At 35.3% G+C, this 131,420-nt stretch overlaps 6 protein-coding genes across 7 annotated transcripts; 4 read left to right on the plus strand and 2 right to left on the minus strand.

Moving 5' to 3' along the window:
* Positions 1–4,552: 4,552 nt before the first annotated feature.
* Parp16 (Poly(ADP-ribose) polymerase 16) lies at positions 4,553–28,656 on the minus strand. 2 transcript variants are annotated; one of them, XM_089247736.1, is made up of 7 exons: positions 28,570–28,656; positions 26,280–26,447; positions 20,370–20,504; positions 20,035–20,238; positions 17,258–17,426; positions 13,955–14,093; positions 4,553–8,262 (listed from the first exon to the last, which is right to left on the minus strand). In XM_089247736.1, exons 2-7 carry the CDS (start codon positions 26,439–26,441, stop codon positions 8,133–8,135), a joined length of 939 nt encoding a protein of 312 aa, XP_089103862.1. In that variant the 5' UTR covers positions 26,442–26,447; positions 28,570–28,656; the 3' UTR covers positions 4,553–8,132. The 2 variants fall into 2 exon arrangements, with proteins under 2 accessions (XP_089103862.1, XP_089103861.1); XM_089247735.1 differs by having other exon boundaries at positions 8,006–8,262; positions 28,523–28,577.
* A 221-nt stretch (positions 28,657–28,877) lies between these two features.
* Positions 28,878–30,482, plus strand: LOC149071685 (cyclin-dependent kinase 10-like). The gene has a single exon (XM_089247897.1). The coding sequence runs from the start codon at positions 29,202–29,204 to the stop codon at positions 30,156–30,158; it is 957 nt and encodes a 318-aa protein (XP_089104023.1). The 5' UTR covers positions 28,878–29,201; the 3' UTR covers positions 30,159–30,482.
* A 4,695-nt stretch (positions 30,483–35,177) lies between these two features.
* On the plus strand, positions 35,178–64,751 carry LOC149071686 (furin-like protease 1, isoforms 1/1-X/2). Its single transcript, XM_089247942.1, has 15 exons — positions 35,178–35,786; positions 37,193–37,291; positions 38,293–38,394; positions 39,077–39,205; positions 39,754–39,830; positions 42,470–42,558; positions 42,700–42,872; positions 43,909–44,121; positions 44,561–44,661; positions 45,616–45,719; positions 47,562–47,679; positions 50,232–50,381; positions 55,433–55,569; positions 63,272–63,481; positions 63,586–64,751. The coding sequence occupies exons 1-15, from the start codon at positions 35,625–35,627 to the stop codon at positions 63,744–63,746; spliced, it is 2,025 nt and encodes a 674-aa protein (XP_089104068.1). The 5' UTR covers positions 35,178–35,624; the 3' UTR covers positions 63,747–64,751.
* LOC149071687 (polyamine-modulated factor 1-like) lies at positions 64,742–72,846 on the minus strand. The gene is made up of 4 exons (XM_089247943.1): positions 72,501–72,846; positions 70,552–70,764; positions 69,836–70,034; positions 64,742–66,364 (listed from the first exon to the last, which is right to left on the minus strand). Exons 1-4 carry the CDS (start codon positions 72,635–72,637, stop codon positions 66,278–66,280), a joined length of 636 nt encoding a protein of 211 aa, XP_089104069.1. The 5' UTR covers positions 72,638–72,846; the 3' UTR covers positions 64,742–66,277.
* Positions 72,847–73,428: 582 nt separating this feature from the next.
* wwk (anoctamin 8 white walker) lies at positions 73,429–114,805 on the plus strand. Its single transcript, XM_089248033.1, has 15 exons — positions 73,429–73,872; positions 74,673–74,919; positions 76,609–76,844; positions 78,176–78,292; positions 80,109–80,239; positions 81,904–82,065; positions 84,459–84,611; positions 85,115–85,250; positions 89,522–89,577; positions 93,083–93,157; positions 93,771–94,040; positions 94,962–95,159; positions 97,477–97,608; positions 101,179–101,289; positions 101,559–114,805. The coding sequence occupies exons 1-15, from the start codon at positions 73,806–73,808 to the stop codon at positions 102,258–102,260; spliced, it is 2,793 nt and encodes a 930-aa protein (XP_089104159.1). The 5' UTR covers positions 73,429–73,805; the 3' UTR covers positions 102,261–114,805.
* A 6,004-nt stretch (positions 114,806–120,809) lies between these two features.
* Positions 120,810–128,129, plus strand: LOC149071689 (ribitol 5-phosphate transferase FKRP). The gene is made up of 2 exons (XM_089247770.1): positions 120,810–121,799; positions 124,291–128,129. Exons 1-2 carry the CDS (start codon positions 121,029–121,031, stop codon positions 125,086–125,088), a joined length of 1,569 nt encoding a protein of 522 aa, XP_089103896.1. The 5' UTR covers positions 120,810–121,028; the 3' UTR covers positions 125,089–128,129.
* Positions 128,130–131,420: the final 3,291 nt, after the last annotated feature.

Below are 131,420 nucleotides of genomic sequence, written 5' to 3' on the forward strand. Positions count from 1 at the left end.
CAACAATACTAAGCAGTTTGTTCTCCACTTGTAAACAATTAGTACTAAAGATGATAAATTGTTCTGCCTTCTCCCCATTTCCAAATCATAATTTGATCGACAAATAGAATAAATGATGAAATTCAACAATCAAATATTTTTTCAAAGGAAAGAATAAAAAAGATATTTTTACAATTATAATATATAAAGCTAACCTATTTTCTGGCATGTAATCCACTGATTACGAGTTGAAAAATGATTAAATTTCTTAGCATGGATTATACAGGGTGGCGTGTAAGTGATGATTAAGCCTTTATCCCACCAACCTTTCATTGTAGAGGTATGGTTCTAATTTAAAAAATGCACAAAATGTGTTCAAGAATCACTCACTCTGTACCAGTTTCAAGAGCGAAAATACAGTGCCACAAAATTTAAAAAAAACCGTATTTCCAAGTGTAATATTCTCTGAGATATTTTAATTCGGGAATTGAAGTTGGTAAAGAACAGCATGAATGAGGGGAAAAGGAGTGTTGGTCGTTATTTTATGCTGCTCTTTCCCACCTTTCCGGAATTTTGAATTCAAATATTTCACTAAATATTGCACTTAGAAACGGATTTTTTTTTTCTTTTTTTGTTCGCCTCAAGAAATACAAATACAAATACAAATACAACGCCACAACAGGCAAAATGCCCAACGAGGTGGCTGATAAAAAGATGCCCATAAAAATATGGATGTCATATGTTTCAAAAACACAGCAACCCCATTAAAAATGCAATTAACACAAATTATAAACAATATATACACATGATAAAATATTATACAATGCCCATAAAGAATACTTATGGTTGTCTTATTCTAAGAATGGATAGCTTCTCGATTTACCCCAACATGTTTATCGTATTTCTTTTTAAACGTGTCAATTGTGTTACAATTTACTACCTCCGGGGGTAAGCTATTCCATTTATTAACAACCCTATTAGAGAAAAATTCCCTGCGACACCATAACCTTGCATTGTCCCTCACCAATCGATACTGGTGTCCCCTTGTAAAAGCAGTTGATTGGCGGTGTACTAAAAGTTCATGGTCCATCCTATCCATCCCATTGAAAATTTTGAACACTTCGATCATATCTCCTCGACACCTGCGTTCCTCCAATGTAAACATATTCAAAAAATGAAGTCTCTCTTCATAACTCAAGCCCTGTGTGCCAATAAGGACACGCGTAGCTCTTCTCTGCACCCCTTCAATCAAGTCTATGTCCCTCTGTAGGTATGGTCTCCAAAACCTTACAGCATACTCCAGTCCAGGACGAACTAAGCCTCGAAAAAGCGGAAGAATGACTTTAGGAGAACGCGAAGAGACCTTTTTGAAAATGAGACCAAGCATTCTATTCGATTTTTTGACAACCGCTGAACAATGTTCAGAAAACTTAAGTCGCTCGTCAATGAGAATTCCCAAATCGGTGACTCTAGTTGCATCCGGGATAGTGACACCATTCAACTCGTAAGAGAACCGTGGGTTGTTCGAACCAAAATGAGCGACCATGCACTTATCTACGCTAAACGTCATGCTCCATTCATTTGCCCATGCTGCAATCTTGTCTAAGTTGGTCTGGAGCAACTCCCTATCGCTTTCATTCCCGATTACCCCCATTAGCTTCACATCATCTGCGAATTTGCTAGTAATTCCATCGATACCCTGATCGAGTTTGTCGATAAAAAGTGAAAAAAGTATGGGGCCAAGGACACTTCCCTGAGGAACTCCACTTGTGACGTCTGTCCAACCAGAGAATTCCCCGTTCACCATAACTCGTTGCGACCTATCTCTTAACCACGATTCTATCCAATTCAGCAAGTTGCCCCCTATTCCAATCTCGTGTAAACGCTTCAAGAGTTTGCCATGTTGGACCCGATCGAATGCCTTCTGGAAATCAAGGTAAACAATGTCGACATTTTTGCTCTTACCCAAAGCCTTAGTCACGTAATCATAGAAGCAAAGGAGGTTAGTTACACATGACTTCCCCTTCCTGAACCCATGCTGATTATCCGACAATACATTATTCTCGTCTATCCACTTCACAAACTGCCTTTTGATGATAATTTCCAAAATTTTCGAGAGGGAGCTGGTCAAACTCACTGGACGATAATTAGACACCACCTCTCTACTACCCTTCTTAAATATCGGAACAACGTTAGCCAGTTTCCAATCTCTCGGGACGATACCCTCAGCAACACTACTCCTGAATATCTGTGCGACTGGCCCCAACAATTCATTAGCACCTTCCCTGAGAACCCTGGGATAGATATCATCTGGTCCTGGTGCTTTGCTTGCACATACATTTCTTAGAAGATTTAGGACCGCCACATCTTCTACTTGAATATCGTTGAGGGTTTTATTACCCCATGCAACACCCGTATATCGAATATCATTATCTCCATTAAAAACCGACGCGAAAAAGTCATTGAAAGCACTACACATGCTTACATTGCTCTCTACCTTAGAGCCTCCTATCGAGAGGGGGCCAACTGTCCCCTTACATCCATTATTGACGTATCGAAAAAATGATTTTGGGTCAGAGCCAATGTTATCTGCCAACCTAGATTCAACTTCCTTTTTACTATCCCTTATCGCTTTCTTCAACAGTCTTCTTTTATCAGTAAACAATGATAGATCACCACGTCCACTTTTATACTCTCTGAATGCTCTTTTCTTTTCAAGATAAAGGTTCCGCACGCTATCCGTGAACCATAGAGGGTGTGATGTACAAACACGCTTTTTTCGAACAAAGGGTATGACGTCGTGCAAAACAGAGGACAGCTTCGTACTAAATTCTTCCCATTGACTTACCACCCCTACTGATTCCAACCGGTCTTTGAAAACTTCCGCTAACCTTCTTCTCAAAACATCAAAGTTAGTTCTCCGAAAACAAGGAACCAGTCTTTTGTTATCAACCTTACCCGAGCAAAAGTTACAGTGAAATCTGACGATACGATGATCACTGGAAGAAAACTCTTCCCCCACCGAAACATGTTCAACTAGATCCTCAGAACTAGTAAGAACTAAATCCAAAATAGCAGTACCCCTTGTGGCTGAACAACAAATACAGAACAACTTTTTGATTGAGCTTTTGAGAAGGGGGGGGGGGCGTTAAAAAATTTAGATTTCATTGGGGAAACTCAAGATTAAAAAATTTAGATTTCATTGGGGATTCACTCTCAAAACTGGCACAGAGCGATTCTTGAACACGTTTTGAGCATTTTTAAACTAGAACCATACCTCTACAATGAACAGTTGATGAGATAAAAGCTGAATTAGGACTTACAGGAAACCCGTATATATAGCACTCTGCATTATCTTTTTCTTTCAGAAAAAATGGAAAAGAAATATTTGCAAAAATTAATTAATAAAAAGGTATACATATAATTTTTATAGGTTTTAAAGATGCCGTTTTCGATGCAAGTAGAAAAATCAATGTTTTTTTGCCCGTTCCTCAGGATTATTTGTGGCTGAAATTTGCTAATTGAGGTTTACATTTTTACTTCAAGCAGTGAAATTCCCATCTGCGGATTATAAGCAGGAAATTACAGGAAGGACACATTCTTTAGACACCAGCAAACACCAACAGAAGTGATTGAAAAACACACATCAACAGTCTATCAATGGAAATGAAAACATTATTTCTTTGCATGATCTGTATCATGGTTTCTTAACCTTTTCCACAGCAAAATGGTAGAAATCACTAAACGTACTTTAAAATGCCATACCATTTTTTTTAATGAAGTAGGCTGTCCTACAATTTTCAGTAGGTGCAAACAAGGGCGGGTGGGGGGGGGGAGATTATAAAGAAAGGTATTCCATTGACAAAAATCTACTTGCTAAAATCACTTATTGCTAAAATAAGAGGTTTTAAAGATGAAATATCTCATCAATGACACCAAAAGGGTTACAGCACATAACCTGCAATGCTATGAAACAGAGGTCTTCAACCTTTCAGACATTGCGGGCTAAATTAAACCTTTCTGTGAAGCAAGCGGGTTGCCAATTAATACCGTAGTATTCCCTGTTTTTGAATAGGGTTCCCCAAATTATTGAACACCTTTATTCACTCTGAATATTATTTCTTCATTAAATTTGAATTTTTATTCACAGAATGGTCTAAGCAGTAACTTTGCCGATATACAAGCCCCTAGCAGTAGCAAAAAATCAACAAATTTGGATAAAATTCGAGAAATAGGTGATTCAGAATATGCGCTCAAGGATGTGAAAAAAACCCCAAGCACTTGCGGTTACGACCATAATGAAAATTTTTCGAGAAATTCAAGTACCAACACCCCATTTTATGCATTGCAAAATGATTGAAAAAAAACCCCATAAATGTCGTTAGAATGGTATATGTAGCACCACAAGTGCAAGCACGAGATGAAAGAAGATCTCACCAAGCATTTGGTGTGCTAGACCAGTGGTGCACAAACCGTGTGTTGTGTCAATGAAGTGGGGGGGGGGGGGGTCACGAGAGATTCTCCAAAATAATAACGTCCAAATGAGAAATTCATTTTTATTTAAAAATATGTTAGAACTAAAGAATGCCTTTATTCAGCTGAGCTAATCACCATGTAACATTGCATCATACAATGTGATTTTATCAAATTCTACTTAAACAATAATCGATATATTGGCTCCGTCACGCCAGACTTACAAATGTGCAATGTCCTTGTAAAAAAAAGTATGTGGGAGAATCACCGGATTTCAAAATTGTATATTTCTTTAATGGTCGATTTCGAGCTAAGAATCATTTTGAAATCGGATGCTTCTTTCTTAATCACATTATATAAGAAAATCAAGGGCCATAGGAGCAGGAACGACCAGGGGATTTCCCTGTACACACAGACAGACCACGTCTCGAAATCGTTTATACCATCGCCTAATGCTCTGGAGCAGTAGGAAGTTCGATATCAGGGTATTTGTCGACGAAAAGTATGATGAACAGCTGTGTTAAGGGCTCACACTTCGCGAAGCTTAGAGCACAAAACGATTTCTGTTGTGCAGTCGCCATCTTGACACTGAAGTGGCAGCCAAAGGAAGAGTGTTAGCGCTACCTGTCGGCAACTGCGTGAAACTCGAGATTTCCTTCTTTCTACCTATACATTACTGGATCAAAATGAATTAAAAGCTGAATAATTATGATTTTTTAAATCGGATGATTCTTTTTGAAACACCCTGTGTATGTAATCTACCTCTCAAAAAGTGTTCTGGCTCTGGGTCCCCCGAATTTGTTACAATGGCCCATTCAATTCACCAAATGAGCAGTATTACTATTGAATCAGGAAAGTATTTCACCGTTCTAAATACAACTAAACCTACTGAACCAGACATACACCTCTAAATACAGCAGTACGTACAGATTCTAGTGGCCAATGCTCTTTAAAGAATATTTTCTAATTTAATCATTTTTTCACAGTTATTTTTATAAATTTTATAAGCGTTTTTAATAGCTATTTTCTCAAAATGGTCGACAGATCATGGCAAAAAGCTCTGAGGGCCACATATGGGCCATGGGTTGAAGACCACTGCAATAAAAGTTTAGGCCACAGAATTTTGTGTGTAGGAGAAACTAAATCAGTTTGCTAGAGGAAGGATTGGCAGGTTTCTGATATGAAAATTCAAAATCACAGTTGAAAACATCACCTCGGGAATCTTAAATACAGCATTTCGATATTTAATCAACATATAAATTGACATCAACTGTACTTTTTACGTTTTTAACAAATATGAGTTTAAAACATCAATTTTATTAACATTAAATTACCTAGAAAATTTCTGATACTAAAACAAGAACTCTTACTGAGCATAACAACAGAATATATCATGCAATGAAAGTACATACACAAAATTTAAGGACTGAACATGATGTACAAAATGATTTGGCTTACATGTGATCAACAGAAAAAATTATGAGACATTAGATAATGATGATCATGCATCCCCAAACTGATGAAACTCCTTTTCCTCTCACTTATTATTACTGCACCAGGAGAAATGTCTAATCTTATGACTTTTAGTCTAAGTACAATCATTTTTCAGAAAACTGTCTGAATCTAAATTTGCAAAATTATCAAAGCTTTTGCCATCAATTCCTGCCAGCTTAGCTTCAACAGGAAAAAGTACTGTCAAGCTATTGATTTGCACAAACTGTACTGAAGCTGACTATGCAGCACCATGCCAAATCAATCAAAAACTGGTTTGGAGGAGTAACTAAGCACATAGTGTCCTGGCACCTGGTGGATCTTGTTCCACTTAGAGCATGGGTCTTTAATGCATGGCCTGCAGGCCATGTGTAGCGCACATTTGAGCTCTTTAGTAACATATGTTTAGTAGCTTGGTATGCCGCTGTGGTGGTCAAGTGGTCATAATGATGGACTTGCACCATGAGGGGCTGAGTTCAAACCCCACAGGTGCGACAGTGGTGGTCAGCTGAAGTTGGTTTACCAGCTTCAAGCTCGTTACCAACCGTTTTACTGTGGTTACCAGCTTCGAGGCACAAATGCAAACCAATCTCCTTATTAAAAAGTCTCACCACAGAAAGAAACAGGCCTACAACAGTACAAATATTCAATCATTGCATTTCATTCATAGTTTTGAAAAATACATGGCAGCACTATAACAAGCGTTACACAGAAACAAATTTCACATTCAGTTCACAACACATACACACATATTCAAACATGTACCTATTCATTAGAAATTCCACAGAGGAAAATGAACAAGGTGCATGTTTGGTGTAGTAGCAGTATAGCTTAGTGACCCACTCGCGTCGTCAAAAATGTCAAATGTGCCACACTGTGTCAACAGTTTAAGGCGACAGACTTATAGTTATGCATAGCGTTGCACAGTTACCATCTAAATAGCATTGTACTTTGCTGAGGCTCTCCTCCAAACTGGTTTTCATTTGGTTTGGTGCCACAATAAGCGGTCAGTATGAACCTCAAGAAATCTTTAGTCGTGAATAGATACATAAATATAATAAATAAGTTTTACTATGGAATATAGATTACAGACCATAGAATTTAAGGATTTCAAAAAATTAACATTTTGTTCTTAATAATTGTAATATAAATTCATACTTCAAAATACAAAACAATTGGCATACAAAATGACTACTGGACACATGCTTGAAAAAAAACAAAAAACGTTTGATCATTATTGTATGTTTCTCATGATTTTTGGCAGTTTTTGAAAATCAACCTAGTGCAAGCAGGTATGGCTCGAGAAAAAAATCTCTATCTACGCAAGACCTACTTTTGGTGCCTCCGACTATATTTTTTAATAGGTAAACCTTTTTTTGCCCTTTCAACTCAGATTTAGCACCCCCCCCCCCCCATGGCAGTGCCCATGCTTCCATATAGTCAAAAAGCTGCCTATGAGTGTAGTGCTTCAAAAATCATACAAAAATCTAGCTGCCAGCACAAATTTTTTTAGGAGGCAAGCATATTTAATAAAAATAATAATTAAAACTTTCCTGATTATTTCTGGGTTTCTTTCCCTTTTCAATGTTTGCACAGACAAGCTGTCATAAATTCCCAAACATTTTGTACTCCAGTAAAAAATTACACATGGAAAATTTTAAGTGCTACTACCAATTTTATAGTCATCCATTGCGACCTGGCACCTGGGATTGGCCAACTCTAAGGCTAGTGGGTTGCATAAAATCTTCCAGATTAAAGACTGGTTGTTGGTGAAAGATAGAGAAACTTTGATCTAGATTAGAGGTTCCCAAACTTTGTTCCACTGCCCGCTTCAGAAATTTTTTTCATTGCCCCCAACTAAAGCCAACCCATAGGATCCTATTTTATAACAATAGCTTCTGCTGCCCCCCTGGATCATTTTATCCTTCCCCCCAGAAAGATAGAATGATCCAGGCCATTGCCCCTTTAGGAAGCACTGATCTTCATGATCAGGCTCACTGCTAATCTTTGATTAAAATAAACATTCCCTTGGTAAGTAATAGTGGTGTCTGCTTATGGTATTTTTGAACAATTGAAATGCACGCAAACAGAGGATATAAAAAACCAATAATTTCTCTCAAAACACAAAAAATTCTCTCTCTCTTTCTCAAAAAAAAGAAGGTTGAAATGTGTCTATATATATATTTGAGCTACCTACTAATAAAATTTAACAATGATTTTAAATTAGTAGATTTCGAAAGTCCGATGAAAACAAGGAAGAGTATGTAGCTTAGAGAAAATATGAGCATCCAGTGTTTTCTCCACCAACGGGTTGTGGATCTATAGATAATGATAAAGAATAAAATATTTAGTGAAATAAATAATGTTAACATATACATTTTCTTTTATCAGAGCAGGTCTTGAGCTATTTTTTGTGTATACAAAACTATGACAGTGGGGATCCAGAAATTTTCGCCCACAACACATTTTGTCCCTGATAGATTTTGCTGTAAGAAATTTTGCCTGCCCTAACCATGTGAGTAATTGAGTGAGTGACCAGGTGAGTTGGGTGAGTCACCTTATGGGTGATAAAGACACTGACTGTATGAGTGAGTGACTATGATTGAATGAGTGAGTGACTATGATTGAATGAATGAGTGACTATGATTGAATGAATGAGCACATGAATGATCACAAGTGAGTGACTGTGTGAGTGACCAGTGACTGAATAAACTGAATAAATCCAGCCAACATCTTCACAGTGGTGGTCGGCTGAAGTTGGTTTTCTGTGGTTCCCAACTTTGAGGCGCATATGCGAGCCAATCTTCCTTTCAAAAAGTCTTGCCACAGAGAGCAACAGGCATTACCTACAATGGTGCAATTATTCAATCATTACACTTCACTCATAGTTATAAAAATTGATGGCAGATGACAGCACACTACACATAACAAGCATTACACAGAAACAAACTTCACTGTAGGTTCACAACATATACACACACATTTTAGCATGTACCAATTCATTAGAAGTTCCGCAAAGGAATGTGGACGAGGTGCATGTGTAGTTTAGTAGTAGCCACTAACTTGATCATTCATACGGTCATTCACTTGGTATTGGTAACTCATATAGTGACTTCCCCAATCACTTGGTCACTCATATGGTCATTCCCCACTCACTTGGTCACTCATACGGTCAATCACCCACTCATTTTATCACTCATGTGGTCAGGGAATGGCAAAATTTTTTTGGAACAAAATGCGCTGGAATGAAATGCCACAAATGAAATGCTGGGGGTCACATTTCCATAAACCGACTTTGTGCCTCCCTTTTCTTCATAAAAATAGGCATACATTAACTTTATACAGCTCATGTCACTTTTTGTTCCGTTGAACTTTTTTGTTCTCTTTGGTATCAAATATACAGGCATCTCTTGCTTTATGCGATTAATTGGCTCCAAAAAAAATAATCCTGTAAGACAAAACCACGTAAAGTGGCATGTCTTCAAAAGGATGAGAAGAAAATAAACCCAAGTTCCAAATTAGTTTTTTTTCCCAACCCAAATTTTTTTGAATGAAACAATCATGCAAATTTAAAAATAAATTTCATCGATTCAGGCTATATGAATAATTTATAAATTCTAGCTAGTGTTTGGATTTCTTTACTAAAGAGCCTGATACGAGATGCTGATAACTTTTTTTAATGACAATCAGCTATCATGGCAATATCCATTCTTCATCTCTTTATAAAAACTTTAGAAGCAAAGCTATACAATTCTAGCTCTGCTTCTGAAGTTATTCTAATATTTTCTCTCAAATATGCTAATTTTAGATTCATTAGAATCGTTTTCTTTGCTTAAAATTTTGATGGCACTGTCGATGTGTCACCAAAAGTCACTACAGACAAAATTTTGCAGGGTCGCAATTTCTAAAATTAACATTTCAAAATCAAGTTATAGCAAAATCTCGTAAAGTTAAACTGTGTAAAGCAAGGGATACCTGTATCAGAATTATATTAACTTTCTCTAAATCAAACTGCATTTTAGAATGAAAAAAAAAAACAATGTAGCTTCATTACACAAATGGTGTTCTGAATGACTAGACAGTTCTTACTTGATTATCACATCGAAATTGTTTCTATCTATAAGCAAGTCTTCCCAGTGAAATTTACTCTAACTATTTTTAAATTCAAATGACTAGGCATCCCCTTCCCCTAAAATCTGTGTAGCTTTGAGATAGCATGCGTTGCTATGCAAGGGTGTAGACAGGACCCACCTTTGGGGTGGGGGGGGTGACTTTTTAATCCTTAAAAAGCATTTTGAATTAACAGATATTGATAGAAATGCCATATGGAGATATTTTATCTCAATATTTTTTAATGTTTTTACAATAATTTTTTCAATTTTGAACCATCTTGTGGGAAAAGAGGGATCCACCACATATTCTTAGATTACACTTGCAGATTTTTGGCAAATAAATTTAGATGATGTATAGTTCATGTATGCATTATATGTATATATTATACAAGTTGTATATGGGCCACACTTAGCAGAATGAAAAAAAAATATTTTTCACAGCCTCATTCTAAAAGAAAAATTTGCATGCAATGCTTCCAAATTGATTAGGAAAAGTCTCAACTAATGTTTTTAACCCTTTAAGTGGCATTGACTAGATATCTCACATCCTTTAAGGCCTCTTATTTTAGTATTGCGACAAGCCCAGATATTTTGTAAAGTTGATTTCTCAATGGAATATCTTTTCCTATACCCCTTAGAGTTTGTCCCCCTGGAAATTGTAAGAAAGTCTACTTCATCAAATAGTGCATTTTGAAAGGCATTTAATGATTTCTGCAGTGCCACTTAAAGGGTTAAGGCAGTAGTTCTCAAACTTATGTCACCCAAGGTTCAGGGGTGGGAAATGACAAAGTCCATTTCGGAGCAGCTTTGGAGCAGCAAAATTCAGGATTCGGAGCAGTTTTGGAGCAACAAAATATAGGATTCAGAGCAGACATTTATAAATTGAAGCAGCGAAATTAACAACAATATTTTTGTTAACCCTCACCCCTTTTCAAAATACATTCATGTCCATAAATTAAGGATAATTCAGAATCACACGGAAATCGAAATCTAAAGTAAAAATTTCACCTGTAGAATTATCACACACATCTGCAAGAATGATATGCAAATTTCAGGAAGCCACCAGATGATGCCGATAGTACGTCACAATGACGAGATAAGGAATGGTGGCAAAGAAGTGAAATTGTTCACAAGAGTTCTGTAAGGCACTCAGTGCCATAAGCGAATAGTTATGACACAGAGGACGCATGTGGATGATTTTTTACGTGGTAGAACTATCGGCCGCCTGGAATGTGGGCGTACTCAGATGGAAGTATCCGAGGAACTTGGAATTGCCCAAAGTGTCATCTCTAGGCTTTGGCAACGATTCCAAGATAACGGAAATGTCAGGAGACGTTACAGTACAGGTCACCCCCGAGTTACAACGCCGAATGAAGACCGGTATTTAGCAGTAACTGCCAACAGAAACAGACGGAGCACAGCATCCGACCTGTCTCATCAGCTATCTGCAGCCACGGGTACCACAGTTTCAAGGCAAACCGTGTCCAGACGTTTGGGAGATATTGGTCTATATGCTCGCAGGCCTGTCAGATGTGTTTCGCTCACGGCAACTCACTGTCGGCAGCGATTAGCCTGGAGTAGAGAACATGCAATGTGGACATCGTCACAGTGGGCTTGTGTGATGTTTTCCGACAAGTCCAGGTTTAGCTTGCAGTCTGATTCACGTCGGACTTTCATATCGAGAACGCCAGGTACCCGTTACCACCAAGACAACATCATTTAACGACACCGTTAAGTTGGTGCAGCATTGCTCGTTTGGGGTGGAATTATACTGGGTTCCAGAACAGATCTGCATGTTCAAACCGGAACCATGAAAGCCCAAATTTATCGGGACATCATTCTGGAACAACATGTATGTTTGTTTAGGGGTGCCATGGGTGCAGAATTTGTGTTTATGGATGACAACGTCCGTCCTCATCGAGCAAACATCGTAAACGAATGCCTTGAATCTGAGGATATAACCCGTATGGAATGGCCAACATTCTCACCTGACTTGAATCCGCTAGAGCATGTGTGGGACATGCTTGGCCGATGAGTTGCAGCCCGTCAACCACCTCCTACATGTGTACCGGAACTTCGGAGAGCATTGCTTTTCTGAGTGGAGTGATCTTCCCCAAGATCAGATCGATAATTTGATACTCAGCATGTCTAGGCGTTGTACGGACTGTATTTCATCACATGGGAGACATACAATGTATTAACCATCATACCAATCATGTAATAGTAAGTTTTTGTAAAGGAGATATTTTTTACAATTGCTCCAGGGAGCAAAAATCGTAGTTTTTATGAATGGTATCATACATACACCATCGTTTTTGTTCTTTATCTTTTGTTTAATAAATGGGCTTTATGAATAAGTAACGTTTGTTTTGTTTCTTAACCTTTATTTGCCGGAGCTGGCATTATCCTTAATTTATGGACATGAGTGTAAAACAACTGCACTGTCTTTTGTTATCAAACATCTTTTCATCAGCTTGTTTTTTGTTTTTGGTGTTTCAGGCTTTTGACACCTTGTTTGAAAGAGCAGCTGTCATAAAATTTTTCGCACCAGTCTATTTAAGATAATTTTTTTTACTGAGGGCACTATTTGCTATCTGGAACAGCAGCCCTTCAAACGGGCTAAACATTTTCTAGTCTTTATAGATATTATAAATTTTCTATATCAAGTTTTCAATTTGTTTATACTCAGAAAGAAATTGTTGCAAAATGGGAGAGAATTTCGAAAGAATCAACACGATGGTTGGCGATTCAGCACTCAATATTTGGCGGGATTGGCGATCTGACACTCGTTATTTGGCGATCTGACACTCGTTATTTGGCGATCTGACACTCGTTATTTGGCGATCTGACACTCGTTATTTGGCGATCTGACACTCGTTATTTGACGATCTTACCCGTTATTTGGCGATTTAATGCTCATTATTCGGCAAAGTTTCTAAATTAGCAATCATAATTTGACGGACATGCTCTTTTCACTCCCGGAATATTTTTTTCACGAAACATTGGGATTTGATGCAATGACGATCGACTAAAGTAATTTCTGCTGCTTCCAGTGGCAACTTTTTTTTTAAAACGAAAATTGACTCGCATTTGCGCTTTAAAGCTGAAAGAGCATTGCAAACCATCCTCAGTTGCACGATCACGGATATTATTGGGGTCTTGCGATGGAAAGCCAGATGATGGGCCGATAGTTTAAATACGGCGATAGTTACAGTGGAATAAAACAATCTCTTTTCGTAAAGAATCGTTTCGCGGCTAGCAGGAACAAAAATTTTTTGACGTCCTTTCCGAAATTCCGGGCATACTGAAGCAAAATTCGCTATTTGGCGCAGAAAAATATGAAAATACCCTATTGGAGCAGGATGGCGCAAGATGTTAATTTTGGCGCAGTGCGGCGCAATTGGCGCAGAGTTCCCACCCCTGCACGGTTCCTCTTACCATAACACCACTGTTTATCCCTGGTTCCCCAGAATAGTCTGAAAAAGAACCTCTTCAAAGCGTTAAATAAGCACATGTGAATTCAGCCAGTTCGCCATGGCGTCCTTGAGCTGTGACAAGGGTTTGTGATGCCCTGCAAACCGCAACACACACTTTGAGAAGCACTGAGTTAAGGGAAGAGAGTAAAAAAATTTTTAACACTAATAGTAATTTTTTGCGTCCTTTAAGGAATTTTACTTTGCACAGTTACACATGTATCATAAACTTTAATTCTTAGCCACGGGTGGCTTTCAAATTTTTCTATGAGGAATCATGAGGTATTTTTATCTGCTATGTAAAAAGTTTCATGTCCTGAAACTTTTATGAAAAAAAAAATCAATAAAAAAAAAAAGAATATTGAATTTTATATCTCCATTAACATATCCAGCAAAATTAATAATAATATCAAAAAAAACACTCACTGTTTATAATTCATGTCTCCATAAGAATACACCAGCAAATATCTGACTTGCACCAGATCATTATTTTGCACAATGTAGTACTTCTCTGGTAATTTTCCCTTGGGATCGTTCAGAGAGGCACTCAAATAAATGTCATTTCCTATAGCCAGAAAAGACGAATAGTTTTCATTTTAAAAAATGAATTTTATGTCAACCAATATGTAGCTTAAGGGATCGAAAAACATATAAGCCAATGTCAAGTTAGGAAGGTTTTATATTTCAGTAAAACCCCTCTTAATGGACATCCCTCTTTTACAGCCAAATAATAATTTCCCCTTGTATAATAAATGTATGCATTTCATACCCCTATTAACGGCCACCCCTCTTTTATAGACAATTTTTTTTTGTCCTGCTGGTGTCTACGAAAGAGAGGTTTACTGCATATCCCCATAACAATTTTTAAAGATTGTTTTTGCATGCACATGTACCTATCCATAGTTGAACAATTCCAGGGTGCAGTAGCCCAGGTCTACAAAACACCTGTATCTCTGACAACAGATTTATTTATTTATTTATTCACGTCTCAACAGGCAAGTATTGCCCAATTACAGAGATGGACAAGAGAAGAAAAATACAAAAACGCAAATACAACAATGACAAAAAAAACAAAACAAAAAACGAGTGGAACAATAGAAATACATACGGAAAAACATAATAACATGAATATTCCATACTCACACATAACTTTTAAGAAATTCTCTTATAGTTAAATTGAACATATCAGGTTTCACATCGCACTGATTATATATATTGCACATCTCAAAAATAGGGGACCGTCGTAAGATATTTGTTCGGGGTTTAGGGAGGCGGAAAGTTCGCCGAACAGGCCTATTTCCAATTGGCACAGAAAAATCAACAAATTGAAGAAGGTAGCAGTCATCAATTATATTATTGACAATTTTATACAAAAAGCGAAGGTAACTTCTTCTTCTTCTGCATTCCAATGATTGGAAATGGAAAAAACGTTGCAGTTCAGTTGTACTTACTTCATTGATGTAGACGTGAAATTGCCTGTAAAACATGTAACGTAGAAATCTGTTTTGGACTCTTTCTAGTATCAGTGAGTCTAGATATATCAAGAAAATTTCCTGTCATGAACCATTAGAAATTCCTCAGAGGAATGTTTACGACGCGCATGTACCTGTGATATAGTTTCTAAAACTGGGGAAATATCTTGATTATAGGTGACAAAGTTGTCTTCTAAGGTGCATAAAAAAAGATTGTTTTATTATTTCTCGCATTTGATAATATTACATTCAAAAGCATAATATTCAGTTTCAATAACCCTGCTTAACTGTATAAACCTTGAATAAGTATTAAAATGCTAGAAAATCGATAATCATATTTGAATGGAGAGCCATTTATGTTTTGCAGACAACATTGTTACAATCAGCAATAATTCAAATGAACTAGGAGAAACGATACAAGAACTAGCAAAGGCCAGTATTCAGGTGGGTTTGAAAATGAATCTGCAAATGACAAAAGTTATGTTCTAATCGTTTGCTTTGAAGATGATGATTTTGTTCAGCAACGCAAACATAGAAGTGCAAAGCTATGCATACCTGGGACAAGAAACTACAATAGACAGTATCATTAATGAAATAAACAGAAGAATCAAGATCTGATGGAAAACTTTTGACAAAAACTATGCGATTCAGAATAGCAACATGTCATTATGCCTGAAAAAAGTAAAGTATTCAAACCAGTGTATGCTACCAGAACTGACTTATGGAGCTGAAACATGGACACTCACAAGCAAAATGATACAAAGACTACAGACTGCACAAAGAAGAATGTCAGGCATCACAAGGAGAGACAGAAAATGAATCATCTATAAGGGACCAAACAAAAATTATGATATGATGGAAAAAATTAACCTTCTAAAATAGGAATGGGCTGGGCATATTGCAAGAAGACAGGATAACAGATGGACTACAAGTAGCAGTAGATTGAAAAGTAATCTAGATTAGTACCCCTGTTATGTTAAACATCCGAGAAGGCATCCCCAAACAAGATGGAGTGATGAGATCCGATAAGTGGCTGGAGTCAACTGGATGGCAAAAGCATCAGACAGAGTAAAATGGAAAAATTTAGAAACCTTCATCCAGCAGTAGATTGAAAATAGTTGATGGTGATGATACTAAAAACCTATCTATTATTTTTTGTACAGTATGACCTGATGTATAGTAGGCCCTCAAATTGACCAAGGTTTAGGTTATGATAGGTTTTTTTATAAACTGATATTGAAAAAAGTAGGTGCAATAAAATAATTTAAGGTGAAACCTTCAAACAAGGGCCACTAATGGGATCAAGAAAATGTGGCAGTTATTGGGAAGTTGCCGTTAAGAGGTTTAGTATTTCTGAGAGAAAAATATTGCAATTTTTGATTTCATGTGAAATTATAACAAAGCATACTATGTAGCACAACATTTGTTTTGCACTGAATATGTGTGAATTTCACGTATAAAATCTTGTACAACACGTTGGCAACTACTTGTGAAAACACTTCATTCAAGAAACTGCAGATGTAGCATGGGTGAAAAATAAGTGGTAAAAGAAAAAAAATTGCAGAAAAAATTTAAAAAATGCTTTGTGTGTAGAATTTAAATTATGAATATATTATATGGAATGATTTATACAGAAAACTTAGTTTTTTATGCATTTCATCTTGCTAGAAGTTCTAGTGGTAATTTTTTACTGACACAGGTAATGCCAAAGGGGTGGCGAAATGATATTTCGCATAAGTGAAAATTTTGTCTTAATCCACCGCTGTGACATATGAAAAAATCCATATATATATATTTTTTGCATGTTCATAAGGTTCAAGGAAAAAACTGAAACTCCTTTAAAGCAAATATTGGAGGCTATTTTTCTCATGATATACATCATTTTTCTTTTATGCCAATAGCTAAAAGTGACCATTATTCGGAATTCCTTGTTCTGAGGTTTAACCTGCAATGTTAACCTAATGTAATGCATTCTGATCCAAGAAAACGTTCAGAGGCTAATGTTGTTTGATGACCATTATGGGAGGCTTCATTGTGTTTTTTTTTTTTCATTGCATTGCATTGTAATATAAAATAGTTTTTATGCAAACAAACAATTTTCATTACTCACGTTTTTATTATATGTGACCATAAAAATCCAAAAAGGCCCATATTACCAAATTTTTTAGTATCCAAGGTAGATCCGGTTCACATTAGCTTGGATAATCTGGGCTCTATTTCTGATTAGCGATATGCAAAACAATCAAGTAATACTAACCATCAGTCTCGAATGATGGATAGGAATCCTCTTTGACAAATTCGCAAACAGCAACACAGCTGAGCCTTTGCCCAAGTAAACTCTTTGACCAGCCATTACTACCAAAGCTATAGTGCAGAGATACACTAAGTTCATTAGAAAGGTAAGTTCCTGAACCAAATAAGCCCTCCTGAAATATGAAGACAAAAAATACTATATCTTAATACTTAAATTTCCTTTGGAGGAAATTCAATAATTTATGTGTGAACACAAATTGAAAACATTGTCAAAATCGCAAATGGAAAACCAATTGCACGAAACATATTGCCAATAACAACTCTAGGGTGCTATTTAAGGCTAACCACATTTAATTTAAAATATCATAACTTTTCATTAATACCGTATTCCTCTGCATTAGCCGACATAGTTCTTTAAATGTTGGAGTCTGGTTCATTCCTGGCATGCTGGAAAAAGCGAGGTTCAATAAGGAGCACAGAATACATTCCAAAGACAGATAGATATAAATGTCTATTCAAATGCTGAATAAATAAGCGAAGTGGAACAAAAAAATTTTTTCACTGTTTCAAAGTGCTTCACCAGGAATTTGATAACGATAATGAAAATTGGGCATTTACTTGTTTTAATTTAATTATTGCCAACTCAATATTAAATACAGATAATGTTTCTGCACATTTTTCTACTAGTTCAGAAATTCAAGAAATGTATTCCTATCACTTTCGTTAATACATCATGTCATAGAATTCATAAATTTTTTGCTCCCCTTATTTCAATATTTTACACACATGATCAAGAAATACAAAAATACTTTGCAATCTACTCTTATATTGTTTCCAACTCATCTAATGTATGCAAATTTTTTTAATAAATCAAGATTTGCGGTAAGCAAAAGGAAGCATAAAGCTATAACTATCTGAACACAAATAGTTGATAAGGTTTTCGCGACCATCATTTGATGAAAATTGTTTTTTCGAGTACGAAGACTGTCGTTCATTTGAGTTAGTTCTCAACGTTTCCCTAACACTAGTGGTTGGCATCATCAGGAGAATTGATAAAACTGGATCAAAGTCAAGTTTTCTTGACTTTTCTGACTTTGATCCAGTTTTATCAATTCTCCGGATGATGCCAACCACTAGTGTTGGGGAAACGTTGAGAACTAACTCAAACGGACGACGGTTTTCGAATCCGAAAAAACAATTTTCATTATCTGAACACAGTTCATAAAACAGAAAATGTCATTAAATGCAGGAAACAGGGAAAAGTTTAGATTTGCCAATTTAATCGATTCTTAGAGTCTGGATATCTAGAAGCTCTACCAGAATTTGTGACTCCAATTTTCCGGCATGCCAGCTAATGTGGGGGAATGTGGTATAACCATGATAACAACAGTAATAGCAGTAAACCACATACCATACTCAAAGGCAAAAAAGAAGTAAACCAAAAGATCTCAAATTCATCTATTACAGAATTTTAGAGATAATGCTAGTTTTCCTTTATTGATTTGTGAATACAAATACAAATACAACGCCACAACAGGCAAAATGCCCAACGAGGTGGCTGATAAAAAGATGCCCATAAAAATATGGATGTCATATGTTTCAAAAATACAGCAACCCCATTAAAAATGCAATTAACACAAATTATAAACAATATATACACATGATAAAATATTATACAATGCCCATAAAGAATACTTATGGTTGTCTTATTCTAAGAATGGATAGCTTCTCGATTTACCCCAACATGTTTATCGTATTTCTTTTTAAACGTGTCAATTGTATTACAATTTACTACCTCCAGGGGTAAGATATTCCATTTATTAACAACCCTATTAGAGAAAAATTCCCTGCGACACCATAACCTTGCATTGTCCCTCACCAATCGATACTGGTGTCCCCTTGTAAAAGCGGTTGATTGGCGGTGTACTAAAAGTTCATGGTCCATCCTATCCATCCCATTGAAAATTTTGAACACTTCGATCATATCTCCTCGACACCTGCGTTCATCCAATGTAAACATATTCAAAAAATGAAGTCTCTCTTCATAACTCAAGCCCTGTGTGCCAATAAGGACACGCGTAGTGAAATGTCAACAGTTGCCGTTAACAGCAATCATAGAACATTCCTCCAACAATTTTCATTGGAGTGTTCATAAAACAAATTTTTGAATACTGTATATACTCATGAATAAGTTGACCCCCTCCCCCACTTTAGGGGGATCACCAAAAACTCAATAAATTGAAAACCTGTATATAAGCCGTTCCCCAAAAATCAACGTATTTCAGAGCATACAAAAATTCATATATTTCATGCAATAAAAGTTCCAATTAAAAATGATTAAAAATGTTTTTGATTCATTTCTCTTTCTGATTCTCCAAGCTCTATATTACAAGCAAAGTTATCATAGCATGTGGCATCTTTCTTTTTGTTGAGATCCGGTATGCGATTTGTTTTTGCTTAAAATCTCTCTACTGATTAGTGTCGCCATCTAAAGAGGTCTAAAGATGTCGCTGATCTTCAAGCTAGCCTTGCTGAGACTATGTAGCTATATGATTTGGTAAAGTGTAGGGGGGGGGGATCAATATTTTCTCCTCAAAAACTAACTGTATAAGCCAACCCCCCAAAAAAAATTAAGGAACAAATTTTTCAACACAAAAACTTGGTTTATACACGAGTACACACAGTATATAAAAAAATTAATGATATTTCTGAAAAAGAAATACACAATATATTAGAAAAAAACCCAAGCGCTAGTGAGAGATAAACATGAAGAATACAGACCTTACTCATGTGTGAAGCTAAACCATTATGGAGGATTGAATGAAAATTCTCAAGACTGGAGCCATGGTAAGCATACAGAGTCTTTTGACCCTTAACTGCTTTCTGGAATCTTTCCTCACGTTCTTGCGAATATACTACTTTAAAAATCTGATGAGGAAGACATGTTTTAAACTCCTGCTTTGTAAGTTTCAAGATCTCATCGAACTGAAACCAAGAAAATGCATGAAAAATCAATAGGGAGCATCGATGGGAACATCTCGTAAAAAATGTGACACTTCAAATACAAAGGCAAATGAATGAAGTGATTTCATTGTAAGTAGGTTCGCTTACATTACCTCATTTAAACTTTGATGTACCAATCTGAATGCTTGAGTTTCCGTGACCCACTGGAACAAAGTTATGGCTTCAGTAGATATTTTTTTATTGTTCATCACCTCTTTTACAGATGGAATAACTTCAGCGACTCTTCTCTGAATGAACAAAATTGAAATTGAAATTAATGGAATCTCATGAGAATCATATTGGTAGTTAGATATAAATTTTTATACAGTCCCTTAAAAATTGGCTGCAAGGATGTGTTTACCGATTAGAAGTATACCTGAAATCCCACAAAATTCGATGCTTTATAATACTGTCGGGTCATTCCATGTCAAATCACCCAGCCACGACACCCGTAATCTCAGATTTCAATGATTTTTTTTATTTGTTGCATTTACCATCCTTATTAACCGTGTGAAATATTATTTGCATATCTCTAAAACTTTTTGAGAAAAAAAATGTTGAAATGTATCAAAAAATGATGTACATGAAATTTTGCATGGTCAACAAAGATGGTAGAAGTAATAAACAAAAAAATAATAATTGGAATCCGGGATGATGGGTTGCATTTCAGTATCTAGTTGAATGATTTGAAATCGGAGCGATCCAGTCTTATTTCGATGAATTTTGTGTTGTGAGCCAGAATAAATATATTAACGTTCAAAAAACCGTTATTTTTCCCCCCACTATTTCACTTTATACATTTAGGAGAAATTTAAAATAAAAGTTGTTTTGCTAACTGCTGTGCCTCTGGTCTAAAAATACGTTAGAAAAATTGAATTTTTTCTAATAAAAAATTCCACAAAAACAAAGTTTACATAATTTTTTTGCATGTAAATTTCAAATGGAAGTGTATGAATTATTTTTATTCATATTCTGTATGGTTTTGTGAACACTTTAGTGAAAATTTCATTTAAATATATTCAAAATTGAAAAAGTTATGATTTATTTTCTCAAGCAATGGCGCTTAAAAATTGGGCCTCGGAAAAGTCATCTGCATCATTTTTTGATAAATTTCAATATTTTTTTCTCAAAAGGTTTTAGAGATATGCAAATAATATTTCACACCATTAATAAGGATGGTAAATGCAACAAATAAAAAAATCATTGAAATCTGAGACTATGGGTGTAATTTTGGCATTTTGTCGGGTGATTTGAAATGGAACGACCCTGTCAGCTTTTATTGTAGAAAAAGCGTTCCCCTCCCCCCATATCAGTGCATGAAAAATTTGTCACAAAAGTGTATGTTACTGTAAATGCAATAAATGCAGTGCTTAATAATCATTGATTATTATGAATATTCACCAACTATTTTGATAAATTTTGTTCGTATTTGGGAATTTATCACATTTACTGGTAATCATGACAGTATTGGTGAATACAATAAATCATTAATGAAATCACTCAAATTTACCAGTTTTGGGCTTAAGGGTTCGGTTTAGGATGATGAATTAGATCAATTATGTTATCCTTATTTGCACATGTTGAACATGTTACCCTTTACAGCGACAATGACGAGATATCTCGTCTAACTTGATCTGCTTCATTTTGGCATTCCTGAGACCAGCTACTGCGCTTGTTATTTTTGCAGTCAAACATGCTTTCCATCCCCCCCCCCCCCAACCTGTCCATCAACTACCAGTGGATGGAGTCAGCTTTTGTTTAAAGTCAGATATCAGAAGGAGAGAAAGGATGTTTTCTCCTTTGCATTCAAGGTAGTATACGATTGTGTCACAGCATAAATAATAGAAAACGGTGGAGCTTTTCTCTTCCTAGTTGTTTTATTATTATTAAACAGGTTATTTAGGTGTTAATTTATCAGCTCACACAATCAGAAAAGAAAAAACAAAATTTTGAAAACAGGCGGCAATTTCTAGAAAGTTTAGAATTTCCACTGTGGCAGATGCATAATGCGGATCAGGAAAATAAAGCCTAAGACATGTATTATTATTAAACTGATAATACAGTGAAACCTCGCTACAATGATACTCGATATAATGATATTTCCCTCGACAACAATAATATTTCTCCTGGTTTGGAAATGCCTGCCTATATTCTAATGTGCTGCCTCTCGATATAACTATAATCCCTCAACAATGGTAATTTTTCTCGGTCCCCAGAGTATTGTTATATTGAGATTTTACTATATATATATATATATATATATCTGTATTTTTAACACTTATTTTAATTTTTAATTTTTATAGTGAAATATGTGTGGCGCAGTATCACATCCTGGCAAAAAACTGATGCGATTAAATTAGTGATATTTAAATATGATTTCCTCTACATTAATCAAACTTACCAACTTCATTTGCGAAGTATGTATAATTGCTAGAAAAGTAATAAATATAAATGAAATTTAGTATAAATTTATAATTATCAATCATTTATTTATAATTATTAATTTATCACATTTAGCATAACATACAGGGTGTTCTGTTAATGGACTGACAAACACAGAGGGTTATTAGTAGCATCAAGAGGAACAAAAATTGCAATGGAACATGGTGTCGCAAACCACGTTGAGAGGGTGAAAATTGCGAAAAATGTATGCAGGTTTTGACATCACACTGGAATGACAAAATTACAATAATATACATAACTACAAAAAGATTTATTTGATTTATTTGATTAATTATTACACAAAATGTTGGAAGTGGCGGCTGCTGACATCATTAGACAATCTATAACAATGTGAAAACGATTCCTGGACGTGCTCAAAGATACCAGATATGCTTACTACCGCAATAGCACTAATTTACATCATCAGCAGCACATGATCCTACTCTAGTGCATGCGCTTTGCGACACTACTTACGTCCGATATGGCGAGCGAACCACGAACTCATTCACCGATCAACTGGCATCCACCTTTCGTCTCCTCTGGACTCAGAGCCTGCATGCGTTTGCGGCGCTGCGATCGTCACAAAAAAGCACACGGTTCCGTGGAGGAAGAAAATAATTCATTGGTCTTTCTACCCGCGCTCGACAAGGTTGTACCACCTCCGTATGAATAAATTTCTCTTTATCTATTTTGTTGTTATGTGAAGCAACATTTGGTGACCCCGGCAACTAACAATGTCCAATCCATTGGAGCAACCAATGATGTCCCATCCATCGGAGCAACCAACGGGGTCCCATCCATCGGAGCAACCAACGAGGTCCATTTCATCAGAGTAATCAACGATGTCCAATCCACCCGAGCAACCCCTGGAAATGTTTCGGGTCACTGTCAAAACCCCACCGTTTTGGGCCAAACAACCACATCTATGGTTTAAACAATTGCATTCTCAGTTCCTGACGAGTGGAATTACCTCTGATATCTGATGCCACTAAATACCACACAGCCGTTGCAGCCATGGATAAGAGTGTTTTGACACATGTGAATGACTTCATCATGAATCCACCGACAGCAAACATGTACGACGCACTAAAAAGACGCCTCCAAACTGCATTTGCTGAACCAGATGAGTGACGTTTACAACGTTCGATGTATGAAGTCGAGCTGGGCGATCGTTGACCTTCAGCATTACTCCGAGAAATGTGGGATCTATCCAGTGGCCATCTCAGTGATGAAATACTTCGAAGTCTATAGATACAACAGTTACCATATCAAGTTCAAGCAATCCTCTCCACAAGTTCAGAAACTTCGGAAAAGTTATCGGAGATGGCAGACAAGATCATCAGCGTCAGCGGGAAGGAAAAAGTACAAAATATTTCACCAAATCTCAACCACCCATAACAACTTGACGTGCAGCAGCTGACAAAAAAATAGAGACATTGACATTGCAAGTTGAAGCGCTACGCCGATCTCTGGAACAACATGGAAACCCTCAACGTCCTCTCAATTGAAACAGCCATGAAGGTGCAAACTCCACGAGGTATCAAAATGATCTCTGCTGGTATCACTGTGAATTCGGATCCAACGCCCGTAAGTGTGTGCAACTATGTAGTTTCTATTCAAAATGACCAAACCGACAACTGATGGCGACGAGGGAGTCAGTTCCATTCAGCAGTCGTATTTTCATTGCAGACCCGCTAAGCAAGCTTTCATTTCTCATCGACACTGGTGTGGATATTTCCATAATATCCCCTGCGGCTGCTGATAGAGAGAAACCACAGTCATTACTCATGCTTACCGCGGCAAACGGTTCTACAATAAAAACATACGGAAAGAAAATAAAAGTAAGTCTCGGATTAGCAAAAACGTTTTCATGGGTCTTTACCATTGCTGATGTATCTCGACCAATAATTGGTGCGGATTTTCTCAAAAGATTCCGACTCACGGTGGATATGGGAAACCGAGTTTTGGTCAACAACTGAGGTGAACGGTCTACAACCAGAACAACTGTTTCTCCAACTGTGTCCCCTGCAGTAACTGTGGCATGTGGACATGAAATTTTCCACAATCTATTACAAGAATATAAAGAGCTCACGGAAGAAACATCAAGTCCAGTGCAAGCAGCACATGAAACGGTGCATCACATCAAAACTACAGGAGTACCAGAAGCGATCGTTACCGATCAAGGTAGACAATTTCAGAGTGATCTATTCCGATCTCTCAGCAAACTACTGGGGATCAAACAAAATTGTACCACTCCATATCATCCGGAAGCGAATGGTGCCGTTGAAAGGTGGCATCGTGTCCTTAAAGTAGCGATCAAGTGCCATTCATCAACAGATTGGGTGGCAGTATTGCCAATCGTCCTTCTAGGACTAAGAGCAACGTACAAGCAAGAACTGGAATGCTCCACATCTGAACTGGTCTATGGTGAACCTATCAAACTCCCTGGCGAGTTCTTCTCAGCTTCAAACACAGATGTCAATGAGAAACAGTTGCTCACTGAGTTAAGACAACACTTTTCGAAAATTTGACCTGTCCCAGCGTCTCACCATAATAAATCCAAAACATTCATCAATAAAGAACTTGACCACTCATGTTTTCCTTCGCAATGATGCTGTCAAGAAGCCATTGCAGTGCCCATATGATGGCCCTTATGAAGTAGTCGCAAGGTGCAATAACGCTATCACCATCAGATGCAAAGGAAGAAATGTATGTGTGAACATTGCACGAGTGAAACCAGTGCACATTGCCACTAACAGTGACAGTACAAACAGTGAACCCATCGTGACCCGTCATGGCAGAGCAAGTCCCCCCCCCCCCCCGAATCATCTCATTTTATAAGTGCATTCATAATTCTGTCCTTGTGTATATATTTTTTTTTTTCTTTTGTTGTCAATAATTAGTTTGTGCGATCCGCACTGGAGGGGGTACTGTGGCGCTGCGATTGTCACGAAAAAGCGCGCACTTCCGTGGAGGAAGAAAAGAATTCATTGGAAGAATTCTTTCTACCTGCGCTCGACAAGGTTGTACCACCTCTGTATGAATAAATTTCTCTTTATCTATTTTGTTGTTATGTGAAGCAACACGTTTTTTGCGATTTTCACCCTCTCAAAGTGGTTTGTGACACCATGTTCCATTGCAATTTTTGTTCCTCTTGATGACTACTAACAATCCTCTGAGTTTGTCTGTCAATTAATGGAACACCCTGTATACATGATTAATAGCACACTCTTAGATCCTATGAAAAATTAATTTTTATAACTTTTATAGAAATAATTTTTCTTGACTTAAATGACTTATAGGATAATAAGTGAACACATTTAAAACATTTCTTTAAATGGAATTTCTTTTCCAGGTCCAACAGTTTGGGAATAGCGTACTGCGGCTATGTAACTGTCGCACATGTTATACTATTCTAAGGATTTTGTATTGAATTAATAGTTGCCAAACTACTGCTCTGGTATATGTGTGGTACTGATGTATTTAAGTTGTTTGAGTTATGCGTATTTTGTGTATTTTTGTTACTTTCATATTTTGAAATGAAAATGGCAGAGAATAATTTTCATAAATACCTAACTCACCAAATTATCAATGTCTTTTTCTTTGGTACCCACATCCAAATATGCTGGAGGAAATGGTCGCAAGACTGAGTCGAAACGATAACTTTTCAATGCTACCATGAACAAACTCCATAATAAATCCCATGAGTACACTTCAGGATCTTCTTTGGAATTACTGGCCATTGTAAGCTTTCATGAAAAAATTAATTACAAAAAATTAAATTCTCATCTTTAAAAGGAATTCATCGATGTAAATTTTTCTATTTTTTAGTAAAACATAAATTATTAAAGATCAAGATGGAATGTTATTTGCAGAATCAAATTATAGTGAAACCTTACAATAACAGTGCTCAATATAACAATAATCAAGGAAACAGGTATTTTCTGAATATTATGCCGAGGTGAACTTGGAAAGAAAAGGCATCTGGTCTTTGCCAGGACATCACAGGTCCTCTTGCAAACCGGGCAAATATGTTACCAAGGAAGGCAGGGTTGTGTTTTCTTAAATTCTCATTGTGTATTTTCCTAGTATTTTGTGAAATTAAAGGTAGATCGTACCTTTGTCCCTGATTTGAGCTCAAGGGGACACTAGATAGTGTTTGCCCCCCCCCCCCCCACAAAACGGAATTTGTGCGCCCATGAGTACGAAATTTAATTCATTAGTTCTAATAAAAAATAAAAGTGTATGCTCCTGAAAAGGTTGATCCTTTGTACAACTTTGATTAGGGCTCTGGGAATGCCAGATGGTGTTTGGTCCCATGAGTCAGAGTATATGCACCAAGTTCATTCATTGAATTCACTGGTTCCTATGTATGTGTGTCTCCCTTCCACAGATTGATCCTGTGTACACCCCTGATTAGGGGTCAAAGGGTGCTAGATAGTTTTTGGCCCCGTGAGACAGAACTTGTACAAACACTCAATCCATGAGCCCCCAAAATGTATTCCTATCGCTTTCATATTGTTGATGAGCCCCCAAAGCAAAATATGCCAAAATCTGTGACACACATTGCAGAATAATCAGTGCTACTCCAGAACAATCAGTCAGTGCTGTCTTAGGGCACAGCCCGGGGTCCTCAAGCAAAGAAGGGCCTCACAAAAATGAGATGTAGTTGAAATTTTTGAGAATTTATTTGACAGGGCCTCAGAAAAATCAATTGGCCCCGGGGCCCATGATTATCTTAAGACAGCCCTGCAGTCAGTGCTACTGCAGAACGATCTCAGGATAATTTTAATAAAAACATTTTTTCTTTACATGGAAAACAATATAAATGAATTTTCATCACGGAACATTTTCATTCAGCTGAGGACTCGGTGCAGAACAATGTAAAACGTTCTCCTTTGGGCCACGAGTTATCTACTGATTCCATGCAAAGTGACTCTCTCTTCTACAGATCCATCCTGTGTATGCCCCAGATTAGGGCTCAAGGGGACGCTAGATAATGTTTGGCTCCATGAGATAGAATTTATGCACCCAAGAGTTTGCCATTGAATCCAATGCTTTATACAGTTATATTTCTCGTGTTTGTCAAGAAAAAGTGATATTTTCGTTATTTATTATGCTTGCTTGTAGAAAGATATCACCCTCTAATTTTAATGTAGCGAATACGGAAAACTGCTTGAATGAAGAGATATAGGTGTTTCCATATCTACTCTATCAACAGGGGAGAGTGACGTCTTTCTATATATAAGTAGCCACCTGGTGGCCCTGATGTCATTTGCGAGCTATTAATTAGCAGAATGTTGCCACCGCACATTGCACTGAGACATTCAGCAAATACATACACTCCAGGGAGGGGGGGGGGAAAGAATTCCATCTGTCTTCATAGCTTAGTTGACAGAGCACTCGCCCGGCAAATGAGGGACCGGAGTTCAAGTCCCCATGAGGGCAGAAATAAATTTCCCTTCCTTGAAACACCAACATTCTCTTCATTCAGCCAGTCTTCAGTATCTGTTGCATTATGCCTGTTAGATTTCATTATTGTTATTATGTTTTCTATGCTGGCGATGTTTTTTTTCGGCGTCCACAGCGTCAGTGGACGGCCTTGGCGACTTTTCGTCGGGCGTGTTTGGCGGCGAAAAAAAAAGTCACAAGTAGCGGATTATACCAAAGCTGTTCCAATCATGCAAAAGCTTTTTGTATTACATTGAAGCATGACATCTCATGCAAAAATACTAACAAAAAACAAGGCATTTATTAGCAAACTAAATGCAAAGCACAACATAATATATATTGAATAAATTATCTTTAAAATAAATTAAAATACTCTATTCATTTATGCAGCTGTATAAAGCAACGAAAACCCACACACACCGAGGATGTTTTTTCAATATCTCACAGATATTACATAACAGTTTGTTTAATGTTTACCGGAAACGTCGAATATTTCAGTTGGATCGAAAGTAGTGTTTGGTCCTTTCATCTGAAAGAATAATTAAATGAACAAGTTGATCCGTAAATACGTATTTAAATAGCTTTTAATTACCTAAACTATTATTTGCGATTAAGAACAAAAATAAATAATAATCTATTTTCTTTTATAGTTTAGAATTATTGCTTGCACCGTTGAGGCAGGAGTTTTTGAATCATTGTTTACATGCATTTCGAGAGTGGTCATAGCCGACCATGTTTGGAAATGTCAAGAATCCTATAAAATAAGTGATAAATTAGATTCAAGTAATATATCACTGTTTTAATTTGATCAATTAATTGATTTGTGTATTAAAATGCTTCAGTAGTGAAGCATGATAACTTTTCAATTATGAGTGATTGAATCATGCCTTTATTTATATAGAAAAGGACTTTTAAGAATCTTGTGAAAGCTATAGTTATTTGGTGTGTAAATTTGAAATAGGGTAAAAAAACTGAATCAAGTCGGAATTTTAACTTCTCAGATTAAATAATTCTCAATTAATCTTATCGCGATTCATTAATTTTGAGTGAACATGCAGTTGGATTCATGTTCAACGAGGCGTAAAATTGATGATTTCGAAAAGCTTGACTTCATAGGTAGAGGTGGTTATGGAGAAGTGAGAAAAGTTCGGGATCGGAAGTCCGGAGACGTTTTCGCCCTGAAGAAAATAAAGTTCAGTAGAGGCAAAGAGATCCCGATCAGCGCCCGCTGTGAAATTGAATTCTTGAAAAATATGAACCATGAAAACATTGTAAAGTTTATAGATGTTGTTAGTGGCCACTCCGAAGGAAAAATTTACATCCTCGTTGAATACTGTGGAAGCGATCTGTCTCATGTGTTGGAAAATTTAGATAATCCATTATCGGAACCAGAAATTAAATGTATTTTGCTTCAACTTTTCAACGCTCTGGATTACATCCACAAGTCTGGTATAATCCATAGAGACATCAACCCAGCCAATATTCTACTGAAAGATAACTCGCATCTTAAAATTTGTGACTTTGGATCGGCTAAAAAACAGTCTTCAGAACCGTTAAGTCCAGAGGCCGGAACTCTCTGGTATCGTGCTCCCGAGCTATTGTTGGGCTCGAACACTTACAAAGTTGCTGTAGACATCTGGGCATCTGGATGTGTTTTTGCTGAATTGTTGACCCTTGAAGCATTGTTCCCAGGTCAGAGCGAGATTGAGCAGATCAACCTCATTATAAATTTATTAGGAACTCCTAATGAAGAAAGTATGCCTGGTTTCTCTGAACTTCCTGTTATTAAAAACTTTGATCTGAAAATTCAACCTATAAACCAACTCTCAGTGAAATTTAAAGATATCATTCACTCTACAGGAAGTGAACTTCTTCATCAAATGTTAAAATATGGCGAATCTTCGCGAATTACAGCTAGCGAGTGTCTTCGCAGCGAGTACATGAAGAAAGAACCATGTGCTTGTTCTCTAGAGGCTTTAAAATCCACCATTTTTAATGAGTTGAAGTGAAACTAAAAGCTACTCAGATGTATCTTTGATTCTTTTTTTTTTTAACTTAAAAACTATGATAATAGTTAGAAATATTGACGTCATGATGATTGTTGTATTGGCAACTAATACTGTATGCATAGCAGAGCTGCCACTAGAGGGAGCAGGTGGGTCTGGCGCCCCATTCGCTGAATCAGAGAGGGTGCCAAATTCACCATTTAATTGTTCTTTCTATATTACACGGGGCACCAAAATAATTGCTTGCCCCAGCTTACAAAGTATCTAGTTGCAGCCCTGATTCATGGAATATTTTGAATTGGAATAAAATTAAAATTGAAAAAAAAACCCTTCTGTATTCCTTTTTTTCCTTCCCTACATCACTAATCTTCTAAAAGCAATTCTACATTCAACTATGCTCATCATCTGCATTCATTCAACCAGAGCACAACTCTAGTATATCACCATAGGCAATTAATTACCGATTGAGTTGTATCGGAAGTGTGAGTGTATGTACTTAACAGTCGGAGCATGTATGTAGTATTGTGTGTGAATTTATAGTGCTACCATCTATATTTCAAATTGTGAGTGAAGTTATGAATATCTGCACCATTGTAGGTCTGATGTTCTCTGTGGCGAAACGTTTTAACGGGGAGATTGACAGAAAACTAACTTCAGCCAATTAATTGGCAATCAATAGATTTTTACTTTGTTATTTGATTAAAAACTGCAGTCATTTTCTGACATTTTGGAGGTCCCTCTTGCTACAGCTTTGTCGCAGGCTCAGTGTGCTGTCTTGCCACATGGGCCCACCCAGGTTGATCATGATAATTAGAACTTGTTACGATTTTCGAGATCCAACACTATGTAAATTGGTGCGCAGGCATTTTGAGTCAGGTAGGGGGCCCTCAGAAAAATTAATTTTTCACATTGGCCCCTTGATGCACTTCAGACAGCCCTATGTAGGCTCTCAGACGAAGCAATTTTTCTGAGGCTTACTTGTTTTGAAATATCTCAACCAGTATCATGAAGCCTCCGCCATGAGACGGCAGTGTTAATATGGTGGCAGCGGTAAAAGGCCATAACAACAAAGTAGCAGCAAAAAAAAAAAATGTTCTGATGAAAATCAGTACTTGCAAGGAACTTTCAATCTGAAAAGTAAACATGACTGATCCAGATCACTAGGTAGAAAATTGCCTATGGCGATAGACCTGAGTTGTGCTCGGTTAAAAAAAAAAAAAAAGACTGATCCAGAGCATTTTCCTTTTGCAATTCCAGCAATACAGATGAACCAGCCTGTCAATTTCACATTTTCAACACTTATAACCTGGGTGAAAATGTGAAATTACCTACAACCTGGTTAAGATGGATAACTCGCTTCCAGAGATTCCAGATAGCTTCTGGGCTTTTCACCAAGATGGGAGAAGAGCAGGTAAACTCACTGATTTATATTTTGGGTGAACACGCTGAGGACATTTAAACTTCTTTCAAGTTGAACAATGCTGAAAGGGAAAACTATGAACTCGTTGTGAAGAAGTTTAGTGATCGTTTCATTGTTAAAAAGAATACAATTTCCGAACGAGTACAGTTTAACAAATGTGTACAGCAAGAAGGAGAATCAGTAAACAACTTCATTACTGCTTTACACAGCCTCACTGAACATTGTGATCAAGGAGAATAGTATGATCAATTCATACTTGATTGTATTGTTGTTGGTATTCGAGATAAACCTCTGAGTGAAAGGTTGCACTTGAATGGCAAACTTACCCTAACAAAAGCGGTAGAACAAATTAGGCTTAGTGAATCAATCAAGCAGCAACAACATAAATTCAATGAAATTAAAACCACCGTCGTTACTATACATGCAATGTCTTCAAGAAAATCTGATCACTTTTAATCTCAAAAGTCTGGTGTGAAAAATAAACCAAAGAGCAAGAACTATTCAGATTCCCAACATTCTGAGACATGCAAATGGTGTGGCAAGCAGAAACATGAGAAGATTATGTCCAGCTAGAGATGCCAAATGTTTGAAACTGGGACATTTTGGAAACATTTGTTTAGCAAAGAAACCAAACCAGCATTCAAAAATTTTGTTCATGGGCGATATTCGAGACAACACAAACCAGAATTGGACAGTTTTTGCCAATATTATGAATAAGAAATTGAAATTTCGACTAGATAGTGGAACAGATCATACAGTAATACCTGCAACTTTGTATCATAAGTTGTTTCAGAAATTGAATTTTAAACCAACTAATAGAATTCTCTACGGTCCAGATAACACTCCGTTAAAAGTGCTGGGGCATGTTTGAAGCACCTCTGAGCTATGTAAACAAGCAATGCACAGAAGAAATCTATGTCATCGATGGCTTGAAAAACTGTCTTCTTGGGAAACCAGCTTTGATATCCTTTGACTTAGGACCCAATATCAGTGCTGTTCAATGGATTACTGCAATAGATCCAAAAAAAGTTTCCTGAACTGTTTGAAGGACTTGGACTCATGAATGAATGCTATTCCATACAACTCAAGCCTAATGCTGTTCCATCTGCAGTAGCATCGCCAAGACGAGTACCCATACCTTTTTTGAAAAAGACAGAAATCGAGATAAAAAGGATGGTGAAACAAAAAGTCATAACTCCAGTCACTGAGCGAACAGAGTGGTGCTCTCCTGCCATCATAGTGCCCAAAAGTGATGGAGAGGTGAGAACTTGTGCGGATCTGATCAAGCTGAACAAAAATGTTCTTTGAGAATTGCATCCCCTACCCAAAGTGGAATACACACTAAATCTCTTATCTGATGCTAAAGTGTTCTCAAAACTGGATGCTAATTCAGGATTCTGGGAAATCCCATTGGATGAAAAATCATCTTATATCACAACATTTATTACTCCGTTTGGAAGATTCAGATATCTTAAGCTGCTCTTTGGAATCTCTTCTGCTCCAGAACATTTCCAAAGAAGAATGATACAAATTCTGGAAAACACAAGTGGAACAGTTTTTCACATGGATGATATACTAGTTTAGGGGGCTACTCAAGAAGAGCACGATGTGAGATTGAGAGAAGTTTTTCAGAAACTGAAGGATGTCATTTGATTTTGAACATAGAAAAATGTATCTTCTCAACAAGAAAAATTAAATTTCTTGGTCACATCATTGATAGCCAAGAAATTCACCTAGATGATAAGAAAATCATTGCTATCAAGGAGTATATGTCACCAACAAATAAGAAGGAACTGAAACAGATGTTGGCCATGGCAAATTACTTGGCTTGTTTTGTTCTAAATTATGCGGAAGTGCTTTCTCCTCTAACCATGCTTCTCAGCAACAAAATAGATTTTGTCTGGGATATACCTCAGAGCAAAATGCTTTTCTCAAATGGAGGAGATACTGTCATCTCATCCTGTTGTGAAAATCTTCAATCCCAATCAAGAATCCATAGTTACTATCGATGCATCTTCGTATGGCTTGGAAGCCACCTTATGCCAAAAGCAAGATGATGGTCAGATTGGTGTTATTGCCTATGGTTCCAGAACTTTAACCACAGCTGGGACTCGATATGCCCAAATCGAAAAGGAAGCCTTAGCTATTGCATGGGGTTGTGAGAAATTTAAGGATTACCTAACAGGAACTCATTTCAAGATAGAGAATGATCATAAACCTCTGATTCCTATCTCTTCCAGAAAACATTTGGATGACTTGTCACCAAGGCTACAAAGGATCAAATTGAGGATGATGCGATACACTCTTATGACATAGTTCACATTCCAGGAAAGGAACTGTATGCAGCAGACTCTTTATCCAGGAGTCCTCAAGTGTGTCCATACAAGACAAATGAATTGGAAGACGAAATAGATGCACATGTCCAAATGGTTAAAGAGCCTCTACCAGCTTCATCGAAAAGACTGGAAGAACTGAAAGAAGCACAACTTGCTGGCGAAGTATGTCAGAAACTTTCATCATATACAATGACGGGATGGCCTGCAAAGAAAGATGTCGATTCCTTTTGCCTACCTTTCTGGCAGCATTGTTACAAAATCCCCATCCAGGATGGGATAGTGATGAGAAGCTGTAGAATCAACATTCCTCGATCACATCAAAGTGAAGTTCTAAATCAGATTCACGAAGGTCATCTTGGAATTACAAAATGCAGAGCTAGAGCCAGATGTTCTATCTATTGGCCTGTGGAATAAGTAAAGAAATAGAAGAAAAGGTAAAAAATTCCATGACTTGTATCCAAGAATCTAAGAACAGGCACCAACCTCTCATTCCAACACCATTTCCTGAAAGACCGTGGGAGATGATTGGTATGGAGTTGTTCAAGTACAAGAATTTGTGGTAAGACTCGTGAAAAGTCTGACCCGACCTAGAGGCCCTGCTGTGGAATGTGTGGTGGGAGGGGCATGATCAGTGCCATCTTGACGTGTGGGCCGGCCGGGGCCTTCAGAAAGATAAGTAAAATTTTTCGAGGATTTCTAAGGTGGGGCCTCAGAACAATCACTTGGCCCGGGGGCCTTACTAAAATTTACATGTACGCTCCTCGAAAATTTCAACTCTAGCTCATTTTGGTGAGGCCCCAGGGCAGTGCCCATGCGTTAAGACGGCACTGTATGGCAGGGCACCATCATGGGGGCCCGGGACGATCCTTATAATTTTTTTTAACCTATATTTAATTTGTAAAAGTTTGGCCTGGAAAGAACCCGCCAAAGTTCCAAGCCTACGGCCTTAACTGGAGATGTGAGGGAGGGCGGGGACGCTTGAAAATGCCTTTCATGGTATGTTAATTTATGGAGAAAAAAAACGGGACATAATATGGTCAGAATATATCGAATGTTATTTGTCCGACCTTCAAAAACGTAAAAAAGACAAGAAAATACCTCAGTGTTTTTTTCAGTAATTTCAGCTGTAATTGGCAAATCGCTGTCACTTGGCGACTTTTTTTTGGCATGAGAATTGGCTATGTCCAATATGTAAATTATTTTTCATAATATCGTGATAATAGTGAAAGAGCCGAAAGCTCTGTATAATTCAGTTGAAAGTGAGAAGTGATAACGTCACGCTTGACGTCACGGACGTCAATTATCCTGTGCATGTGGTTGTGTTTATTAAATTAACTTCCTATGAAACGAAACGTTATCGAAAGTTTTTCCGATGATTTAGACGCGATCTGCATAGAGTTACGGAAGCGCGGTGATGGGCGCATCATCCCCCGAACCCACACTCGTCAATTATTTCGTAACCAGACTTCCACGAACTCGTGGTTGAGTACCGTGTTTACATAGTTACGATCGGATCGTAGACTGTAATTGGACATTTATGTTGAATTTCGCGAACACGTGTAATACTAGAGACTATGTAAAACATGCTGCGAGAATCGCTCCGTTTCGAAATCGATATGTTTGATTAGATATTTCCAATATAGAGATCAAGCTTTAGTTATATAGCTTCCTTTCCACGATTTGTCAACGTGCCAAAAAAAAAAACCGAAGGGAATGTCCGATATGAGAGCACTTATTGTGCTTTTCATCTTGACTTGCACGATGCGGTGTAATTACTGTGGGTATTACACCGACCAGTTCGTTGTGGAGATGGATGGAGGTGAAGATGTGGTGAGAGAATTCGCTAGTCAACATGGGTTCAATTATCTTGGGCCCGTAAGTATCTCTCCAGTTAGATTGGAGTTCGCATTTACTTCTCAGTTTGTATACTAGAACCCAGCTAATCCGAACTAATTGGGACCAGGACCTGCGAAAAGTTCGGATTACTAGGGTTGGTTTTTTAAACATGCCTTTGTTTTTCAAAACCGTAGTAATATCGAGTATACCTACAAGTGGGATTAGAGTTACAGTCCAAATAATTCCATGTAACCATGATCTAAACAATTGCTTTCAAATTAAATTGATTTTTTTTTACGCTCCAATTTGTGTCAGCCAATTAATGGATCAATGGGGCGTAAGAAAGCATCGAACAAGTGTACGAAAAAATGTTGCTTTGACATCTCATTGAAGATTAGAGTGAGTCCCTTCCCTGCTCCAAAAAAATAAAGAAAAACAATCGGTGAAAAATACCATTTACTGGCCTGCACAAGCATGGGTAAACGTTGTGGAAACATTGTTAAGGCCGAGATTATAGAAGCTTGATTAAAGTTCTTTTATAAAACTTGAAAAATGTAACCAATAAGTGTATCTGTTACATTCAAGCAAATTTAACCAACAGGCTTATATTGGTTGTTTTTTTAAAGTTTTATAGATCTTTTATTAAACTTGTATAGTGCAATCCCGGCCTTAAGAAAACCTGGGAAAAATTATAACCAACACTTGAATTCAATGGCAATCAAAGAACAACATAAAGGAATCTGTTAATTTTCCATAAGCATGGCGATTTTCTTTTGCACCAAAATATCGCCACTTTTGAGACAGTCGATTCTAGATGGCAGGCAAAGAACACACAATTGCACAAAAAATTCAGTTTAATCTAATGTGCGATAATCAAAATATGTGGGAAATGCAATAAATTATAAAGAAATTATACATGAAAAATCGAATTGAAGAAATATATGCAGTTAATTAATACAGTTTGATGACACTGATTTGACTATCAAGGCTGTCAATTGTGGCTAAAAAAATCACTATGTTAGCACGATTATAGAAAATTAACCAAGAAATCTGACGAAATCCTCTATCTTTTAAAATGAATCCTTGGTTGCAAGGAAGCATGGGAAAAGATGTTGGTTAAATGTTATTTGTATGCCGGATTGCACTATAAAAGTTTTATAAAAACATTTTATAGTGTAATGCCCCGGCTTTAGACTCCAGCAGCCATAAACTTTTCGTAGATGCAGAAATCATCTCCAAAGTGTCAACTGGCAACAACTCATGATCAAGCAATGGGATAGATTGATGGTTCTCAAAGTGTGCATCATGTCTCCTAGAGATTACTGTACTTGAGGTCCCGCGCCCATATGCTAAGACCCTGCATGCATCGGCTTAACGTTGCTGTGATATTTTCATGTATTATGCAAGTTTGTTTCACACAATTTTGTTTTTTTTTGTGTTTCTAGATTTTACAAGATTATCATCATCTTCAGCATAAACGGATAGCTAAACGATCACTGAGTAAAAGTGAAGAACATCATGAACTTTTGAAAAGTCATCCAAAGGTAATTTGTACAAAACTTCCTAGGGTTCATGGCCTTGATGTACTGATGTTAATCTAAGGTTTTTACCTTTTTCAGCTGCAACTCAAAATCAACAAGATCAGCTTCATGACCCATGATTGATTTTCCAACTCACTTATACTAAGCGTCTTTAGTACTTTAAAAAAATTAAAGACGCCTTGACCTGGAAAGAAAATCCCATATTCCCTTAGCACTCCTAACTCAACTTCGTCAATTTATATTTTAGAAGTGTGTGTATCGCTCTCTTCTAAAAAAAGAAAAAGATGCTACTTTTGGTTTCTGTGTTACGAGTCCTACTCTTCCGATTGGTTGAAGTAGTCACCTGATAAGAATCAAATTTTACAATTAGTCCAAAAATTAAAAACTAAAAGTCATAAGGTTGTTTTGGATCAGAATGTAAGAATGTCTGGATTTTGGCAGTGATTCGATAAAGCAATTTATTATAAAGTGTAAAGCCGGGGATACACTATGAAAATTTCATAAAAGTTCATTTATAAAACTTTAAAAATGCAACCTGTTACATTTGAGCGAATGTAACCAATATTATTATTGATTGGGTTTTTTTTTTCAAGTTTCATAAAAAATATTTCACAAAAACTTTTTGTGTAATCCCGGCCTAAATGAATTTTGATGCCAGAGATCATGAAAAATGGTGTGTTATGGTGTAACAATTTTATGTCACATAAGCAATGATTGAGACTTGACTGCGTTGTAGAGTTTGTGAGAAAGAAAATATGTATTTTAAGTGATTATATGATTGCAGAGTATTTTACTTTTAATAAACTTGTATTTAATATTTTAAAATAAACTAATAATAAAGTGTGAATTACAATCATGACAGCATAACCCTGATCTGATATGTGCCAGATTAGTGAGAGGCTATACCATGATAGAAGCTATTAGTCTATTAGTGAGAGGCTATCATTTTATCAATGCATGTGTGGTTATCTTTATTTACTCTCTCTCTCTCTCCCCCCTTATAGGTGAAATCATTTACTCAAGAAGTAGCAAAGAAAAGGGTGAAGAGAGACTTGTTATCGAAAAGCACGTTGAATGACCCGAAATGGCCTGAAATGTGGTATCTGGTAAGACAAATTCAATTTTTTTCCTTTATCAAGTTTTTCTCCATAGTTGGCAAGGTTTTTTTTAGTCATTTGTTTTTCATCTCATTGCTGTCTTGCAATTATGGCACTACGGTTGTAACTGGTATATAAAGAGAGAGACATGCAGTGTCAGTTTGCTGTGTCGTCTGGGCGTCTCTTTTGTTCTATTGCTATTCTTGAAAATAAACCATGCATATTTTTGTACTTTGAATAATTCACGTTCGCTGAACCTTCTGAAGAAAATTTATACTGTAAAAAAAAAAAGCAGGATTCCTGACCTCCAGGCTGGAGCTGTCATTCCCCCCACCATGTGGAGTCGAGGCCGTGACATGATTACATATTGTTAATCTGGATATGAATGGTGGTCTTGTACTCATCAAAAAATATGGAATCACATGGAAAAAATATACAATACATATTTTATTTATGTATAAATGTAAGTGCTGTTGTGATTGTGAACAGACTGTGCATTTCTTTTCCTATATCAAATGAGCAAAACTGGTTGCGACTCTAGATCAATGTGCGGCGCTGAATTTTTTTTAGTTATGCTTTTAACTGAATTTCTTATTGCATTTTTCTTGTGAATTAAATCTCAAGTTTTCTTTGTGAATTGATTCCTGGATTGTTGATGCATAATTATCAACCCCCACCCTCCTTGCTTTAGAATAGAGGTATGGGTATGGACATGAATGTGGAAGAAGCATGGGATCTTGGAGTCACAGGAAAAGGCATTGTGGTATCGATTTTGGATGATGGCCTTGAAAAAGATCACCCTGATCTTAAAATGAATTATGTATGTGGAATCATTTTACTTCCTTATGTAGACGTTATAATTTAGTGTTTATATTCCTTTTTTTGCACTTATTTATTTTTTCATTGGAACTCATTGTATTTTACACTTCAAATAAATATAAAGTCACGATCTTTCGTTGTGAAGATAAAGAGAAGAACCTATATGTTCATTAAATCTGAGAAACTAAATTTTCCAAGTTTTGAATGAGCGAGAGGTGATGGAAACAACATGAGTTGGCTACATTTCAATCAATGAATCCAAGTTTCGATTGATATGATGCATTTTTGTTCTCATTGAAATGCTATCACTCATATTACAAATACTTATCAAATTTTAAATTTATTTTTTTAAAAGGGGATATGCAAATGATTGCATTCATTAAAAAAAAATTGTGTCATAGTTCTCTTTTGACACTGTCAGATTCGACTGCAGTGAGTTGAACCATTAACAATCAGTGGACTTTGGCTATCTTAGAGGTATATTGTTTTCTTCACTGTATTTTTTTTATTTCTGGCATTGATTTCTTTTTTTAAATTCTGTTTCTTCAGGATGCCAGAGCCAGCTACGACATCAATAACCGTGATGACGATCCTCAACCAAGATATGATTTTTTTGATTCTAATAGGTAAATTTAATTAGCTATGTAACTCAAGTATGTAACTGTATTACATGGTTTCGTATATGTATTCTTGTTTATTTTAATTTTGGCATTGATTGAACTTGTATAATCACAGTTTATTACAGCTTAATGTAAAATAATGAAAACTCTGAAAAAAGACAGTAGAATCTCAATTCGCCATAGAGAGCAATAGGCCTACATCGGTGCAATTATTCAATAATTACGCTTCACTCACAATTCGAAATATAGTTGGCGTCACTGAAAATCAGACACAACTGTAGATACACACTCAGACTATTAGGTGCACACAATTTGTTCCACACTCGGCCACGAAGTTGGGCTGGAAGAGTCCCGCCATTCATTCATTAGAACCTCAATAGTGAGACGATGTGGTCCGATAGGCATTTTATATTATACAAATGAGAATTTTTATCTATTCTATATATCTAATATATGACACATGTAACTGATGACATGGTATGGTCCTCTTATTGCTTCTAGTGTAATGCAGTGAAACCTGTAAGAGAAACGTCAAGGGATTGAAATAATATTCCGTTTTAGACAGATTTCCGTTTTATAAAGGTGCAAATCAAAGCACTAATCATTGAATGGACTATATTTTGATTCCGTTTAACAGGTTTCCGTCTCATACAGTGTCCGTCTTAGACAGGTTTCACTGTAGTACAGACAGACATGACCACCCAGAGGGATCATCTTGGGATGGTTCGCGCTCTTTCCCAAAGGGATGGACGGTCTCTCACTGTAGTATTCTTCTTGATGAAACCCCGGAACTTCTCTCCAACAATTCCCAACCCTATCTTGTTTGTTATCACCACAAAATCTGTTGATTGGGACAGTACTTGATTGCCCAGAGAAATATATTGTCATAATTTTGTATAGGCCTATTTGTAATTTTTTTCTTTTTGGTTCAATAATGAGGTGTTCCAGACTGCCACAAAGCTGGAAGAGATCTCGGTAACAGGATAAGTCTGGTGTTCATTCACAGTAGAATTTCGATTTAAATAAAAACCTTGATTCTGTTGAACTTGTTAGATAGGGTTCGACTAAACTTTCCATTACAACCTGGCAGCCTGATTTGATCACTCAATCAATCTAGGTTTAGATGTGAATGACTCTTTTCTTTCGCTACTTAAAATTTGTTTCAAATGCAGTTTACTTATTGTGGACAGTATGCTGTCTTATGAATTAATTCCCAGTTCATGGGTGTTTGCGATGTATAGGAAAACCTCTATATACAATGGAATAAAAATGTATTGAGCCTACCATCATGTCCATTACTTATTTTATCATATTAATAAAAGCAATTTTTATATCGTATATTTTCTATTGCTGAAGGCAATAACATGTGGATGAACCATGCTCCTGACTAAATTTAACATCTATACTAAAGTTCTAGTAATGATTGGGGTTTTTCATAATAAAAAAAATTACCAGTGGGAGAAAAGTATATTTCAAACTGCCGGTGTAATTTATGAAATGACTTAAGCTGGATCATACACGCTTCATTAAGTTTTCAAGGTATTGATTATATATGCATTCACTAATAAAATCTTTAAAAAAATGGCCGTTATGTTAAAGGGGGGGGGGTTATTTATTTTCAGTCATTTGTTATCTCTATGGCTGTTTTTTTAATTAGTGCTTATCACCTAATGGTCCTTGGTCAAACAGCAGGGGAACCAAGAGCCCTTTCCCTACTGCCTGGTCTGTGGTGCAACTGCTCACTATACTTTCATAAATTTCTGCCTTGTTCTTTTCTGAAACACATCCAGTGTACTATTAGCAACATTACCCAGTACCTATTGGCAACACTTTGTGGACTCTGGGGAATCCACAGACTACATTCTGAAAACTCATTGCTCTAGGGCAGGGGTTTTCAAACTGTGCACTGTGGCACCATGGTGCGCCACCAACTTTTTTGGAAAACCAACAAAGGTTTTTTTGAGATTCTTTGTTAAACTGCTTTGGAGAGCCTAGGATAAGCATTGATTAAGTAAAGGGGCGCCACAGGTGGAAAAGGTTTGAGAACCCCTGCTCTAGGGAAAACATTCACCCTTATATGTATTTCTGTAAGGTTCAAAAAAGAAAAATTCCTTGAAAAAAAATCAATTTTTCTGATGATATGCATCATTTCTATTTTGTTTCTGTGTCCAAATGTGGGAAACCTCAATATTAATTCAATTTGATGTACTCTATCCCATAAAAATATAGCTGTTGTTTAGAAGTGATGTGACATTGCTCTGATGCAGCGTTCTTGCCAATAAGCATCTATATGCATGATTCATGTATCAAAATTTAATTTTGTTCCTCCAAATTTCATTGAGTGAAAATAATTTTTTAAATTTTATGGGTTTTTTAATAGCGTTAATTCTATATTTTCCATTAAAAAATATATACCTTTCTTTTTTTACAAAACTACCCCTTGCAATTTTGGAGAGGAGCAAAATTACTCTTTGAAATTTTTTTTTTCACTAAACATTGCTCGGAAGTGACCTTTAAATGAGTTTTCACTATAATCAATCACCTGTTTTATAACCATTCATTTGAAGGGTGCAAATTTTTTATAAATTACGTTGCAAACTTCAATCTTTGCGACATCCTCTAATTTTTATTCTTCAATTTTATAGACACGGTACACGTTGTGCTGGTGAAGTAGCTGCTAGTGCCAACAACAGTTTATGTTCTGTTGGAATAGCTTATGAAGCTCATGTAGGAGGTATGACAGAAAATCCATGAAGAATTCAACTGAGAATTTTTTTTTCCATGAACAAATTAAATAAAAAAAACAGGTCTATATATAGATATATGTAATGTAATGTGTCTGATTTTTCTAACCATTATAATTTTTATGCAATAGGTATACGTATGTTGGATGGCGATGTCACAGATTCAGTAGAAGCCCGGTCTTTGAGTCATGGATCTCAGCACATTGATATATATAGTGCATCGTGGGGTCCAGATGATGATGGTACAACAGTTGATGGACCTGGTGTGCTTGCTGTGCGAGCTTTCATGGAAGGAGTTGAAAGAGTGAGGAAATAAATTTCTTTTGATTTTCTTTGATGTTAGTTTGTTTTGGTTTCAAATTTCACTACTGTGTATGTGGTCCTCAAAATATTTTAATTCAAATACAGACTAGTGTTAGGTGTAGGTTTTTTGTTTTTTCTAAGCAGCAGCAGCATCAGAACTTGATGTGACAAGTATTTTGTTTCAATGATTTAACACAGAAAAGGGTCAGTTACGAAATTTCTCCTACAAGAAGTGCATCTTCTCAGGACGAGACAAAAGGATAATCATGAATTCGCTTTCACTGCTAATCATAGCATACCATACTAACTGATAAATATGGATATAAAATATATCTAGACCAAAACCAAACCCCATAAATTCATGATGTTCGACCTTTTTGTGTCATAGGTGACAATGGCATTAGTGTTGTCTCATTCTTAAAAGGATTTTTTTAGCAAGTGAATCTTTGAATCTTTTATGCTTTTAAAGTCATGTAATTTAGAATGTAAATGTTTCCACATGAGAGTCACATCCGAAATACGGATAGATAACTTAACGAAGAACAAAGAAAATCTGCACATTTATCTCCCTTCTTAGGACAAAGGCACATTATCAGTGGGAAAAATTTACCTTGACTTACCTTGTTAGTCTTGGAATAGATTGCTGACATGATTGGAGTACCACTGTATAGTTAATACTATGATACAGACAGATTCTGGAAGTATAGAAATTCATTTACACTGCAATAAATACCTAATTCAAGAGAAAAACCAGGCCCGTCATTTGGGGGAGTCAAGGGCTTCTCTGGCTTTTGAAAATACACTAAAAATGGTATATATGTATATATATATATAATTATAAATACATTGAGTACATGTTCTTTGCCCCCCTGGAAAAAGTTGAAATGACGGCTTTGAGAAAAACACATGCAAACACTGTGCGATCTGAACTTATTTCCAAATAATTTTTTATTTTTCTTGGGTATTTATTTTTCTTTGTTGAAAATTTCAGTTGAGTATATATATAATGATCTCTTCTTTTCCTGTACATATTTTAGGGACGGAACGGGCGAGGTTCCATCTTTGTTTGGGCATCAGGAAACGGTGGACGCGAGTCCGACAACTGCAATTGTGATGGCTATACCAATGCCATCTGGACGTTATCTATCGGCAGTGCTACCGAAAATGGACTTGTGCCTTGGTACAGTGAAGCATGTTCTTCAACTCTGGCATGCACATACAGTAGTGGCTCTCCAGGAGAAAAGAAAATAGTATGTCATATACACAGTTGAATTTGTTTTGACACACATTCTTCAGGAGAAAAAAAAATAGTATGTCACACAGTTGAATTTGTTTTGACACACATTCTTGTTGAATGAAGTAATAAACTCTGACAATACTTTACAGGGAAATGGAGGGGGGGGGGAATAATCTAACAAATGAGGTTTTCACTTTGTGCAGAAACAGAGTTTTCTTAAGTTGAAAGGCTGCCATCTGTACAAATTCATTCCCAATGTTTCCGAAATGCTTTTTTGTGGTTGGTATCATTAGGAAATGTTTTTGTGTCCAGCAGATCTTCTAGCCAGAGGAAATTCTTCTTCATAACAATTTTGTCTCTTTCAGCTTAATTTTGTAAATGAATTAATATAAATGTTTTGTTTTAAAACTATTCGATTATATAATATGACCAGAAATAAACCTTTTTTATAGGTGACCACAGATTTACATCATGGTTGCACAAGTACACATACAGGAACATCAGCTTCTGCTCCTCTGGCAGCGGGAATATGTGCTCTAGTTTTGGAAGCCAAGTATGTGATACATGTTATATAGTTAGTGCACACGTGTAAATTTCATGGCTTTCACATACTTGTACATGTGTAAAAAAAAATTTTTATAAAACTAATTTTTATACCTATGGAAAGCCCATGGGCTGGTTGAAGGTCATGGCATATAAGTATCCATGACAACCAGAACATGGGAAATTAAGGGAGATGGCACCTCTTTCGAACTTGGCCTTGCTGGCGTTCGACTTGGAGATTTGTCCAGTTTCACCCAGCCAGACTATTCATGCTAAGCACGACCACAACATCAGGTTTACTATTATCCTGTATACCCTTGGTTTGGGTCAGGGGTGCAATCTCATGCATACCTAGGTAAATATTCATTTCTATTGCAAACTGAAAAAAAAAATCTGCAGATAATATGCAGCAGTATATCTGCAGATCTCACTTATAAAGTTTTCCAAAAAACCCTCATGAAAAAATGTTGTAAACAAGAAAAAGCTTAAAATAGAAAATTTTGATGAGTATTAGAGTTGGGATCATGAAAATAAGTTGCACTAAGCAGGAAAATGTAACAGTATAAATAGGATCCACTGTGATTTGCATGAAAAAATTATGTTTTTTTAAATTATAATCTTGTGATTATTATGCAGGAAAATATAGTAATGCACACCCAATACTTTATAACAGTTTCCTGAACTTCTTTTATTCATCACCTTGTTGCTCAGAATTTTTTTTCATCAACCCCTCCCCCATTCCTGAACAATCCCTGCATATAATAATAATATTGCATTCGTGATATTTTCATTGTGTGAATGAATTCCAGTCCAAACAGCAGGAGCAGTACTGTCGTCACTGATGATGCATTCCAGTTGTGACCCAAACATGATCAGTGCTAATAGCTCATAATAACTTATTCATGATTTGAAAGTTGTGTTTCCTTTTCCTCATTTTTTTTTTTCTCATGCATATTTGGTGTAGTAATGAGCTTTCATGGAGAGACATGCAGCATATCGTTGTAAGAACAGCCAATCCAGCTAACCTTCATACTAAAGACTGGCAAACTAATGGAGTGGGAAAAAATGGTGAGTCAAGTATAAAAGATTTTTGTAGTTATTTTTATTACATTTACATAAATTTTGAAGTCTGCATTTACTTTCTTGTATTTTTTTTTTAGGAAATAGTCAATGCTAATGTTTGAATACATCACAATATCAATAATCTATTTCAAATATTAGTAGTCTTTCTCAGAAACTATGTAACTCAAAAAAAAGTCACCTGTTCATTTATTCTACTAAATCAATGCATTTCTATCTCTCTGTCAAAACATTTTCTGTGAAATCTATCTCAAACTTATATGGGGTGATTGCAAACAGAAAACACAAAGATTCTTGCTCTTTTGCGGAAATATGATTTTTTTTCCCCGGAGGTGACAAAAACTGTAATTCATTAACCCTTAGAAGCCTGATTTTCCAAATTAAATTTAAAAAATATCAATGTGTTCATTGCAGTAGCCAGATAAAGGGAAAAATAATTAAAAAAAATCATAATACATATTTTCGAAAAAAAAGCAGGTAACAATTTTGATACTTTAGGCATTAAGGTATGTAGGACATATTGCTGTATATATATATAAAAAGTCTTGTATCAAATTTGAAACTTAGGGCATTTAAAGGTTAAATTAATGTCTACTGTCACACTGTTGACACAGAACATGGGCTGTTCCTGCGGTACTCACAGCATTTAATTTAAAAAGGTCCAGAATGACCAATGTTTATGCTGTTCCGAGAGATCTCTGTTTCACCAAGTTACAACTTGCACTGGGCAGCAGTATGAAACTTTGACCTATGCCAGAAATGACTTGATGGAAAAAGAAAACTTTCCAGAGTCCATTGAAAAACTTGAACCTCACGAGTCTAATTTCCTTCTTTGAGAAGAATTTGTACATGCTGCACTATGAAAGAGTGGTGTCGCTGGTGTAGGAAGACGTGATGATGAGCTGTTGCATGATAGTGTTATGCTCATTCTGATATATTCACTTCAATCACACACTATCCATGTTTAGGAGGTACAATGTCCAGTTACTGAGGAAGATGGCGAAGACCACTGATGGAGATGCTTTCCTGAATGACAATGATGCTTGATGATGGTGAAGACACTAGGTGCTCATGAGTTGAATCGGTAGTGTGGATTAGTTTATAGAGACTTTTAGGCTGGGATTAAACTTAACTGTAAAGTTTTATAAAAGTACTTTATCAAACTTTTTTATAGTGTAATCCTAGCTTTATAGTGAGGATACTATGTTTATTATATGGTTTTTACTTGTATAAGGATGTGCTGCCGTATATGTAACCATATCGATGTGCTAGTTCAAGACGGCAACAACTCAAAAAATTGCATCTTTAAGTTATGCGCAATATGAGAATGGTGGAAAGTGTCTCAAAATATCTCCCCTTTCCCCAGCTTTGTGTATATGCTCCCCACTGCAATTTAATGTGAGCTGACTCCTATCGAGTTCCATACAGAATGAATCATTTAAAATGCTGATATCTCAAAACAGGGAATTTTGAGTTGTTGTCGTCTTGAACTGTCAATATGTTGTTGTCTGTTTTTTGTTAGTATTTATTAAAATTTACGGATGCACACAGCCTGACATCCTGGGGAAACATTTCAATATCTCTGAGATGTGGAGTGCGTCTGGTCCTTCAATATTCAGTGTCACACTGTTGGTATTGTGTAGTACCTTCAGAGATGGGGGTGTGAGGTGCTCCAACATCTTCTGTATTTGCCAAATTTCCCATTATCTATGTCTCTTTCCAAACTTTGAGGAACCATTGAAAGGATACCATTTCTGCAAAATATTACACTTTTTTTTCAAAAATGTAATATAACTCGATGATAGCCCCCTCTTTTTTTTACAATTGCAGTAAGTCATTCTTTTGGCTATGGTATGATGGATGCTGCTGCTATGATTAGACTTGCTCGTGTATGGACAACAGTGCCGCCTCAAAAGAAATGTGAAGTTCGAGATTATGTTGCTGAAAGGTATGTTGTATATATAATCTTAGATTCTTCTACGAAATTTTAAACTTTATTCTGAGAAAGTGTGTGTGTGTTTTGGGTTGCCATCTTGATGGTTGACATCAATGTAAAACTATATATAGGTACAGTAGAACTCCAATTATACGAATCAATTGAGACTATATCTCTATTTGGATAACTCACAAAAAAAAAGATTATTTCTTAGTAAAAAAATAAATTTTTCATTTTAATATGTATTGCAATTTTAATGACTATAAAAACAATTTTGTTTGTCCTTTATACTTATGATTATGTATTAAGATGCATCATTGCTTGAACATATTGGTCAAAGTCAGGTGTTGACAAGATGCTGCCAAGCAGGTTATATTCACCAATCCCTGCACATTGAAACCCAAATTTTGCACACGTAAACAAGATTTGAAAGTGACGAGATTGGTCACTCATCATCTGTGTATCCGCTATCACTACACTAGCACACTTTTTATCATTCAGCTGATAAGAAACTTTTAAAATACAGATTTTGCCAATTTCTTTTTTTTTCCTCAAAGCAATTCAGGTAATTGGAATTCCACTTTACATAATATAAAAGAGAGGCCACAACAGGCAAATTGCCCTTTGAGGTTGCTGAAAAAATTATGCCCATAAAATAATTATGCTTCTCGATTTATCCCCCCATGTTTATTGCTCTTATGTTTAAATGAGTCAATTGTGTTAAAATTCACGACCCCAGAGATAAGCTATTCCATTTATTAACAACAACCCTATTAGAGAGGAATTGCCCCTTACTAAACGGTATTGGTGGCCCCTTGTCGAAGTAGTCGATTGATGGCATATTAATAACTCGTGGTCCATATCCACCCCATTGAAAATTTTGAACACTTTGATCATATTCCCCGACACCTGAGTTCTTCCAATATAAACATATTAAAAAAATGAAGTCTTTCTCCATAACTCAAGCCTTGTGTGGCAATGAGGACATGGGTAGCTCTTCTCTGCACCTCTTCAACCAAGTCTATGGGTGCATCCCTAGTGAACCGCTTCTTGCTTTATCGCGGCTGAAAAAAGATCGCGCAAACTCATTGCGACGGGAAAAAAATCTTGCAAACTCATTGCAGAGGTCTGCAAGACACCCACCTACCTGCTTTTACTGGCTCAAACTGCTTTCACCCGCTTTAACGAAAATGAATTATTTTTTTTGCTTTACGTGCTCATTGCTTGCACTTTAAAATGAGTACTTTCCTCAAGTATTCGTTTTATAGTGAAATATTAAATCCAACAGTTTTTGTAGTAACTAATATTGTTATTACTAATCATTGAGTAATTATGGCATAGTAAAAGAGGAATCTTTAATTAATCATTAATTAATTAAGAATAATAATTATAGTGAATCCAATGGAGTTTGTGTGATGACTAATTTTTGATACTAATTGTTAATTAGTTATGATATAATACTAGCAAAATCATTAATTATTAATGAAAGATAATTAATGATTATACTGAAACCATTGGAGTTTTTGTGATGATTAATTATTCTTAATACTAATCATTAACTAGTTATGACATAATAAAAGTTAAATCATTAATTAACTAAGTAACAATAAAACTGAATCTAATGGAATTTTGTAACAATCGTAATTTTTCTAATCGAAAATTAGTTATGACAATAAAAGCAAATTGCTAATTAATTATCAATCAGTTAACTATAATTAGCAGTTACACTAAATCCATTACAACTTCAAGGCGAGTCTATTCATTTCACGGACGTGCTTCATTCATTCATGTTTAATTTTATGATAAATATTATCAGCTGTCAACAAAATACATAATAGATTCCCACGTGATAGCTCCATGATCAGGAACAACTTTCTTTCTGCAACTGCCACAGTTTGAGCGATAAAGTGGGAAGTGTTGCACTATGGACGTATCCTATGTCCTTCTGTAGGTATGGTCTCCAAAACACTACAGTTTACCACAGTCCAGAACGAACTGCGAGCAATGTTCAGAAAACCTAAGCTGCTTGTCAATGAGAAATCCCAAATCAGTAACCCTAGTTGCATCCCAGGATAGTAATACCATTCAACTCATAAGTGAAACGTGGGTTATTTGAACTAAAATGAGCCTTGCACTTATCAACACTAGAGGTCATGCTGCAGTCATATTCACATTCGTCTGGAACTTCTTTCTATCGCTTAGATTCTTGACTACCTCCATTAGCTTCATATCCTCTGCGAATTGTTGATACCTTGATAGTTTATCGATAAAGTGAGAAAGTATGGGCCCAAAGACACTTCCTTGAGGGACTCCACTTTTTACACCTGTCCATTCAGCAAATTCCCTTTTCATCATAATGTTATATGAAATAATTTTTGTGAATGCTTTCATCATATGGAAATAGTAAAAATTCATTATTATGAGAACTTAGAATAAAAGGAAAAATTGTGTTTATAAACAAGTTTCTCATCGTAAGCAGAATACAACTTCAAAATTAGTTCTGACCATGCAAAGTGAAAAATTGCTTATTTGCTTTTTAAAGTATGATTGTGTATTCGTTCCAGATTTATAGAACCAAAAGCTGCTGCAGTGTTTCATCTTCATGTCAATTGCAAAGAAGTAAATCATTTAGAACATGTCCAAGCTAAAGTCACTCTTTCTGCTATGCGAAGAGGAGATATTCACATTTACCTGATTTCTCCTTATGGAACAAAGTATGTTGGAAATTTTCATTCACTTGCACTCCCTCCTTGATATGTAAAAAAAATGATGATGCACACGGAGCATAAAAAAAGTTTTTTTTAATTCAAATTGTCCATTTTTTGTATTAGAACAGAGAGTAAGTAAATTGCCATTACTTCTTTTATGGATAGCTTAAAAATGCATGCATTTTAACATCAGTATTGGATGACATAGTAACTGAAAGCTAGAATTTTATCCTATGGGAAATCCTCTGTGATAAAATTCTTCAGTTAGTCATAAAGCATAAAAAAAAAGGGGGAAGGTATTTTCAATATATTGTCATGTAATTTAGGGTTCCTAAATTAATCAAAGTGAATAGCTTTGCCAGAAGAAGATTGTAGAAGACCAAAAATATTATTAACAACGTGATAATGACAAATAACTATAGTAATCGCCATTTGTGCGAATCACGTTTGGTTCAGCCGTTTTGATTGTTATAAGTAATTGATTCTTAAATCTGGATTCTTTTCTTCTGTGGGGGGGGGGGGGGGGGCTTTAAGCTGAGATTATGATAGTTTATAAGTAGAAACCTTATTAATTCTTAAAATTTTAAATTAGTTTAAACTAGAGATGTGAGGTGAGAATATTGTGGATGTAAAAATTGGAGAATAATCAAGAATATTCATTTTTCTTTTAAATAATTTAAATTTTTTTACTAATTTTGTTTATATTGTGAAATATAAATCAGTTTTCATTGCCTGAAACATTTACAACAAAATTTTTGGTATAATCACTCCCAATGACAACTTTTAGTTCGAGTTCCCTCTCTTCTCCAGGTCATGAAGAGAGGTTCTAAAAGTTTGGTTATATATAAAGATTTTAGAAACCTTTAGATTAAAACCTTAAAAAAATATTTTAAAATTAGATAAATTTTCAGAAATAAGTTCACAACAAAAGAAATTAAATCAAAGTTGATTGATAAAGGAAGCTATTCTTATTAAGAAGATATAGCTTTCATTCTAAGATACAGAACTGTTTTCTTCAATACACATACACTTAAATTCTGTATCACTCACATTTCTTTAAAAGTTGTGCAATTCAGCCCTGTTTAATTTTCTTGCTTTCAACCTTTAATATTGTGGTCTACAAACTTCAATATTCCCATCTTCTTGATGGGAACAGAGAATATATTCTTGAGAATAAAATTCTCTCAGAGGACTACCATTATATAAATTACTAGAGAATATTCTTATCGAAAATAATAACTATTATCAAGTTATTTATCAAGATTATTTATTATATTATTATAATACATGTTATTACATATATTCTTGATGATACTCAGGAAAGATTTCGGTAACTGAAGAATATTCTCATCGAGGGGAATATTCAAGAATATTCTATTATTAATAACTTCAGAATAATTATTATTATTTTCTATAAGAATATTCGCAAGGTATTTATGATAGTAGTCCTACCAGAGAATATTCTTGAATATCCTCCTTGATGAGAATTCTCCGAAAGATTATTCTCGAGAATTTTATATCTCTAGTTTAAACGTAGCATATCATTATCCTTAGGCATTGTTCATTGTCAATGTAGACCATAGGTTCCCAACCTTTTTGGAACCAGCGCCCCCTTTTTTAGTGCACGACTCCATAGCGGCCCCCCCCCTTCTCCAGGTAAAGTATATTGTACATAGTATATATTGAAAACAAGGACAAATTTTTAAATTAATTTATTAATTTATGAGAAGGTAATAATATGTATTTTTCTCACAGTATTTGATTGAAAATATATATGCTATTTGGAAAAAATGAATATACCATTAGTGAGATATCTGAGCTTGATGTGATGAAAATAATTTCTCAATGTTTGGTGTCATTTTTGTCATCAATAATCTTAAATATCCGCGTTCCACTATTGAATTCTTTTCTTTGTTAATAGACTGGTGACTATGCTAAATCCTCTCTCGGCTGAATATGATGATGGGAATGCAATAAAAAACTTTTTGCTGCAGCCCATAAAACCGGATATAATGCTTGAATTTGACTTTGTAGCCAAAATTCCTGATACCCTTTTCTTAATTTTAATTTCAAGTCTTCATTTGTTGAAAATTCTATCAACTCTTCCTGCAGCGATAATTATGTTATTTGAGGAAGGTTCTAGGACTCATTCTGGAATAGTCATGTTGACTACATCCTGAAATCTATTCGTAAAATCTTCTGTCAGTGCTTCCAAATGCTGGCACTAAACCAAAATGTCGTCATCAGTTGTTTCAATTGAAGAAAGCATTGGAAACTGATAAAATTTTCGTCTACCAAGGTTTTGTTTGTAAAAAGCAAGTTTTGACATGAACGCTGAAATAATTCCTTTTGCTTTGATAAAATTCAAATCATTATCTTGAAGTTCATTCATTATTAATCATTATTCATTTCATTAAATTTAGTATATAAATCGGCCAAAAAGGCGCAATATCACTCTTAAATTTCAATAAATTCTCTCTTAATGAATCATCCTTGTTTTCAAAAAACTTTGTGGCTGATTCAAAGAGTTCGTAAAATCGTTTCAGACAGGTACCTTTTGACAACCAACGAACTTCTGTATGTAATAATAAACGATTGAAGTGTCTTCATCGTTTTCTAATGAAGAATCTAAATTTTCTTTATTTCTAAATATCCTGTCATGGAGAGCATTGCTTCTGATCTTGTTAACTGCTTTAATTATATATTGTAGCGAGCGATGAAAGCGATCACTAAGATTTTTTGCTATCAAATGTTGGTGCATCATACAATGCACCGCCACTAAATTTGGTATGACTTTTTTTCAGGATTGAAATGAATCCACGGTAGGAGATTAATATCACCAGAACATATTGTGTTTATTACAATGAAATGCCTTTATGATTTTACCAGGGTTATTAAAATCAAAACAATAAAAGTAATAAACACATTCTTACTTTTGGTGGTAAAAATTTACCCTTGATATGAAGAAATTCCAAAATACATTGGTTGGTATTTATAATACCAACTTAGTGCCGGTCCACTGCACTATTGTACCACCCGGGAAATATTGCCCCAGAAATTTAAGGTCTATATGACCTTGAATTTTCTGCACATGCTTAAAAGGGCGGTACCTTCAACGCCAACTCAATAGCCTTGTTTACATGGGAAATGAAAAAATAAGGGGAAACTGCCATCCACCAAAGCCAAAAATTTTTTGCTGAACAGGGAAAACTGGCAACTCTGTTTCCTTATTCCGCAATAACGAAAAGTTGCAAAGGATTATGAGAAATAGTATGCACCGCGAAAATCCTGAAGAGGATATGTAAATACAGTATTTTTCCTCCTCTTTCTCTACTAGGGAAAACAGTCATCAAGCCAGTGTCTGAACTCTCAGTGAACATGCAAACCGGGCTAATATGACTTGAACATGAAACACCCCCCCTCATACTTCTGAATGCCCCCTCAATATGACTTGAACAAAAAGTGCCCCCCTCAGACTTCTTAGCGCCCACGTTGGGAACCACTGATGTAGACAGACTAAAATATTACGTAGTAACTTTACTACTATACTGTACTATTGTCATAGCCCCTACAAGGGGAGGCAGCAAACAGGGCTCTAACCCGTGGGCCGGGAATGTTTCTCATTTTTTGTTTTTTCACACTACAAATTCACAATAGAAGGGCTCTTTAAAAGTCTGGCCTGGTGGCCCACCAAAGACTAAAGCCTACAGCCTTGTTCCAGGATGTGAGGGGCAATGACTATTGTCTGAGTGCATAATCCTAGATCAGAAGTTCCCAAACTTTTTGGTCCATTGTTTCCCTTCTTCAGAAAATGTTTTTTCTCATCACCTCCCAACTCAAGCTAACCCATAGGAGCCTATGTTATACTCGTAGATTCTACCACCTCCTAGACCTTTCTGTTATGTTCTCTTTCTATTCTATGCTCTCTTTCGGAAACAACACTAGATGGATTTGCTTATCAGTAACTTCTTTGACAAAACACTATTTTTTTTTTACCATAAACCTCTTGCGGATAAGTTCTGTCATTCATTAGAGGAAGCTCACTTTACTACAAATCTATAACTCTTTTACTTTTTTTTGGGGGGGGGATGAAGACATGGCCCCCACATCCTAGAGCGCAGCCCTTAGTCTGGAATCTTTTGCCCCTTCCCCCCCACCTCACTGTCACGGGGCCCCCTTTACGATAAATTTATAGCGTGAAAAAGCAAAAAAATGGTGAAAATCGTCCCAGGGCTGGAGCCTTGTCAGCCCACCCCTTGTGGAGGGCCATGGGGTGAAGAAATGCAACAATCAATACCTGGTGGTTTTACTACAAAGGTAAAAGTGACAATAAGTACTCCTCTAAATAACCTTGTGAGTAACCAAAAATATTCTGCATCTTCCCACCACTGAGATGAATGGTGGCAGTTTTTGTCTCTTTTTTTTTTTTTGATTCTTGGAAGCAGAAATCTGATTGTTATATATTTTGCTGATTTGATTCTTATAAGTAGTTGATTCTTGTAACCAGTGATTCTTATAAGCGGTGGATACTGTATTTAGTGTAATAAATATACTTATCCATTTAAAAGGCTAAAACCAAGAGGGGTTATTTTGTTATGATGTAGTGGCAATGGCGGTTTTGTAACAATGTTTTCGTGTCTCCAGCGAGTAAGTGGTTTGGGCATTTTCCCTCTAGTGCTTAGTTTACGTATCTCCACTTTTAATGTAATAAATAATCTGTTATTATCTTATCAATATTAAACCAGTTCTTGAAACATGATTTATAATATTTAGAATACACAAAAATTTCCAAAAAAAATATGTCCACATGCCTAGTCAATTTTAAATTTAACTTTTTTTTCAGAAATGAAAGACAAAATGGTTGTTTTGATAAGCGAGAGGCTCCTGTCTGACATTACAAATTCAATTTTTTCTCTTTCTCCTGTTCTAATGACTGAAAATTGAAATTAAAATTTTATCATGCAAATTTCATTGCAGGAATTTTATTATTTCTAACTTATCATGAAATATAATTCACCAAATTTGCTATCCAGCATTTCAATTTAAAATTTCCACAGGAGTTCCCTTTTGGCTGAACGACCTAATGACAATTCACGTTCTGGCTTTCATGAGTGGCCTTTTATGACTGTTCACATGTGGGGTGAAAATCCGTACGGACTTTGGACACTTGAAATTCACAATGAAGGAAGGACAGGTAAGTGCTTCTTGAATTATTTTATTCTATAAAGTTGATGTGCAGTTGGACTTGTGCTCATAAAGAAGTTGCAATAATGTTTGATATATGTGAACCAGACAGCTAAAAAAATAGCGGTTACAAGTAAAAAAAAAAATCAACATTTTTGTTTCAAAATCCATTTATTTTTGTTGAAATCCACTTACAGTCGAGTACACTTGTAACATAAACTGCCACTGTGGTGGTCGAGTGGTCATAGTGATGGACTCGCATTACAAGGGCCCGTGTTCGAACTCCACCATTGCCACAGTGGTGATCAGCTGAAGTTGGTTTTCTGTGGTTCACAAATGTGAGCCAATTTTCCTGTTAAAAAGTCTCGCCACAGAGAGCAACAGGCCCACAATGGTACAATTATTCAATCATTACACTTCACTCATCACTAGAAGAATTGATGGCAGATGGCAGCACTACACACATCGAGCATTATACAGAAACAATCTTGTTAGGTTCAAAACATGTACACACACATTCCGGCATGTACCAGTTCATTAGAAATTCCATAGAGGAATGTGTACGAGGTGCATGTACGGTTAAGTAGTAGTAATATAACATAAACTCGATATGATACACTGGAGAAACCGCAAGATACACACGATATAATACACTGTGGATATAATGTATGGTTTCGTAATCCCTGATTTTTGGCCTATCCACTTCTATTTTTACCTCTATTATTTTACATACCCTGCTTAAAACATACATTGTGGATATAACATGTCAAAAACACGCTCTTAACATAGTAAACAATTCAGATATAACATATCTCAATTCACTAATCAAAAATGAAGCCGGAAATTGACTTATTTGTGCAACACGATGCAGGTAATAGATCTATCTTGGTTTTTTTCTCACAGATAGCGGTGCAAATTTTTATTATAATGAAAAATTCATTGTTGAAATAATTTTATTAATAAGGGAGGGAAAGAAAATGTGTTGCTCGTTGCTCACTCATCTCCAGTGAGTAATTTTATAAGTCGTGTGTAATTGAAACTCTGTGTGCTAGTTGAGACTGGTTTGCTTGCCAGCTATTTCACTCGTGTGAGAATAGCTAGTGAACTCGCCCAATGTGACTGAACCTTATCCAGTCAATTATACTTTGTATAATTAGCGGAGAGGTTCATCATTTCGTTGCACGTCACCATCTGGATGCTAATGTCATTACTAGCTGTTGCTGAGTTAAAAGACTGTTTACTGTCCCATTCAACTTGAAAAGAGCATATTGTTCTAAGGTTGGAAAATGTCTGTCCTCTAGCTTAATGATAGAGCACTCATCCAGACAATTAGAGGGCTTGGTAGTTCGATTCCTCAGAGGCATTGTGAATTTTTTTTCCCGAAATTATTTTTCCTTCATATCTGTTCTTGGTACTTCGTATAAGAGGTTCATCATTTCTTTGTATCACCTATTAGTATCAAATATAACTATTCTAACAATAAAATTATGTGTTATTTAAACAAAATCAATCTTTCTATTATGCATTTCTGTGAAAACTCCATGGAATGACCTTCAAATTATTGAATGTTCACTTTTCTGTACCTTTTGGATCATTTGGTAGATGACAGTGATAAACAATTGTTGTGATCAATAAAAGCAGAAATCTGCACTATTTTAACAGCATCAAATCTCTACCCATCAAAAGACAATGCAAAAGTATGTTGATTGATGATAAAATTCATAATAATTCGTAACTTTTTTTAAAATTTGTGTTGTATAAATGCTGAATTGAAACTATTAGCATAAACTCAAATAATACCAGCAGGGCTTCTACTTTTTGATAAAATTTCCTACTTTTCTACCAGATCCTGTCAACAAAATTCGAGCAATTGATTTTAAGTGAGGGAGGAAGCATCGATATACTGCCAAAGCAGAAATTGTATTGTTTTTCAGGTTATTTGGACCGTTTAGTTAGTTATTAATTTTTCTTTTGCTTAGTTTGAGGGTTAAACAAACAGAGCAGCGGTCATTAAAAACTTCTGTCTGGATAGAAAAAATAATTTTGTGTTTACTACTTCATGGCCTTGAACAATAACTAACATTCATCATTAAAAATTATGGAGCACATTTTTTTGTATAGGTGAAACAGCAGTTTGCATAATAAAGCAGTTGAATACATAGGCCTATTTATTATAGGTTTGCTGACTCTCATGCTACCCAATAGCATTCAGTTGTATGTATTTTTAGTTTTTTATTTCTGTATTTTTAGGGCATGCAGAGGCGTAAACAATATTTACAATGCTCATCAAAGAGCTAGAAATGAAAGTGCTTCATTTGTCAAAAATGATTGCACTGGTATTGATCAGTAAAAATAGACAAATCCCTTTAAAAAGATGGACAATCAAGATGAACCATCATCTTGAGTTGTCTACATTTTGCATTGTGCGTTTGGAAGTGGTCTCAGAGGAGCATCATTCTTAAAAAACGCATCTTCAGAATTTGGGCATCAAGGAAGAGAGGACTTTGGAAGACTGTTTGAAATAAAGATTGGTACCCTCCCTGTCTTAGTTATTAGACTTACTTTTCAATTCATGCATGTTCTATACAGGATGTCCTGTAAGTCCTAATTCTGCCTTTACCTAATCAACCGTTTGTCATAGAAGTATGGTTCCAATTTGAAAAATGCTTAAAATGATGTTCAGAAATCACTATCAGTTTTGACTGTGAAAATACATGTCACAAAATATAAAAATTAACTTTTAAAATTTGAACATTCTATCCTCACAAACCCAATTAGAAAGTTCTTTTCTTCTCTCCTGAGGCAAACCAAAAAACATTCCATGTTTCTAAGTGGAATATTGTCTGGGATATTTGGATTCAAAAATCGGAGGAAGCTGGGAAAGAACAACATGAATGAGAGAAAGAAGCATTGTGTGTTAATTTACGCCGTTCTTTCCAAAATTTCTCTGATTTTCAATTCAAATATTTCAGCAAATATTGCTCTAAAAGTGTGGAATTTTTTTTGCTTGCCTCAGGAAAAACAGAGCAACAACTTTCTAACTAGAAACTAGAGGACAAGGGGACTGTATCAAGGTATGAAAAAATCATGATTTTTTTTTTTTTACGAAATTAACTGGCCGATTATTAATGAAAACAAATCTTGCTAATCATTAAGAATGCATATTTTAATGTCACCTAACTGCTTTTTTCTCCTAATTGCTCAAATTTAATTAAGGCATTAATGAATAAACAAATGAACTAAAAGCAAAAAATATGAAATCTAAAAATCAATGTTTATGTAACATTGAGCACAAAATAACTTCATGGATTAACATTTTTTTATGGAGAGAAAAGTGTTTTTATTCATGAACCCCCACCTCCATTAAAGTGAATGATAGGTGGCATCTCAGTATCACACATCTGGTGCAGACATGTCAATTCACTCGATGTACAACTAAAGGGCTGTTCAGCATCAATTAAATAAAACAAATTCTATTGGCAAGATTGTTTCTTGCACAATGAATGGATGTTGCTTAATAGTTTACACATTTTCATTCTTTCACAGATTTAATGAGTTTTGGTAAAAAAACGAGCAAATACAAAATTTTTATACGAAAAGTAAAGTCGAAGCCCAATGATATATTGGTACGACATCTATTATTATTTTGAATCAGCAATTCGGGAAAGGATTTATACAGAAAATTATCATGGAATTTAATCATGGGAACTGTAGGGCCACATTGCAATGCATTGAAAATAGTGCAGTTTAGCTCCCTATATTTTTCCACAATGTTTTCCATGCACAAAATCTAGAAATAGAGCAGCTTTCTTTCTGTACTGTATCTAGGGATTAAGTTCAAGTTTTTACTTACGCAAAGATCATCTATACTTCTTTTATTTATTTATTTATACAATATTATTGGCCCAAGGCCTATACAAGAGGACGCGGTAGATTACACATATGCTTTGAAACATTAGACAAGAAATTGGAGATCGTGAGGGAGTTTATGGTATTGGGGAAGAAACTGAATTTAAAACAATCTGTAGAGGCAAAAATAGGTTTTAATTTTTTGGGGTGGTCAAGTCTATTGGAAACATAGGAAGGCCTAGAAAAAATAACGGACCTATCGAAATTTAAAGTACCATGAATAATTTTGTAAAGCATGGCTAAGCAGGAGATAAGTCGGTGAGTAGCGAGTGGGTGGAGATTAAGTTTGAGATCAGAAACTGAACTCAAAGATAACCAGCAGTCATGAATAAAGCGGGCGGATTTATTTTGGATAGATTCAAGTTTGTCTATGTTACTAGAGGTGTGGGGGTCCCAGCCCTCAGCTACATAAGAAAGAACAGGAGAAATATAAGTTTTGTAGCAGAGAAGTCAGCCGTCACGAGTAGAATTTTTGAGGTTGTGGCGAAGGAAAAAGTTTGTTGGGGCATTTCTGGTAGACATAATCGATATGATTATTCCAACAGAGATCAGCCAAGATTATGACTCCCAGATATTTAAATTGAGAAACTTGGGATATGCAGGGGTGGGAAGTGACAAAGTCCATTTCAGAGCAGCAAAATATAGGATTCGGAGCAGATATTTTTAAATTGGAGCAGCGAAATGAATAATATTTTCATTAACCCTCGCCCCTTTTCAAAATAAAACAACTGCACTGTCTTTTGTTATCAAACATCTTTTCGTCAGCTTGTTTTTGGTGTTTCAGGCTTTTGACACCTTGTTTGAAACAGCGGCTGTCATAAACTTTTTCACACCAGTCTATTTAAGATGATTTTTGCTTACTCAGGGCACTATTTGCTGTCTGGAACAGCAGCCCTTCAAATGGGCTAAACATTTTCTAGTCTTAATAGATATTATAAATTTTCTATATCCAGTTTTCAATTTTTTTATACTCAGAAAGAAATTGTTGCAAAATAGGAGAGAATTTCCGAAGAATCAACATGATGGTTGGCGATTCAGCACTCATTATTTAGCGAGATTGACGATCTGACACTCGTTATTTGGCGATTTAGCACTCATTATTTGGCAACATTGGCAATTTAACGCTCGTTATTCGGCAAAGTTTCTAAATTAGCGACCATAATTCGGCGGACATGCTCTTTTCACTCCCGGAATATTTTTTTTCACGAAACATCAGGATTTGACGCAATGACGATCAACTACAGTAATTTCTACTGCTTCCAGTGGTGACTTTTTTTTTTGAAAACGGAAACTGACTCGCATTTGCGCTTTAGAGCTGAAAGACCATTGCAAACCATCCTCAGTTGCACGATCACGGATATTATTGGGGTTTCGCAATGGAAAGCCCTATGATGGGCCGATAGTTGAAGTACAGTGGAATAAAACACGTTTTTTTCGGAAAGAATTGTTTTGTGTCAAGCAGGAACAAACATTTTTTGACGTCCTTTCCGAAATTCCGGGCATACTGAAGCAAAATACGCTATTTGGCGCAGAAAAATACGAAAATACCCTAGTGGAGCAGGATGGCAATTTTGGCGCAGTGCTCCCACCCCTGGATATGGTTACGTTATTGATTATGAAAATTCAAGGGGAAGAGTTTTACGTGTAGCTCTCATGAAAACTGTTTTAGGTAAGTTAATAGGCATGTGCCAACATGTGTGAGCACCAATCTGAGATGGAAACAAGATTACGTTGGAGAATTTCTTGATCAGATCTGTCATTAATTCCGCAGTAGATTACACAATCATCAGCAAAAAATCTAGTGGTGCAGTTGAGGGTTTCAGGGAAGTCGTTTATATAAATTAAAAACAGTAAAGGCGAGAGAACCACTCCTCTTGAGTACCACCTGAATTTACAGTGGAAAAAGGTGAATCACGATTTTTTAGGAAAGCATCTAACCATTTGAGCAATTGTGCATTACGACCAAGATTTGAAAGTTTAAGGAGGAGTCTATTGTGCAGAACTTTATCATAGGCTTTAGAGAAATCCAAGATGATCCCTTTTAATCACAAATCAATATAATGCAAACTATACCAGGTTACATTTACTTCAATATCATTGAATTTATGTAAAAAACAAAATTTAAACTTTGTGATTTAGATCAATGTTTTTTGAAAAAAAAAATCAAGTGATTTAAATCAGCGTACTCTGGACTGTATAAAAATTTATATATTTTTGTTTCATGAGACACTATATTTCACTCTTGAGTGATTTCTGAACACATTTTGAAGTGAAGCTTCTTTAGTTACATAAGAGTGAAATTTTATGAGTGAAAGAAAATCTGTCGCAGAAAGTGGAACATCTTCCTCAATACTAGTTCTGTATAATGACTGATTGTGTGATGAAGTCCGAGAAGCAGATGAGATGGGGTGAAAAGGTGTCAATAAAGATTTGGCCGTGTAAGAAAATAAAGTTAGGCAGGGGGTTGGTTTGGACACTTTGTGTGGGACAAACAGTTTATTACCATTTCCTACCCCTGTGATACTGCTAGAATCGCAGAACATTTCCTTTAGTATGATGGGTGATGCACACAGTTTAGAAGAAAAGAAAATTGGGTTAGGGTGGAGTGGGAAGGAGTGTGTGTGTGTGTTCCCACACTATTCCCGTAGCCCAGAGGTTAAACAACCTAGAAAAATTTCACTTTTACGCATGACATTCTTATACACATTTTTTTTTAATTAAAACCACACCTCTACAACAAACAGTTGATGAGATAAAGGCAGAATAAGGACTTACGAGATACCATGTATATCGTGTATGTACTTCAGCTGTAATAAATTTTCAAAATGGGGAAAAGAGAGATCAACCAAGAACTACATTATATATTAAATTTAGTGGTGTGCCACATGAGCTTATTTTGTCTGGGACAATCTGAATAATGCACTTTATGCATACCTACAACATATATATAGGCTGTAACAAATTATTTGCATAGCAGATATCTCTGTGTAACTTTTGACTTTACAAACATACTTTCAATTATAAAAAGTTTTCAAATGATGTGCAGTTATTTAAAATCTCAAAATTTGTTCAAGGGGTCATATACGTAAAAAAATATTTTAAATTTTTTTATACAGACCCTGTGTCAAAAACCTAATTAGAAAGTTGTTGCTGTCTCTCTCTTTCTTGATACCAACAAAAAAATATTCAGTGAGATATTCAAATTTTAAAAATGGAGGAAATTAAAGGAAAAACTGTTTTACACCCGTATTTAATGCTGTTTGCCCAACTTTCCAATATCTGCGAATATTGCACTAAGAAACGTGGAATTTTTTTTTGTTGGCCTCAGAAGACATAGGGTAACAACTTTCTAATTGTGTTTTTGAGCACACTGGGACTGTATAAATAGTTATTTTCGTTATTTTTTCATGTATATGACCCCCACAAACAAATTTTCAGATGTTAAGTAACTGCACATCATTTGAAATTGAAAGTATATTTCGAAAGTCAACGATTACAGAGATATCCACTGCGCAAATAATTTGGGACTGCCTGTATAAGCTAATTTTGAGACCCTTGCTTAAACATACATGTTAGTTATAGCATACACTTCTCAAATCACGAAGGGGGCATGCTATAAGCAAACTCCACTGTATTTACAAAAAATATGAATTGAAACTAAATTAAAATATTCACAAATTTGGCCTAATTGTTTATATCCGGAGTGTCATTTGTACAAAAATAGAAAAACCTTTTCAGGGCAGGTACAATTTATTTCTTTCATGTCATATCTCAAGCTCATGCAAGTTTTTTCCCCTTCATAGGAAGAGCAAAGATGCATGACTGGACTTTGATTTTGTATGGCACTACAGAAGATCCTATTACAGAGGCATCGAAATCACAGATGCCACTCTCAAGGAATTCTTTCTTACCTGTAATGAAGAAATTTATACCTGTTCGGACTTATGCCAGGAGACGACCTTATCATGAAAAACCAAAAATTGCTCCAGCAGATTTAGATATAATTTCTGAAGGTGATGAAATTTTTTTCCACCTTTCCTTAATCCCATACTGTGTTGTTATTTAAAAAAAAGTTTGAGACTATTGAAACAAATTACTATTTTTATTTTTTTTATAGATCAACCCACTCGTGTGGAATCGGAAAAGAACAAAGTACAAAGCACTGCTGGTAACAGCCAAGAAAGTCATTCATCTGGTTGCTCGTCACAAAGTGCTGGAGAATTTTGCAAGTATTGGTGCCTGTTTTTAGCATTTTTGCATTTGAAAGATTGCTATTAACACTACCACAATATGACATTGAGTGTGGAGAGAGACAAGAGGAAATGGATTTCCCTGAAGCTTTAAAACCAAATTTTTAAATTTATTTTCTCCTTAAATAATGTTTCTATTGGTAGCTTTTCCAAATTTATGAGAAAAATGCAACATATCTTGTTAAAAAGAGATGAGTGAGGTAAAAAAGACATTTTTTTTTCCATCTTTTTGGTTGGAAAAAAACCATGAACCAACATATTCATCCTATGCAAAATAACATCACTTGGTCATCCATCAGAAACTATATTTATAACAAAGATCGAAATCATAAGGCCTATTTAATATCAATATTTTTATAAATATACAGCGTAAAAATAAAATGTACATTTTGTACAGTGAGCATGTATGAGAGTATTTTGAATAGCTTGCACTGTTCAACATTCGTGCCAAAGTATTATTTATTTATGTTTTTAGAGCAATGTTTGTAATTTATTTAATTTTTAGGTAAATTTTATGTTTTTTCTCAGGGCATTGGATCAAAGTTTCCTTAGTTTTACCATTTTTTCTCCTCATACCTTTTTATTGTTTATTCCTACTTACACTATATAATCATTTTTTTTAAAGAAATGGATTTATTTTGAGCATTTTCACATTAAAGTGCATTTTTTCCAGCCAATATGTGCTAGTTTTGAAGTGCATTTTGTAATACTCAAGTATGGGGGGGAGGGGTTATCTGATAAAAGCCTTTAAATTATGGATAGATAATTAAAAAAAAATGTTGCTCAAGAAATCACACAATGAAATGTTTATCCCATGTAAATGATTGAGAATCGAAATGTTATCACAAGAAGTGCTATTTTAATCTTTTTATTTGCATTTCAATTGTTCTAAAATATCTTGAATTGTCTTCCTTTGATGCTTTGCGATATTTACTTTTAATGTATGCTGTGAGATCTGATTGCTAGGAAATGCCACAAAATTTATATCCTGTAAATGTCAAATCCTGCAAAATAAAATGTTGAATTTCCAACATCTTTGTTGTTTTGTGTATCTAATTTTCAATATTTCATGAAAAGTTATTTAATTAAATATAATTTTTTAGCAAACTCTTAGTTGGTAATTTATTAAATTTAACATTTGCCAAGTATCCTTAAAAAAAGTTCATGTTTACATCTTTGGTGTATACACTGAATGGCTAAAATGCTTTCTGGAAGAGAAATATATGGAATATATCATATATGGAAAATGGGTCTGAGGCAGAAATTAATCAGGCTCCAAGGACAGTAATTCTGGTGGTGATTGTGAAAAATGTCAGCTCAAAATGCTGCTGTGTTATGTGAGCATGAAAATCCATGTCAACAAAAACGTTTGTTTTGTCTGTCTTCAGCTGGGGTAGAAATGTCAGGCAAAAAAATTTTAAGCCGAGGTATCACTTTATTCTCCTTGGCAGTTTCACCCTTGTCCCAAAAGGGTCCAGACGGCATATCAGCAAACCTTACACCTGTTTATGCATGTGTAGTTACAATTATCATTTTGTTGCTGCATTCTAACTACCAAAGTCTTATTGACAATGGAATTTAAAAGTAAAATAGGACAATTTAAAAACAATAGATGCAGCAAATAGACTTGTTTTAAAAAATACAAAGCTGGTTATGGAAATAATACAATGAACAGAAGAAAAGACAGATGTGCTAGTAAAATTAAGCCAAAATATTATATCAAAAAACACCTTCAAAGATTTAAAAATACTAATATCTGAGAATACAGTGAAACCTTAATATAACGATACTCTGCAAACCAAGAAAAAAAATTGTTATAGAGGGATTATTGTTGTATCGAGAGGCAGCAGTTTAACATTGGAGAATATAGACATTTTCAAACAAATTGCAAAAACTTTGCTGTAGAGGGATTCGTTATATTGAGTATTTTTGTAGCAAGGTTTCACTGAATACAAGTTCACCCTAAAGCAGAATGTTTTGCATTGTTCTGCAACGAGCCTGACTGGAAATGTTCTTAGTGCTTCCTACACTTTTCTTAAAATTATTCCAGATTGTTCTGCAATAGCACTGATTATTCTGTGACATGCGTCACAGATTCTGGCATATTCTGCTATGGGGCAAGTACAAATCTTTCTTTCAAAGGAATTTAAATGAAAATTTCAAGGACATAGAGATATTTCATCAAGCGATGATAAAAAAAAAGAGGAAAAAGTAACATGCATAAAATTTGTGGTGTGGGTAAGGAAAAGATTCGCCACACCACTGAATTAAAAATAAAGAGAAAAAAATAAAACCAGGAGGAAAATACTAGTGAAATATTTCACAAATAGAAAATATACCATGTTCCTTTAAAATCGAAACACACAAGAAATACCTGTACTTGAAATAGAAGCAGCTAATTTTTTTATCAATCGCAGCAAAAACTTTCATGAATATATATAAGAAAAAAAAAACCCAATGCCCACATTTGTTTACCTCTTCTACATTGAAAACAGAACAAATTATTCCAGATCTGTTTCCAAATTCCAATGATGACAAAAATAACAACAATTGTGCTGATTAGAGCTTCAGTGAAACCGACGCTTCAACATGATCAGTCAAGCAATCTTCAAGTGCTTCAGCATCTTCATTTATGGAGGAAAATACCTGAAACAATTATCAAAACCCAAAAAGTGAAAGTATGGAAACATTACAACACCACAGAATAGTTATTTGAAAGAAAAATGCATCAACTGAATTGCTAATATAGCTGTGCCAAGTTTCTGGGAAAATTTTGATACAAGATACCACAAATAAATGTGCTGCTCTTTTATGTAGTAAGACATGTCTGCAATGTAAATAAAATGATTAGTGTTCAGATTAGAAACATTTTTTCGTGTGACGAAATATCTACTACAAATCATATACCACTTTGTGGCTCACCAACTTCGCTCATACCACCATATAGCAATTTGCTACTGACCAACAGGGCCGTAGCGCATCTTATTGCCCCCCCCCCCCAATCCCTAAAAAGGGTTATGACCAGAAAAGGAGGGGTTCCGCCCCTCTCATTTTTGCAATGATTCGTTTTGTAAGAGAGTCTCTCTCTCTCTTGCAGATCATTTCAAGCAAGAAACTTAAAATTTCCAAGTAGTAAGCAAATAAGTGTACTTTATTCTTTATTGGGGGGGGGGAGGAGAGCTAATTCAGCTCGGGCCCAGCCTAGTTACAGATCTGCTGATCAAGTTGGGTAGAAAATGAAGGTGCTGTCTATTGGTGGTCGCTCAGGTTCAATAGGAAAAGAACTTATCTACGGAATCAAACCCCAAATCATCCACTGGTTCACATGTTGTTTCTAAAGAAAACTGCCACCATTGCAGAAAGGGCCAGATTAACCATTAAGCAAAATAAGCACGTGCAGGGCATCACAAAAAAAGGGCGCACCACAGACAGTTATCAATCTAACCATTTTTTTTTAAGTGTACAGTTTATTCTTTTTTCACAGAATCAACCATTTGGTAGAATAAATCCTCAAAGATCATATTGGAAATGAATGTATGTATCTTGAAATTCCTCTTTGACACCAGATGAAATGCATATGCTATTTCCTCATCAACAATATTGAAATCTTAAATCTACAGAAACGGAATAATATTGCAAACTCTAGTTTAACGTTAATTTTTGGAATGAGATGCCACAAATTTTCCATAAAGTAAACCCAGGCAGTGCCATCTTAACACATGGGCCCACCCGAGCACGGCCATGGCTTTAAGGGGCCTCATGATGAGATTTGGTGCTATGAATTTCGAGAAAAAGCATACAAATATATGAGTCTGCAGAATATCATTTAGCCCGGGGGCTCATGATGCTGTTAAGACAGCACTGTGCCCAGAGCATTATTAGCATCTCGGGGTGATGGGAGGGTCTCGGGACAGTAGAGGCTTGGGGTTTAGTATAGGATCCTATGAATTGACTTTAATTGCAGGAGGCGATGAGAAGAAAAAAAATTGAAAAAGGGTGCGATGGAACGAAAATTTTGCGTAACTATACTCTAGACGTCTAGAGGCCTATGCAGTTGGGGGAGGGGGGCACCTCCCAAATGACAATTAAAAAGTAAAAAGAAATATTTGTAAAAAATAATTAAAATATCAAAAGAAAATACCTTTATGTGTTACCAAATTAATATCTGTTAATTTAAAATGCTTTTTTTGAAGGTTAGTAACCCAAAATTTCTCTGGAAAGATTTCTTGTGCCCCTCGATAGGTCGATCCTGTGTACCTTCCTCATAGCGTGACTTCTCAGGGCCCCAAGCAGTCATGCTACAGCCTTGATAGGCCCCCCCTGGCAAGGCTGTAGGCCCCTGGGCTTTTCCAAGGCTCCCATCTAGCTAAAAATACCTGCCTTCCAATTTGCAACTCACGAAAATTGTAACCAGATCTAATTGTCACGAGACCCTCTTTGCACTCAGGGTCTCCGAGGCTTGCCCGGGTGTCCCATGCGTCAGAAAGGCACAGCGTGAGCCAACTTTTACAGAATGAAGATATGAACTAAAATGTGCACATCTATGGGTATAACTCATATATGGATCAACTGCGTAGTTTGATCCAACGTAGAAGCAAAAGAAATGCTACCAGGTCTACATTACAAATGAACTCGAAAATGTATCAAAAAGAAAAGGTACCCAATCATGGCGATTAATCAAAAGAATAGGGTACTTATGAATAATGTGGCTATGCTAAGGTTCAGTGGTTGCTCCTGAAGCTGGTTCAGGAAATTCTAAAAAGCAGTCAATGGGAGAAAATAGCTTGAAATATTTTTAAAAGACTAAAACAAAAGATAAGAATCAAAGTTTTATTTTATTTTTTTGAAAATATGAAAGCAAAATTCCAAAAAAGTACATTTTGGCAAATTGAAAAACAGTGATAGTAACATTGACTTGCGCTTCTTTGGCCTGCTCAATTCTAACAAATAAAATGCAAAATTTGTTAGAATTCTTAATTAAGAAAAATATTAATAAAAAAGCTACAGAAATGTAACTTTATAATTTTGAAGCCAGAATTATGACAAGCACTGAAGCAAAAACTTCCAGAACAATGGAGAGGCTTGATGCTTCATCTCTGTTGAAAGTAGAAGCAGATGTGTGTTCATGTAACATTGGTTTTGAAGATGTCAAGGACTTTGCAAAAGTAGGAAAAGTGAGAGTTGGGGAGGAACCTTTCAAATAAATACAGCGTGTGCTTAGAAATACTGTGATATTCACGTCATATTCTGCCACCTGCAATTGTAATTCGCAGAAAAACTTCACATGACATTTTATGCTACGAAAAATAAAATTTCATTTGACGTTTTTTTTTTTCAATGTGGATAGATAGATGAGAACATAGCCCCCACATCCTCGAGCAGGGCCCTGAGGCTGAGATTTTTTGCGGTCCCCCAAGGCCACACTTTAACGGGTCAATTTATGATGAATTTTTAATGTAAAAAACAAAACTGATGAAAATTGTTCCCGGGTTCTGTCAGCCCCACCCTTATGGAAGCCATGGATGGGAAATACCAACACCCTGGAGGGGATTCGGCAATATTCAATGTTGTCAATTCTCACCAAATTAGCCTTCAAATGCAAAAAAATCTTTGAACTGTGTAGTCAATGGCATGAAATTGTGGGGAGGAAGGGCACAAAATTACTTAAGTGCTTAGGGCCTTCAAGCATCTTAATCCGGCCCTGATCGCAGGCCATTTCATAAGAAATTCAAACTGTGGTGGGCTACTTTGAAAAAAGGGCATGCTACGTGATATTACTGGTGGGACAAAAACCCCACTAAAAAAAGCTTGCACCATCCACCAAATACTTTTCAAGTATGGGTGCTAGTTTCTTTATCCTGGAGTCATAGAACTCTACCGCCATTGCCAGAACTCCATTCCAAGTTATTTTCTGATTTTGTCATCGTTGCGAAAGTGCCACAAAGATCAGCGTTATGTCCAGAGAATTCACATCACTTGGTTGGTTTGTTATATCCGATCTAACAAGTTAACATTCCATGGGAACAGGACCAAAAATGTTGTTTACCATAAGTTGGGTTCAACTGCATTATAGGAAGTAAGAAATTTTGAATATGGGAAAATACTGAAAGTTCTCACCTGGTTGAATTTTTCTAGCTTTTCCCTGTTAGCAACCTTCATATTACAAATTACTTCGTGGTTATTTTTAACAGCAGCGAAAATTTTTTCGTTTCGAGCATCTAATTTCTTCAACACTTTCTCCAGAGCTAACCTGTGCCTGAGCTTAACATGATAAATATGGTCCCTCATGTCTTTGGGAGGATTACCAGATGGCCTCCTGAAATGAAGGAATATATTTCATTAACAGACATAGTTTTTCATGTAATACAGGCATCCCTCGCTTTATGGAATTAATTGGATACTCAAAATGATCGTGTAAAGTGAGTTGAATATAAGATGGGGATAAAGGGGGTTTTCTTCAGAAGTATACAAAATAAATAAATAAACCGAACTGCCAGCAGCAAAATAGTTTTATTTTGAATGACTTAATTATTCAAACTTGTAAATAAATCTTGTCAACTTGGGCAATATGAATAAATTTAATTAATACTTTTCACTTCTCTCTGCCTTCATCACTTCTGATTGATTCTAGTGAATGTGGATGTTTTCATTCCTGAAAGACCTTAGTGTGATAGGCTGTTAACTTTCTTAATGAAAGCAGTCTGGATTCAGCTGACAAGCAGTATTCTTAGCCTCTTTATAAAAACTTTAGAAGCAAAAATCACTCTCATTGTCACCATATAATCAAGAGAATGGGAAAGCAAAGTAAATTTTGAAATACTTTGTTAATTTACCAAGCAGGCCTCTTGTTTTCCTCGTCATCATATTCTGAAATTATTTCATCCAAACCATCCAAGAGTGGACCGACACTTTCTTCTTCACACAGCTTATTCACCTCCAGACCACAAATGTTTTTCAGTTGAGTACAAAGTTGTTCATAGAGTGACTTGACAACTTCTGGGTGCTTCCTATATACCTCCACATAGGTTTTTTGAAAAGCAGAAAATCTGTAACGAAAAAATTCATTACAAATTCTAAATGTAGTCTGGAGAAAAATTTTGTTAGTTATTTTTAAGTGAATGCCTATTCTATAAAATACAACTGAACTTCTCTATCTCAAAACTGAGGGCGGGGTTTTTCTTCTCGCAGAAGAAAAAAAAAATTGCCAACACATCACCAAAAGATATTATACTATATATGCTACCACAAGGAGTCCCCCATCAAGGGATTAGCACCAACCTCTCGATGAGTATAAAAAAAAAACAAGCCTGCCGTTCGGAATCGGCAATAAATTGTAGGTCCCGGTCTAATTAGCCCTCGTGTGCAGAAAATGACCGTGGTGCGACAAAAATTATCAATGATTATACTATAGCTGTTCCTCATTATTATGATAATAACATTAACATAGTCATAGAGGATGATTCTGTAAGCGGGGCTGTGCCAAATTTGGCGATTTTTAATTGCAACAAGGATTTTCCCCCTTGGCGACCTAAAATCTTGAGTTGTGCTCCAAGCATCTTCAACATTATGAAAATCGTGATGGCTAACAAAAAAAATTCAGCAATTCCTTTTTGGCAATCTAGAACATGGCAAGGAGGAATTCTGCAACCAATGAACCCATGTTGGCCACAGGATTCACAGACCCATTTGGATTTTGTGTCCCTATCCCAGGAAGCCCAGCGACAACTAAATTTCTTGGTGTGATCGCTGTTCCATACCATGCTAGCTGCATTTTTCGGGCAAGAAACTAATTTTTCTTTCGCTGGTATCACACCAATTTCTGTCAAAAGCTAAAGCATATTTTGTCCAATTTACAATCTCAATAAATTTCAATAACAAGACTATGCTGGCGGCAATAAAGAAATGGAAATAAATGGTGCTAAAATAGATAAAGATTGCACGATGGCTTGAAAAACATGACTGTCGCCTATGAAAAATCTTGAAAGAGCAAAAGTGCCAAGGTAATCGGTACAGGTGTTGTATAATCCAGACCGCCAAATCCAATATAATCCAGATCGCCAAGGGCGCTATAAGTCGCCAACGCTCTCAGTTCTGCCGATCGGCGCTCTCACTTGTTTTGCAGGGTTGTCATTGTTCTAGATTGTTCCTCAGTAGCTTCTTTCTAGAAGCTTCCATTACCCATCTATTATAGATGGCACGGGCGATTCAAACGGATAACGACATTTTTTTCCCTTTGTGCAGTAGCGCCGTTGTCTTGGATTATTCCCGATTACCTTTAGCTAGTTGTTGTTTTTAGCGTGTCTTTTCAAACGTTTGAATACCCATTTAGTTTTTTTCGTTCCGGGCGTTAGGATTGCACGAACCAGATTACATTTTCGTCGATCGGTAAGGTTGTATCCTTTTTATTTGTTTTTCTTATTAATATTCGTTATTTTATTTAATTTCCGTTATTTAAAAGAATCTGGATACCCGGAAAAAGTCCGGGTTTTAATTTTTTTATACCTAGAATATACTTATTTATACTTCACGCACGACCGTTGTTTATTTAAATATACTATTATATTTCATTTATGTTTCATGATATTTTTCATATTTGAATGGGTTTTTATTATTGTTTTCCATGCTGGCGATTTTTTTTTTTCCGGTGTCCGCAGTGTCTAACGGCCTTGGCGACTTTTGGTCGGGTCGTCGGACATGTTTGACGCCGAAAAAAAATTCGCCAGAAATCGCCAATCTCTGGATTATACAGCACCTGTTCCCAAAAACAAATTAATATGCTCACCTTATTCGCTCGATAAAGTTATTTATCATCACAGCTAAAGATCTTCTCAACAGTGTAGCTAAACGTCCTTCTCCGTACTTATTCAGAGTCAAATAGTTGGGCTCTTTAGCGCTTATTTTTCCGTCACCTTCCGCCATACTCAGGTTTGCTTTCTCTTCCAATTTTTCTCATACAGTCAAAGTCTGAGAATCTACAACACAGCTTAGCTTACAGCTCGGCTCTTAACCCAGGTTGACAATATTTTTGTTCCCGTCCCGCCATTTATTATCAACCTCTTTTATCCAGTGCCATTGGCTACCGAGGCTTTTTTCTGAGTTTGATGTAATAAGCCTCATCAAATGACGTCGCTAAGAAGAGCTATATAATAGCTAAACTGCCAATTATTGATGAAATTACCTACAAAATTGTCAATCAAGGTTTACATTGAACTTGCAGGGGAATTAAAATTTGTGTTTGCTTGAAAGAAAGAAAAAAAAAAAATAGATGTCTAATGTTTTCATTCTTAAAAATTATTAAGATGACCAAATTTAATAGGGAAAGATATGGAAAATGATCTGCATCGGACATCGCCAATTGGCGATAAAAAAAGGATGCCAATTGTTGGAAAATTGCTAACGGGCAAGAAATTTTTGTGAATTAAAATATATTTCCGAGGAAAAAAAACGTCGGACATAAACAAATACGTTGAATGAATTTTTTTTTTGTTTATTCACGATTTTTTTTTATTATTCCCAGTATGGGAAAATCGATTTCATCCATCAGTCCTGATTTCAATAAACATTGCAAATTCAAGTTGATTTCGTTAAAAAAGAAATGAAACTTTTTTTTGTTGAAAATTTGAGATGATCAACAAATTTTTGATAAAATACAAAAGGTCGTGGCGGTATATATGGTCAGACATAACAATATCGATTGATGTTTACATTAGGGTTTTACTAGATTACGGCTTCGAAGAGCGTTTGACGGTAAAATGTTACAGAAATGACATAAAAAATTATTTATAGCACTTGACATGAATAAAAAACTTTTAAATTCGTTATTTTTGATTTTTTAAATGTAAAACATCCGTGAAGCTGTTTTTCTTTAATATTACTTAATTCAAATCGAAATCTTATAAGACCCATATTTTATGATGGTTTGTTTGTGTGGGTATTTTTGGATTTATTGTCATCATCACCTGTTAATAGGCGGTTGATTAGCTGGAAAAAAAATTTGAATGAAAGCAGAAGATATCACTTTTCATTTTTTTGCAGAATATTTAAAGGGAAAAACAGGAAGGCTTTGCTGGGAAATTGCGGCCCAGGTATGCAGTCACAACATAGAGATGGTGTGCGCAACAGGAAGAAGGGTGGACGTATGACTCTGTCAGAGGGTATGTCAAGTTTCATTTTTCGAATCTATAGATTTTCATTGAAAAAAAAAATTAAATCTATAGATCTTCATTGAAAAAAAAAATTGAATCTATAGATCTTCATTGGAAAAAAAAAATTCCATTCAAATATATTTCCCTTTATTATAATTCCCAATATACGGTATACCCAGTGTTATCCGAAAATATAATTTTGAAGAGTTATATTCACTCCTTTCTAAAATTTTAAGGGGTATTTTTTCTTTCTTTTTATCAGTGACGAATAATTCTACTACAAAAAAAGAATACTCGATTTGAGGAGTGAAACAAATTTTGATGAGTAATTGGCAAACAATGCTCATGATAGAGTAAGGTTCTCGTGGGCCCTGTGCTATGAACACATCGTGATAAGGCAGGGGTTCTTAACCTATGGGTTGCGACCCAAACTTGGGTTACAAGGTCTTCCGAGATAGGTTATTCAAATCCACTAACACCTTGCGCTAGGGGTCATCACCCAAATAATTATTGGTAAAACTCAAATTACAATTGGTAAAATTTACTAAAAACCAGTTTGTTGCAACAGCTTTCGAAAGTGTCTACAACAAGGCTGGACAAATCGGATGCGCCAGGTCGCCATGGCAACAAAAAAATTGATATTGGTGCCTAAAACTTTCTTCGTGTAAATTGTAGGGCTAAGAGTAGCACAAAATGTTGCTACTCTTATGTAGCAACATTGTAGTCTAAACTTAATGTAGTCTTTCTTTCTCTCGCCCCCTCCCCCCCAGAAAAATTATATCTTAAATCTTTTCTTTTTTTTCTTCTAGCAAGCCGACTTCTCCGAAAACGAATCTCGGTGTCCCGACAGTTACTTGCAGCAGGCCAGCTCTGGAAGCATAGCCTTCCTTGTCATAACTGTGATATTGTAGTGACCTTCCCTCCAGCAGCTACTGAGGAGACTTTGGTTTGGCTTTTGACTCAGCTACGTACCAACGTCCCAGAGCTAGCAGTAGAAGTTCGTCATCATAGACATACAAATGTGTATGGGTTTTACTTGACAACTTCATATGAAAAGTAAGTAAAAAACAAAAATGATTCCAATTTTTTATTGTATGTCAGTGTAAATGTTTCTGAAGTTGTGAATGTTTACAGCCTAAAATTAATGTGGGAAGTGAAAGCAATGTGTAATAATATGTGTAAAACTTACTCCCAATAATAATTACTTATGAAATGATGGAATTTGACTTTGACAAGCATCAGGTCGCCATGGCGACTAAAAAATTAATAATGGTACCTCTTTTCTTTTTGTATATTAACTCAATTGAAATCTGGAAACAGTAAAATTATCAGAAATTATGTCAGCGAGTCTGCTAGCATGGGAAAAAGGTCCCTAAGTCCCAGACAAGTCAAAGAATACATTATTTTGAACTGATTTTGTCAAGGGGAAAAAAAACTTGATGCCTATAAAATTTTGCTGTGCCTAAATTTTTTTCCATTTTTTTCAAACCCTGATATAGAATGGAATCTTTGAAATTTTTAAACGTAAGTTCTATCTTTGAGAAAAGTGAAGTCAAATTATAAGATTTTGAAATGCGTACAGCAGGATCTTTCTAATCCACATTTTTAGGTTTAAAACCATCCCTCCTGTGTTTATTTCATTCCCCAAAAGAATCCTACATGGTAAGCCCTTGGAGCGTATACGTTAGATTGAGATTAAGGCACCTTATTGAACTGAATCGAAACGTAGTTGTGAGATAGGTTACAACGGGTAAACAGAAAATTTTCTGATTGGACAGGTGGCACAAGTGAAGTCCCTCAAGAAAGTGTCCTTAGTCCCTCATTTTTTTCACTTTTCTTCAAAAAACTTGATCAGATTATTGACAAGATTATTAGTAAATTTGCAGATGATGTGAAGCTGATGGTTGTAGTAGAAAATCCAAGCAATAGGGAAAGTCTCCGACTAACTTAAATATGATTGCAGTATGGGCAAATAAGTGGAGCATGACCATGGCATTCAATGTTCGCAAGTGCATGGTTGGTTATTGGAGTTTGAACAACCCTCAGTTTTACTTACAAGTTGAATGGTGAAATTATTCTGGATGCAACTAGACCCACCGATTTAGGAATTCTTGTTGATGAACAGCTTAGGTTTTTATAACATCATGATCAAAAAAGCAAGTATAGAACGCTTGTTTTAATTCTTAAAAAGGTCCCTTCATCTGTTGTAGTTGTGGCATTTGTTTTTTGTATCTCTATTACCTTACACCTCTATTATTTTATTGTGAATATTTACAAAATACAGTTAAAAAATTTTCTTCAGGACTGGGATGAAAAGAAGTATGTTCGAAACTTTCAATATTGATTATATTATGCTATTTAGCATGAAAGGTTTATTTATAAATACAAGGATGTGGCAAGCATACATAATAATAGTTAAGGCCACAACTAGATGCTTGGTCAGCCGGGGCAAGCGCTCATTTTGGTGCCCCTTTATAATGTGGAAGAACAGGACAAAGGATGAACTTCACACCCTTCTAGTCTGCTGCCAAGGGCACCAGATCCACCTGCTCCCACCACTCTAGTTGCAACCCTGATAATGGTAGTAATACTCAAGTGCTAATAAATAAATTTAAAAAAAAAAGCCTTCGTAAACAAATTTATGACAGATTATTATGATGAAATGTTATGTTTGTTTTGTTTTTTTTCTTATGCATTTGATTATCTGGGATCAGTTTTTTATCCTTCGTGTATGTTTTTTTTTAGTTTACTCAAAGGTGCGGAAGAAGCTCGTTTCAGGAAATCCCTGAAGTTAGAATATGGAGGGGGAATGAAGGAATTTGTTTATGAAGAGCGGGAATGCTTTGAAAATGCTGAAGACAAAAACAGGTTTCTGAGCACCCAAGAAATTCAAAGTATCATATTGAACTTGCTGTATGGCTTGAGAGCATCCGAAGGTGATGAGCTGTGCCACGTCAAATTCATTGAAGGGCAGCCCATAGGTATGATAATAAATAGCTTCTAATTGACTTGAGAAAATATTTTACATTTTCCTTTTATAGACCACAAATAATTGAATATTATCATTATTATAGATTATATTCAATATTTAAAATACAGTAATTTCAGTGTGTATAATCTGCAATGTTGGCATATAATCCGCACCTGAAAAATTTATTCATCTGTAATGAAATCTTAAGGAATGAAAGAGGTTGTTGTCCCATTTTTTTATATAGAAAATATTCATTTTTTTACTCGCCATCTACAAATTGTTCAAAAATAATTTTTTACAAGTTACTTTTAAAATATTTATTTCCATTTGAAATTCTTAAGAAAAGCTGCAGATAAGACAAAGTGCCGGTGTGGTGATCGAGTAGCCATAGTGTCGAACTCCCTTCGTGAGGTCCTAGGTTTGAACCCCACTGTCGTCGCAGTGGTGGTCAGCTGAAGTTAGTTTTCTGGGGTTCCCAACTTCGAGGTGCGAATGCAAGCCGATCTCCCCATTAAAAAAGTCTTGCTGCAGAGAGCAATAGGCCTACAATGATAAAGTATTCAAACATTACACTTCACTCATTATTCAAAAAATATGTGGTACATGGCAGCACTATAACAAGCATTACACAGCAACAAGCTTCACGTTAGGTTCATAACACAGACATGCACCTCCCAACATGTACCAATTCGTTAGAAATTTCGCAGAGGAATATTGACGAGGTACATGTCTGGTTTAGTAAATAAGACAAAGTGGTATAAGTTGGAAGTAAAACATTCCCATATGTTTTTTTTATGTACAAAACTGCAGATTGTACACAGGAAAGTATGGTATAGGTATGCTATAGTTCTTGTGACTGGTTCAATGTAGTATTTACAGAAACATGTTTTCTCTCACTAGCAGGAATGAAAATCACACAGAACCCCTGCTGGGCAAAATGCTTTCTGTATTCAATACTTTTGAAGGAGACAAAAAAAGCAGTACTCTTGTGAAGGGGCAAGAAATATTTTCAATTTTCAAGGGTCTTGTCTACCCCTCCTTTCCCATGTTAGATAGTCTGCAAGTGAAAAGAAAGAAAATATTTCTTTATAATAACGCTGGGGATTCATCTCCTGTGTGGAACCAAAGGATGGTCAGTTTGCAACTTGTAAAGAACCCTTAATGTAGATTTTTTTTTTATCCCATGCTGATCAAACAACTCAATTTCTTATGTGGAAGTGTTGGCAATTCCATTAACATTTTGAACATAAAGAAGATGTAAACACAATGAAAAAAAAAGCTTATATTGTCTATGTTGTGATAACGATAGTGCTTATGAAACTCTTTTATGATCATTTTTAGTACCCAAATGCTTGGCTGAAGGTATTGTTTCTCAAGTTCTTCCTTTGCACAACTCTGAGGATCTGAATAAATTGAAGCGAAATTGGGTGCAGGCTTTCATGAACACACAGCCTTTAAGTATGATTTGTATTATAATTTTTCTTCTCAATTGTATTTTGCATAAACTATTTATTATTAATATTCTTTAATATGAAAACTGTCAAAAAAATATTGTAAAAAAAATTTAAACTAAATGAATATGAAGATTTTTGCAAATTTTACTGAATTTATCAATTTAAGAATATATAAATATGACAAATAAGTACAAAAAGTCAAACAGTAACACAAACAAAAATGCATACATAAAAATAAACATAAAATTAGGAACATTCACTCTGTGACCCCAAAGGACTAGGGTGTCCTTCCAGCTGGTCTATAAGACTAGTCTAGCAACTGTTGTTATATTTTCAAAAATTTGTTAACTGATTAGGGTTTTATGGAATTTATTTTGCTTTTTTTTCCTTTTTTTTAAATGTAAGATAAACACAATTCTTTAGTTAATACAAATCATGTGTACACATTTACATTTCAATCTTACGTTAAGTGTGATATTATCTTAAGTGTGTATCTTAAGTTGAAATCATTCTGCATGGCTGTCTTAAATAAGCGGAGCGCTATAGCTTTACCATATTTCCCCCATATTAGCAAGCATGCCGGGAATTATCGAGCGACACCAACATGGCGGAAATTCGAATCATAGATTCTGGAAAATTCTTAAATATCTTTATTATAAAAATCCATTGAAACTGCTGAATGCATACTGTGATCCTTATTAAACTATGTTGTGATAACGAACATTTGCCACTGTGGTGGTCGAGTGGTTATAGTGACGGACTCGTTGTGATAACGAACATTTGCCACTGTGGTGGTCGAGTGGTTATAGTGACGGACTCGCGATGCGAGGATCCGGGTTCGAACCCCACAGTGGTGGTTGGCTGAAGTTGGTTTTCTGTGGTTCCCAACTTCAAGGTGCAAATGCGAGCCGATCTCCCCGTTAAAAAGTCTCGCCACAGAGAGCAACAGTCCTACAACGATAAATCACTCGATCATAACACTTCACTCATAGTTAGAAAAACTGGTGGCAGATGGCAGCACTACACATAACAAGCATTACAGAGAAACAAAAAAAAAAACTTCACGTCAGGTTTCAGTACACGTACACGCACATTCCCGCATGTACCGATTCGTTGGGGGTTCCGCGGTAGTAGGTAGGGCCTCCAAAAAATGGCTAGGGGATCCATGATGTTCTTAAGTCAGCCACCTCGTTGGGCAATTTGCCTGTTGTGGCTTTGTAGTTGTATTTGTATTTGTATTTAAAACCTGTTTTTTTTTTTTTTTTTTTTTGGCATGTCGGGAAGACCAGAACCCAACATTCAAAAATCTGGTGTCCCTCGAGTTTGACAGCATAGCAGCTTATGTGGAAGAAAACGATAGATCTCAAATTAAAAGTTTTGACAGAAGTTAACTAGAAATAAATGTCACAAGCCAAAACAGCAAAATTTGAACTGAATATTCCAAACAGTACTTTGTTCACCATTATTAAAAACCGTGATTCAATTATGAAACCAGCAGAGTTGAGGGTTTTATTTTTTTTGCGAAGTTGGTCACAGAGGAAGGGAAATTCCAACAGTTGGAAAAAGTAGAGAAGCTAAATTTTATGATTTGGTGAAAACGTTTGATAGAACGACCTCAAATTGTCCATTTTCCATGGAAGGAAGGGAGAGGGGTTGTTATAATGAGCATAGACTGTATTGTGAATAGATGATACATTTCAGACATGATTTATTTTTTAGAGTTCCAGGTGGTGTCGTTTTTTTTAGCATCTTTGCATGGGAAAAATGTTGATAGTATTGTGTTACATTATTAAATTTTTTCTGTATTTCTTTTCATTTAGATGACATATGTAACTATTTTGGAGTTAAAATTGCCATCTACTTTGCTTGGTTAGGACATTATACTAAAGCATTAACTGTTCCAGCATTTTTTGGGTTCTTCATGTGGCTTTTCTATTATGGTAGAGACCAGGTATGTTTTACATATTCGTGTATCTACAGGGTGGTTATACTTTTAGTTAATCTGTGCTCTGAATACTTTTTCAAAAACTACTCATCCGAACATAGCCAAATTTTCAGGATATCTTAACGAGACCATGGGAGACAGATTTCTGCAATAAAAAAATAATTCAATTTTTGACCAGCACATGAATAATTTGCACTTTTTATCAAATTTTCCTTTTTTTCATGGGTCTATACAGCTTATATATCAAGTTTCAATGAGATATGTCCACCAGAATGGGCACTACAAAATTCGATAAAAGCGCCAATCATTCACCTGCTGGTCAAAAAATTAACTCTATTGTTTTATTGCATAAATCTCTCTCCCATGTCTCATTTAGATATCCTGAATATTTGGCTGTGTTCAGATGAGCATTTTTTGAGAAAAACTATTCAGAGTATGGGACCCTTAATTATAACTACCCTGTATAATATATATGTCATGGCCAGAGCTTGAAATGGCTGATTTCAATGTAAATTGACTTGCCAATGTGTCTGAATTTCAGGCTTTGGCTGGCCAGTTCGCAAAATGGCTGAAGATACCTGGCCAAAGTCAAAAGAGAAAAATGCATGATTGATGTGGTCATTGCCAAACTTTTTGGTCACCCCCCCCCCCCCAACAGCAAATGTGGCGAGAAACAGGGATGTGAGAACTTAAGGCCACGACCAAAGGGAGCAGCCATAGCTCCTATTGCCACAATGCCTCACTATAGTGATTATCTTCATATTGATTTATACAAGAAGCAATAGCAAACGTAGCGAGAAACAGGGATGTGGGTACTTAGGGCTTTGACTGTAAGAAGCAGCCACAACTCTCACTATAGTGATTATCTTCATGTTGATTTATACAAAAAGTAGATCATATCATATCGTGGTCACAAAGAGGTAATCATTTTTTTTACCTTCAAAACTGGAGAAAAACAACTTTTTCATATTTATTTATTATTTATTTACTATACAAATATGAGAATATAAGTACTCGCAATGAAACCGATGTCAGACGAGAAGAATGTCACAGAAAGAATGACCTCTTCTGATAAGCAGCAGACAGACACAATAAAAATGTCACAATATGGCGCCTTCTTTGTTCCCACGTGCATGCCACCGTCAAACCATAAATAATAGATACATTGCCTGACGAACGCCATCGAAAGATGACTTCCGAAAAGCAGCAGATGAACAGTATTTTATTTGTAATAGGTTTGTTTCTGAGTTGATGATGTCACGTGAAGCTGATCCAATAGAGCTACTATTTATAGCCATGTATCATATGTCGCAATGAAAAGAATGCATGTTCCACCTACCTGAGTGTAGAGTCTTACATCAGACTTTGGCTAGGAATCTCTGGTTACTTCGTGAATTTTCCAACCAAAACTTGAAAAATACTGGTTATTTCTGAAATGCTGACTTTTGCCTGTCAGCCAATTCGCAAACTGACCGGACTCTGAACTTAGGTCGCAACATATATATGCTGCAACTGTTTCAAAGTTATCTTAAAAATCAGATCATGTAACAAATCATTAAAAAATTGTTATATCTAAAAAAATTCATGTTATAGCATGATAAGTTCGGAAATACATTTTTGCATTTCTATGGGTTTGAAATTTATTGTATTATTTTATATATTTTACACAGGCTACTGAAGATGTTTGCTTCGTTGTTTTCGCTCTCTTCAATGTTTTCTGGGCAACTTTATATCTTGAGTCATGGAAAAGATATTGTGCTGAATTAGCATATAGGTGGGGTACCTTGGACACTCAGAATGAACTTCTGGCTGAACCACGTCCACTTTTCACAGTGAGTGATGTTGATATGACTCTTTGGAAACAATTTGCTTTCTCAGGTAGAAATTAGTTTATTTTTTTCTTCTAAGGCTGATATAGCATATTATCACCTGCCATTGGAGACATCATTTATTGCAGAATATTGTATGAACATGGTTATTTTTAGGTAATAAGCATGAGTTTTTTTCCATCAGCTATTATGACACACATGTTCTGTCATTATTTGATTAAAAAATCAATACAAAACAAAAAATACAAAACACTATTCTGTTGTTTGCCAAGTATGTGTGCTGATTTGAAATAAGAAAGTAACCTTTAGGATTTTTTGGTCCGAAAGTCACTGTCTACTGTAATGACAAATGCTCATTCATAAACATCCTCCAATCTCCATGTACCACATCGTCTATTGTAATTGTCGATGGTTAATCAGTGACAATTATGATGTAATTGGAGTGGTTAAAAACAAAATGAAATGAAATGCTTACTGCTAAGCATCATAAAATGTATTTGAACCATTTAAAATGACTATGTAAATTATTTACTTATACCTGTCAGGTAATTTTACATTCCCGACTAAAGTAATCACAGTTTGGCACCCTGCCTTCATTTCACACCTGAATATCTTTTTTTTTCATCCAAACAGATATATTCTTTTTCTTCATCAAAAATCCTTCCTCCTGGTCTTGGAGTAATGACCATTGTAACTCTTTGAACCATGTTCCCATTTTTCATTTGTTATGTTCCCTTTTGAATGAAAAATACAGAATGGAATGAAAGAGGTGGATATGTTTGCTTTTGATAGAAACGACTAACTTTACATTGTGATTTCTATCAAGTATTACCGTTTTGATAAACCCTAGTACATAATTTGACAAAACTCATCCCAAATATTCAGAAATCATTGAAAAGTGTACTAAAAAAAAATGGAAATAATGTTCCCCTTTGAAAATAATCTCCTCAAATGTGGAAGTTCTTGTTCACAAAAAAGCTGAAGAAATTTGGATACTGTAGTTAAACTTGAACTAGCATTAACACGAGGTTTTATCAGAAAATTTTAGGAATGATATTCTTAAAAAAAATTATCATAAATGCTGCATCAGCAGAAACACAGGTCATCATTGAAAAAGAACTTGTAAAAGTTAAATTCTGTAATATTTCTTCCTGAAATTAAGGTACAGTAAAACTGTGATTAACCATCATCGTCCAGACCAGGGCTGTGACGGATAACTGAATAGGGATAACAGAAACCTTTTAATACAAATGTACCATAACATGATTTTACTGCTGGCTTAGAACGAAAATGAAAATAAAATCCTTTAAAAGAGTGACTAATACATACATATTGTTTTTAATTATACAAAATGATCAATATAAGGCCAGCCCAGGCAGTGGTGACATTGAAAATAGCATAGCATCCTTTATGTTGTATCTCTTCCAAAATTCTTTGACAGTCATGGAATCATCAGATGAAAGCTTTTCTGTAACCTTGCTTCATATTTTCAATCATGCACTGGTCCATAGCCATAGACTGGGTAAGTGGAGTTATATTCTCTGGAAGAAAGAGGCATGTTGTTTTGCCATCATCACTTTTGAGTTCACAAGAGGGGGGGGGGAGGGGTGTCGGGTCATTGATCATTTTTGTCGCACTGTGGTCATTTTCTGCACACAAGGGCTAATTAGACCGGGACCTAGAATTTATTGCGGATTCCGAACAGCAGGCTTGTTTTTTTTATACTCATCGAGAGGTTAGTGCGCTAAGTCCGCGATGGGGGACTCCCTGTGGTAGCTATTTTTTCTGTGGTCATATCGCTGTTTCTGTTGTACACCTGTGTCAGGAAAGTTTTCTGACAAGGACGAACCAGGTATCGAACTCGCGACACTTTTAACCATCCTTTGGTACTTTAGGCAATTATCTTACCGATCTACCGCCCCCCTCAGGGCATTGTCCATTAATAGCAGTGCTTCTTGCGGCAACTGCTTTTCGGCCATATGAACTCTAACTTGAGGTACGAAAACATTCAGGAACCATTCTGGAAAAACTGTCTGGTCCATCCAATCACTTTTTTGGACATGATAGTTCACAGGCAATGCATTCATATCTAAATTTTTGAAGGCACATGGTTTTTTGGATTTACCAATTACAAGCCGGGGTAATCTATGATTGCCTGTGGCATTTGCACAGACCATAGCAGTGATCTTGTCTTTTTGGACCTTAAAACCTGGGATTGTTTTTTCCATATTTTTTTTAGATGATGACGAATACATAAACTGACATTTAAATTAAGTTTTACTGTATTTGTAAGTCTGTAATATTGTCAAACTGAATATCAATCTATGTGATTCAATGTTTATGAACATAACTGAAAGTTCTTTTCTATTTTTTCTTTATTTTTAACTCTTAATTAGGGACCATTGGTTAAAAGCCCAATCACTGGAAGAATGGAGCCCTCATATCCTACTTGGAAAAGGAATTTGTTTCGTTATTGTGTCAGCCTACCCGTAATTGTGTTTTGCTTGTTCATTGTCTTCGTTGCAATGTTCTTGATATTTGAGCTGCAAGTACGTCTAGTTTGTATACATGATCATATCATTGGTGAAATGTTTCAATAATTTTGTTATAAATCTATTTTCATTTACTGTTATGTGTAATAATAGAAAAACCCCATCTTTTTTTTGTAAATTTTCATTCAGTTTTGACTCACTGTCTCTCCGCAGAGAGCAGGCAGACCTTCAACATGATACTTGCATAACATAAAAATTCAAGCATGTACCATCTTCACTTTAAACTATGGAAAACAACAAAATAAATATGTTAGGGTCACACACATACATGCACACACAAAGCATTCCTGCATGTACTAATTTGTTTAAAATTTCCCAAGGAATATGCACTAATTAGTTATGATGGGATTAAATAGAGCATATTATTATAATTTAATGAACTTAGTTTGAGGCAAAGTTAGACATAAACTCAGTAATGAGCATTGTTTTAAAGTTGTTTGCATGTTTCTGAGATACTTTTGAATCTAATTTTGTTATTATGTTTCCTGCTCCCATTGCAGACATGGTGGGACCAAAAGATTCAGTCTCAGGGATTTCCTTTCTGGATGACACTCCTGCCAAAAGTCCTACTGGCCCTTGTTATCAATGTTCTAGATGGAGTTTACCATAAAATTGCTGTATGGCTGAATGACAAAGGTTAGCCCTTGCTTACCTTACATGCAATATTGAATAATTACGAAACATTGAATTTATATAAAATAATTTTTATTAAAGCTGACAATCAATGATAAATTTTTAAGTGCTTCAGTATTGGTTCTAAATGATGATGAATGAATTATCATATGAAAAAAGATTTTTTCTTTTTGTTGATCAACTTCAGCTTCAAGTACTTCAGTACTTCAAGTATCTTTATAAATTGATCATTTATGTTTATAATTTTTATTTTTTGTCAATCGAATATTTGTTGCACTTCATAAATATTATTGAGAGTAAATTTTTTTTATCAATAACTGTATTAGCCATTCGCCGCTGTGGTGGTCGAGTGGTCATAGTGATGGACTCGCATCGTGAGGATACGGGTTTGAACCCCACCGGCGCCACAGTGGTGGTCGGCTGAAGTTGGTTTTCTGTGGTTCGCAACTTCAAGGTGCGAATGAAAACCAATCTCCCTGTTAAAAAGTCTCGCCACAGAGAGCAACAGGCCTACAACATTACAAATATTCAATCATTACACTTCACTCACAATTCAAAAGTATAGATGGCAGCACTGAAATATCAGATACAACACTAGCTACATACTCAGACTGTTGGGTGCACTCACTTTGTTCCAGACTCTGCCACGAAAGCTGGGCTGGAAGAGATCTCTGCAATGGGATAAGTCCTGTGGCAGAGCCCCTGGCATTCATTCATTCATTCGTATTAGCCATTCTGACTTGCGAGCAAAAGAACAATCTCCTATCCTTGTGTGATTTATTTCACTTTATATATTTTTCCATCAAACCAATTGAGCCTATTACATGCACCATTCTCATTACGAAAGAGCAAAAAAATTTAATAATTATAATATTTGTACTAGTAATTTGTACTGGTTTTACACTATAAAAGCACCACGTACATCATCTATGCACCTTTATCTTATGCAGTAAATCTTGTTCAAAGCAGAATTACAAGCGACCAAATATGTTTCCCCATGTTAGCCAAGTTCCTGCATTAAACAAAATTGCAAATAGATTTGTGTCCTTCCAGTCTGTCTTTGAGCAACAAGACTTTGTGTTGTCATTGTCATCCCCTGTAGTACACATCAAATTACTAACAACCATTGAAAGAAAGGGGACTTTTTAGTCTCTTCAACAGTTGGAGATTTACTCTTTACGTGCCAAATGGTAAAAAAATTAGTGCAGGGTGAGGTCATCATGATCAATTTTAAGGCTTCCTTTCAACACATAATTATCCAATGGCACAATTAAGTCCTATTTGGTGCAGAACCTGCTCTTCTTTTGGAGAGAATAGGACAATGAATTTTTTTCTGAACCATCTCCAAGATAAGAAACGCTGATCCACTTTCGACACCTTCCTACCCTGATCCAAAGGAGTATACATAGTATCAACCTTTTGGGGGGGGGGGGCACAAGGAATTTCTTCCAGAGAAATTTTGTGTTGCCACCCTTCAAAAAGCATTTAAATGAACAGAAATTTATTAAAATAGCACATAAAAGATATTTTCTTTTGGTATTTTAATTTTTTACAAAAATTTTTTTAAAAAACTAAATTTTTGGTTTGGATTTTTTCTTGGGAGGGCACATAAGGCCCTATGTCCCGCCCCCTTCTTGTGTACACCTCTGCGACCTTAGCTTTATTCATAATTTTTTCTGATACAATAGAGTGCCAGGCCTTATTTTGTGTGCCATTTTAGTATGAAGCATATACCAAAAACTGATGAGTATTGATTCCCAAGCAAAACAGAGAAAGTAACTAAAGTGTTAAAATCAAATATGTACATTATATGCAAGTATATTTTTTAAAGTAATTTCTACTTTACACAAGTAATTCAACAAAAATTCTTCAAAAATGGCTTTCAGTTTCCGCATGGTGCAGATTCTTCACTATGTAAAGTAAGTAACACTGTAATGGTCTTCAGGCTGAGACCAGAAACCTGTTCCCATTGAACAAGTTTTTGCCTCGTCCATGTTCTGCCTTAGACAAGTTTTACTTTACTAATTTATCTTTTATTGGAAATGAGAGATATTGTGTCTTATCTTGCAGAAAACTATAGACTTGAAGAAACTTACCAGAATCATCTGATTATCAAATTAGTTCTGGTTTGTACTAAGCATATATATAAATTCACGATGTTATTTGTTTTTGTTGCTTTCTTTAAGCATTGTAGAGATTTTTCATTTAATTTGGTTTTTGTTCAGTCAGACTCGCAACATCTGAGATTTTAACTATCTCTCTCTCTCTTCATGGCTTTTATCCTTCACTAATTTCCTTGTTTTTTGAAGCAATATAATCTATATAGATTTGTGTAGTTCAAATTATTGGTGGAAAATTAATGTTGTATTATATTCATTCCCATTTAAATAGATAAATTCATTATAGGAATGTATGTTTATTTTTATTTTTTAAAGTTTTTGGATTTATAATCATTTTTATTTTTAAAAAAATTGGGCACGGCGCTCAGGTTGATAAGATACTAGCCTAAAATACTAAAGGATGTTTAGAGGTGTTGAGAGTTCGATACCCGGTTCGTCCTTGTCATTAAACTTGCCTGACACAAGGGTACAACAGAAAGGATCACATGACCGCAGAAAAGATTGCTACTGCAGGGAGTCCCACATTGAGGGGCTAGCGCACCAACCTCTCTATGAGTATAAAAAAACAAGCCTGCCATTCGGAATCGGCAATAAATTGTAGGTCCCAGTCTAATTAGCTCTTGTGTGCAGAAAATGACCGTGGTGCAACAAAAATGCTAAAAAATATATATTTCATCTCTTGATAGTGCCTATTCCTTCATGTTAATTGGTTTCTGTCAACTGTTTGTAAGTTGGGAAATCACAAAATAAGTTTTTCGTCTTCAAAATAGTGCTATAAATTTGATTGAAATTAATATATTCCTTGCCATTAATGTAATTCCCATGGCAAACTAGCTGTGTTTGGAAGAAATATTAAATGATTTGAATCTTTCTAATACAAGTGATTGTCAAAGAACTAATGTTAAAATTAAAGAGAGAGAGATACCAAAAAATGCATGGATTTAAACAAGTTGCGAAATTGTATAGTTTTCTGCTACAATATAAAAAAACTTGAAAATGCCATTTATTTATACTCTCTCCTCAATAATTAAACTAAGGAAGGATTACTACCACTTATTGCACATACTCTTTTAAAAATAGTAAATAATGTTAGGACCACACTCACAGCACTTGGGAATTTCTTTATAATGCAGAACAATCTGCTTGTACAGTTCGTAAAAACCTGTTTATTCATCAACAGGTATTGAATTTAGAGAGAAACGTATAAGTCATGGAATGTATAAGTGAGATATAACTGTAATTATCAAATTTTTTATGCTTGGTCAAAATCTTTGAACCCTATGTAAATAAAGCTTTCCCTAAATCAGTGGTTTTTAGCCCAGGGTGCAAGAAAGCAATCTTGAATGTCAGAGCTGTGAAATATTTTGTTTCCCATGGTATGTGGCCTAGTGAAAATACTAACAATCCCCACCCTAAATCGATATTGGGATTTTTTATTCATCCTTTTGTCCACTTGTTTGCACAACAGATGAAAAAACATGTTTTTAATTTAAATTTAAGTATAAATATCTTATATTTACACAGTAATTATGCAAATAATTTGTTTAGCCATTGGTATTAATAGCATTTTTCAAATGTTTTAATACTACAACCTGATTACTCAAAAATTAGTGATTTTTGGTTCATACAAAAAAGAATCTTCTTATGCATCTTAATGTGTTATAATTAGGTGATCTGTTATGCGAGTGTAGATGAAGTTATTTTCGCTTGTTTCAATTGTAGATAATTCTAAACATACACTTCCTTTAGTGATCAAACACTGAGTTTCTCAAGACATCTAAAATTGGATTATCTAGTTAGTATTGACCTGACGAATTAATGATTCATTGTTTCAACATTGCTTTTAAGATATTATAGTGAAGGATGAAAGCTGATTTTCGTGAACTCATTTTGAATTTATTTTGTAGAGAGCTTCATATGATTTCAGTTTTGCGCTTGCGGCTTTTTTTCAAGTCTGTGGTTAAATATTTTTATTTTTCAGTTCCAATTGTCAGCATGTATTCGATTTGAAGTTTGTCATTTTTTAAATTATGCATATGTAGTTGTAGCCATCTCTATTGCTGCTGCTCATCACTTCTGCTTATTTTTCCTTTGCTATTCTTTTTTTCCTCTCCTTTTTTCCCTATTTCTTGTTTCCTCTGATGCTCTATCCAGAGAACTATCGAGGTGAAGAAGAATATGAAAACCATCTGATTGTGAAAGAGCTTTTGGTCAGTATGATCTCATTCAAGCTCGTATTAGTTGTGTGTGGGATATTTCATTGCATGATTTCTGTAGTTAGTTATTGAGCCTGATTGTTGTTTGATTTGATGGTAGTGTCGTAGTAATTAGTTTTCTGTTTTACTATAAATAGAATTGATTATTTTTTTAAGGAAACTTTTTTGAATAAGTCTAGTTTTTTAAGCAAAATTTTAGTTAATTTTTTTAGTTTTAGTAATTTTTTTTTAATTAATTTAGTGATGCAACTGATGATTCATAAAATTCTTGTAAAACATACTGTTAAATTCTCACCTATATGGTTTCAAAGTTATTTTACAATAGGCCTATGCAATTATGCATATTTTCCTGAGAATAGATTTCTTTTTTGTTCACATGTATTTTACGGAACTGTAGAATAGCTGTATTTATTTACCGTATCAAAAACAAATCACCAATAAATGGTTAATGTGAATGAATGTTAAGATATAGATGAGTTTATCAATAAATGTACCAAACTTCAGTTAATAATGTTATATTAATCAATGTCAATTTATCTTTATACTTTCCCTGTGACTTGATTCCAAATATATATTCCTACATTAATCATGTTTAAAAAAAAAAAAATCTTCTATGAAACCCATCAGATAATTTAGATCAATTTTCTTTTTGTGAAACAAACTACCTACCCCAAACATAATTATTTAAGGATTATAACATGATTTAAAAAAAGAGGGAGCTTTTACTGTGAAGGTGAATTTTTTTGTCTGACAGGATGCTTAGCAGTTCACACTGATTTGAATAGTGAGATGTTTTTTTTGTTCTGACGTATAAGAACATTAATCCCAAAAGAAAATGTTTTGACTACAGAATTTGAAGGTTTGTCAAATTATTTTCTGGTACTGTTTTCCCTTCATGTATCCCACAATATTTTGTTGCTATGACCGAGATGTCATTATAACCAAAGTTGATGTTTCCCAAACTTTTTTTGGCTCAAAATATAATCAAATAAATCTTTTGCATGAAGTTTTTTTTTTTTATGATTAAGGTGATGAATTTGATCAAGAAAAATATGGGAACGTGGTGTAATTAACACTTGACATTGCCAATACTCACCAACATGTGGCTAAATGTTGTAAAACTTGCCAAATATTGTTCATAAATAACCCTTGGTGGGGAAAAATAATGTTGCAGCAAGTCTGCTAAAATGTTCATGGAAAAAAAAATGAATTTGGCAAAATGTGAGATGAATATTTACTGTCACATTCATTACTATACAATGTATAAATTATGCAAATCACCTTCATTCCTGGTTCTATTAGAAAATGGGACAAGTTTTGTTGAAAGAACAGACCTTTTTATACAAAAAATTGTCAGAAAGGACATAATACGGAAATGTTTCTTATGATGGTCATATCAGTGAGCAAGTTGGAATGTCAAACATGCAACAAATCCTTTTTTTTTTTAACATTAGATATGAGTAGAACAACTGAAAAACATTCCCTGGATGGACTATAAATTTACACTTCTCAGAATTTATTGACTCTAGAAACATCTCTGAATGATTTATCCATGATCATGAATAGTAATAGAATAGGGAATTTCAAGGTAATGATAGGTTTATAGAGAGAGAGTATGGAAAGTATCACTGGCATAGAAAGTTGAGTGCTGACACTTAAATTGAAGTGGTGATTTATCCATAGCTTGCTCAAATTTGATTCCACAATAATTGTTTGATTCCAGATAATGGCTAAATATAAAGTTTATGAATTTGAAGAAACACACGGTACGTTACACATATAAAAAAAAAAAGGGAATACATGGACACATAGAAAATGACATCTTGACTCTGCAAGAAACGAAAGCCTTCTCTCTCTAACAACAAAAGAGCAGTAAAAAAGGCGCGCTCACAAAAACTATGTGTTGACAGATATATGATATTGGAATGCCAACACCTATGCGTGCATTCTTGCCGACAGCACCGCCACAAGAGTGATAAGGGAGAAAATATTTGCCCAAGGATTGAAAAATTAAAGGAAAATTCAAGTGTCAGCCAAATTTCTTATAGGAGCTGAGCATTTTATTTTTCGAGAAACAACTATCCTTAATAACCAGTTTTTTTTTTTGACTTGGTGATTCCTTTCTATGTTTATAAATGTTCTAACACCAATCCTGAAAATTTTATGTTCTCTTCAAACCCCAATTTCACATACAGGAAAAGTTTTATGCCTCAATACCAATTTTTTAGTCGTCATGGCCACTTGGGATTTATTAAGTCCTGGTGTCATTCTAAAAATTTGACAGCTGCATTAAAATCCTAACAATATATAGCCTATACAGGGTGTCCTGAAAGTGCTAGCATGGCCTTTATCTCATCAACTGTTCATTGTAGAACCATTGTAGAAGTATGATTCCGATTTAAAAAATGCTCACAACAGGCATTCAAAAATTACTCTGTACCAGTTGTGAGAGTGAAAATATAGTGTGTAACAAAATAAAAAAAATCTAAATTTTTATATGGCTCCCCAGTTCTCTAACTTCTACTTGGAAATGTATTACCCTATTTATTTTGAGTGCATGTTTTTAAGTCCTATATTCACAGAGATATTCGAATTCAAAATTGGAGTAAATTTGGGAAAGAACAGCCTTAAATGCGGAACAACCATTTTACCCGTATTTAACGCTGTTCTTTTCCAAATTTCCTTCATTTTTTGAATTCGAATATCTCTGTGAATATTGCACTTAAAAACACAGAATTTCTTGTTGGCATCAGGAGAGACAGGGCAACAACTTTCTGATTGGAAGTTAGAGCACAGGGGGGAGCATATAAAATTTTTTATTTTTTACACACTGTATTTTCACTCTCAAAACTGGTACAGGGTAATTTTTGAACGGCTGTTGAGCACTTTTTAAATTACAATCATACCTCAATGACAGACAGTTGATGAGATAAAGGCTGGTACTAATACTTACAGGGCACCCTGTATAAAGATCTCTCTCTCTCAGGTCTGTCTTAAGAGTGTCATGGGGCCCCGGACCCAAGTGATATTTTTTAAAGCCCCTCCCCCATTCTTGGCTACAAATGACTGTCTACCAATTAACATGCTAACTCTAAAAAATTTGAACCAGTCATTTGTATAAGGTCCCTGTGCACTTGAGGCCCTCTAGCCATGCCCGAGTGGGCTCTTGAGTTAAGACAGCACTGGTCCCAATGCAATTTGGTGCAATTTGATGGTGTTAATATAGTCCATCTGTAACGATTCGCTTCACTAGCCCACGAGTCACATTTTTTGAAGTTTCATCGTACATCACAGAGCTAGGATGCAGACATTGAGAATGAGTTTGACTTTCATGAAGGCACCAAACTAATTATGAAGTTCATAGTCGAATGTGTCAACTTTTTTTTTCAGCTGACATCTTTTTCATTTATGATGACATACTAATGCAGCACGTTAAGTATATATGTCATAATTCTGATGAAATTTATGTGTTTTTTCTTAATTCTTTTTTTAAATACAGTTTCAGTTCTTCAACTCTTTCCTCTCCTTGTTCTACATTGCATTTTATCTGCAAGATATGGAAAAGCTCAAGGAGGTATATTGCATCATCTGCACTTATCTTTTGTGTTAAATTGTCTATTATATCTAAAAAAAGCTTTTAGTTTTTAGTCATTCTGTCACTGTTTGTGTGTTTTCTCAATAAATATAGATGATTTTCATGAAGTTTTACACATGCTCTGTTAAAAGCACAACTTAAACAATAGTTTACTTTTTTTCAAACTTTGAAAATAACTAAAAAAGTCAAACTATTATTTTTCATGAAATGGGTAATTTTTTTTTGTCGGCCAAGAAAATAACCTGTTTCGTGAACAGAAACCTCTTCCCCCATATGAAAGGAACTGAAGAGCATATTATATCGAGGGTTTCTTGACGGTGCTGTCTCTACCCATATTGACTGGCCTGCAAGTTAATGGAGAAAAAATGCTACGTCATAATCAGTGAAAGTCCCATTCTCTCACCATTCCTCAACAATTCTTTTATTGGTTTGAATTGTGAGGGCATGAAGATGTTAAAAATATACTAAAAGAATCTCTATCATACTTTGAGTATTTACTAATGGTTACTAGGGAGTCTTTTGTGTGTGTGTCAGCATCTTATATTCATAAAGGAATTAAAAATTTATTTTCTCTTAAAACATTTCTTTTCAGCAACTGGCAGCTCTTCTCATTACTCGTCAAGTTGTTGGGAATATCAAAGAGTCTCTGATACCTTTTTTGACTGAAACACTGAAATTGGCTCACCTTGGGGCTGATCACAATGCATCAACTCCATCTTCTGATAATGAGCAGAAGCAGCTCCTAACTGACAAGGATGATGACCAATCAGGTTCATCGCTGTACAGTACACCTAAACATGAATTTAAGGACAGCTTCCACACAAACCTTACTCAGGCAGAAGTTGAAAGCGCCATGTACAAGGTATTTATCTTGCTGATGCTAAGTGGTGATGGTAGTGCATCGCATCTGACTCCGTATGAATGAGACGTAGTTTTAGATACGTTATCTTTAATTATGATGCTATATAGAAGATATTATTTACATGGTACATATATTAAGAAAGAGAAAGACGACGTGGATGCATCTCGTATGAGAGCTGGAGCTGAACTGATGTTCTCACACACATGGCCCTTCGGACCCTCCAGTCACGTGATCATCTCGTGTTTCAGTACAGAATGTACTGAAATTCTTTCACGTGACCAGAGCGTGCTTGTTAGGAGAGAGCCAATGTGCAAAGTATAATAATAATACATATAAGAATATATATTCAGGCTCTATAATCTCTTTCTTCCATCTTTTTTTATACATATCTTGAAACATTAAGAAAGTTGTCATTTGCGTGATATTTTCAACCTTGAGCATACACATGAAAAGTACGTTGCAGGATCAGCAGCCCAGGTCAATGAGACATTCACCTACTGTAACAAAGAATATTTTGTGGTTTCATGGATTATACACTCGAGTCCCATTTCTAAGAACTAGAACAGACTTGAAAATAAGTTAGTAAAATTGTAAAATTGAAAGTTCATACTAAATGGAAAAGATATTCAAAGAAATGACACATTAATTTAAACCGTTTTTATTCATAAACTTGAGCATTAGCTGTAAGTAGTTTATTCTGCTTCAGAATCATCTTAATAATGTTAATTATTATCACAACACACCAAATGTTTGGAGCATTTCATAAATTATGATATATATTCTAATCAAATGTTTCCAAATTCAGATCAAGTGATGCTGGTCATAAAGATCAATTTTATTTTCTAAACAGAAAAAAAAATGTTATGCTATGTAGTATACAGAGTAACTAAAAATTTGCAATGAGATTTTTTTTAATTACAGTATGAAGGCACGTTTGAAGACTATTTGGAAATGTTTATCCAGTTTGGATACGTCATATTATTTTCATCTGCCTTTCCAATGGCTGCGATATGTGCATTATTAAATAATGTGATAGAGATAAGGAGCGATGCTTTCAAATTGTGCATGATTTTCCAGAGACCATTTGGACAAAGAGCAGAAAACATAGGCACATGGCAGGTATTCTGTTTCTTTTTTCCCAGTCTTATTTTTCATGTTATCTTAATATGGAAAATGAAAATAAAAGTATTCTCAAATGGCATATATAGGATTCAATTTGAAATGTATATGTTTCCTTCAATATAAAATGAGTAAAGCTCAGTTGTAATTGGTTACTGCAGATATGCAACATGTATCAATTTTTGTCTGCACTAAAAAGTATCTATTTCAATCATGTAAATCATTGGTTCTCAACTTCTATGCCCTGAAGATGCATGTATAAGGGATTTATTGAGAAATGTAAATTTTTTCTCTTATGCTGATTTAACATCATTAACAAAATATTGACAGTGATGAGGAAAAGGCAAAATCATATAACTATTTGTTGGAAGACATGGACAATGTGCTTGATCATGTTGGTGTGAAGGTTTTTACTCAATTGCAAATAAAGAAGAAAGAAAGAAAGAAAATTTCCTTTATTTAAAATTTTCAAACACAGTTACAAAACCTTTAGGGACTAAGCAAGCTTGTGAACCCACAAAACTAACCGATACATATCTGTCGCCACAAATAATAACGAAAGAGAAAAAAAAAATGCACATATATATATAACACCAAGAAATAAGTAGCAACAGGGATGGCCTTGCCGCCTGGCAGTCGAGTGGTTAGGGAACTAGCTTCTCACTGTGCAGGTCTGGGTTCGAATCCCGGTTCGAGCATGGATGTTTACTAACACTAACAAATTCCCTGGACGGATCATGCTGATCCCTTGGGAATACGTGAAGATCACGTTATTATAAAAAAAAAAAGTTAATGGACAAAAAAATCGGCATTTAGCAGCGTATGCAAGATAAGAGAAGATTACATTACAATATCAAATAGATAATTTAAATCTTCTTGAGTTAACAACCAAGATTTTAAATTGATAAAAAAAAGATGTACATGAGGATTGTTCACTTATTGACTGAGGAAGTAAATTAAATATTTTTGGACTGAATAAAGGAAAAATTTATGGAATCAAGTTTTATTGGGCTTTGGTACCTGTATATTATGACGTCTAAATTGCACACCCGAATTTATGTAATTTCAGATTGAGATGGCCACTTCTTTTATAAAACATTTTTAAACTTTTATAAACGTATAAATGTTGTAGAGGGATAAATCTCATACTTAGGTTGCTTATCCTTACCTTTTCAGCATGTCCCTCTATGCTTTGACCAATATTTATCAAAACTTGCATATAGAATAGATGCAATAAAATGTAACTGCTATGAAAAATTTTATTTTAAGAATACCACTGTCCGATCTCTACAGCACCCAATATTTATAGATAGATATTATTTAACATTGGTTTGTATGAAAGGGACAGATTGGAATGAAACAAAAAATGGGATGGTAGCCCAGGTCAATAAGGTATCACTTAAAGTACCAAAAGGATGTTTAGAAGTGTCCCAGATGTGTCCAAAGGATGTTAGAAGTTTGATACCCAGTTCATCCTTGTCAGAAAACTTTCTTGACACATGGGTACAACAGAAACGGCGATATGACCACAGAGAAAGATTGCTACCACAGGTAGTCCCACATCGAGAGGTTAGCCTATCAACCTGTCTGAGAGTATAAAAATGACTGCTGTTCGGAATCGGCAATAAATTGTAAATCCTGGTCTAGTTAGCCCTCGTGTGCATAATGACAGTGGTGTGACAAAAATTATCCATGATCAAAAAAGAAAAAGTAAAAAAAAACTATAGGTTAATCTCCCAAACTTTTTATTCCCTTGTTCCTTATGTTGAACTCTTATATTAGTAGCCATTTCCTGCCAGTGTCTTCTTTGGGAAAATACCAACCATTTTCAGAAACATTGCTTTTGTTGAATCGTAAGATAGTTAAAACGCACATTCCAACTAAGAACTTATCAATGCTCAAAAGATAAAGGATAATGTTTGGGAAAAGGGGGGTACAGAAAGAAAAAAGTTTTTTATTAAATAGGCTTTGTGGTTGAATTAGCCACAAAAGCTGCAAATAACCTTTTAAAAATGTCTAAGTTGCATCTTTATTACACGCATGAATTCAAATTTAAACATTCAGAAGCAGTTAAAAGTGTTTACATTTTTGTTGCATTTTTCTTTCAAATTGTACTAAATTGAGGTTAATTTAAAAGAAAAAGCAGTTAAAAGTGTTTACATTTTTGTTGCACTTTTCTTTCAAATTGTACTAAATTGAGGTTAATTTAAAAGAAAAGTGATTTATATTAGGGTATTATTCAATTTGTGTTAAAACATCATTCAATTTATATTGGAATTATTCGTGGCTTTTCTTTAATTACTTAATAATAACATAGGATGCCATGGAAGTGATGGGAATCGTAGCTGTATTTGTTAATTGTGCCTTGATTGGCATGTCCGGACAGGTTCAAAGAATGTTTCCCAACCTATCACCCAGCGGCACCATAGTGCTCATCGTTGTACTAGAAGTGAGTATAGCATGTATGATGACCTTGACCTTCTACTGTATTTACAGATGTTGGATGTATATATGTAGCTACATATCAGTAATTTGATTGTTATTTAAATACATTAACTTATATATATGTGTGTGTGTATGAGCAGTAATAGAAGCAACATTCATTAAGAGAATATGGTACTACAACAACGGCTAAGACTGATTCGGCTATTTCTTAGTAAAATTAAATTAAGTAGCCTAGTTCTTTTGTGGTTTTCTCTGAAATTTTTCTCCTTTTAAAGTGATTTGTCAATTAAGTTGTACTCCTGATTGCTCACTGTGGAGGCATAACCATCCATCGGGAGTTACATGCCCAGTTCGAAATATCCTTAGTTAAAGCAGACAACAAGAAGGAAATACAAACAAGTTTTTGTTTACTTCAGCCATTTATTTTGTTAAATATTTCAACACATTGCTTTTACAACTCAAACCCATAGTTAATCCTGATTCAAGACAAAATATTTCATTGACATCTTCGTTCAAGTACTAGTTCAGTCAAATTGTTATCTCACCCGTGACAGTCCATTATCAGCAGAGAATCCAATCTCTTCTTGAGAACCCAGAAATCCAAAGTTCAGGTAGCAAACACAGCACAAGTCTAACCCAGATGAAGGAACTAACCAAGGAACAGAGTTCTGAAGTTCAGGTCATTGGCAATCAGTGTCCACTAGAAGATGTCTACTCCAAGTAATTGATGACCAGTACGTCAGCACAATGATCAAACCACCACAGATGTCGGAAGGCGGAGAAGAACTGTGCATCACCATCAGCAGTCAGTACAGTAGGCAAGATACCCTGAAACCTCTCAGGATTTTATCACTCAAAAACCCATTTGGAGCGGCTACCTTTCACCAAAGCTGAACTGCAAAACATATTTTTCTTTAGAAAAATTGCAATTTTGTTAACATTTCAGCCGGACCAGCCGGGAATATTAGCATCAGTTATTTAGTTCAGCATTTTTTAGAAGTTGGCTTACAACCTAAGCTGAGAACGATAAAACTACCTAAGTTGTAGATTAAGTAATAATAGCAGTTGAAGTAGTAGAACTTGTTGTGGAAAAAGTAATATTGCCTGTACTTAAGGGGGAAATTCCCTATCCGCACGTGTCAACCAAGCCAATCGACTTCAAGGTCAAATAATTTACATGCAGAAAAAAGTTTTTTTGGAAAAATAAAACAATATTTCAGGATGGCAACACTGAAAATGGAAAAATTGAAGGCAGATCGACAAAGATCGGCAGCATGTGATCCTGTGGATTGATCCCGGAGGGCACAACAAAGGTAAAATGTAAAAATAAGTAGTAATAAAAAATGACTGGATAAGGACTCTTCCATGGGGATCTATGGACACATTACAGAGACACTTTTTTAAATGAGATCGCGGCTCGCATATGTGCCTCAAAGTTGATTTGTGGCACATATGGTTTCTGTGGTTTTCCAACTTTGAGGGGCATATTTGAGCCAATCTTTCATTTAAAAATGTCTCTCCACAAATAGTAATCAAGCCTACAACATTTAAAAAATTCATGTGTGACACAAGCTAAAAACAACCATCCAATTTGTCTGCTTCCCAATTCTGAGGCCAGATGGCAACACTTGACAAGTAACACATAGCAAGCATTCCACAGAAACAAACTTCATTTCAGAACAGAACAAGTTTCACAACACATACATTCAAATATGTCCCCATTCATTATAAATTCCATTGAGAAAGTATGGACAAGGTGCATGTGAGGTTTTGTAGAGTCAATTAAGTTCCCACTTTTCAGTTGTGTAGGCAGCATGCTGACTCTCATCGTGACGATCTAGGTTTGAACCCCATTGATATGTAATGGTAGTTGACTAAAGTTGGTTTTCTGCGGGTTTTCTAACTTTGAGGTGTGAATGCAAGCCAGTCTTTCATTTGAAGAAATCTCTCTGCAGAGAGCAGGCAGACCTACAACATGATACTGACATGACATGAAAATTCAAGCATTTATTCGCTTTGCTTTGAAATATGGAAGACAGGTGGCAGCACCAGCAAGAACATAAAACAAGCTGGGGCAGATCTATGTTGGGGTGATCACCTCCCTCCAAAAGCAAAATGAGATAACTTGTGAAATTTTGGAACATCTATATAACAATATTGAAACAGCAAATTAAACAAAAATTCTCAAGAGAACTTCCATTAAAAAACTGGTAAATCTGGGAGATTTTTCAAAAAAAGTCAGGGTGAGGGAGAAAAAAACAAAAATGCTATTGCCATAGAAAGTACGGGGCGAAATACAGGACATGGTCATGCTGAGATTAATTTTTTAGCGATTTGTAAAATCACTCCTCTCAACAGCGAGCTCTAGATCTGCCCCTGGAACAAGCACAATTCTGACAACATGAATTACATTAGGGCCACACATTTGCTCAGAACACACATTCTGGCATATACCGAGTGGTTAGAAATTATATAGAAGAATGTGTACAAGGTACATATGTGGTTAAGTAACTCAAATTAAGTTTCTTACTTTTGTTACTTTTTCAAGCCCTCATTTAGCTTTTTAGTGAAATATTGATTATTTGGTTAAACCCTCTTAAATGCTTTATCTAATTATACATACCTATGTTATACAATGTGATATATAAAGGGATGTTTTTGTGACAAAATTTAAAAAAATTATGCATACACATTGAATGAGGCTTATTTGGACTTAATGTCATGAATTGGTCAGGGGTATTTGATGTGCGGTCATACCTTTTTTGCTGTTTATTCCTAGAATACTAACTCTACATCTCTGAAACATAGTCAGTAATATTGTAACACACAGTTGAAATTTGAAATTTATTACACACACAACATATATATCGTAAATAGTACACACAAAAACAAAATACACATACAATACAGACGCAATATACAAAAACATATATATTACAGTTTATGTATTAGCCCTAGCGATTACATAATCCATCCAGGGCATATTGATACTATAGTATATATTAGGGTTGACAACAGACCAATGATGTATAATTCAAGATATAATATTAAGTTCCCATTACATTTGTAATGAGAAAAAAAATGCATGTATAAATTATTATTCAACTGCGTTGATTTTTTTTATTAGTAGTTTTTTAAATTTGTGTTTTAAGTGTTTATTTTAGTTATCATTCTAGGGTTGAATTGACAAATAATTATCTAAACCATCGTTTTGTAAACTGTTTGTTCCATTGCCCCCCCCCTTCTTCACAATGTTTTTCCCCCACATTGTTCTCCAACTCAATAAAACCCATAGGATTCTATACTAAACCCATAGCTTCTACTGCCCCCTTCCCTAGACCATTCCACTGCCCCCTTTGAGAAACACTGGTCTAAACTGGTGATAATTGAATATTATTTTAGTGTTTTTAGTTTTTACACCAAGAAAAATATAACAAAAAATTAAATAAAAGATTTTAAAAAATTCCTATAAAACCTTAACATCTATTTTGCAAGCCTTCAATCTGCATATGAAACATATGTGAAATTTGTAAAGATTCACAAGATGAATTAATTGAAGTGTAACTTTATGCAGCATATCATCTTATCAATCAAGTTTGGAATAGCTTATGCAATACCAGATGTCCCACAGTGGGTAGCAACAAAATTAGCAAAAGTAGAATTTCAGAGAAGAGAAGCTGCCAAGGTATGACTATTTTTTGCAAATGTTTCTATTCTGACTTTTAAAAAGTATTATACTCAAGTCAGAAACAACATCAACTTTAGAGCCATCAAATTATATGAGTAATGTTCAATAATATGTTTATTGTGGTGAATATTTTCAATTTTTGATTGGATTGTTTTTACTTTGAAATAAAGTGAGCTGGTAAAGCTCAGGGTATATAGGGCTCCATATCAGTTTTATAGAGTATGTTTCATTCACATGCAGATGGTAATGCTATTAATTTTTTACAGCATTTCCATAAGAACTCGCTGTCAAGAAGAAAAAGAAAAATCGAACTAAGTGATCCACAGCCATTGCTACGAACTCAAAGCACAAAAATATTTAAAAGGAATGCTCAAAATGAAATCTCAAAGAAGCATGTAGCCATCCAAGCTAATGAAGACTCTTTGCAGTCAAGTAGTATTTCTATGCATGTCGTTGGTCCAAGTGTCCTTAAAAATGAAGATGCATGTTCTGCTGAATTGGATGAGCATGAAGAATCAAGTATAAACCTAGATCAAAATGCCAAAAGCGAAAGAAGCCCTATTACAACAGAAATATCCAGAATACCAGAAAGTAACAAAGATGAAGAAATTTACTCCAAAATCGATGAGTTGAGTTTACCTGTTCCGAGCACTAGCAAAGGTGAAATGGATGCTATGAGCATAAATTTTGAGACACCATACGTCAAGCCAAAGCACCCTAGAAAAATTCAAAGGAAGCTGAGTCTTCCTCAGTTAAAGCTTTTGAGGAGAAACTCATCGCAGGAGTCAGATTCGCCTCCAGATTCTGCTAGTACATCTTCAGGTGGTAAGAAACAGGGGTTTTCAGCCAGTGGCGCATTCAAATTTTTACCAACATTATCATTTAAAAATCCAAAGAACCCTCTTATGCGAGCTCTTTCATTCCAGAATCCATCTTCTGAAGCAAAAGAGGTGAAAAAGGCACTCTGATTTTTTGATCATGTTGTCTTTTTTTTAATCTATTTTGAAAAGGTGAATATCCATTTGCTATTTCAACTGCTCTTGAATGACGTATATTTTGAATGGATGTTTTACTTGATTGGAAAAAGGGAAAGTTTTTATTTTCTTATCCATTTATTTTTATAAGTATTTTTTATTTTCCATTGCTCAAGAATCAATGTTTTATATATCATTTTAGTGAGAGTGCACAACATCAAGTTCAATTGAAATGCAATAGTGTGTATTCAGGTGACAATTGTTTTCCAGAAGTGCAATATGTTTTTTTTTTAAAACATTTTTCGTTCTAAAGTCCAAGTTTCAATATTCAAAGTGATAATGTCACTAAATCAAAATTATATCTATTTATTGATTATTTAATTTCTTACAGTAATATGTGCACATTTCCATAATTTTTTATTATAATACGAGGGTTGCTCAGAAAGTAAAGATTCATCGTGTGCAGATAGAAAGTTGATTTTTTATTATGAATGTTTATGGAAACACTGATTTTTATTGCGATTTTTTAGCTTTCCCCTTGTAGTCTGTCATTGTTATGTTGAGTCTGGTTCGAGTAACTAGGTTTGTTTGTAAGGGTAGCAGCAATTCAAAAATAAGGATGATGTGATAAAAAAATGAAAACACCATGTAGTTCCAGCAGCTGGCAGCAGATTTTGGGATATATAAACTACTACCCAGATTCAGCAAATGTTTGGACAGATGTGATAATTAGGTAGAAAAATAAAAGGATGTTTTGTCAAGCAAAAATATTTTGAATAAATACTAGCTACTGTATCTTTACTTTCCCAACCCCCCTTGCAGTTTCACTATTTCATTATCTATCATAATGACGCATGTTCACATTTTGAATTAAATGTATTGCACTTGCTAGTTCTGGCAAATTTCTTCATTTGTATTCATTTTTGTTTTTTATGCAAGTATTGTATTCCCCCCCCCCCCCCCATTAGCCTGCATGTCACAAAACTCTGGAAACACAAGATTTTGAATGTTGGGGTCCTTTCCTGGCATGCTGGGAAAAGCAAGGTTTAATGAGGATCACTGAGATCATTCAAAAGACTGATATTTCAATTTATATTAAGGGTTAAATAAAGCAAATATTGGAATAAAATAATGATTTTTCTCTGTAGCAAATGTGTTTTGCCTCTGAACTTCATATTAATAATGAAAATTGAACATTCACTTTTTTACTCCAATTTATTTATGGTCAATCTAAAACAGATAATTTGCATTTTTTTTTCTGGAATTTTCAAAAAATTGAAGAAACATGGGCTTACTTTTTGTATTGCATCATGTTTTGTCCAGCGATTCTTTAATCTTTCACTCATGATCAAGAAATACAAAAAATGCCTAGCGATCCACTTATGCTTCCATTTAACTTGCCTAATCTATATGAATGAATACCCTTATTATTAACATTTTTGGTAAATCAAGATTTGTGGTATATAGTACAGATAAAGCTTTAACTATTTGAATGTGAAACAAAGGATCCTAAAATGCTGGGAACAAACACGGTTCCAATCAGCCAAATGAATCAGTTCTTAACCCCTTAAATTGCTCACATCATTTATAGATAATGAGCACAGGAGCTTGTTCAATCGCTTTCTGATGATTTGCAATACAAGGAAAATAATTCCCCCCCCCCCATCTCTCTCTCTCTCTCATACAGAACAACATATTTTTGGCTATTTATGCAACCGAGGAGGCTAAAGTGCAGATATTTAAGAACTTTATGAAATAGGTGACTCAAATTTCCCATCACGCTGGCTTGTGCTGGGGGATGGGGGAATAACAAGTTTGTTCTACCGTGTTAAAAGTTGTGGAAGTTACAATAATCCTTAATGTTTGAATATGTTGATATTTTATATTTTAAAACTATAAGGTATAAGCTGTAACAACCCTCAGAGATTAAATAGTATATAATAGTATGAACATTATATAATAGAATTGTGGCAGCATATTTGCCATTTATTCAGAAATTACTGTTGACTTATAGGAACTACCTCTAAGGTTTCCCCATTGAGTGTAGTTTTACTCTATTATTCATATAAAATGGCAGAAAAAGAATATAATTTAATCGTAACAACTGTCTGAGTTGTTTGTCTGCAGATTTTGGAAACAAAAACTAATTAATAGCTGTTTGAAAAATAAAAACTGGATAGAAAAAATCCTCGAACTGTTAGTACAAGCTGAAAAACCCTAATTATCTGATCCAAAAATCGAGAGGGGTTATCTTTAATGCACAATGAAACTTCTCCAAGAGAGCCATCTTTTGTTCCTCTGAAAAAACACCCCTTTGGAGGAGTGGCCTTTCAGTTCAGTGAACTCCTATTGATTGAGATTTTATTATTTGGCAATGCAATTAGTAACCAGCATATGCTGGATTGTATGGTGTCATTTTGATTCAAAGTAACAAAATTTGCATGTGCAGATTATATGCAGGAATACTTTAGTTACCTAAAAATATTATTAAAAAATAATTATACAAAAACTTCTTGTGAAGTAATAATGAGGTGCAAAAATTAGCCATCTTTTTTTTGTATAGTTTGAAAGAAAAAAAATTAATTTTTGGTACTAAAATTAGGAATTTATTGCATCGAATAAACAATTGCATACATATCTGTGAGTTGAATCAGTGTTAAAACATGGCAAGAATGCTTATAGTAATCTTTGCAAAATAATGATAGAGGAAACTGTGTTTGTGTGTAGTGCGCTCTCGTTTCTATGTTTATCCATTGTTTTGATTTGATTGTTTGAGCTTATTGTGGGTGTTAATATTCTTTTTATTATTATAAACAAATGTTTTTTGCCATTTACATGTGAGAATTTTTTTTTCCCCACTCTTTCCAGTGCTTGCTAATATAGCGAAATCTTGATGTAAGGATACTTTGTTGACCCGGTCTATATAGAGTTGAGTCTGAATAAATAGTGTGTTAATAAAACAGGCCACTTCAGATTTTTGAAAACTCAGATTATCTGAAAAGCAATAGAAAAATCCATGAAATGTGTTAGTTTTAGTTTCAATGGGAATATATATATTTTTCACTTTGTTGTGGTACAGGATCTTCAATACCCAAATTTAAGAAGACATCTCCTCATCAATATGTCATTAGATTTGTCTTGATAGAATCAGTTTAAAAATACTACCAGCTTCTATATACATTGTTTAATACATAATAATGTACATAACAGCTACTGAGGCAAGGCTTGACAAATCATAAAAAATTTTGTGTGCCAAAATTTTTTTTCAAAGAAAACTGGGTTCAAAACAATGTTTCTTTTTTCCAGGACGTGCTCCTCCCCCCCCCCCCTATTTTGTGTTGATAGATACACTGATATTAATTCCAAAAATTTTGTGTTGTCTGGACTCATTTAGTAACCATGGCCACCTGGAATTTGTCCAGCTCTGTACTATGGTACAGTAGAATTGGTCTGGTACCCAGAGTGATGTGTTCACAAGAATAAGGTATCCGATTTTTTTAGATAAATACTGACTCTTATCTGCACTATAATGCTTTCTGAGATATGAACATATGAAGTATATGACCGGTTTTTGTGACAATATAGTACAGCTGGTCTGGTGCTCACTCATAGCAGTGTATGCTAGAAGGGGGTTACCATTGCATTTGTCTGAACAAGACCTATTTATTATCAGTAAACATCTTTAACTTTTGTTTTCTTTATGCACTCATGTTAAAAAAGTAGGATCACATACTCACAGTTTTAGGTGGGTTTATATTGCATGGCATGATGCTGGACATTTAAAGTTTTTAAATTGGTACTAATTTTAAGAGACTTTCATGTATGACCAGTCATATTACACACATTCACGGAAAAAATAAAAATTGCAGTCTTGGAAAATACGAAAAGAAAAAAGAATATAAAGTAGCTTTTTAAGGAAATGCAAAAAACTTTCTGTGTGTATAACTACAATAGAACCTTATTCAACCAGTTTATTGCATTTAAAGTCAGCTCAAATAATGAGCTCTATAGTTGATAGCAAGGCTGATGCACCAGACACCCCTTATCAACATCAATTTACATAGCGGCTCAGGAGTTGAAATCTGGCGAAATTAAACTGTATGTAAAAAATATATAATTAAAAACAGTTCTATCAAGATAATTAAATTTCATGGGTACACATATTTTCGTTATACCAAGATTTCACTCAAATGTGTTTTATTTTTTGATTGTAATGATTATTTGCTCATATTTTTTATTTTTTTTTGTGTGCATGCATGTGATATTTAAGGAAACATTTTTGACTTTTAATGCTATTGCAAAAGTTTCTCACAAATTTGCATTTATTTTAATTATGTTACTGTATTTTTTTTGTCTTGCGTTTGTTGTAATAATTTCTTATGACTCAAGAATCTGTCCTACTCGTTGCGTGAATAGTTTTAAAATCTTAGGGAAATAGTAACTTGAGCATGTGATTGATATTAATTTTAAGGAAAAAAACAGTTTTGAGCTTTTTGTTTTACTGATGAGATAAGATGATTTTATTCATTTATTTACATTGGAAAATTTCATTTATTACGTTGCTAGCCAAAAGTAGCCAGAATGATTGTTTGCAGGGCAGGCTCATTGCAGTAGCTGCCTCTTGAAGGGAACTTACTCAACTTATCTGAATTCATCAAATGGATGATCGTAATCAAGTGAAGCTGCAATGCCATGTAATATATTCTTTTACTGGATGCTTCTTGCTTATTTGCTATGATTGTTAAAATAGAGATCAGGAGAATTCGTGAACTGATTGTGGAAGACTGTTGAAGTACTTGTTGATTTGTCTGGTGTCCTAAAGTTCCTGACAGCAAATTTTGCACGTGGTGCAAGGAATTGAAAGTGTTGTAGTAAAATTTGTGCCTCATGCTCCCAACTGATCAAAGCACCTAGCAACTCAATATTTGACTGATCGAGTCAATGTGATTGCAGTTCTTTATGCAAAATCTGTTGGCAGGAGTTCTGGGACACACCAGGCAAATCAACAACCTCCTCAATTGTTGGTCAGCTAGAGGAAAATTCACCATCCCCTGGAGTGGGAAGTCACTTTTGAACTTGTGTGTGTTTTTTCTATATTAGCTTCTGTGTAAGCTGCCTCAATCATTAAAAGTGTTTTCTCATAGTTTTCGCAACTAAAAAACAAAATCTCGCAGCCGGATGTTCCAGCATCACAAAAAAAAAATACTTTAGTCATCACAAAAATTGATAAACAATGGATAAGAAGTTGAACAAAAAAAATGTATCACAGTGATACCTTGGATAATAAAGATAATTCATTTCAGAACCACATTTGTGAGCCAAAACATGATTTCCCATAGGTTTCTGTGGAAAATCATTTAATTTTTTTCAGAAACAGCCCGAAATTTGAAGACAAATTTTTATAAAACTCCAAGAAGCACTGTAAAGAATATATAAATACTGATCGAAGGCTGAGATAAACAGCTTCATAATTAGATGGAGGAGAATTAAAAGAAAGATGAGAAGAACTGGATATCTTTTTTTTTGCAGTATGTTGGCTATCCAGTAGAGTTCATGAGCCATAGTGAAGAGAAAAATGTATGTTAGGTGGTGTGTTGTGTGATATAATCAGCCCATTTTTCTCTCCCACACACATACATACAGATGGAAAAATATATGTCCATAGAATATCCAGACTCTTCAGTTTGATATCATGAGTCTTACCGCATGCACTAAAACCATTTGTCTAAGTCTTTTTTAATGAATTTTCTCACAACTTAATCATTCATTTAAAATGAAATGGCTTAAAATCTTCCTGAAAGAGAAAAATAGGTCTACCAGGAAAGCGATTGTGAGGTGAAAATAAATTAATCTAGTTTGAGTAACAGTTTATTATTGGATTCATTTCAATTAGCATAAAAAACTCATGATGGCTGTTTTATGTTAGTCCATATCATGCATCTATATCAACTAAAATGTTCATTAGCTGAGGCAGTAAAACATAAAAAATATTTTTTTTTGTCAGCCGAAAAATTCTTAAGCTGAGACGTTCGTTAGTCAAAAGTATATCTGTATACGACACAAGGACGCCACTTGCAGACGCTACTTGTAAGACTGAGGCAGTCGATTCACATAAGAGGCACGTAGCAGCAGAAGCATCTGCTACAACAGACCTGCCAACCAGAGAACCTTTCTGGTTACTTTTGTGTTCCCCCCCCCCCTCCTAAATACCTTATTAATTGAAACTTTGCCTGTGATACAATTCTACTGTGAGAATATGTTTCATTCAATTTTTTTTTTTAACTTGTCATTGTAGAATTTATGCAGAGAAACTGTTATTTGTTAGTTCTAGTATTTTTTCTGGGAATGGGTTTTGTTAACTTTTTGTCAAAATTTAACGAACAAAATCTCACTTTTCACTAGTTGTGTGCAGTATAGTGAAAACAAATATGCAACCAAATAATTATCATACCATCCAGTTTGTGTCCAGTGTGTGGTTTTCCAATTTCAAGTTGCAAATGCAAGCCAATCTTCCATTTCAAAATTTCTCTTCCCACAGAGATCTCAATCAGGCCTTCAATATTTAAAATTCGCATATAATACAACAGGAAAAATAACCTGCTGAGTTAATGTGTCCAAATTCAAAAAACAGATGCAGCTGTTCTTAAACACAGTCCTAGCAAAAAAAAAAATAAAACAGTCCTAAATAATAGATTTTTATTAGACTCCAAGGCTACTTATGTTAAAAGATGCACTGTCATGAAATCAAGGAATTTCGTGTCATCATAGACTCTAATTTAGTAATCACTGTAGGAAATTTTTAGGCACCAATTTTTTAGTCACCATGACTGTCACCTGGGATTGTCAAACTCTGGATTTTAGCTATGAATGGTTATATATATATCTATGTTGTGGGTAAAAGGCACCATGTGCCAAAAAGGGAAATTTTACAAGAGAGCTGTTTAAATATTTTTTTTAGCATGGCTTTCTATGGAGCTCGCTTGTTCTATAAAGTGAATATCTCTGTTATTTATTGAAATAGGACTTGATGTCGTTTTCCTATGTGTAGTGTAATAAAAGTACTGCGAACTAATACTGTTATCCCAATATTGATGAAAATGGACATGGTGCCCTTTACTTCTGGCATACAGGTATATATATTCCTTTTTTCAAAATGGTTATATTATCTTCAGAATTTTAAACTTTCGATGGTTCATGGAAATAGGCAAAAAAAGTGTCAATCTAGTGATTTTACATGACTATTTTGGCAAAGTAATATGCAAGTTTAATGAATTTAATGATAAAAAACTGCCACTATATCTTTGTATCACACTAATATTTTTTATTTTTGTATTTGTGTTTCTATTACTCATTGATTGGCTATAGGTAATGTCTGGTTGTGGTTATTCTAAAATTACTATAACCAGGGCTGGACAAATCCCAGGCACCAGGTTGCCATGGCAACTAAAAATTGATATTTTTGCCTAGAATTTTCTTTGTGTAGTTACTTAATTGCAGGATGAAAGCAGCACAAAATTGTCTGAATTTATAGCAGCATATCTTCCTACATGAAAGAGGGTCACTACGATCTGAAAAAGTCAAAATGAGTGTTATTTTGACCCTTTTGTTCAGGTAAAAAAGTTTTTGATGCCTAAAAATTTTTTCTGGTGCCTAGATTTTTTTGCAATTTGTCCAGCCCTGCTATAATTATATGGCTTATTGCAGGGTGTGTATATATATTACATTGATTTACATACTTTCATGCGTGTTTGTGAGTAGCAATATTCAACAGTTTTATAACAGGTGCCTTGAAGTGAAACAAGAAACAAATTTCGAACAACAGAGACTAAAACCGAATGCTTTTCGAGTTGTGGTGTTACCAAAAAGCAAATATGAAGTGTTTGTCGCCATTTTTTTTCTAAATCTATTTTACAATGAATGTTATATCGATGTTGCATATCTACCATAGGCTAGAAACTCTATATGTGATAACTTTGCTCTTAGATTTGTGTATTCATTCTTTCCTTATAAAATTGTTGGAATCTATGATTATGCATATTTTTTGCCTTTAAAATATTGTTCAAGCATGGGTGGATCTAGAGATCGCTGTTAAGAGAGGTGGTTTTTTTTTGTTTAACACATTGAGGATGAGTTGACCATACATCCCACACTGTCCTGTATTTTCCAGGACAGTTACTGTATCCCTACTTTTTCGAAAAAATTCCTCTTTTTTAGTCGAAGTTTTCTTCAATTTGTTATTTAATCAAAAACATTGATACAAGTAATTTTCAATGTATTTATTGAATGCAATATTATCGTATTAAAATTTCTCTTGGGGGGGTGGACCCTCCATAGATCCGCACCTGTGTTCAAGTACCTGACACTTGCAATAGTGACCCACATTTTCCTTGCTTGTGCCATTATAAAACCTGAACAACCAGAATGCACCTAGGTTCCCATAATTTATGTGATTTCCAACCTTCCTAAAGAGTATATTCAACTGGAAATCCACAGAGTCGGAATATCATGCAATTAAACATCAATGCTATCCTGTAATGGAAGGATTAAAAAAACATATAACTAAACATTAGGTGTTGAAAAAGTACAGTAAAAATCTTTGAACACTGTGGTCCATTTCTTTTTATGATGCTTTGTTGTTGTTCATCTAATGTGGTATTGTTATGGGAGGCAAGTAAGTGTAATCCAGAGATGATGTTGGTCTCGTAGTGTCATGTTCTCTGTTGAAACCCAATCTGTTGTTTACTTTTGGATCATGTTCTGATCACTTTGAAAATTATGCCTTTTAAGGACCTTTTTTTTTTCTTTTGAATCGAGCACAACTCAGGTCTATCACCATCTATGGGCGATTTACTATCTAGTGAGTTGTGCCGGAAGTGAAACTGTGTGTGTACCTAACAGTCTGAATGCATATGTAGTGTGGTGTTTGATTTTTCAGTGCTGCCATCTATATTTCAGAAGAGACGTGAATGATGTGTTATGATTGAATTACATTTGTACTGTTTGTAGGTCTGTTGCTCTCTGTGGCGAGACTTTTTAAAGGGGAGATCGGTTCGTATTCACGCCTTGAAGTTGGGAACCACAGAAAACCAACTTCAGCTGACCACCACTATGGCGACGGTGGGGTTCGAACCCAGTCCTTGCAATGCGAGTCCGTCACTATGACCACTCGACTATCATAGCGGCGCCTTTTAAGAACCTAAAGCGAGAAGCACAAAAGCTCTTTTGTGCGTGAAGTTGGTGCAGATTTTTAAACAGGAATCTAATCAGCAAAATTATTATCATGGCCGCAAAAATTATACTACTCATTTTTTTTTAATGATTGCTGTCATTTAAAGGGTTGTCAGTTATCCTACCTATATGGTACTGACTAATATATTGGCTTTGCCCTTGAGGGAAGAAAATGTCTTTACTTAGTTTTTTTCCAATTATTGAATCATTTTTTTCTACTTTTTTCGCTGCATGTATGTTAAAATACTGGCATATACAAGGGAGGATGGTATAGGGCTTGACCTTCTTGTACTCCCCTCCTCCAGCTGATACCAGAGTAGAAAACAAAATTCTACCTTTGCCTGCAAGGCGACACAAAATCTGACTTGAAGGAGAACTTTGCTGACCAAAAATATGTGGGCAGGGGATACCAAAAATAGGTCCAGCAGAGGTAGAGATTTTTTCTTGAGTCACCTCTGGTCGCCCCCCCCCCATCTTAAAGGAAGAAAAAAATATAAATATCCTTGTGTGAAAATTTTCTGCCTACCCTACTTTGCATAAGTAAAGTACTTTTCTCTGATGAACTGTACTTTACTATTTTTGAAAATGTTTAGCCTCATTAATATTTCAAGAAATATTCAACTTCATCACTGAAAATGTTAACATCAACAACAATTCTTACACAGGCACTGGAACCTGAAAACAAACTATTTGAGGCTCTCCCAATAAATTTTGTGAGGGGGGGGCAGAGTATATATAATGGATGTACAATGAAATGCACTCCCTCCTTCTCCTGTGTATATGCTTGAGTTATATTTTTGCAGGACTACTGTAACAGCAACTTCTAGGCCCCCGCCCCATGCTTTCTTTATGTTGGTACCTCTGAACTCTCTTGTAGACATCTCATTAGATATGAGATAAGTAGTTCTTTTTTTTAGGTGACTGCTACTTGTTAATATCAAGTTCTTATTAACACCTGAGAGTTATTTTCTTGTTTCAGATATTTTTGTTACAAATATGTATGGGGAAAAAAGTACATGAAATTCATTGCCTTTGAAATGAAAACAAACACTTGTAAAACGTGTTTGCATTTATCAGTGTTGAATTTATGATAAATGAATAAAGATAAGCTTGTTTAAAATTGAAAATTTTTCTAAATTTTATCTCTAATGCTATATATACTTGATGTAAACTGGATAATTTGTTGATAATTATGTTTTTATGGATATATATATATATATATATATATTGTCATGTTTTTGTGTGGATGTGCTGTATTCAATATGTATATTGGCATTTTATATCATGTGCCAAATAAGTAGCCATTAGCTAATTATCAATTCGCACCAATGTATCTAAGAACTCCCACCTCTTATCTTGAACAGCTGGTTTTCTCAAACATGCTTTCTGTTTTTAATGTCTTGTTTCTGAAAGATCAATTATTTGTGGAGTAAGAGAAATATATATATATTCTGTGCTCTTTAATGACCGTATTCACTGATAGAGTTTAACTGCAATCACAGATTAAAGGAATAGAGATCTGATTTGGATTTTAACCAATTAGTTTCAATCTCTATTCTTTTAACCTGTGATTTCAGTTAAACTCTGTGTGTGAATGCGGCTGTACATGTCTGAAAATCTGTCTTTTTCGCCTTTAAGTGTATGACTATATGTCTATCAAAAGCTGTTTTGTTGGTCAAACCCTTAATTTATTCATGTGACCGGATTGGTAGGTGAAATCAGCCTGCATATATCAATGGGTATTTTACTTAAAATTAAAGATTGTTATCAATTATCTTAACTGTATGTGTTAGTTTCAAAAAGTAGAACTAACATATTAGAAACTTTCCAGCATGCTCTCAAGTTTGAAAGCCCAATGTGGAGGTAATTTGCCCATCCATTGGGGGAAAAAATTTGTATGGTAAATATAAATATTTAATGCTTCCCAAAATGTTGAAAAAAAAAATTTTTTTTTGAAGAGAATTTTTCAGGATATGGGAGGCGGGAAAGCCTGCCATCTAAAGTCCGACATCAGCGATTTTCATCATCAGAAGATGTCTAAGTAGTGTAGCTGGATATTAAATTCGAACATTTGTTTCTAGCCAGAGGTCTAAGACTTTTTAACAAAAAACTGACTGATGATCGCAGTGTATATTTATGCTTCTCAGCCTGTCAGGTGCTGATTGGTCGTGGTGATTGTTAGTGATGCGTGATGATACACATGCCCAATGCAATCATGTCGAGAATTTGTTGTGTCACACTGAAACAAAAGCTACTTAAATGCAAGCCAGCTGTGATTGCTTTACAATAGCCCTTGCAACCCTAGCCACTTCACAATAGCCCCCATTAGAAGCCTTGGTCAAGGTTCAATCCTTATATCTTTTGCTTTGATGCATAAAATCCATGGTCAAGACCAAAAGTGGTCACAGTTTAATATATTTGTATGGTATCAGAGCTCATTTTCTCTTACTTTCATAGTAAATGTACCTACAATTTAACATTTGCAGAAATGTCTTTTTTTTATATACCTATATAATGTTGATTGACCTATTCTAGATTTACTTACATAACCAGGGAAGACATGCAACACTTATTCGATCAATTTAATGTCCATTTGCATGAAAGTGTGATGTTCTTATTTTTTTTAACGTGTTTCTGGATGTTATAATTTTTTTAACTGAAAGGAAAAAAATATTTTGACATTTTAGGATGCTTTCAATCTACTTTATACAAATTTTTTTACCACCGATACACTTAAGTGTGGCTGTAATTTGCATTTTCATCTTCTAAGAGGTTCTTCTTAAGTGTATCAGTGGTAAAAAATTTGTATGAAGAACCTCTTAGAAGATGAAAATGCAAATAACAGCCACACTTTAAAATTGAGCTTTCCAATTTGAGCATTTCATGAACTGTGCTCATAAGTTTCTGAAATGTTATAATTTTTATTTAAACAAAAGTTTTAAAGTGAAGCAAGCTCTTGAATGTATCTTGATCATCATTTGTCTGAAGCTGTGAAGCACAAGATTGAATGAATTTTATAAATATGTTATTTGCCTTTGTAAAAAAAAATTTAAAAATTCTGAATGTACATATTTATATATGCATAAAAACGGGAGAAAACAAGATTCCACATATGTTTCACAATATGCTCATGATATACCACTTCCAAACTTTGAATATGCTCTTTTTCCTCCCTTTATGTGATGCATTTATTTATCCTCATATCTCCCCTATATTTCTCATCCAGAGAAGAGGAAAAAATTTTAATGTACCTACCCGATTTTTGTAATTCTAAACTTAGAAATTATACATTAAATACATTGTATGCAATATATTTCATCCTTTATTTATAACCGTTTTTTGGATTTCTTTTTCCTTCTCACATGAGTTTTTTTTCTATTCAAAGGTTCTCATAAGGATTTTTATTTCTAGTGAAAAACTGTTTTTTTTTCTTCATACTAACCAGTTATTGTACGGGGTGTTCCACAAAAAGTGTCCGAGTCATATATGCTCAATCCATGGCACGCTATCCAAATGGAGCCATCTGATGTGACCTCAAACCTCATTTTTCAATAATGAACTGCACATTTATAGATAACTTGAATAACTCGCGTAACATTTCCAGATCACTTAAATAGCCACACTGTCTTAGAGGTTGAGCACCCTTGGTCTGAGTGAAATAAATAAAAATTCTACTGTTGTTTTTCTAAAATTAAGATACGTTATGAAAAATTATTATTAAAAAATAAAATTTCAGCCATGATTTGACACATCCATAAAATAATTCGAGAAGTTTAAAAAAATGGAAATCTTTTTAGTGGCTCCCCCATTCGATAAAATGTCAATTACAGTAAAATCGGTAAAACGCCGATCACTTAACATCATCCCACCCAGGGCAGCAACTAGGTGCATGGTCAGCTGGACAAGCACGTATTTTGGCGCCCCCTTTTGTAATATTGAAGGATAGGTTAAAGGGTGAAATTTGTGCCCCCTCCCTGATCCAGCGCCAGGGACAATAGTCCCGCCTGCTCCCGCTTAGTTGCGGCCCTTTATCTCCCCTATAATGTCAGTTTTTGAAAGTATTGCCGGCATAATTGAAAGACAGTTTTATTCATAAATTAAGCCACCCTGCTTGTGAAATTATTTTTAATTAGTCGCCTAGAGGAGGTTATACCGAGATTTTGTTTGGTGATTTCCTCCAATGTTTTTCCCCCTTGGCCACATGAAATTGTTTTGCTCACTAAACAACGTCGTGAAAATCAAAGTGGTCGACATAAAAAGAAATTCGGCAATTCTTTTTTTGGCAAGCTTTGAACGTCGCGAGGAGGAATTCTGTGACCATCGGGGATTCACCGGCGCATTAATACATTTGGATTTTGTGTTCCTATTCCGGCAAACACAACGCCAACTGGATTTTCTTGGTGCGATCACTGTTTGAAACCATACTAGCATGGTCCCCACATCGTGGAGCAAGTCCCTCTTTATTTCTCCAGAAAATAATTCAAATCGTCCTACCAGAAAATATTTCTTGTGTGATTTCCATGCTTTCCCTCGCAAAAATTTCGCGATTCAAGTGCCCAGAACCACTTTTTAATTTTCTGGTCTTTCCAGAACAAATTTCGTCTTCCCCGGACATAATTTTCATGACTCCTACTTCGCCAAAAATGTGATTTTTGATATATTCTCGTGTACCAAAAATGAAGTTCTACGAGTCAATTCACTTTTAATATTGCGCGGGAGCACCGAAATGAGTGCTTGCCCCGATCGACAATGTCTAGATCATAGAGGGACTACAGGAGCCACAACCCATCTTTCACGAAGTGTTCATAATAGAACCGCGGTAACTTTTCACTGACGATCACAAGGTGTTCAAAGCCGAGGGACCACGGCAAACATACAATAACGATCAAGAGCGGGTTATATCAGAGGGACCACGGAAACCATTCACTAACAATCACAAGGTGTTCATAGCAGAGAAAAACCACGATATCCATATCCTATATTACGGAGAAACCATGAAAGCCATCACTATAACAATCACGTGTTCACAGTAGAGGGGCCACGGAAACCTTTCCCCTTCTATCACGAAGTGTTTATAGTAGGACCAATTAATTGTGGATGTGCCGCTGTGGTAGTCGAGTGGTCATAGTGACGGGGACTCGGGTTCGAGCCCCACCGTCACCACAGTGGTGGTCGGATGAAGTTGGTTTTCTGTGGTTCCCAACTTCAAGGCGCAAATGCGAGCCGATCCCCCGTTAAAAAGTCTCGCCACAGAGAGCAACAGTCCTACAAACAGTACAAATATTCAGTCATTACACTTCACTCCTGAAGTATAGATGGCAGCACTGAAAAATCATATACAACATTATATACGCACTCAGACTGTTAGGTACACATACTTACACTTCCGGCACAACTCACTAGGTAGTAAATTGCCCTGATGATTGCAGGGCAATTTTTTTCTTCTCACTCATCATTGTAGTTAATGAAGGTATAAAATGAAAAATTCAATTTTTTAAATGAAATTTTTTTTGGAGATCAAAAGTTATTTAGTAAATTGGTGCAAATTCTTGATTAGGGGAGCAATCGCTATATCTCCCCCCCCCCCCCGGATACACCACTGCTGGTAGAACCACAAGAATCCAGAAAGTTATTTTCTAGGAAGATGATGGGAAGTATCGTAGGTTCCTAGAAACTACGGGTCGTATGCGAGGATGATGTCACTCTTCGCTATCCATACAAAGGTTTTTAACAGCTGGATGATGCGAAGATATATTTTGGAAAAAAAAGGAAATTCAACTGCCTCTACGAGGAATCCAATCCACGTCCTTTCACTTTCCGGGTGAACGCCCAAGACCTCTAGACTAAAGAGACAACGAATTGCTGTCTTTCCTTGGAGCTCATGTGCACTGAACGGGACCGTACATGGACGGTCGGACCTAAGGGGTTCATTCAAGTATTACGTCAGCATCAATGGGGGGGGGGGAGGAGGTTTCTGATTTGCTGATTTTTGATGACAAGGAGACGGGGTTGGATGATGTTTACGTCATCAACCACCCTTTATGAAGATATGAAATATTCTTAATGGCAACTTATTCGGTGCGCCAAAAACGGAAAAAAACCTTTCGATATAGTTATTGGGTATTCTACCTATTGATAAGTCACCTACAGAACCACTTTAATGATCTCTAAATGTTCCACGGTTCCTTCAAGTGCTCTGGAAATGTTTCCAGGCCGCTTAAGTGCTCTGGAACTGTGCCACGCATCACTCAAGTGATTCGTAATTATACTACGGATCACTTAAGTAATCTGGGAATGTTTCGCGGGTAATTTGAGCGATGTAGAACCGCACTGGGGGCCGCTTAAGTGCTCTAAACATTTTTACAAAATTAGGTTTGACGGGGGGGGGCAAGCCACATTAAATAACCTTCAGGACCACATTTGGTCGGTGGGTCAACGGTTTACCATATATGGCTATGGGTCGCAATGAATTTCTTAAAGAGAAATTTTGAGTTCTTACTCTTCAAATAGCATTGAAATTAACAGAAATCGATTATAATAACACATATAAAGGTATTTTTTTTCGAAATTTTAATTTAAAAAAAAAAAATTATTTTTTTTTCGTCTGGAGGGGAGGCGCACAAACCTCCTATGCCCCGCTCCTTCGTACGTTTCTGATCCCACCAATATGCGTTAGGAGGCATGGAGGAAAGAATAACAGGAGGTGACATCAGGAACGAAAATTGAACCCGTTGTGGCAACCCTATGGACTGCCGAGTAAGCCCAAACAAACCGCTCTTTTCCCTATACTTAACATGTGTTTTGCCGGATCGAATTCTTTTAAAATATTAATAACTAAATAAATTTAAGCACCATGACCATTTAATGCGTCTTCAGGTAATCTACATGATCCAATAAAGGGGAAAGATAAAACTTTATCCTTGTATAAGGGGTTTTTATATTTTTAATTTATTTTTGAAAGGGGAAGATCATTTTTCACTCCCAACTTGTCATAAGTTTTTAGTTCAGTGCTTCAATTTATTTTAAAAATTCGATGCATCAGATTAATGTCTATGGGAATATGATTAATGAAAATAATATAAAGCCCCAATAAAATGCAATTTTCATAATTTTTTTCTTTTAACCGTTTATTTTGCCTTTTTGTTTCGTTCATCATTATCATAGACCCGGGACATTTCGAAAGTATTTGAGACCCGTGGGCGCTCGTCTTAAGCTTTACATGAGAAATTTTGATTTCTGAATCAATCCTGAGGTGCTCGAGCACCTTCTGACAGGGCCGTAGCTAGGATTTTTGGCACCCGAGGCAAACAGCATTTTGCCGCCCCCGTGCCTCAAACATTGGCGGAGATACGGGGGGCAAAGGTGGAGTCGACTGATCTAATGTATATATGAGCTGACATTATCATCATCGTGCCCTCCCCGAGCAATAATGGCCTTGCTCCCCCCCCCCCCAAACTTCCAAGTCAATCTCCGCCTATGGCCTCAAAGTACTGGATATGCTCGAGCGTCCTCCGCCACTGTGTATTTATGGTTTTGCTGCCTGTAGGCTGTACAAATTTCGCCACCCTTCTTCAGTTCCACTCTCATATTCTTGAATACGTATTACTGGAAATATATGCCGCCCATCCGAACTTTCCGCTATGTAGATGTATTGAGAAAAAAATATTAAAAAATAAACAACTTTTTTAACGAGCCACGATAAGTCATCTCTCTCTGGCCTATAGTATTTAGGAAAATAATCTGGGCTGTTTTTTCCCCTCTTCATTTTGTACCTATTACTTTGCTTTTAAAGTGGTATGTGTACGAAAATTTGACAAAGTTTCGAATTGAATTTGAAATCTAAAATTGTGTCTGTGTTCGAGTTTTTGCCTGGAATGGAGAAATATTTCTACAATATTTTAATATAAACAGCTGAAAAGCGTTATATATGCTAATGTTTTGCATATATAATGTTTTTCGCAAAAAAAGTCAGATTTTTTCAAACACCGCTTGTTCAAGTGCCTTTAAACATTGTATTTCTCTCAGCACTGAGGTATTACATGTTTTGGCATAATATTTTTAAAATTAAAATGCCGAGAAGAAATTTTGTGGCACAAGATATGGGTAAATTTTGGTTATTTTTGCAAAAGGTTACGTGTGGTTGAAGTTAATATTCGAAAACAAATAACAACTAAAATTGTAAAAGCTCTCGTTCAATTGTATAAATATATCCAAAGAATATGAGGGAAAAAAATCGAGTTCCTAAAGTGAATAGTAAGTTTTTAAATGATTTTTAAAAACGGGGATGTTTCTCATAGGAAAGCATGGGAAGCCACTGTTTGTTTGGGCTTACTTGGTCCCTTTAATAGATCGATCACTGGCTTCATCTGGCAACCCAGATTCCTCATGCTTTCTCAACGGGCGCGCTGGTCGCGTCACCTCCTGTTATTCTTTCCTCCATGGTTAGGAGGTAGGGGGCAGTGATGACGAAATTTTTCTGACAAGGGGGGAGGGGAAGGGGGGTTAGAATATTGCTGACAAGAGGGGGGGAGGGTGTCAAATATGGTTAAAAAGTTGCTTACGTAATACTTGAACCACCCCTAACTCAGGCCAGAGCTCACAGTTGCTGACAATGCCACCAGACGGCGAATCATCCGAGGATGATGTCTGCCTCCGCTATCCATACAGGTCGTATGGTCACATATAATATGAAAACTTTGAAACGGACGGGACACCATCGAGGAGAAATAAAGTTTCTTTATTTCTCCTCTAAGCGGGACACATAGCTTATAATTAAGCTGACCACACATACATACACACATATTTCCTAGAGAGAAATACGGGGAATTGGGATTCCAACCCTGAGCTATAAAGTAAACCTTTCCTTATAGCTCAGTGGATTCCAAATACGGGAAAATACGGGACATCGCCAAGAACGACGCCAAAAGTGAGCAATGTTGCCAAATATTGCTGATATTAAGGATAATCGCAATGGCGGGAAACGAAGCATTACTGCAAATTGCAGTGGATTCCACGAAATAAAACGTTCACCAAGGCAAATATGGGAAATTAATGTTATTATTTGTAGTTTTAATTATCATAATATAATTTATGAGTTCAAAAATAATTTCAATCTTTAACTTCAATAAAGAATAAAAATCAAAGTAGGGGGGGGGGGCCATGTGAAAGGAAAAACCGGGACACTTTTGCCAAAAAGTCGGGACGGCAAGGAAAAGAAAATCGGGGCTGTCCCAGAAAATACGGGACGTATGGGACGTATTTATTTATAACAGACTGCAAATCGGTGATTAAGCTCTAGTCAAAGACGTTAACAACAAATTTGGTATTTCGGGGGTCCAAACAAGAGCTTGTTGGAAGTCGAAAACAGAGCAAAATTACTCTAATTTGTGTTGTAAACGAGGGTTTTAGAAAACACAGTGAACGCAATGCTACAAAATGATGATCAAGAGCTTAAACGTGTAAAGTATTGCGAGAATAAAATTAATATAAAAAAAAGAACTTAAAATAAATAATACCCATACTTGTATATATATAATGAGATATTTCACGTGGAGATTCTACCTGATCAGCGCCTTCTTAACGAATTTCGTTATAGCCTTGATTATGTGGTCTTACCTGGATTCGCGCTGCCAGTGTAACGACGTGCAGCGGTTCGGCAAATCGTCGTTCGTGTTGAGCGAGATCCACCACGGCCACAAGAACGAGAGCCTCGGCAACGGCACCGCAACCCCCGAATTATCCGACAGGTTCCTGGTCGTGGTCCGGAACTTGGAGTTCTTCGACAACGACGTAACGGGAACCGTCAGGTCCATCGTGGAAGCCTTCCCGCTCGTCAAAATACTCATTCTCACCGACGGGGTTCCCTACCCACCCCTGGACGTGTTCAAAGAGTTCCCCAATTCCAATGTCCATGTAGTGAGCTTGAAAGCCATCCCCAACAAACCATCTACCGAGCTGTGCGTGGATAAGTTCGTGGACAGGGAACATGTTCTGATCGTCCCGGACTCTGTCAGGTTGGACAAAGCCAAGGTGTTGGAGATGCTCAAAATGCATTTCGAGAAACCTTATTTTGTGATCGCTGCTTCAGTGAGCGGGGAAAAAACTCAATGTCTCTCGCTGAATATCAGCTTGCGTCATTGGACGATTAAATACAAGGAAGCTCCCAGCAGTCAGAATTACTGCGACGCTCTGAACGGCCAGCATGTCTTACTAGTCACGAAATCTTTGTTGATGCGTTTTAGTCACCCTTTTGCGAGACCATTCCCACAGTCACTCTACTTACAATCTGCGTTGTTGAATGTGAAAGTAAGAAATGTTATGTTCCTTAGCTGTTATTGTTAGCGCTATCAAAATACAGTAGAAGTCTGTTACAATGACAGCTCATAATCATGTAAAAAATTGTTGTTATAATGAACTTCTCATTATGAGCATCAGATGTTTTTTGTAATATTAGCTCTTTGACGATCACCCGCAAATCACTTGTTATATCGGATTGTTGATATAAGCCATACTCGTTATAATAGATATTTACTGTATAGTCAACTTTTGTTATAGTGACTGTTCCATTACAACGACTGGTAGGATGTCCCAAATGTTTTCTTGCAATGACTATCCAATATGTTTTTTCTTTTGACGCAACGACTACTTAATATAACATTCTCTTTCAATGGAACAATTGAGATTGTTATAACAAGGGCAACTATATAACAGTAAGATTAAATCTCTATTCACATACAACCAGTGTCATCTTAAGATCATCATAGGTCCCCCCGGCAAACAGATTTTTCCCAGGGTAATTTTCCATAAGCGTGGTCAACGGCAACACAGTGCATTTTTTCACACCAAATTTGTCAGCCCCGACAGCTGAATCAGTATTTGCTAGTTTTAATATGGAGCAGTATGTTTTATATTGATACTGATAAGTTTCATTGGGCAGATATAATAATTATACCAGAATTCCATCGTGAGGTATACAGAGTGCAAAGGAACCTGAAAAAGAAATTCCACTCCCAGTAATATCCAGTCAGTCAGTGATATAGTCTTACAAAAGAAGAGAATGAATATGTTCTTGAGCGAAAATAAAAAACTCAATTAGCTATAATAACTTGTTCATTAAAAGCTTTTCTAAAAAAAAAACCAAAATTTTTTGCGACCCATAACTAAGAGGTACGTCACAAAGTGAGTCACATAAATGAAAAAGTCATATAAATGAAAGCCATTCAAGTAAAAAAAAAATAGCATTATTTTCCTATTCCTTTGGCCAGGACTATAGAAAATCGTCTTATAACTGAGAGAAATGTGTAAATGAGCGGGTGCATAAGTGAGAGATTGTTGTAGAGAAAGAAAGCCTACTTCATTAAAAAAAACGTTTTGAAGTGGATTTTCCTACTATTTCATTTAAAGGGTTAAGTGACCTAATGTGCAGTTCTACCTCCTACATCACTTGAGGAGCCTGTGATATATTTACATGCATCACATTTATAGGCAATCTAACTGACCTGCTGCATACCTACAAATCACTCGAGTAACCCAGTGCACATTTATAAATCACTTGAATGATCTGCAGCAGTTTCAGATCATTCAAGTAACCTGCGGCACATTGCAGATCACCCAAGTGGCTTGTGGCTCATTTAAAATACACTTAAGTGACTTAAATCCCTCAATGAGGTGGCCCCCTACTCCTCTAAAGATTGAATACTTGCTTTAAAGCAATGGTTCTTAACAAGGCGTGGTGTTTGCCAATATGCATCTATAGTCCGTTTGAAGTTAACTTTGCAGTGAAGAAGAAGCTACGAGGGAACCTCATCACTCGTTGCTATGGCAACAAAAGCCTCTTAACCAATGTATCGATACGCAGCCTCGGTAAGGTATGGACGATATCTAGGGTATCGCACCAAAATGTCGTTGTGGTTGCTATAGATTTTTGGATGATGGTAAAAAATATTTTTTTCTAATTTAAAAATTTTAAATGAAGAAACATCGGATTCATCAATTCGAAACATTATTTTTTCGAAATCAATAAAAAGAATTGAAATATTCTGTATAAATGATCATCATAAAACTACGATTTATGGGAACTTTATTTTGTGGCGAAGGAATACACTCTCTACCTTTCTCTCCACTGCAAAGTTAACCTGAAACAGACTATAGATGCGTAATTTCATGCATAAAAATTAGATTTTACTCCTACAAATTTATTCAATAAGAGTTATTTCTGTTTTCCAATTTAAAAAAATATCCCCCTCTTTTTATAAAACTGTCCCTTAAAATTTTGGAGAGGAGTGAAATTACTTCAAAATTGTTTTTTTTTCTCGATAACACTGCCAGGGGGTGCGAGATGGGAGAAATCATCTGTAAGACAAGTTCCAAATATTTTCACACAGCAACTATCATATATGTTCTCCTTTTGATGTAACCACTACCAGATACAATATCCATTTTCAATGAAACGATGAGAGTCGCTATATCAAGTTTTGGTTTAGTTTCTGAAATAATTAGAAAAAAAAAATCAATTTCTTTACCATCGACCAAAAAGATAATTTTTAAACATTTTAAATAATTTTACAAAATTAATGAGTAATTTATGTTATTAATTGTAAAAAACCCCTACATTTTATGAAAAGAAACTATCCAAGGAGGTGCATTGAGGTAAATCATATTGTACTGGGGGGGGGGGGGGGATGGAAAAAAATTTTAAGAACCACACACTGCTTTAGAGTGTTAAAAAGAGTTCATTTTGCCTGAAAATACCTTTCTATAATATTCAGACATTTGTTTTTTTCTTCTCTTTCACCAGGTTCAAGTCATCAGCAGTGTCAAATTTGAAAGAGGGAAAAATCTTTTTACAGATCCACACATTAAATGGAAACTGGATTCGATCGAGAGTTTCAGAAAACAGACATTTTACCAAGACATGGGCATCAAGAAAGTCCTCTTACCCGCATCTAGAGTCGAATGGTATGGCTGTAACAAGAACACTCCACGTTGCTTTGGGACAGTTCATAATGATATGCCGGAGTACTTGTTCCAAGGACGATGGACACCGCCATGCTGTTTAGAAAATCTGCGCCTCACAGCTCGTTACGTGTTTAGCATACTAGAAAAATGTGACGTCCGTTACTGGTTGGAAGGTGGAAGTTTGTTGGGAGCAGCTCGTAACGGAGATATCATTCCGTGGGATTATGATGTAGACATAGGAATATACAGAGATGATATAAGCAAGTGTGAATGGCTTAAAAACTCTTTGAAACAATCTATCGTTGACAGTCAAGGGTTTGTCTGGGAGAAGGCGAGAGAAGGAGACTTCATCCGAGTGCAATACAGTCAATCCAATCACTTGCATGTAGATATTTTCCCTTTTTATTCTAAGAATGGTATCATGACCAAAGACACGTGGTTTGCCAACCACAAACAAGATATGGAATTTCCCGAACATTACCTTCTGCCTCTTAGAAAGTTGAAATTCGTTGGAGTTCTGGCATCGGCACCGAATAATCATAGAGAATTCCTGGAGCTTAAATTTGGTCAGGGTGCCATTGAAAATGCCAAATATCCTGTTCCAGAAGCTCTCGCTCACTCCAGAAAATATCTGTGACAACTAATTTTGCCGTGAACGGCACAAAATACAACCTTCGATAAATGAGACAATTGAGAAAGGTCAGTTTATTTGATCAAGGGAATCAAGCTTCTAAAACAGCATAGATAACGTGTTAGATTGATTAGAACCATTGATTAATCAATATGAGAGGGAAATAGATTAAAATTCAAGAATAAGTGTCTTGCAGCATGAACATAGAGTAGATCAGTAAATATGGATCATTTCCTCTAACTTATTTTGGGATCAAATTTGAAGAAAAGTGAAGTGGTAAATTGTATTGCACAATGATTTGCCTCGATTGGCAACTGAAACATTGGCTACGATTTTTGGTACTGGTCAGTTACCGTGGGACAATCACCTGTTTAAATTTCACAAGCACAAATATGAACATCAGACTACCATCAAAGTGTTTTACACCAGTGGTCATCCCAACAACTGACTAGTATCAAACTTTCTACATGAGTTCAAGGAAATACATATGCTTGGCTCTTTGATTGAGATTTTTCCCGCCCTGCAGGAAGGATTGAAATAAGTTACTCGAACATCTTATCTGATGAAGTTATACTACCATGTTCTATAAAAGTTCTGAAACTTATATTATTACGGAATAATAAATACAGATAGAACATGTTTATATTTGTTGTTTCCTTTGAAGTAACTACCCTTTTCAATAATGCGTTTTTGCCATTGTTCATGCAAAGATTTAAATGCATATTGCAAGCCTTCTTTTGTTACATCCCCCAGTGCCTTCGTTGCTGCACTTCTTTACAACATGAGAACCATTCCCCTCCCCCCCCCCCCCCCACACTAAGCAAATTTGTTATCTGAGGAAAAGTCACATGGGGGCCAAGATCAGGGTTGAAAGTACGCAAGCAACCAGATCTTTGGAAGGCCAAGTCATGAGTGCTCCGTCAAGATAATGCACTGGCACACCAGGTCCCTCCTGGTGTCAGATTACCTGTCAAAACATCACACTCCAGTACTTATACAACCAGCTTATTCCCCTGATCTTGCACCCCATGTAACCTTCAACTTTTACTTTGGATAAAGAATTTTCTTAAGGGGCAATGATTCTCAGGTTCCGAAGTGCAATGACAAAGGCACTGGAGGGTGCGACAAAAAAAGGCTTGCAATCTGCAATTTGCATTTAAATCTTTGTATGAGCAATGACAAAAATACATAATTGCTTCGAAGGAAACATCAAATAAATAGGTTCTATCTGTATTCATTCTTCTATAATAAAATAAGAGTCTGACATTTTTGTGTGAGCGTAGTAGTAACATTTTTGTTTTATTTTCATCAACGTAATTGTCACATGGATAACGCATCAAGCATGTCATTGTAAGCATCTATTTTGATGCAGCACTAACATGCAATTAAATGAGTGAATCAAATCTGCGCTTGTATTGGATTGTACATAAAGCCATGATAACACATTGAATTCAAGATTTCATGTACATGTTTGTTTTCTAGTCAAAATGTTTTGTGATTTGTAATTTACATTTTTTTTCTGTCCATAGATTATACAGTTTCAAATACAGTGAAACCACCCTCTTCTGGTGGATACCAGTGGGACAAAAAAAAACATCACTAATGAAATTGGAAAGGTCTTATTTTTTGTCTTCAAAATAAACACAATTCTAATAACACTTAGAGATTATATGCGTGGAAACTAGTACATACTTTATACAAATGCGTTATTTATATACATCGGAGCATTTGCAAAACGTTAACATAGTTTTGCAAAAAAAAACTATATCTCCAAAAAAATGGCCAGGGGGAAAAAAATGTGAAAAGCTTTCTGTTTCCATGTTCTGTAAAAATGTCATTTCATCCCCTGCATGCCAAAAGCACAAATGTGTAAATTTTCCCCCTCTTTTCTTTATTAGCTGGTTGGATACTTTATTTTGCTATCTAAGTTGTGCCTGAAATGTGAATGTGCAACCCTATTTAAACACACATTACAAAACATTTTAGAAAAATAACTCCCATAGAGTAACATGGGTAAACATTCAAACGTCATTTCCCACATTTTTTTTTGTTTTTTTTCAAGGACATTGGATATTCATGCTTCTGATATAAGTAGGGTGAGGCAACATAAGTTTCTGACCAATAGAATGCCAGCTATGGCATTATAGCAAACTGTCCTATGCATTTAAACCAGTTAACTATTGTTTTTTTTTTGTCTCCTGAAAAGTAGTTTTTACATGACATTTTTCATGCACATTGACGTATTATTTTCATCCAAGAACTGATAAAAAATTAAATTTTGTAAGCATAATTTACAATTTAAGTTTCCCTCGAGTTTTATTATAATACCGATTAAATCAGTGTTTCCCAGAAAAGGGCAATATTGCCTCTCGTCCCCTCAGGAGCACAATAGAAGCTACGAATATATAGCATAGGATTCTATGGGTTGGTTTGAGATGGGGACGACGACAAGAAAAAAATTTCTGAAGAAGGGGGCGATTGAAAAAAAAGCTTGGGAAACTATGGATTACATAAATTGTTGTTTGGCCAAATAATGGTTTATATCAGGTTTTTTTTTCAACCTTTAGAGGAAAGTTAATGAAAGTTATCACTGGGAAAATTTATTTTGCCTGAAAGTAACACACTACTGTTCTAATTATTATAGAAATCATGATTGCAGTTGTGTAAGTGGCATAGCAACATCATGTTGGTTTCTGCAGGAACCAACTAGAGGAACGTGTATAACAGAAGCTATATGGAAAGTTATTTATCCAAAAAACAGAGTTGATGAAAATGTAAAATAGACAGTTTTCTGGCCAAATACTTCCAATGCATTTTTACTGGAGTGAAAAACAGCTTGTCTGTACAGACGTTTTAACCTAATCATGTGACTTATATCTCGGGAGTTCAAGATGCATACTTTAAAAAAATCGGGGTTTTCCCAGAAAATTTGGCCACAAAAAAGGGTTTTTGGTTTCATTGTATTTTGACGTGTTGTAATAAATAATATGGATGTTATTTATTGTATATTATATCTTCCAAAATAAAATAGTGAAATTCATAAACTCAATTTTGGACGTAATTATTTACGTGCAATATTTATGTAAAAATTAAATCTGATTTCTCATGATCGTTACACAAACAGATTTGTACTATTATTAACTCATTGTCGATAGGGGAAAGATGAGGGAAAGGTTTTTTTTTATTTAAGTGAGGAATACCTGTATATACAGTCAAACTCCATTGTCTGGCCCCTCGTTATAGTGCCATAAATTTTCAGAGAACGAATCTTCCAAATAGGGATTATAATGTAAAAAACCTGATATAACACCAACTATTGCTTGGATAAGTGTCATTTTCTGACAATTTCGAAAGGAGTTGAATTTCTTTTTCATTTCACTGTTAGAAAATGTTTTTTTTTTTTTTCTGTAATATTTAATTTTGTCATTTTCTGGAAATTAATTAAAAAACGAAACTAAAAAGAAAGTTACTATTTTCTGACATTTTTGAGATTTGGAAAAAAAAATCATTGAATAGTTCACTTATTGATTCCAGCAACAACTATAAATTAATGTTGCTTTGACACTTGACTGAATTTTTTTACGTTTTTCTTGAGTGATGTTCACGATAGTATCAAATCGAAGCACATGCTAATAAAACATGAGGTACATAAACCACGAAATAGTTTAAGTAAATAATGGTATTTCTCTCAACCAAAATAGAAAACATAACCATCACTAATCGAAAAAGAAACTTACAATGCAAAATTCATATGGCATTTCTGCAAGAAAAAGTTAAAATATTGGTACGATTCATATTTTTTTAGAAATATAAAAATTCAGTTTTCCTGAATAATCCGTCAACATATTGTAATTTTTTTTCCGTCTCACACCCCTAAAAATGTCCTGCCGCATTCCCGGTTAGGAACCACTGGTTTAGAGCCAAAGACTAAAAAATTAAGAATGAGGTACTCTGGAAAGTACATTTCTCATGAATTCCTGAATGTGTATAAGGACCTTGAAGCTAAACAATAAAACTATTCAAAGATATGGATTAATTGATAATGGAAAGTGTAAAATTAGCATACTGCACCAATTTGTTCAACATAGTCAAGATAAGTTTTTCAGTAATGCATGTCATTACATTTTGAGTGGTATGGGTGGTCATTACATTTAGTCAAGGCTGCAACTAGATTCTTTGTCAACTGGGGCAAGCATGCATTTTAGTGTGCCCTTTTGATGTTGAAGGATGAAATTTGAGCCCCCCTCGGAGCACCCTACCCGCCTTCTCCCTGGTCATTAAGAAATCATCGCTCTCGATTTGCTCCTGTCATTATCATGTTAAAGAGAGTTCTTTCAATATCTGAAAAACAAGAAATTTATTATAAAACCAATACAGACTAAAAGCACGTACAATGCCACTAACTACTAATGCCACTAACACTTTTAAATAACTAGCTATAAAATACCTGCCGCTTGTCCGGGTTTTTCCCGTATACTGGAAGTATTAAAGATGTAATAAACCACTGTAAAGGCATACACATGTCTGAAACGCATTGTTAAGGAACCAAGGTAAAACCAAAGTAAACATTCCAAAAGGCATTGTTTCTCTACAGTTTTTTGCCCAGTTATGACAACTTTTTAAAGTATCCCATCGTTTATGTCGGGTCCTGATTGGTACGTATGCTAAATTTAGCAAAGATCTGTCTAAAATTGAAGATTTGTATAGAGAACATACACAGAAAATCAATTTTATATACAGGGTGTTCTGTTAAGTGCTAGCACAACCTTTATCTCATCAACCCTCCATCGTAGAGGTATGATTCCAATTTAAAAATGCTCAACAGGCGTTCAAAATCACCCTGTACCAGTTTTGAGAGTGAAAATACAGTGTGTTTATATTAAATAAGAAATAAAAATCTAAAGTTTTAGATGGTCCCCATATGCTCTAACTTCCAATAAGAAAGTTGTTGCCCTGTCTCTACTGATGCCAACAAAAAATCCCCATGTTTCCAAGTGCAATATTCACAGAGATATTCGAAAAAGGAGGAAATTTTGGAAAAAACAGCATTAAATAATGTAATTTAACGCTATGTTCATAATGAATGTGTGAATTTACATAATGGTGCTTTTCTCTGAAACACTATTCCAACCATGATCCAATATAATGCCAAACTCATAACACCAAAATTCTCAGTAGCATTACAATGGCGTTCAACTGTACTTATGCATAAGTCAAACATCCCCCCTAATTTTGGAATACAAAAACTCAACTTATACACGAGTTTCAATAAAATAATGAAGCACATAATGGCAGACAGACCAATTTTGAGCTATATCAAGTCAGGACCATCTTTCTGTGGACCCCTATTGGACTTGCTGCAGTTTTAAATTTGAACTGCAAATGAGAGAGAGAGAAAATTAATTTGCCAGTTAATCTAACCTATAGCTCATGGGCCCAGAAGGAGTGAGTTACCTTTTCTTGACCAAGACGAAGGTTTGACCAAAAATTTTTTTAAAAAGGTGAAAATATCGTAAGACATCATTATGTAGAAAAGAATTTTCATATGTGAATGAAGGCTTATCTTCTGGGGTAGATAGAGTGTATTGCAGCTTACAGGGTATTGATAAGTTTGAAGCCCATACAACGAATCAGTGTAATGATTTTATCACAAATTTTATCATAATGATGTTCACAAATATTTTTTTTTTTTAAAGGAATGCAAAATGGTTTAGATTTTTAAATTTACAGGAAAACCAGGAAGTTTCACTGAAATTAAGGACATTTGGAAACCCTATATGGGGGGAGCAATGATTAAAAAAAAAAAAGAGTTGTAATGGCTAGAAAAAGATTGACCACCACTGATACAGCTTTGTTCAGAGAACCTGAAAAGTTGCTAATCTGTAGTCAGTTGTGAGACCAGCAAAAAAAAAACCTCTGGGAAATTTGATCAAACATTGTTGAGGCTCACAGGTACAAATATTCATGTTTTTTTATTATTTTTTAATTACCATGGACAGCTAGCCACAAATTGAGCATGTATGATCTGACACTTTGAACATGAATCTTGTAGAAACATATGCCGTTCAATGGTAACTGAGAGATTTTCAAAATTATGAATGTGATAGGGAAATTGATGGATTATTTTGAATGTTACATAATGTCAGTTCATATTTACATCATAAGGTTTGGAAACCAACCTATCTGTATGACGACTCAGGGTGGATTCACATCTACAGCAGACAGTGCCGTGTCAGACAGCAAACATTCTTTAACATAAAAATGTCTGTCTGTGCCTGCGATATGATTGATAGGAATATGTTTATTGGTTTTATGTTAAAGAATGTTTGCTGTGTCTG

Source organism: Pholcus phalangioides, unplaced genomic scaffold (assembly GCF_987345545.1).
Source record: "Pholcus phalangioides strain wild (caught in Gottingen) unplaced genomic scaffold, Ppha-v1.0 ptg000018l_1, whole genome shotgun sequence".
In the NCBI taxonomy this organism is placed as follows: Eukaryota; Metazoa; Arthropoda; class Arachnida; order Araneae; family Pholcidae; genus Pholcus; species Pholcus phalangioides.

Excerpts from the sequence above, each read along its gene's own strand:
- Parp16 (XM_089247735.1), bottom strand. Across the intron at positions 20,239-20,369 it reads TACATCAAAGTTTAAATGAG|TTCGATGAGATCTTGAAACT; the intron begins GTAATGTAAGCG and ends TCTTGGTTTCAG. Across the intron at positions 8,263-13,954 it reads GGAGACATGAATTATAAACA|ATCCACAACCCGTTGGTGGA; the intron begins GTGAGTGTTTTT and ends CATTATCTATAG.
- LOC149071685 (XM_089247897.1), top strand. The coding sequence starts at position 29,202 with ATGCAGTTGGATTCATGTTCAACGAGGCGTAAAATTGATGATTTCGAA.
- LOC149071686 (XM_089247942.1), top strand. The coding sequence starts at position 35,625 with ATGTCCGATATGAGAGCACTTATTGTGCTTTTCATCTTGACTTGCACG. Across the intron at positions 42,559-42,699 it reads TTATGAAGCTCATGTAGGAG|GTATACGTATGTTGGATGGC; the intron begins GTATGACAGAAA and ends TTTATGCAATAG. Across the intron at positions 55,570-63,271 it reads TCACAATGAAGGAAGGACAG|GAAGAGCAAAGATGCATGAC; the intron begins GTAAGTGCTTCT and ends TCCCCTTCATAG.
- LOC149071687 (XM_089247943.1), bottom strand. The coding sequence starts at position 72,637 with ATGGCGGAAGGTGACGGAAAAATAAGCGCTAAAGAGCCCAACTATTTG. Across the intron at positions 70,035-70,551 it reads GAAAACAAGAGGCCTGCTTG|GAGGCCATCTGGTAATCCTC; the intron begins GTAAATTAACAA and ends CCTTCATTTCAG. Across the intron at positions 66,365-69,835 it reads AGCTAGAAAAATTCAACCAG|GTATTTTCCTCCATAAATGA; the intron begins GTGAGAACTTTC and ends TAATTGTTTCAG.
- wwk (XM_089248033.1), top strand. The coding sequence starts at position 73,806 with ATGCAGTCACAACATAGAGATGGTGTGCGCAACAGGAAGAAGGGTGGA. Across the intron at positions 80,240-81,903 it reads TCTATTATGGTAGAGACCAG|GCTACTGAAGATGTTTGCTT; the intron begins GTATGTTTTACA and ends TATTTTACACAG. Across the intron at positions 101,290-101,558 it reads AGAGAAGAGAAGCTGCCAAG|CATTTCCATAAGAACTCGCT; the intron begins GTATGACTATTT and ends AATTTTTTACAG.
- LOC149071689 (XM_089247770.1), top strand. The coding sequence starts at position 121,029 with ATGAGATATTTCACGTGGAGATTCTACCTGATCAGCGCCTTCTTAACG. Across the intron at positions 121,800-124,290 it reads CTGCGTTGTTGAATGTGAAA|GTTCAAGTCATCAGCAGTGT; the intron begins GTAAGAAATGTT and ends CTCTTTCACCAG.